This window comes from Bubalus kerabau, chromosome 5 (genome assembly GCF_029407905.1).
Source record: "Bubalus kerabau isolate K-KA32 ecotype Philippines breed swamp buffalo chromosome 5, PCC_UOA_SB_1v2, whole genome shotgun sequence".
Taxonomy (NCBI): Eukaryota; Metazoa; Chordata; class Mammalia; order Artiodactyla; family Bovidae; genus Bubalus; species Bubalus kerabau.
In genome coordinates this window covers 47632109-47776287 of record NC_073628.1, presented here as the reverse complement: position 1 = coordinate 47776287, position 144179 = coordinate 47632109, and the positions used below count along the sequence as shown (strand labels likewise).

Here is a 144179-nt window from a genome sequence, read left to right as displayed (position 1 = left end):
ACAGGGAAGAAAGTATTAGAAAGTCTCTTGACTTAATTTTTTACAAACATATAAGAAAAATGCTACCTTTACAACTATCTGGTGTTCACACTGACATCAGTCCTCTCAAGTGGTTTCCCAGGATGTCACATGTCACCTGCATTAAGCAGGTATCCTGCTGAGAGAATAGGCGTTCAACAACATGGAGAGGTCCCTGGAAATAGTGCCTTCGTTATTACTTCCCTGACATCATGTTGCAACTAACATAGTGTATCTATACTCTCTGCTCAGCCGTGTCCAATTCTTTGTGACCTCATGGACGGTAGCCTGTCAGGCTCCTCTGTCCATGGAATTTTCCAGGCAAGAATACTGGAATAGGTTGCATTTCCTCCTCCAAGGGATCTTCCTGACCCAGGGATCGAACCTGCATCTCTTGCATCTCCTGCACTGGCAGGCGGATTCTTTATTACTGTGCCACTTGGGAAGCCCAACACAGTGTATATGTGTTCCATTAAATGATAACAGGATTTTATTGGCTAACTTTAGGTAAAACTGTCACACAAGGTGGACAGCTTAAGGTGTCTTTCCTCAGAGACTATGTTGCATTAGTGAAGTAACCAGCAAGAGGAAAAAACAGTATGGATAGTTTCCTTACTCTTTGTGAGCTTTCTATAGGCTATACTACAAAATCACATTAAATAATGACTATTAACTATCTATGAAAAATGTGGGTTACAAAAACCAACCTGAAAAATAGTATATTAAATATGAGTTAGTTTCCACGTTCATTAACAAAGGACCTTCCTTAGCACCAAAGTACATAATTTTCCTTGATTTACTGGATACTAATAAGAGGCCAAAAGGATTAGCAAGATACTGAAAATTATTATTTAGCTGAACTTTACTTCATTATTTGTTATTTTTTATAACAAATAATGAAATAAATAAAATGCTAATGTTTTATGATGTATGTATCTGTAGAATGGTATGTGTGTATACAAACACAGAGAGAGATACTGTATTGAGGGGAAGAGTCAAGATAACTTACTATTAGAGGTACATGATCAAAAATATTTAAATACTGCAGTCAAAGCCAGAGTGATGTTTCTAAAACACTGTTATGATTATATCATTCATTTGCATAAAAAGTTCACATGGTATCCAAATTTTTCAGGATGAAATCAAAATTCCTTACCATAGCATTCAAATCACATTTTATGGCATGGTCCTCACTCACTTCTCCACATCTATCTTTCACTTCATACACTAAACACTGCATATTTTCTTATTCCTGAACATCATCTCTCAATGTCAAGCACACACATTTTCTATCCTGTGGAGGTACAAAGTTACTCTAGAAACTTTTTTATTTGACTCCTGTGGAATATGCATTTGTCTATCTAATTCAGTCCGTGGAAGCAAATGGCTTGGTATAGTAAAGAATAGTGTCATTGCTATGAAATTTCAGCATAAACTTCGAAGAATGTTAGCAATAATGCTGGAGAAGGAAATGGCACCCCACTCCAGTGTTCTTGCATGGAATCCCAGGGATGGCAGAGCCTGGTGGGCTGCCATCTATGGGGTCGCACAGAGTTGGACACGACTGAAGCAACTTAGCAGCAGCAGCAGTAGCAGCAATAATGCCAACTGATGGCAGTTAAAGGAGTTTCTACTGAACTTTCAGTTCCCTTCACACTCCATGTTTCTTGATCCAAGGATACTATTGACTCTCAAAAAATGAACTTCTATCTCATTTTTAGATCTCATCTCTCATGTCAGATTTTTTAGAAAAGCTTCCCTGATTTCCCCCAGGCTTTTCCTATGTGTTCCTCTGTTGCCTTCTTACTCCCATCATGACACTTGTCTCCCAATGAAGCCACTAGCCTCAGTCAGTTTGCATGTTTGTTCACATTTGCATCTCTAGAACATAACACAGTGCCTTGAACATAGTAGAGTATTGTTATTAATACTGAACAAATGAATAAATACAAATTTAATTTCAAGATTGAACAGCAGCACTACTCTGGGAGACAGATTGAAAAAAAAAAAAGTTACTGTGATTTATTTCAAAGAATGTCCTGCCTATGTTTTCCTCTAAGAGTTTTATAGCATTCTATCTTACACTTAGGTCTTTAATCCATTTTGAGCTTATTTTTGTGTATAGTGTTAGAATGTTCTCATTTCATTTTTTACAGATAGCTGTCTAGTTTTCCCAGCACCACTTTTCAAGAGACTATCTTTTCTCCATTATATATTCTTGCCTCCTTTGTCACAGATAAGGTGCCCCTAGGTCTGGGCTTTCTACTTGTTCTGTTGGTCTATATTTCTATTTTTGTGCCATTACCATACTGTCTTGATGACTGTAGCTTTGTAGTATAGTCTCAAGTTGGAAGTTTGATTCCTCCAGCTCTATTCTTCTATTTCAAGATCTCTTTGGCTATTTGGGGTTTTTTTGTGCTTCCATATGAATTGTGAAATTTTCTGTTCTAGTTCTATGAAAAATGCCATTAGTAATTTGATAGGGATTGCATTGAATCTGTATATTGCCTTAGGTAACGTGATCATTTTTACAATATTGATTCCTCCAGTCCAACAACATGGTACATCTTTCCATCTTTTTGTCTCATCTTAGATTTCTTTTATCAGTGTCTTATAGTTTTCAGAGTGCTGATAAGACACTGACTTTTTTTTAGCAAACATCTCATCTGATACTAATTACAATTCTTTCAAGTAGGTAGGGAAAATTTTCTCTCCCTTTTTTATCTTCCTGCTCACACACATACACACAACTTAAAGTTGAGAGAAATGAAGTTTAGAATTTAAGCCATTTTATTTTGTCCAACAAAATGGTAAGAGTTAACATCATGGTATTCCTAATTTCTAGTCCAGGGTTCATATCCATTCATCAAGTGAGCAAGTCATTGCCCTTTTTCCTTCTGATTCAAGCAAGTTATGTGGCTAGTACCTCTTTGCATCCTATCCACTACATCAGTTTGAGAAAACTAAGGCCATGCAGAGAATAGCTAGTGAATCAGTATTGTATAATTGCAGAGAAATGTTGTGCTGATTAGTGGGAGGCAGCAGCTGTGTCCACGCTTAGATGTTACACCGCATTGAAACTGAAAGCCTCGGTCTAGAGAATAACTGCCCAGTTCTAATTCGTGGCAGTCCAAACAAGAACAAACTATGTCACGCTCATCCATCAGAAGCCCTTCTTACATCTTAATCAGGCAGGAAACTACACACAAAATGTGAAGAAATTAGTATAGTTAGCCATTTGTAATTTCAGAGAGAAAAAAAACAGAGTGGCAGAACCTACAATTTAAATTCTTCCACGAAGGAAAATATCTGCAGTTCTTTTATATCAACAAATATCAGTTCAAAACTCACCATTATATTAATTATGGTTTTTTTTTTCAATTTTATTTTATTTTTAAACCTGAAACACTGTATTAGTTTTGCAAAACATCAAAACGAATCCGCCACAGGTATACATGTGCTCCCCATCCTGAACCTTCCTCCCTCCTCCCTCCCCACACCATCCCTCTGGGTCGTCCCAGTGCACCAGCCCCAAGCATCCAGTATCGTGCATTGAACCTAGACTGGCAACTCGTTTCATACATGATATTACACATGTTTCAATGCCATTTTCCCAAATCTTCCCACCCTCTCCCTCTCCCACAGAGTCCATAAGACAGTTCTATACATCAGTGTCTCTTTTGCTGTCTCGTACACAGGGTTATTGTAAAATAACATTGTCACATATAAACATACCACCCCAGGCACTGACCTATCATTTTGCTTACATTTGATTATTTCTCTGAATTTATTCACTTCATCTACAGAAAACCGTAGGAGGTGTTTCTTTCCTTAAATGAAGTATTCTAACCTGTGAGTATATACAGCATATGTGTCATGAAGAGTTAAGGTTTTCTTTTAGCCCTGCCAACAGGGTTTCCTCATTGACACTGGTCCCGCTTATTTTCCAGGCTAGTCTTCCTGTCAATTGCTGTCAGATACCCTAAGCTTTTCTCTAGAAAAATTTCTTTCAGGTTTCATCCAACCTTAGATAGGCTACAGTGAATGGAAGAAACACACTTCCAAAGGTCCCACTTCAACGTTCCAGGGCAAGCATATTTTCTTTTCCTAATCCTTTCTTCCTTGACCATTTTTAACACCTTAGCATCTTAGAGTCTCTGGTCCATCCTCCAATGGTGTTTTCTTCACTCTAATTTAGGAGATTTGTGTTCAGATTTCTAACTAGCCCCTGGCCCTTTGAAATGTTATCATTTACCAATACATCTCCCTTGATTTCTAGATCTTCTTTCCCCCTTATCTCTTATGCATTCTTCCTGATGAAACAAAGTCAAGGGAAGATGCAGAGAAAATAGAAAGATATTTTGAGAGTATAATAAAGAAAGTAATGCAGTGAAAGTTGTTCAACATTAGCAAAAGAAAACTCTTGTTTGTTATATTTTCCTGACTTTGTCTGGTAGAAAATTTACCCATTAGCACCATTAGAAAATGGTGCCAATGGAACTAAAATGCCTTCCAAGAAAAATCTGGCTCCGTTTACAGAATAGATATGGGATGAGACACAGAACCATTAAGTCTTGTGTTGCTCCTTCAAGCTAGGGAAATATTCTAGGACAGAATGGAAGTAATGAAAATTAGAAAAGATTATTAAAAATAGGGTAAAAGGAGAAGCAGAAGATAATAGAACTCATGGATCTCCTTCTGAGATGATTAAATTGGGATAGCAAAAAGGTGTTTTGTAACATCTACTGGGGCTTCCCCTGTGGCTCAGTGATAAAGAATCAGCCTACAATGCAGAAGACAGAAGACTCAGGTTCAGTCCCTGAGTTGAGTAGATCCCCTGAAGGATGAAATGGCAGCCCACTCCAGTATTCTTGCCTGGAGAATCCCATGGACAGAGGAGCCTGGCAGGCTGCAGTCCATAAGGTTAGAAAGAGTCAGACATGACTGAAGCGACTGAGCACACCATCTTCTGGACTCTGTGTTTATAATTGCAAAATAATACAGTTTTTTAGGTAGAGATCTAGTCACATGAAATACTCTAGATATATAGACCTAAATCATCAGTAGGAACTAATGCACATTAGGAAGTTGTGAGAGCATTTGAAAATGCTTTCAGTGTTATAATTTTATTTCCTAGTTTCCTGTAGAAAAAGAAAAGCCCAAAGCTGAGGTGCCAATCTCTGTACCAGGCAAGTGATCCATTTATATTGTCTTCAGAACAGGGCAAACTTTGTTGTAAACCTCCCAGAAGAATAAAGCACTAGAAAATGCTCCCCTTACCCTTTGACTTGGCATTTTCCTCCTACTAAAAACTGGAGGGGAGGAGACAGTCTCTCTGTTCAAGCCTGTGTATTATTGCTAATTTTGTTTCTTTTCTTAAACTTCTGTAGTCAATAACTAAACTTAAAGTTGTATTATATTCTATATTTTCTAATTGCCTTAGTTTTCGTATTTTTATGAGACTAAATTTTTTTTTCCTTAACCTCCATCATTTCACTTTAACCTTTTAGGTTAATAATTCAAAAAGGTTTCTGTACTGATTATAGTATTACTAAGTGTGTAATAAGACAGGAAATAACTTAAACATAAAAGCAACTTGGGTCATCCAGTCTATTTCCAGGGATAGAAAGGCATGACGGCCTTACTACTAGGGTTCAGGTTGGAGTTTTACTGACTCCCTGTGGCAATATATTTCATTTTTTCTTAACTAAAATATCTTTCTTAGTATTTAGATTCAGTTTTAAATTTATATGATAAAATATATTTTGCTTCCAGATTTTAAAATGTCTTAGCCCCTCTAATTAATCCAAGCCTGTTTGCTTTGCTACTCTTTTGGAATCTAGACAATTGGTACTGGATACCAAAATAAAAGATCTATTCAGTGTTCAGGAAACTATTTTTTTCAGAAATATACCTCTTTTGGTTAATCAATACATCATTATCTAATAAACTATATATTTTACTTAATTGTTATTCATATTATCTGTCAATAACCTCAATAATGTTAGGGAACTTTTATGAATTATCCAAACTTGTATCCTTAGAACAAAGAATATTACTGTATACATAATAAAGTAGCCATTAAACATTGTTTTAATAGAAGAATTGATAATATTTATTGAGTCCTAACATGTTTTTAATTGATGCAGCTTAAGCATTCTCATTGATCATTTATATTCATGTAGAGAAAGCACATAATAAAGATCACTTAAAATCAATATTTATGGAGCTCCCTGGAATTTACTCGTATTTGATAAACTGAAAATTAATTCTAGATAAAAAAAATAATATTTTCATTTTATAAACTGGTAAATAGTCTTTATAATTGTTTCTGAGTCTCGCCTGTTGTACCATATGGATACACTCATACGCTGAAAAATTGGAAAATGTAATATTTCGTTATTGTCTCTGTTTGTTAAGACAAAACTCATTGCTGCTTTCCACAAAATTCCACAAAAGTAGAATTCTGTAAGTGAGGGAAAAGGGGAGGATGTATACCCATTTGCTCAAGCCCTACCTTCTCTAGAAGGGTTCCTTCATTACTTCAGCCCATAATAACAATTCTGTCCCTTAATTTCAATACTGCCTCTATGTGGATCATACAGATTATTATTTGATTTTACAATCTTATAAGCAGTGTATTTATACTGTTTTTGTCTTTACACATTTTAATGTTTTATGACATTTTATTTCCTGAAATGGACACTATTTGAAGTATTTGCAAAATTAATAATACTTGAGTTCAGCATCAACAACAAAGAAGGATTCTCCTGAAGCAAATACTGAAAAGGTATGACCAACCTGTGTCAGGATTTCTACCAAAAGCTGAGATATACTTGAATCTGTATTCTCACAATGCCACAGAATGGTACATCTCCACGGGACTCAAAGAGATGCACTTGACTACTCCCTTGACCCCCACTTCACCTCATCCTGCTTTTAACAAAGACTGGAAATTTGAGATAGTGAGCTGTTCTCCTGAGAAAAGTGCTTTGGAGGATTTCCTTTCCTCCTTACTAGAAAAGGAAACACAAACTCCTCCAAGAGATCAAGCTGAGGTCTGAAGTACTTGAAAGAAAAAATGTTGGGCAATGCATTCCTTTTCTGAGTGCTTGCTTACTCCCATTTGTATATGCTCCACATTCTGTCACCAGAGCAGAACATCATAATTTCCTAGGTGAGCTTAACCCACATCTGCTGGAGCTTGAGGGGTATATATGAACATAAAAGCTGGTACCTGCTTCTTTCTTGAAAGATTCGGAAGTGAAAATTTGGTCTGACAAAGACAAGAATTTTCACTAAGTGGATACTGTAACAAGTGACTAGGCTTATACCATCTTAATACAACCCTGCACAAATAGTAGCTTATAGTGACACCAGCTATAAAACAGTTTGAGGTGCATCACCAGAGAAAAGGAATAAGTGGAGGTTGTACCTGTACAAAGGTCCATCTAGTCAAAGCTATCGTTTTTCCAGCAGTCATATATGAATGTGAGAGTTGGACCATAAAGAAAACTGAGCACCAAATAATTGATGCTTTTGAACTGTGGTGTTGGAGAAGGCTCTTGAGAATCCCTTGGACTGCAAAGGGATCTGACCAGTCAATTCTAAAGAAAATCAGTCCTGAATATTCATTGGAAGGACTGATGCTGAAGCTGAAGCTGCAACACTTTAGCGAGCTGATGCAAAGAGCTGACACATTGGAAAAGACCCTGATGCTAAGAAAGATTGAAGGCAGGAGGAGAAGGGGATGACAGAGGATGAGATGTTTGGGTGGCATCACTAACTCAATGACCATGTGTTTGTGCAAGCTCTGGGAGTTGGTGATGGACAGGGAAGCCTGACGTGCTGCAGTCCATGTGGTCTCAAAGAGTTGGAAACGACTGAATGACTAAACTGAGTGCTGAAAAACCGATGCTTTCAAACTGTGATGCTGGAGAAGACTCTTGAGAGTCCCTTGGACTGCAAGATGAAAACAGTCAATCCTAAAGGAAATCAGCCTGAATATTAATTAGAAGGAGTGAGGTTGTCGCTAAAGCTCCAGTACTCTGGCTACCTGATGTGAACAGCTGACTCATTGGAAAAAACCCTGATGCTGGAAAATATTGAGGGCAGGAGGAGAAGGGGACAACAGAGGATGAGATGATTGGATGGCATCACCAACTCAATGGACATGAGTTTGAGCAAACTGCAGGAGACAGTGAAAGACAGGGAAACTTGGGAGTGCTGCAGTCCATGGGGTCACAAACAGTTGGACACAATTTAACTACTAAACAATAGCAACATACATTTATATATTACAAATCAGTACTATATGCCAATATATATATGGATTTTTCATATAAGCCCAAGAACTTGCTTTCCTTGCATGCTTCCTTCTCCATTTGGGAGGCTGTCTCCAATTTCATCACCTTAAACAGTACTTCATCCTTAAAGAGTCCTTGATATTTACTTCTCCCTATTTCTAAGCTTTTAATTATGGTATCCATCAATTCCTTGACAAACATTTATCAAGCACTTCTATAATCTCTTTTTCACTTAACACAGAAATTAAAAATGATGTAACCTTTATCATTAAGGAGCTTATAGTATTGCAGAGTGAAAGTGAATTCATACAAAGTAAAGCAATGATCTAAAGGAGCTATTCTTCTCTACCTGGGACTGGAGGAGTATGATCTCATGGGAAGTAGGGAGTTAGCATCAACAAAAGTTTCAGAGATGAAGAAAGAAGAAGTGGGTTCTGATGAATGTCTTAGGCTAAGTATAGTCTCTCTTGCTCTAACTTAGATACTGTCCCCTAAATAAGAAAAAAAAATGTTGCCTCTATCTCAAGATTTTGAAACAGAATATGGAAATAGAATATAGTCATATGGATAGCCCTTAATAGTCCAAAGTCATGTAATGCAAATTTGCAGAAGTGTAAAATCCAAGATGGAAGAAACAGGAGTTAGTTGGTAGCATGACAGAAGTTAATTAGACATGAGAGATGAAAGTTACACTATGTTAATAACAGAACATTGAAGTTAAATTCTAGAAGTAAACTTGTCTAAGAGCCTAGCGTGGTACTGAATGCAGACTCTATCTCTATGCAGCCCAGCGTTTTTCCCTCAACCTCTCTCAGTATACTTGAGGTGAGTCTAAAGTGTTCAGAGTCAGTCCTCTCTTCTTTAGCTATATTACAATCTACTTTTTGGGAATAGAATATTATAACAGAATGTAAACAATGAAAGCAAATAAGTTTCATATGAAATTGATATTAACAGAGATACAAACTATCTGTTAATAGAGGCAGAGAAAGTTACTGTCTTAAGTATCTTTAGGATCAACAGCATCTTTTTCTCCTTTATTTTTGTGCCCTTTATGTGTAGAAAGAGTATCTTACAGATTATAGCTTCTCTATCAATGCTTGCAAGTGTTTAAATAAAATAAATTATTAATGAACACCATTGTGACAAGGTACTGCTGAGGAGGTGAGGACTTAACTAATAAGGTAGAATCATTGTTTTCAAGGAATTTACTATTTTTCAAGACAGAGAAACACCAGATAGATATTTTATGTAGGGCAAGTATGGCGATAGCAGTAAAATCTAAGGAAATTAATTTCCAGGGAAAAGAAATATTTGCAATAGAGAGAAAAATCAATGTAAATAGATAAGCTTTCGTTGCTTATTTGGTGCTTTTTTCTGCTATTTGTGAATCGTTCTCAAGTAGTTCTTCCTTACTTATGCCTTTTAAGGAGAAGTGTTAACTTCCCCAAAGAGTAAGTCATGGAGCCTCAACTAGTGGCTGTATGATTTTATGAACAATATAGTAGGTGAGAGGATTTGAATTGCCTTAGGGAATATGTTTGGAGAAGGCAATGGAACCCCACTCCAGTACTCTTGCCTGGAAAATCCCATGGACAGAGGAGCCTGGTAGGCTGCAGTCCATGGGGTCGCTAAGAGTCGGACACGACTGAGCGACTTCCCTTTCACTTTTCACTTTCACGCATTGGAGAAGGAAATGGCAACCCACTCCAGTGTTCTTGCCTGGAGAATCTCAGGGACGGGGAGCCTGGTGGGCTGCCGTCTATGGGGTCGCACACAGTCGAACACGACCGAAGTGACTTAGCAACAGCAGCAGGGAATATGTTAATAACAATTTGGATAAGTTACTTTTCGCCTGAGATCAATGCAGCCTTATGCATGTGGGGAGAGTTCATCAGACTTCTGGGCTTCCCTTGGACTTACTCCTGACGTCCTATAGTGAGGGAGTCACAACAAACATGTTCATAAATTTCATAATGACCATGGAAACTTCTACAATTTTTTTTATGAATGCTGAATAAACAGAGTAAAATTATCTCAATTGAAATTTTATTATGGAAATATGATAATATTTATATTGCCTCCTGTTTTTCTTTTCAAGAATTCAGAATAAAATAACTACTGTATACGGGCAGGGTTTGAATATCGTGTAACTTGGAGGTTTGGCTAAATAATTTCTAAGTCTCTTTCTAACATTAAGCAAACCTACAAATTTTAGTTACTATTTCCCAAACTAGATTTTTTTGGAATTTCAAGAGGCAACTGGCTATTTTTAAGAAAAATTTCAGCAATGCCCTTTCTTTCCTAAAGGTCTAAAACTAGTTGACAACCTTTTTTTTTTTTTTCCTACTTTTTTAAAAATATTTTTTATTTTTTTACTTTACAATATTGTATTGGTTTTGCCATACATCAACATGCATCTGCCATGGGTGTACACGTGTTCCCCATCCTGAACCTCCCTCCCCATCTCCCTCCCCATACCATCCTTCTGATTTTCTACTTTTTATGATGGTGGATATTTCTGTGTAAATTTATCAATTTAAAGTTTCCAGGTTAACCCAAAGATTTTATTCAAAAGTCAGATCACAAAAAATGATTCAAGGAGAAAATCCTTTTTGAAATTACCTGAAAAAAAAACAATGTAACTTTTTAAAAACACCTTTCAGTTCAGTTCAGTTCAGTCACTCAGTCGTGTCCGACTCTTTGCGACCCCATGAATCGCAGCACGCCAGGCCTCCTTGTCTATCACCAGCTCCCGGAGTTCACCCAGACTCACGTCCATTGAGTCAGTGATGCCATCCAGCCATCTCATCCTCTGTTGCCCTTTAGTGAGGTATAATTGAAACACAAAAAATTTCATGTATTTGATGTCAACAATTTGATTAATTTAGACATATGCAAACTCCCATGATACCATCACCATAATCAAGGTAATAAGACACATATTCAACACCTCCCAGTGTTTTCCCTGTGTCCCCAAAGATACATCAGCTAAGGGAAATAAAAGGGAAATGAGGTATATAGAACATTAATTAATGTTTGGATATCTTGAAGGCTCTTTTTAACTCAATTTTTTTTATTAGGTTTCCACTCCTCCATGCTTGCCTGTATTTTCAGAGGATATGTTATTTTTTATGTACATTGATAAAGCTCAATTTAATGCTCATTATAATCAAAATCATATAATAAAAGATAATTGACGCACTTTCTTTTTTTTTTTTTTTGGCAGAACTAAAATGCTTTATTTCTTTTTTTTTTTTTTTAAATTTTATTTTATTTTTAAACTTTACATAACTGTATTAGATTTGCCAAATATCAAAATGAATCCACCACAGGTATACATGTGTTCCCTATCCTGAACCCTCTTCCCTCCTCCCTCCCCATTCCATCCCTCTGGGTCGTCCCAGTGCACCAGCCCCAAGCATCCACATTACATTAAGCCATTAACCGAAGGTCAATTGTTAGAGTTTTTCTCTAATCTGGCAATATTTTAGAGGTAAAATATTTTACACTGATGCTGAAGATGAAACTCCAATATTTCAGCCACCTGATGCAAAGAACTGACTCATTTGAAAAGACCTTGATGCTGGGAAAGATTGATGGTGGGAGGAGAAGTGGATGACAGAGGATGAGATGGTTGGATGGCAACACCAACTCAATGGATATGAGTTTGGGTAAATTCGGGAGTTGGTGATGGACAGGGAGGCCTGGCGTGCTGCAGTCCATGGGGTCGCAAAAAGTTGACACAACTGAACTGAGCTAAACTTAGACCTAAAATAATTACTTTTCTCGTTTTTTGCCTTCTCTTATCCATGTCTGTATATCTGATTGAAGTAAAGTATTCTAAATCAGAAAAAGGATATAATTGCTTTGATGTGTTCTTTGAATTTTCCACCAAAGTATAAAAGTTAAACTCCTTAAAACCTACTATGTGACCTAGATAAACTAAAACATTTTGGAATTCAGAGAAAACAGATCAATAATTCTTTGAGAAAGAAAATGGTTTTATCTTCTTTGATGAGCCACAGAAACTTTGTTTCCTCATCAGAGAAAAGATGTTCATGTAGCAGATAGAATATATGTATAAGAGCTTCCTTTTCTGAATAGCTTTCATGAAAGATAGTTGATCTTTGCTCCAGGTCAGAAAGCTCAGCTTTTCTAAGTTTCACAATTTAATTATATCTGCTGAATTCAATTGAACTGGAAACATTGGGATTCTTTTCTCTGATCATTATAATGTCACTTTAGGTCTCTTCTGAGTATAACTCCGTATATAACTTCAAAATAGATCTTTGGTAAGATATGACATGTGAAGCTTAAAAAAAGAGTTTCTGGTCAAATAATGTTAAAGGCAAAAGCTATGTTTCACTATTACATACACTGTGATATCATATTTAATATAACTTAAGTACCAGAGTGGGAGTGGGTGGAGAATAATATACTGCTTTACTCTCTTTAACTTCATTATCTTAGAGTAAATATTGACAATAATATTGACATAAATCTAAAAATACTTCTCTTGGGCTTAAGAACTAAAAGCAAACTCTGACAACTATGTATATTTTCATTTTTAATACTCTTGACTACACTGCCACTGAGCCCCCAAGAAAATAATAATTTTTTTAAAGTACACAAATTTTTTAATACCTTTCTGCATTGGCAGAAATGTATGGTATCCGCTGTTGCTGTTGCTGCTAAGTCGCTTCAGTCGTATCCGACTCTGTGTGACCCCATAGACGGCAGCCCACCAGGCTCCCCGTCCCTGGGATTCTCCAGGCAAGAACATTGGAGTGGGTTGCCATGTCCTTCTCCAATGCATGAAAGTGAAAAGTGAAAGTGAAGTCGCTCAGTCGTGTCTGACTCTTAGCGACCCCATGAACTGCATCTTACCAGGCTCCTCCATCCATGGGATTTTCCAGGCAAGAGTACTGGAATGTGGTGCCATTGCCTTCTCCATGGTATCCACAGACATCTTAAATGAAGGGAAAGTGGAATTCTGAAGTGTAAGCCACCACTTAAGGGAGCTTTCCAGATGAAGAACTTGCCAACCATAGGTACTTGGTGTTTCAGCTTTAATGCCAACACAGGATAGGGAAGAGGATAAACCTCAAATGGGGAGTTTAATAGAAGATTTTCAAGTAAAGCTGCTAAAGGGGACAGTAAGACACTAGATTGTATCAACCTTGATCCTATCAAGAGGAAAAATAAGCTCTCATAGAAGATAATATCAAGTTTGTCATTGATGATTAATCAGAAATTTGCAATACTTCTAAAAGTGAAAAAAAATAAAAAAGATAAGTATTATGGTAGACTCCTCATTACTCTGGTAAAAGCAAACAAAATAAACCAATAAATAAATGTCTTCAAAAATGACACATTAATTACATGAAAGTAATATGTGCTGTGCTTATTTGCTCAGTCATGTCTGACTCTTTTGACTCCATGGACTATAGCCCACCAGGCTCTTCTGTCAATGGGGATTCTCCAGTCAAGAATACTGGAGCGGGTAGCCATGCCCTCCTCCAGGGAATCTTCCCAACACAGATCAAACTTAGGTCTCCCACATTGCAGGCAGATTTTTCACTGACTGAGCCAACAGGAAAGCCCATCAAAGTAATATAAGCTCACAATTAAAATCCACTGAAGGAAAAGAAGAAAGTCACCAGAAGTGAAAAGCACCAGAAACAACAAACACAAAATATGAATTGCAAATATTCCATATATTGAAATGATCAGACACAGAACAAAAATCGATATTTTAAATGTGTCTAGACAAATAAAAGGAAATTGAAAATATAAACATGATATATGATACTACTAAAATGAGTGGATTTTAAAATACTTTCCAAAAGGATTTATAGAATTAAAAAATATGTAGAAATTAAAAATTTAAATGAAATAGTTTTAAAATAAATAAATTTCACTAAGGGGTGAAGTATTTATTCAAAATAATAAAGCCTAAAAATTACATGAAATTTATCACAGAAAACTGAAGTATCTTAAAATCTCTGTTTTAATATGAAAGAGTAAGAGCAATGAGTAGAGAGTACAAAATCCCATTATGTATCTAACTGGAGATTCCATAGATAAGACAGAGAAAATTGGTGAGATAATAGTTTAAAGATAAAGGAGGAAACCACTAAGAAAAGTAATAATAATAATAAAATAATAAAGTATAACTAGTGTAAGAGGGAATGAATCATATAAAATGCTCAAAACTACAGGGATTTCCCTGGTGGCCCAGTGGTTGAGAATCTGCCTTGCAATGTTAGGGACCCCGGTCTGACTCCCAGTCCAAGGAAATCCCACATGCTGCTGAGCAACTAAGTCTCTGTGCACAACTCCTGAGCCTGCACACCCTAAAGCCTGTGTCCCACAGGAGAAGCTACAGCAATGAGAAGTCCGCACACCACCACTGCAGAGTAGTCCCACTTGCAGCAACTAGAGAAAGCCTGCACACAACAGCGAAGGCAGTGCAGCCAAAAATAAGACAAACAAATGTTAACAATAGGCAAAAAAAACCACATTAATTATGCAATAATGGGTGTTAACTAGACTGTGGTAGTCACTTTATAATATCAACACATGTCAAATTATGTTGTACAACTGAAACTAATATTATATGCACTATTTTAAACACATAAAAGGTACAGGTCCACTTAATACACATTACAGTACTACATGAACGGTGGTTGGTTGAATCTGCTGATGCAGAACCACAGATTCAGAGAATAGACATCAGGTTATAAGCAGATATTTTATTGTGCCCAAGGTCTGTGACCCTAATCCATGCTTTGTTCAAGGGTGAACTGTAATTAGTGACTTGAGCAAAGTTAAAAGACAAGGTTAATGTACAAAATTTAATCATTTCTAACAATACCAGTAATGAACAAGAGAAATTTGAAATTAAAAAAAAATATATATATAATATACATTTGTATACCAAAAGATTAATTAATTAGATGTAAATCTAACAAAATACCTATAAGATCTACATGAGAAAAATACAAAGTCTCAGATGAAATGAATGAAAAACTAAATAAATGGAGAGATACCTCATTTTCTTGGATAGGAAGACTCAGTTTTGTCAAGATACCAATTCTTCCCAAAGTAATCTATATATTCAGTATAATCCCAATCAATATCCCAGAAAGTTTTTTGTGGTTATTGCCATACTGTCTCTAAAGTTTATATGGAGAGACAAAGGAATGAAAAGTTGCAGGTTATAAAATTAATACACTGAAATCTGTTGCATTTCTATATACTAACAACAAAACATCAGAAAGAGAAATTCAAGAAATAATCCCATTTATCATCACATCAAAAAGAATAAATTACCTAGAAATAAAGCTATTCAAGTATACAAAAGACTTGTACTCCAAAAACTATAAGACACAGATGAAAGAAATTGAAGATAGAAAGTCAGAGTGGCCATCATCAAAAAATCTACCAACAGTAAATGCTGGAAAGGATGTGGAGAGATGGCAATCCTCCTACACTGTTAGTTTGTAAATTGGTACAGCCACTATAGATAACAGTATGGAGGTTCCTTAAGAAACTAAAAATAGAGTTACCATATAAGCTAGCAATACTGCTGCTGATGCTGCTGCTAAGTTGCTTCAGTCGTGTCCGACTCTGCAACCCCATAGACGGCAGCCCACCAGGCTCCCCTGTCCCTGGGATTCCCCAGGCAAGAACACTGGAGTGGGTTGCCATTTCCTTTTCCAATGCATGAAAGTGAAAAGTGAAAGTGAAGTCACTCAGTCATGTCCGACCCTCAGCGACTCCATGGACTGCAGCCTTCCAGGCTCCTCCGTCCATGGGATTTTCCAGGCAAGAATACTGGAGTGGGTTGCCATTGCCTTCTCCGAGCAATCTTACTTCTGGGTAAATAACCAGAGAACAACATGGTTTGGAAGAATCCATGCACCCCAGTGTTCATTGCAGCACTGTTTACAATAGGCAAGACGTGGAAGCAACCTAAATGTCCATGAACAGAGGAATAGATAAAGAAGGTGTGATTCATATATAGAATGGACTATTACTGAGGCATTAAAAATGAAATGCCATTTGCAGCAACATGAATGGACCTAGAGATTGTCATACTGAGTGAAGTAAATCAGAAAAAGAAAGACAAATATATAATATCACTCACTGTGAGAATCTCAAATAAATGATTCAAAATAACTTATTTATGGGATAGAAATAGACTCACAGGCTTTGAGAATGAATTTATTGTTCCTAGGTGGGGGAGTGTTGGGGGAAGGGATAGTTAGGGAGTTTGGAATTGATGTGTACACACTGCTATTTTTAACAGGGAGCTGCTGTTTAACACAGGAAACTTTGCTTAATATTCTGCAACAATCTAATTGGGAAAATAATTTGAAAAAGAATAGATACATGTATATGTATAACTGAATAACTTTGTTGTATGCCTGAAATTAATGCAATATTTTAATCAATATACTCCAATATAAAATTTAAAAATAATAAATACATACATATATCACTCAGAAATGAAAAAAAAAAGTTTCTCTTTCTAGCCTATTCATTCATTTATTTGTTTCATTCATCATTTATACCAGTTTAGACTCATGGATTCTTATTCAACGTTTTATAGTCTTTTACTGTCATTACTTGTTTTGATGTTCAGATTATTGTGGTAACCTCTTCAAGCTGGTTTCTGAATTATTTTGATAAGTCCTTATCATTCTTTGAGGACTTCCTTACTTGCTGGCATAAAAATATGTTCCAGGCTCAACCTGCACTTTTCCTGCTCCAGCCCTGGAATTAGCCATCCTCCAAGGAGGCCTTGTTGTTACTGTTGCTGTTTTAAAGTAAATAATGGTTTTTAGAAACCAAGGTCTGAATATTAAATGTGCTTGTTGCCAAAAAACAAACAAACAAAAGCCCTAAACTAAAAAAACAACTATAGGATACCACTACATACTTATTAGAAAAATCAATATCCAGGACTCTGTAAACAACAAATGCTGACAGAGAAGTTGATCATCAGAAACCCTCGTTTACTGTCAGTGTTAGTGAAAAATGGTTCAGACATTTTGGAAGAGAGCTTGGTGGTTTATTATACAAGAAAATATATTCTTACCATACAATCCAACAATCAACCTCCTTAGTTTTTATCCAAAAGAGTTGAAAATGTGTCTGCATAAAAACCTGAGATATTTCTTCAGCTTTATTAATTACCAAAACTTGGAAGCAAATGAGATGTACTTTGTCTTCAAATGGAAAAAAATAAAACCTGGTACATATCAACAATGCAATAATATTTAACCCTAAAAAGAAATGAGCAATTATTAGTCATGAAAAGCCATGGAAAAACCTCATGTGCATGTTCCTAAGTAAAAGAAGCCAATTTGAAAAGGCTACATACTATTTGATTCCAACCATCTGACATTATAGAAAAGGCAAAATTATGAAGATGATAAAAGTTCATTGGTTGCTAGGGGTAGGCAGGGAGAGGTGGACAGGGAGAGCAGAGAGGATTTTTAGGGCAGTGAAAATACTCTGCATGGTGTCATAATGATACATAAATGTCATTATACATTTGTCTGAATCATCGCATTGATCACATCAAGAGTGAAGAGTAAACCATGAAGCTTGGGTAGTTATGATGTGTCAGAATAGATTTACCAATTTCAACAAATGTTCTGCTCTGGTGCGAGATGTTGGTAATGAGAGAGGCAGTGCACATGTATGTGAGTAGGCATTTGGGAAATCTGTTTTTCCTTCTTAATTTTATGGAAAAATTGCTACCACCCTAAAATAATCAAATTAATTCTGAAAAAGCTATACATTTAAAGGATGATAGTTTTCTAAAATCATAAAACATCAATCATGAAAATAAAGAAGCCCAATGAATCTTAAGCATGTGTTTAAGAAGAAATATATGAATGTGTCTAAATCAAACTGCAAATATCAAAGACAACTTAAAATAACTTAATGTCAATGAGACAAAAAGATAAATTAAACTGACTTTCCAAACATAACAGTATAAGCAAAATGGAGGGAAACACTACCTTCATGGTGCTGAAAGAAAATATTAGGTGTCAACCTAATATTATATACCTAGATTTCAAGAAGGTTGGTGAAGTAAAGACATTTTTAAACCAGTAAAAGCTGAGAACTTATTATCAATCAGGTTTTACTAAAGGAATTTCCAATAGATGTCTTCAGCCAAAGGCATGAGGATTAAAGATGGATATTCTCAGAAGCTAAGGAAACACTCAACAGCAACAACAACAACAAAATCTGGTCAATATGGGTGTAAATGTAAACAAATATTGCCTTATAAAAGCATGCTGCTGCTAAGTCGCTTCAGTCGTGTCCAACTCCGTGCAACCCCATAGACGGCAGCCCACCAGGCTTCCCCGTCCCTGGGATTCTCCAGGCAAGAACACTGGAGTAGGTTGCCATTTCCTTCTCCAGTGCGTGAAAGTGAATAGTGAAAGTGAAGTCGCTCAGTCATGTCCAACTCTTCACGACCGCGTGGACTGTAGCCTACCAGGCTCCTCCATCCATGGAATTTTCCAGGCAAGAGTACTGGAGTGGGGTGCCATTGCCTTATCCATATAAAGCATAGTAATTCTTTTTTCCAAGATTGAAATTGAAGAAATTAAAATAATGAATAATATGTGGTTACATAAAGATCAAAGTAATAGGGCCTTTAATTCCTCATAATACTTTATAGAAGAGAAATGAATTTGAATAATTTTAGAATTTTTAACCCTATAAAATGAAAGAACCAGAATAACTACTAAATGAATAGGTAAATAATGTAAATGGCAGACTGACAAAGGGAAAATAATAGAATAAGACTTCCTATCTCTCAAACAAAAAGAAAAAGAAGAAAACATCATCATCCAAAAAAAGGCAAAATAGGGCAAATTGAAAAAGAAAAAGCAGATTAATTGAAAGCACAAATTAGGATGGCAAAAATAAATAAAAGTATATCAATACCAAAAAGTGAAAATTGGACTAACCACTCTGGTTAAAAGACAACTATTATCAAATTGTTTGACAGGTTGGGTTCACCAAAAAGAGACTTTGACATCGACTTTATCACAAAATACATTTATTACAGAAGTCTTTATGGACAGCTCTAGAAGGTAGAGAAGAAATCTGGATTGGGCATTCCAAAGTTTAAACTTCTATGTAGACCCAATGCCATGCTTGGATTACACCACAGGAAGCACTAAAGTTAAAATGGCCCTTTTGGATTTTCTCCAGTTGAGTTGTGTTGTCCAGTTCTGTGTGATCAATCACTGGATTCAAGCCATCCTAGGAAGGGATGTTATCTTAGGTTCCCCTAAAACTAAAGGCCCTGACAAAATGAGTGCTATCTAATTATTGTTTTTATTGTCTAGTTATGGTTTTTATCAGAACCTAGAGGAAATATGAAAGCAAAACAAAAAAAAAATCCAATAGAGTGAATCATACTAGAGAATCAATGAAATAGCTAGTTCTTTGGAAAGATTGATGAAATTGACAAATTACCAAGACCAACAGAGAAAAGAGAAGAGACACAAACTACTAACATCAGAAATGAAACAGGGTATACAGCAGATTTTGCAGTATACTGTCATCAACTTTAGGAGAAGACAATGGCACCCCACTCCAGTCTCTTGCCTAGAAAATCCCATGGATGGAGGAGCCTGGTAGGCTGCAGTCCATGGGGTTGCGAAGAGTCAGACACAACTAAAGCGACTTAGCAGCAACAGAAGCAGTCATCAACTTTGGGCTTCCTAGGTGTTGCTGGTGGTAAAGAATCAGCCTGCCAATGCAGGAGACATATTAAAACTGAGTTTCATCCGTGGATCTGGAAGATCCCCTGGAGGAGGGCATGGCAACCCACTCCAGTATTCTTGCCTAGAGAATCCCATGGGCAGAGGAGCCTGGCGGGCTATGGTCTATAGGGTCACAAAGAGCCAGACATGACTGAAATAACATGCACGTAGACACATTATCAACTTTACATACCTAAATTTAAGCAATTAAGACTGTGTGTAATTGGCAGAGGGATAGATACTTAAACCGGTGAAACAGAGCAGAGAACCCAGATGGAGAGTCACAACAATGTGCTTAACTGATTTTTAATAAAGGATCTCTGGCCTTTCAACCAATGGTGGTGAAGCACATAGATATCTATGAAGGGTGGAGGTGGGGAACATTAATCTAAATTTCACACTTTATACAAAATTTAAATGAATCACATACTTAAGTGCAAATGGGAAAACTATAAAACTTTTAGGGGAAAAAAAAAAAGCAAACCAGGGGAAAATCTCCAGAATATTCTGCTGCTGCTAAGTCTCTGCAGTCGTGTCCGACTCTGTGCGACCCCATAGACGGTAGCCCACCAGGCTTCCCCGACCCTGGGATTCTACAGGCAAGAACACTGGAGTGGGTTGCCATTTCCTTCTCCAGTATATGAAAGTGAAAAGTGAAAGTGAAGTCACTCAGTCATGTCTGACTCTTAGCGACCCCATGGACTGCAGCCTACCAGGCTCCTCCATCCTTGGAATTTTCCAGGCAAGAGTACTGGAGTGGGGTGCCATCGCCTTCTCCAATACCAGAAAAAAAAAAAACAAATGACAAACTAGGATTAATCAAAATCAAGAAAGAAAAATGTGTTTTCTGCAAAGGGCCCTGTTAAGATGATGGGAAGGCAAAATGCAGATTGGTGAAAAATGTTTGAAAACCACATATCCAACAGAAGACTAATATCCAGAATATATAAAGAACTCCAAATCTCAACAACAAAAATAATAATCCAACAAGACAACTGGCAAAGATATGAACAAACATTTCACCAAAGAAGATATACACATGACAAATGAGCACAAGAAAAACCGTTCAACGTCTTAAGCCATTAGGGGCGTATATATTAAAATCAGAGTGACCTATCATTGTGCACACATCAAAATAGTTAAAATAAAAATAGTGACAACACCAAATGTTAGCAGAGATGCAGAGAAACTGGATCATGCATATGTTGCTTTGGGAATTTTAATTCTGGAAACAGTTTGACAGTTTTTTAAAAAACTAAACATGCATCTGCCATATGATCTGATAATTGCACTCCTTGGCATTTGTCTCAGACAAAATAAAAGTCACACAAATAACCCTCACTGATATTTATAGCAGGTTTATTTGAACTAGCCAAAAATGGGAAATAGCTAGAAGTACTTCAGCAAAATGAACAGGGGAAACAACTGTGGTATATCTTATCATGAAATATAACTTAGCAATAAAAAGGATTGAACTATTAATATAAGAAACAACCTAGAGACAAATATCCAGAGAAATATGCTGAGCGAAAAAGTTCATCCCATAGGTTACCTGACTCCATTTGCATAACATTCCTGAAATGACAACACTCTAGAAATGAAAAAGAGATTAGTGTTTAACAGGGGTTAAGAATGGAGGAAGAGAGGGAATAAGGAGGGAATAAGGTAGTGGGTGTAACTATGAAAGGCAACACTAGTAGGGAAGGCAACATTGATGCCCCTCATCCCCCAAACATATCCAGGTCCTACTCTCTGAAAGCTATGAATATAGTATATGACTGGGTAAGGAACAACCAGTGTTTCAGATAAAATTAAGAAATCCATGGAGTAGGAAATGACAACATACTCCAGTATTCTTGGCTGGGAAATCCCATGGACAGAGGAGCCTGGTGGGCTACTCCAGTTCACTTCAGTTCAGTCCCTCAGTCATGTTTGACTCTATGCGACCACATGGACTGCAGCACGCCAGGTTTCTCTGTCCATCATGTCCATCAGGTCAGTGATGCCATCCAACCGTCTCATCCTCTGTCACCCCCTTCTCCTCCTGCCTTCAATCTTTCCCAGCAGAAGGGGCTTATCCAGTAAGTCAGTTCTTCACATCAGGTGGCCAAAGTATTGGAGTTTCAGCTTCAGCATCAGTCCTTCCAATGAATATTCAGGACTGATTTCCTTCAGGAAGGACTAGTTGGATATCCTTGCAGTCCAAGGGACTCTCAAGAGTCTTTTCCAACACCACAGTTCAAAAGTATCGATTCTTCAGTGCTCAGCTTTCTTTATAGTCCAACTGTCATGTCCATACATGACTACTGGAAAAAACAGCTTTGACTAGACAGATCTTTGCCAGCTAAGTAATGTCCCTGTCTTTTAATATGATGTATAGGTTTATCATAGCTTTTCTTCCAAGGAGCAAGCAGCCTTGGATTTCATGGCTGCAGCCACCATCTGCAGTGATTTTGTAACCCCCCCCAAAATAAAGTATCTCACTGTTTCCATTGTTTATCCATCTATTTGCCAGGGAGTGATGGGATCTTAGTTTATTTGAATGCTGAGTTTTAAGCCTGCTTTTTCACTCTCCTCTTTCACTTTCATCAAGAGGCTCTAGTTCCTCTTAACTTTCTGCCATAAGGGTGGTGTCATCTAAGGTTATTGATATTTCTCCTGGCAATCTTGATTCCAGCTTGTGCTTCATCCAGCCTGTCATTTTCCATGATGTACTCTGCATATAAGTTGAATAAGCAGGGTGATGATATACAGCCATGATGTACTCCTTTCCTGATTTGAAACCAGTCTGTTGTTCAATGTCCAGTTCCAGCTGTTGCTTATTGACCAGCATACAGATTTCCCAAGAGGCAGGTCAGGTGGTCTGATATTCTCATCTCTTTAAGAACTTGCCACAGTTTGTTTTGATTGACACAGTCAAAGGATTTAGCGTAATTGATAAAGCAGAAGTAGATATTTTTCTGGAACTCTCTTGCTTTTTTGATGAACCAACAGATGTTGGCAATTTGATCCTTGGATCCTCTGCCTTTTCTACATCAAGCTTGAACATCTGGAGGTCCACAGTTCACTTACTGTTGAAGCCTGGCTTGAAGAATTTTGAGCATTACTTTGTTGACATGCGAGATGAGAGCAATTGTGCAGTAGTTTGAACATTCTTTGTCATTGCCTTTCTTTGGGATTGGAATGAATACTGACCTTTTCCATTTCTGTGGCCACTTTGGAATTTTCCAAATTTGCTGGCATATTGAGTGCAGCACTTTCACAGCATCATCATTTAGGATTTGAACTAGTTCAACTGGAATTCTATCACATCCACTAGCTTTGTTCGTAGTGATGCTTCCTAAGGCCCACTTGACTTCACATTCCAGGATGTCTGGCTCTAGGTCAGTGATCACACCATCATGATTATCTGGGTCTTGAAGATCTTTTTTGTACAGTTCTTCTGTGTATTCTTGCCACCTCTTCTTAAGATCTGCTTCTTTTAGGTCCATACCATTTCTGTCCTTTATCGAGCCCATCTTAGCATGAAATGTTCCCTTGGTATCTCTAATTTTCTTGAGGAGATCTCTAGTCTTTCCCATTCTATTGTTTTCCTCTATGTCTTTGCACTGATCACTGAGGAAGGCTTTCTTATCTCTCCTTGCTATTCTTTGGAACTCTGAATTCAGATGTTTATATCTTTCCTTTTCTCCTTCGCTTTTTGCTTCTCTTCATTTCATAGCTATTTGTAAGGCCTCCTCAGACAGCCATTTTTCTTTCTTGCATTTCTTTTTCTTGGGGATGGCCTTGATCCCTTTTTCCTGTACAAAGTCATGAACCTCCGTCCATAGTTCATCAGGCATTTTGCCTATCAGATCTAGTCCCTTAAATCTATTGCTCACTTCCACTGTATAATCGTAAGGGATTTGATTTAGGTCATACCTGAATGGTCTAGTGGTTTTCCCTACTTTCTTTTTTTTTTTTTTTACAGAGTGCCCCCCAATTGTTGGGAATCAATAATGGGACTAAAGGGGCTTCCCTGGTGGCTTGGATGAAAAAGAATCTGCCTTCAATGCAGGAGACCCATCTATCTGTCTCTATGAGCTACTTTCTTCAATTTAAGTCTGAATTTGGCAATAAGAAGTTCATGATCTGAGCCACAGTCAGCTCCCAGTCTTATTTTTGCTGACTGTATAGATCATCTCCTTCTCTGGCTGCAAAGAATATAGTCAGTCTGATTTTGGTGTTGACCATCTGGTGATCAATACTATCTGGGCTACTGTCCAATGGATCACAAAGAGTCAGACACAACTGAGCAACTAAGCAGCAGCAGCAGCATCTGGGTCTTTTAAATGTGGAAGAAGAATGCAGAATAGAGTCTGAATGATGTGATAAGAGGAAGATTGCAGAGGACAGTGTTTGCTATGAAGATGTCAGGAGGCTGAGAGCTGAAGAATGCAGACAACATCTCGAAGCTTGAAAAGTCAAAAAAAAAAAAATGCATTTTCCCCTAGATACTCTAGCCTTGATGACTAGGCCCATTTTAGCCCCATTTGTCTCATTTCAAACTTCCAGCCTCCAGAACAGGAAGATAATAAATTTGTGTTGTTTTAAGTCACTAAGTTTTTTTTTTTTTTTCTCCTTTCCTTCTTTCTTTCTAACAGTAGCTACTCTTGTAATAATCTTGATTGTTGTCTGGAAAATTTGGAAGATGTTATTATTGGGGGAAACATGGATGAAGAGTAAACAAAATTTCATATGTGAATCCACAGTTATCTCAAAATAAGGTTTAATTAAAATATGTATAAGTTCTTCTTTCCCTAAAAATTTAGAACACATTTAATCTTAGAATACTACTGATATTTTGTCTTTGTTTTACACCTTACTTTTTCATTTAAAAATAATTTTTAAAGCACATGTCTTTAGAAGCTAAACCACAGAATTAAGATAATGATCATAGTCTTGATACCAAAACATTTTGTCATTAACAGTAACTTCAGCTTCATAATGAGATACTGGATTGCTTTAAGACTATATTCTGTATCAGATTAGATCATTCGCTCAGTCGTGTACGACTCTTTGCAACCCCATGAATCACAGCACGCCAGGCCTCCCTGTCCATCACCAACTCCTGGAGTTCACTCAGACTCAAGTCCATCGAGTCAGTGATGCCATCCAGCCATCTCATCCTCTGTCGTCCCCTTCTCCTCCTGCCCCCAATCCCTCCCAGCATCAGAGTCTTTTCCAATGAGTCAACTCTTCCATGAGGTGGCCAAAGTACTGGAGTTTCAGCTTTAGCATCATTCCTTCCAAAGAAATCCCAGGGCTGATCTCCTTCAGAATGGACTGGTTGGATCTCCTTGCAGTCCAAGGGACTCTCAAGAGTCTTCTCCAACACCACAGTTCAAAAGCATCAATTCTTCGGTGCTCAGCCTTCTTCACAGTCCAACTCTCACATCCATACATGACCACAGGAAAAACCATAGCCTTGACTAGATGGACCTTTAGAGAAGTACTATAATGTAGTGTGTGAACTGAGCTCTGGAATTGGATGTGTTCAAAACCAGTCTCAGCAACTTACTGTATAGTCTGCTGCTGCTGCTAAGTTGCTTCAGTCGTGTCTGACTCTGTGCGACCCATAGACGGCAGCCCACCAGGCTCCCACATCCCTGGGATTCTCCAGGCAAGAACACTGGAGTGGGTTGCCATTTCCTTCTCCAATGCATGAAAGTGAAAAGTGGAAGTGAAGTCTAGCCTTGTGCAAATTACTTAAACTTCACAAAGCTCAATTTTCTTACCTACAAACTGAGGATAATTACAGGATGCCCTGTAGTGTCTGTTCATTGTGAAGTGTCAGTAAAGGACAGGGTGTTTTTTTTTTACTGAAATGCACTGCATTTGTGCTTGTATCAGATGTAATTTAAGGGTATAAAGTATAAAGTGTTCAAAATTTTAAGTATCTGAAAGTGAATGAAAATCTTTATGCACTAAAGCATGCTTACTCAGTAAAAAAATTTCAAATTGTGTGGTCCACATCAAAAAGTGCTTAGTAAGTGTCTCCAGAAGGCCTTTCCCTAATTTATCTTTTCCATAGTAAAAAGGCCAAAATTTTTAGGGCATTTTGAAAGTGACTTTTGACTTAATGACAGGTAAAATGATTGACATAGATCTGTACAAGGGCTCAAAAATAGGATTTTCTGTTTATTTATCAGACATATTCAAATTTTCTAATTTAAGGAGAAGTTTCATTTTTCCAGCTGGGTATGACTTCTTCAGAGATCAAGTAAAACCTATTTCCAACTAAAAAGAAGGCAAATTGCAGGCTATCTCCAGGGAGACAAAAGGCACTTGAAATTCACATACTTGTTTGAATATTAAATATCATTTTAGGAAATAAAAGCTACCTATTTAACCTTAATTCTAACTTATACAGCTATAAATTAGGCTCTAAGTGTTTTCAAAGATACAAGTGCAACTCTTTGAAGGTTCCTCTGAGAAAGAAAAAATACAAGGAGCAGTAATTTGATTTCTAGGCTCTCTTTAAGAATTCATAAGGTAAGTGCTAGTGGATTTACTGGATGATATATAGCTCCATGGGGCATCATTATCACATATTCAAAACAGAGCAATGAGCACCTGCAAACCAGTTCTTGCCTTTTGAGATAAGGGTGCAGAGAGTTCCATGACACAGAATCTAATTTAGATTTAATTATTTCACCCTGTTTTTCACAGAGATTAAGCAAAGGGAAAAACAAAGTTCAGTGAGCTGGAGAAAACCAGGTTAAATGAGAGAGTTGCTCACTCTGTATTGTAGACTTGAGTCTATAACATTGCGGATGTGTCTAATCACAACAGAGTGCACCAGTGGTTTTGGTACTCCTCTCTGGTACTCCTGGAACATAGACATCTCAGTATTTGCAGTGGGCTCCACCTACATCAAAATTAATATTTTACCCAGGTTGGCAATAGGTTGATTGTTATTTAAAACCACTGTTTCCCGTGTCTCCTGCATTGCAGATGAATCTTTAACCACTGAGCCATTGGGGATGGTTTCAAGCCCTTAAAACCCATCAGCAGCTGTAAACAAGAAAATTGGTCAGTGTAACAGGATAAGAAGGTGGAGTATAATTATACATTTTTGAGGCAAAGGGAGAGGTGGCGATTATAGAAGGAAAGTGATTGATCTTTTACATATTAAATTATTCAGAAAACTTATATAACTTAGGAGTCTGCTGATAATGCAGATGAATGAATGAAGATAATCCTCCCACATGGTACTAGTGGTAAAGTGCCTGCCTGCCAATACAAGAGTCGCAAGACATGACTTGCTCCTTGAAAGAAAAGCTATGACAGACTTAGACAGCATAGTAGAAAGCAGAGACATCACTTTGTCAACAAAGGTCCATATAGTCAAAGCTATGGTCTTTCCAGTAGTCATGTATGGATATGAGATTGGACTATAAAGGAAGATGAGCACTGAAGAATTGATGCTTTTGAACTGTGTTGTCGGAGAAGACTCTTGAGAGTCCCTTAGATTGCAAGGAGATCCATCCAGCCAATCCTAAAGGAAATCAGTCCTGATTATTCATTGGAAGGACTGATGTTGTAGCTGAAGCTCCAATACTTTGGCACCTGATGTGAATAAATGCCCTGTAGGGAAAGCCCCTGCTACTGGGAAAGACTGAAGGCAAGAGGAGAAGGAGACAACAGAGGATGAGTTGGCTGGATGGCATCACTGCCTCAATGGGACATGAGTTTGAGTAAACTCTGGGAGTTGGTGATGGACAGGGAGGCCTGGCATGCTGCAGTCAATGGAGTCACAAAGAGTTAGACACTACTGAGTGATTGAACAAAGAGATGGCGGTTCGATCCCTGGGTTGGGAAGATCCCCTGCAGAAGGAAATGGCAGCCACTCCAGTATTCTTGCCTGGAGAATCCCATGGACGGAGGAGCTTGGTGAGCTACACACCATGGGGTTGCAGAGTCAACCACAACTTATTGACTAAAACTTTCACTTTCTTTCTACTTCTGTATTAAGATAAAATATGATTAGATTACTATGGATGGGTATGGGAAATAGTGAATTAAGGGCAACAGTATACGTCCATGAAGGGTAAATTGAACACAAGATGAAAAAAGAGCTACATTATCAATTACTTTTGCTGTATTTTTGGCCTTGCTGGCTTAGACATACCTTTTCCTTCTTCTGTAAAAGATAAAGAAAAGAGCTTGATAAAGTCTCTGAACACTAGTAAGTCTATTTTTTAAATTAATTAATTTGTTTTAATTGGAGGCTAATTACTTAACAATATTGTGTTGGATTTTGTCATACATTGTCATGAATCAGCCATGAGTGTACATGTGCTCCCCATCCTGAGCCTCCCTCTCACCTCCCTCCCCGTCCCATCCCTCTGAGTTGTCCCAGTGCACTAGGTTTGAGGGCCCTGTTTCATGCATCAGACTTGGACTGGTAATCTATTTCACATGTGGTAATATACATGTTTCAGTACTATTTTCTCAAATCATCCTGCCCTTGCCTTCTCCCATAGAGTCCAAAAATCTCTTCTTTATATCTGTGTCTCTTTTGCTGTCTCACGTATAGGGTTGTCATTACCATTTTTCTAACTTCCATATATATGTGTTAGTATGCTGTACTGGTGGTTTTCTTTCTGGCTTACTTCACTCTGTATAATAGGCTCCAGTTTCATCCACCTCATTAGAACTGATTCAAATGTATTCTTTTTAATGGCTGAGTAATACTCCACTGTGTATATGTACCACAGCTTTCTTATCCATTCATCTGCTGATGGACATCTAGGTTGTTTCCATGTCCTGGCTATTATAAACAGTGCTGCAATGAATACTGGGGTACATGTGTCTCTTTCCTTTCTGGTTTCCTCAGTGTGTATGCCCAGTAATGGGATTGCTGGGTGGTATGGCAGTTCTATTTCCAGTTTTTTAAGGAATCTCCACACTGTTCTCCATAGTGGCTGTACCAGTTTACATTCCCACCAACAGTGTAAGAGGGTTCCCTTTTCTCCACACTCTCTCCAGCATTTATTGCTTATAGACTTTTGGATCGCAACCATTCTGACCGGCGTGAGATGGTACCTCATTGTGGCTTAGATTTGCATTTCTCTGATAATGAGTGATGTTGAGCATCTTTTCATGTGTTTGTTAGCAATCTGTATGTCTTCTTTAGAGAAATGTCTGTTTAGTTCTTTGGCCCATTTTTTGATTGGTCATTTATTTTTCTTATATTGAGCTGTATGAGCTGCTTGTATATATTTGAGATTAATTCTTTGTCAGTTGCTTCATTTGCTATTATTTTCTCCCATTCTGAAGGTTGTCTTTTCACCTTGCTTATAGTTTCCTTCAGTGTGCAAAAGCTTTTAGGTTTAATTAGGTCCAATTTGTTTATTTTTGCTTTTATTTCCAATACTCTGTGAGGTGGGTCATAGAGAATCCTACTCTGATTTATGTCAGAGAGTATTTTGCTTATGTTTTCCTCTAGGAATTTTATAGTTTCTGGTCTTACGTTTAGATCTTTAATCCATTCTGAGTTTATTTTTGTATATGGTGTCAGAAAGTGTTTTAGTTTCATTCTTTTACAGGTGGTTAACCAGTTTTCCCAAAACCACTTGTTAAAGAGATTATCTTTTCTCCATTGTATGTTCTTGCTTCCTTTGTCAAAGATAAGGCGTCCATAGGTGTGTGGATTTATCTCTGGGCTTTCTATTTGTTCCATTGATCTATATTTCTGTCTTTGTGCCAGTACCATACTGTCTTGTTGACTGTAGCTTTGTAGTATAGTCTGAAGTCAGACAGGTTGATTTCTCTAGTTCCATTATTATTTCTCAAGATTGCTTTTGCTCTTTGAGGTTTATTATATTTCCATACAAAATGTGGAATTATTTGTTCTGGTTCTCTGAAAAATACCATTGATAGCTTGATAGGGGTTGCATTGAATTTGTTGATTGCTTTGGGTGTATACTCATTTTCATTATATTGATTCTTCCAATCCATGAATATGGTGTATTTCTCTGTCCATTTGTGTCATCTTTGATTTCTTTTGTCAGTGTTTTATAGTTTCCTATATATAGATCTTTTGTCTCTCTAGGTAGATTTATTTCTAAGTATTTTATTCTTTTAGTAAGGCTATTTTTAAGATGGAAGTCTTTCTGCATTCTCAGGCTGGGCTATAATTCAGGGAATCATTATAGGGAAAGCTCAGTTAAAGTTATCATAGTAAACTCACCTCTGGTCTAAAACTTTCAAGGTAACGTTTACCCTTAGAGAATATTATTCACAGTAAAATATGTACAGTAATTTACAATAAAACATACAAAATATTCCACATCATAACCTTCTGTATGGTGACCATAAAAGTCTGAGGGGTTAGAGAGATTTGCTGCACTCATGATTTGTGTGTATTTCCTTCCAGTGCACTTTGAAAGCATTTTCCTGGTGAAGAATAAGAGCCATATAAATACAAAACACTATGTTTCTTGACCCTTGTTATATTTAAGCAGGAAGCTTATTCTTATAAAGGATAATTTTGGAGCTAGCCTACAAATAAAGCTAAAAATTATCCCAATATAATCACCTTCTATAATTTACTCATCCAAATTTTGAATACTAACCATGTGCCAGAAACCATTACAAGGAGACAGATATTAAGTGAGCAGAGCAAAGCAAAGAATTACCATAGACTTACATTTCAATGGGAGGAATACATTAACAAAGAAATATATACCATGTCACTTGATAATAAGTGCCAGGAATAATAATAATGATATTAGTAAGGAAAATAATAGTAGTTATAAACATTCATACAATATTTACTATATGCCAGATGTTGGTAATGTTCTTTAAAAATGTTATTCTTGTTAGTCCATTTGAGAGATACTATTAGTATTCTCACTTTATAGATATAAGAAATACACAGAATTACTTGGCCAAGTTAATAGTTATTAAACGGCAGTGTCCAATCCAAGGAGATTGGCGCCAGATTTTGTGGTAAATAAGAATAAAGCAGAATAAAAGGAATTAAGAGTAGTAGAGCATGTACTATTTTATGTAAGGTGATTTTGGAAGATTTTCCTAAGTGACCAGATATTTGGTCAGATATATGAAAGGAATGGGCATCCCAAATGGTACTTGGGGTAAAGAACCTGCCCACCAATGCAGGAGGTATAAAAGACATGGGTTTGATCCCTGGGTCAGGAAGACCCCCTGGAGGAGGGCATGGCAACCCACTCCAGTATTCTTGCCTGGAGAATCCCATGGACAGAGGAGCCTGGAGACCTATAGTCCATAGTGTCATACAGAGTCAGACCCAACTAAAGCGACTTAGCACACATGCATGCATGCATGAAACAGATATAAGAACAAGCCATGAAGAAGTGGCTGTCATACAGGAAGTAGAGAGAAAAATGTTAGATGCTGAACTCAAAGAGTTAATGGGTAAAAAAAAAAAACAGAGTTAATGGGTGGAGACTATAAGGGCCACATCATGTGGGTCTTAGAAGCCTTAGCAAAGCATCTTGAATGACAAGAGAGTTGTTACAGTTTTTAAGAGAAAGGTAACATTATCCAACTTAATGTTTGAAAAGACCAGCGTGCATGAATATGTAGACAAGAGACAAATATAGAAGTAGTAAGACTGGTAAGAAGGCCATAACAGCAATCCAGGTAGAGAGAATGGCTTGTGTTGGAGTAATAGCAGTGAAGGAGAGAGGGTAAGAAATGGTCAGGTTCTGGATAAATTTTAAAGCCATACTAATAGGATGTATTGAAAGAATGGATTTTTTAAGAGAGAGAGAGTAGTCCAGAAACTCTAAACATTTTGGCTTTAGAAATTGGGGGGAAATGGAGGAGTTTTTTTTTTTTTTAATATCTGGAATAATCCATGAGGAAAGAAGTTCAGATGTCTGTTTTGGAAATATTGATGCTGACAGGATTATTGGATATGTGAGAGGACAAGCTGATTGAGTTTTGTATTTTTATGTCTGGAGGGCAGAAGAGACAATGAGGTTGGGGTTAATAAATTTGAAATCTATCAATATATAAATTCTACTTAAATTCATGGGAGAGGATATCACATAGAAAGTAAATGTAGATAGAGAAAATGTAAAGTTTTGTTACGGTTGATGTTGTGTTTCCATGGAGAGAATTAAACCAGTTCATAATTTAGGGATCAGCTGACTAGCAGATGGTTGTCCATGTCTGAGAATAATGGAGGGAGGGGGGCAAAGCCTTCTTCTTCTTTGAAAATTTCTGAGCTACCATAGCACTTTATAGGAAAGCATAGTTGTTGTAGTACCAACAGAAGAGCACCTTCTGCCCCACCATAAAGACGAGAGCAGTGGTGGTGACCGTCACACAAAAAAACCTTTGCTGGAGAATCAGACCTGAAGGAAAATGCTTTCCAATATATCTCTATGTCAATAGGATAATATAGATTGAGTCAAGGATATAGGCAAGAAAGTCTTTCAGTTCAGTTCAATTCAGTCACTCAGTTGTGTCCAACTCTTTGCGACCCCATGAATCACAGCATGCCAGGCCTCCCTGTCCATCACCAACTCCCGGAGTTCACTCAAACTCATGTCTATCAAGTTGGTGATGCCATCGAGGCATCTCATCCTCTGTTGTCCCCTTCTCCTCCTGCCCCCAATACCTCCCAGCATCAGAGTCTTTTCCAATGAGTCAACTCTTCGTGTGAGGTGGCCAAAGTATTGGAGTTTCAGCTTTAGCATCAGTCCTTCCAATGAATACCCAGGACTGATCTCCTTTAGAGTGGATTGGTTGGATCTCATTGCAGTCCAAAGGACTCTCAAGGGTCTTCTCCAATACCACGGTTAAAAGCATCAATTCTTCGGCGCTCAGCTTTCTTCACAGTCCAACTCTCACATCCATACTTGAACACTGGAAAAACCATAGCCTTGACTAGATGGACCTTTGTTGGCAAAGTAATGTCTCTGCTTTTGAATATGCTATCTAGGTTGGTCATAACTTTCCTTCCAAGGAGTAAGCGTCTTTTAATTTCATGGGTGAAATCACCATCTGCAGTGATTTTGGAGTCCCCCAAAATAAAGTCTGACACTGTTTCCACTGTTTCCCCATCTATTTGCCATGAAGTGATGGGACTAGATGCCATGATCTTAGTTTTCTGAATGTTGAGCTTTAAGCCAACTTTTTCACTCTCCTCTTTCACTTTCATCAAGAGGCTTTTTAGTTCCTCTTCACTTTCTGCCATAAGTGGTGTCATCTGCATATCTGAGGTTATTGATATTTCTCCTGGCAATCTTGATTCCAGCTTGTGCTTCTTCCAGCCCAGCATTTCTCATGATGTACTCTGCATAGAAGTTATATAAGCAAGGTGACAATATACAGCCTTGACATACTCCTGTTCCTATTAGGAACCAGTCTGTTGTTCCATGTCCAGTTCTAACTGTTGCTTCCTGACCTGCATATAGGTTTCTCAAGATTTAGGAAGATTAATTCCAAGAAATGACCCCACTTTCTAAGGAATTGGCAAAGCAGTGGCTAGAGTCACTATAATTTAGAATGTTTATATAAATTCAGTAATAATTGCAAGCCTATAACATTGTTTGCAGTTAACACAAATTTGTTAGTGTTTGGTTTCTACAGTTCAAAATTCTCATTTCTACTGATTTATATTTCTTGCCTAACTTTTTTTGCATAGTTTAGTTCATATAGTTTTTCTAACTCATTGTAGACAATGTAGAAATGTAGGAAGACATTAGCTAATATTTAAGATTTCCTAAATTGGTATGTGCTACACATTGACACTGTTTTCCTCTTTAAATGTTCTCTGTTCATTGGTTCATTTTTCAAATAAAATAGAGACCCAGAGGTAGAACAATTTTTATGTAGTTTCTGGGTTTATTCTCTTTCTGGATAATAGCATACAACAATAGAGCATTTTGTTGCTAACAGTCATTGGGTAAACCCAAGAGGGGAAAGAGGCAATTACAGACCTCTAATTTACCCTGTCTACATTGTTGTAATGCACATTTATAAGGTGCATATTTTTATTTTTAACACTTGCAAAGAAAGTGGAAAAGCTGCAAGCTTCTGGGCATGTAGAGTTAAGTGTGATGGCTCTCTAGTAAATGGTCCATTTACCTATAGCCACCCATGGAAACCCTATTCTACATAAAAATCCCTTCATTCTAACAGAGCTTCAAGTTATTGAATTTCCTTCTGCACTAGTTTCTTTTTTTAGAGTCCAGGCAACATTATCTATGAAGGTATTATCTACTAGTCATAAGCTGGGGTGAAGTGCAAGTCACTCAGGCACATCTGACTCTTTGCAACCCCATGGACTATGCAGTCCATGGAATTCTCCAGGCCAGGATACTGGAGTAGACAGCCATTCCCTTCAAGGGATCTTCCCAACCCAGGACTCGAACCCAGGTCTCCTGCATTGTAGATGGATTCTTTATTAGCCGAGTCACAAAAGAAGCCCAAGAATACTGGATTGGGTAGCCTATCCCTTTTCCAGAGGATCTTCCTGACCCAGGAATCAAACCAGGGGTCTCCTGCATTGTAGGTGGATTCTTTATCAGCTGAGCTACCAGGGAAGCCAGAATTGAGGTAAGAAAAAGAATTCAAAAGAAGGGAAAAGGAAGAAACTAATACAGAGGCTGAGAAATTTGGTTTTGTAGTACCTGTTCTGATGCTAATAGTGTGATCATGAACAGGTCAGCAAACCCCATTAACAAAATAATCTGCTTAATGGGGTGTTAGAGAGAATATATAAAACTTTAAGCATAATTTTAAAATGCTGCATAAGTTTACTTAGGATATAGTGAAGTAAAATACATAAATTATTACCTTAATAATAAAAGCTAATTTTTTAACCAGTATATTATGTATCTCCTTTAAATTTGTTAAGTAGCTTACACATTTAGAAATAACCTTGCTTTGTTAATTAGTTCTTCAACTAATCAATTAGCTAATAAAGTAGTTTGTATTTTAATTTAATGTATGCTAACTTGTTAAATTAAGAACTAAAAATTTGTATGTTTCATTTAGAAAATGCATTAAATGCTATAATTTTATTTCAAATTATATCAAGTTGCCTGTGTTCAGAGTTGGAGAAAGAAATGGCAACCCACTCCAGTGTTCTTGCCTGGAGAATCCCATGGATGGAGAAGCCTGGTAGGCTGCAGTCCATGGGGTCGCACAGAGTCGGACACGACTGAAGCGACTTGGCAGCAGTGTTCAGAGTAAGGAAAATAAGACTGATTATGGCCAAAAAAAGAAATAGATATTTATGCACATTATTAGTAAAAGCAAAAGTGTATAAAAACAACTACATATTTGTTTTTAAATGTTTATAGAAGACAACTGAGGTAATACACATAAACTTTATCTAACACTTCAAGAAATGGGAAGTCTTCTTTTGAAGAACTGCAAAATGAAGCAGAAAGCAGAACACTTTTATAGGATAAAGAATAAAGAACAAAAAAGAGAAAAGTAGAAAATATCTGATTGAGTGGAGCCACACAGTCAATCTTGTTTGGGGTGAGAAAGCCCAGTGTTGACTTGTCAATGGGGATTGGCTGACTGTATATTCTGAGGTTCAGGTCAAATGGGGCATTTTCAGGGACTTGGAAGTTATCTAAGTTTCAGTTTACTGACATGTCACCCCAGGCAGGAGCAGCTCCACCTTGGGCCTAGAAATTTACTTCAACTACTATTTGGCAACTTTTAAAAACTGAGACAACAGGGACTTCTCTGGTGGCTCAGTGGTAAACAATCTGCCTGCCAATGCAGGAGACACAGGTTTGATCCCTGATCTGGGAAAAGCCCACATGACACAGAGTGACTAAGCCCATGCACCAAAACAGTTGAGCCTGGCTTCTAAGGCTTGGAAACTGCAACTACTGAGCCACGTCCACAGCTACTGAAGCCCACTCACCCTAGATCTCAGGCTCTGAAACAGAAGAAACGAGAGCAATAAGAAGTCTGCACTGAAAGAGCAGCCCTCACCCCCACTCCCCCACCCCACCCCCACCCTCGCTGTCTGCAATTAGAGAGAGAAAAGGCCTCTGGCAACAAATACCCAGCACAGACAAAAGTCAGTAAATAAACAAAAGTTTTAAAAAATGGGACATCAGAAAACATTCTAGATGAGAATCAATTTAGAATTCTAACAGTCCCCTAATGGAGAGAAAGAATATGATAAAAAAAATTTTAATCATGATGTACACAGAAATGTCATTTTGTTTTGCTTTTGCTGTTCAGGACTTCCCTGGTGGTAAAGAATCTGCCTACAAAAAAAAAAAAAAAAGAATCTGCCTGCAATGCAGGAAACCTTGGTTCAATCCCTGGTTGGGTAGATCCCCTAGAAAAAGAAATGGCTAACCACTCCACTACTCTTGCCTGGGAAATCCCATGAACAGAGGACCCTGGCAGGCTGCATTCCATGGAGTCTCAAAGAGTCAGACACGAATGAGCGACTAACACTTTTACTTTCAGAAGCGATGCTTCATTGTTCACTCAACTATTTTTGTTGTTGTTGTTGTTCAGTTCAGTTCAGTCGTATCTGACTCTTTGCAACAATATGGACTGCAGCATGCCGGCCTCCCTGTCCATCACCAACTCCCAGAGTTCTCAAACTCATGTCCACTGAGTCAGTGATGGCATCCAAACATCTCATCCTTTGTTGTCCCCTTCTCCTCCCGCCTTCAATCTTGTCCAGCATCAGGGTCTTTTCCAATGAGTAAGCTCTTCACATCAGGTGGCCAAAGTATTGTAGTTTCAGCTTCAGCATCAGTCCTTCCAATGAATATTCAGGACTGATTTCCTTCAGGATGGACTGTTTGGATCTCCTTGCTGGCCAAGGGACTCTCAAGAGTCTTCTCCAACACCACAGTTCAAAAGCATCAATTCTTCGGTGCTCAGCTTTCTTTATAGTCCAACTCTCACATCCATACATGACTACTGGAAAAACCATAGCTTTGGCTAGACAGACATTTGTTGGCAAAGTAATGTCTCTGCTTTTCAATATGCTGTCTAGGCTGGTCATAACTTTCTTCCAAGGAGCAAGCATATTTTAATTTCATGGCTGCAGTCACCATCTGCAGTGATTTTGGAGCCCCAAAAAATAAAGTCTGACACTGTTTTCCACTGTTTCCCCATCTATTTGCCATGAAGTGATGGGACCAGATGCCATGATCTTAGTTTTCTGAATGTTAAGCTTTAAGCTAACGTTTTCATTCTCCTCTTTCACTTTCCTCAAGAGGTTCTTTAGTTCTTCGCTTTCTGCCATAAGGGTGGTGTCATCTGCATATCTGAGGTTATTGATATTTCTTCTGGCAATCTCAGTTCCAGCTTGTACTTCATCCAGGCCAACGTTTCTCATGATGTACTCAGCATATAAGTTAAATAAGCAGGGTGACAATATACAGACTTGTCGTACTCCTTTCCCTATTTGAAACCAGTCTGTTGTTCCTTGTCCAGTTCTAACTGTTGCTTCTTGACCTGCATATAGATTTCTCAAGAGGCAGGTCAGTTGATCTAGTATTTCCATCTGGTATTCCCAATTTTCCAGTGTTTGCTGTGATCCACACAGTCAAAGGCTTTGGATAAAGCAGAGGTAGATGTTTTTTTGGAACTCTCTTGCTTTTTTTATGATCAAACGGATGTTAGCTCAACTATTAATACCATATCTACCTTTTCACCACCTTCTGGTCAAACTCTTTGTATTTCTTTTAGACTCAACATCCCTACTGTGGTTATTAACATTGTATCCATGAAGGTGGATGATTTTGGCTGCAAGTTTTGCTTGGTAAAGGGAGGTTCTCTTCTGGAAACATACTTTGGCCAGGGAGATGGCCTACGTGCTCAGTTCAGTAGTCACACATTCTCATTTGAAATTGAGGAGAGTTCTTAGCAACAACAGAACACAGTGACATGATAGAAAACATATTATGAGTTAATTAGGCTTATAAAGGCCAGCTGGTCACCTAACCAGAATTTATAAAATTGATTTCATGGGTAAAATATGCTAGGATTTAAACCTGCTATTTTTGAATGAATTATCATAATAATGCACATTTTCCTGATGGTGTCTGCTATATTGTCATCACACTGCCACTCCCTTTTATGACAAAGAACATGTTAAATTACAAGTGCTTACCAAGGGTAGAAATATGCAGTGGGAGCTTATTATTTTCATAAGCTATAATTTGCTTGTCAGATTTTCCATTGGTCACCTGATAAGAAGCAAATAGCTAACACAGTGAAGGAAAAGAGAACTGATATTTTAAGAATCAGAAATAAAGGGCTGTAGAAAAGAAAGGAATAAGTTTTGTGTGGGATGAGTTTTAAATGCACAAAGTAAATTTAGCAACTATATGACAGAAGTCATAAGGTCAATGAAGCAGAGAGTAAAGGAGAAGAAATGAATGACGCCTAGTGGAGAATGTTTTTACCTACTTAACAGTCTAGTCTAGGGCTGGTTTTGATAGCTTATGTCTAGTTACGATATTAAGCAAACATTACACCTGACTTTAAAACAGCCAACATATTCTTCCTGAGTCTGTTAAGCCACAGAAATATATTATTGTTGAAGTCTTTTGTTACTTTTCTTGATTTCCACACTTAAATATTTCAAATTAATTCCCATGCTGATGATTTCTGTGTTGACTTTTGGGATTACAAAGAGCGATATGCATTTTAAAGAACAAATTTCAAAACTAAAGGTTCAAAATATGCTTTATTTCTTTGTGAAAGTGTAAGTCACTCTGTCATGTCTGACGCTTTGTGACCCCACGGACTGTAGCTCACCAGGCTCCCCTGTCCATGGAATGCTCCAGGCAAGAATATTGGTGTGCGTAGCCATTCTTCTCTCCAGGAGATCTTCCCGACCGAAGGATTGAACCCAGGTCCCTGGCATTGCAGGCACATTCTTTACTGAGTGAGCCACCAGGAAAGAACTTCATACCAGATGATGAATCTGGTAAAACTAGAGGAGCAATTAAATTCTGTTAGACTGTTTAACAGTGTCTCAGTGAAAGTGCTTCTGGCTTCATCATTTTAGTCATTTTTAACTAGATTGGACAAGTCAGGGAATACACTGTGGAGAGCTGCCTCCTGGCTGTACGCTAAATGGCCAACTACACCATGACTTTTCTCTCTATAATTCTGTTACAAGTGACAGCTGTGTTCCTAGTACAAAAATAAGAACTTAGAGCCACCCACAGAGTTCTCCCCCAAAATAACCCATTTCCAGAAGATTGGAATCTATGCTGAAAGGTTTTTTGGTTTGTTAGTTTTTTTTTTTTGTTTTTTTAATGAACCCTGAGATCAGTGTGCTTTGACATTGCAGTGTTTGGAGATATTATAAAATGCACATTGCTATTCTTTTAGCAGCAGCAGCAGCAGCATAGGCTGTGGAATGGACATAATACGATCTTCGGGATTCCTGATACCGTGATGCACGCTGTTAGCAGGTGTCACCTAAATCCCCTGGATTCTAAATTCAGGTGACCAAGGGAAGGTATTCAATGCTTCAATGCACGCACGTGTGTGTGTGTGTGTGTGTGTGTGTGTGTGTGTGTGTGTGTAGGGTGTAAGTGTGGGGAGGTCTCTCTTCTGCCCTCTCTGCCAACTGCCGCAGCAGTTTAGTGATCACTGCTTCAGATTATATAACTGCCAATCAGGACTCACTCTTGTTACTTCCCCTTAATGCTATTTCTTTCCAATTCTTTTTTCTGAACTTAATAGAATGTACGATGGCTTCTGATAGACACAATTATTGGAAAGAGAAGCAGAATTAATCTACCTGACATTAAATCTTAAAATGCATGATAGTTTTAAAAAGCTAACATATTAGAGCATCTCATTGCAATTTATAAGCGAATAAGTCAATGACAGATCTTCCATTATTTTTCTGATCACATTGAACAGCTGTTATAAGCAGTGAGGCTGCTGTCAGTAGACTTTATATACAGCCTTGGGAAGTCTAATTACCTTCCCCTGAGAAATAGGAAGTTTTGAGCTGTTATAAATCCACAAAGTACCTCCTAGTGGATTGGCTGGTGACAGACAAACTATGTTTTTAATTGGATGTTTTTTAAGGTGGAGTTGTTTGTACACTCTACCAACTACTGCCAGCTCCAATATTGCATTGCTCTATTTCAATATTTTTATAATTCATTGCCCTGTTAATCTGGTTTCAAATTTGTGTCCATCCTTACACACCCATGTTTCCTTACTCCAGCTCCCTTAACCCCACTCCAATCTTTCTAATTTGTTTCTTGACTTTCATGTTATGGAATAAAATACTTAATTGCTATAAAATGGGGATGTTACTAGTACTTGCTCAATTGGGTTTTTGTCAGGTGAAAGATAATGCAGCATTTTTATGTACTGTTAAAATTAAATATAAAAATGGAGACCAAAGTTGAAAATTTTTTAGTAGATGAAACCATTTAAGCCATGTAAGTGAAATTTAATTTAACTTATTCTGCAAAATAAGCAAAACTTAATCTGGACCACTTAGGGCAAATGACTCTGACAATCATAAAAGAAACATAAGTCATCTTCCTAAAATAGTATAAGGTAGTCAATTTTAACGAATCCCCTGGTGTCTGGTAACCCCATTTTAATAACCAATCAGTGTAAAGGTTAAACAGCTTCCTTAGTTTCACTTGATAAGTCATTTTGTAACATCACTTCGCTGAACATCATATCTATCTTTGGATTTGAATAATCCCAGTTTATGAAGTGATTTTTATGTGCACAATAAACTTTTACAAATTACTATGTCGCTAATTCAGTGGTTTTACTTCTGCTAGTTCTGAAATGTCGACAGTACTCAGCACAGGACCCTGCGACTATAATTCCTGCAAGCAAATGTTTGCTGTTATTAATACTATTTTTGTCAGAGAATTTTATTTTCTGTGCATCTCAATCCTGGTTTTTGCAGACTTGAATTTGGCATCATTGCTCCAGTATTCTTGGCTGGAAATTGCCATGGACAGAGCTACACTTCACGGGGTTGCAAAAGAGTCCAACATGTCTGAGCAACTGAGCAAACACACACACACACACACACACACACATCTCCATCTACACTCTTCACCAACAGCTGAGTACAGATCTCACTAAGGCTCCTAGCAAAGCACCCTTGAGTTTCTAAATGTCTGGCTGCCTCCCCCTATCTGATTATGTCTTAGATTTGGTGGGATTCTATGCATTGTTCCACAGTTAAATCTCACTTGTTTCAGAAGAAAATGGTAGTCAATATCTAGATTGTACCTATAGGAAAAGTAACAAAATATATAGATACCAGATATAATTTGATGATTAGTGGTCACCATGAGCTGGAGTACTTCTGTTTTTTATAATATCCTTATCAGGAAAGCATTTATTTAATCAAAAGTATATTTTAAATGTCTTCTTAGGACTTTGAATATTATCAGTATATAATCTTAAGGATCGAGGTTGTTGTTTGACTAACCCTTAAAGAATAATGGTATCTGTCTGCTTTGATTGGTTGTTCTTGACCTACTAGTCGTTAAGTATCATCATTTAAATATCACCCTTTGTCAAGAATCATTTTGTAGAAAAGTGAAAGTGAAAGTCGCTGAGTTGTGTCTGACTCTTTGTGATCCCTTGAATTCTCCAGACCAGAATATTGGAGTGGGTAGCCTTTCCCTTCTCCAGGGGATCTTCCCAAACCAGGGATTGAACCCAGGTCTCCAGCATTGCAGGTGGATTCTTCACCATCTGAGCCACAGGGGAAGCCCCCAAAATATTTATTTATATATTTGACTGTGTCGAGTCTTCACTGCATCATGTGTGATCTTTGATTTTCGTTGCAGAAGGCGGGATCTTTAGCTGTGGCATCCAAACTCTTAGTGGCATCTAGTTCCCTGACCAGGGATAGAACCCAGGCCCTCTGCATAGGGAGTTCAGAGTCTTAGCCACTGGACCACCAGAGGAGTCTCCTCATTTTGTAGAATTCTAAGTTAATTCCTACCTTTACCAGATACCTGCAAATTAGAATGTTGATTGACCTGTTGATTGCCTTCTGTTTTGTCTCAGAGCTCTGGTTTTCAAAATTGATACTTAGAAATAATAAAGACATTCAATAAGGTTTAAATATTTCAAGCTTTTCCAAAAGCAGTTAAGAAAAAAAATCGCTGTTTTAGTAACATGTAGAAAAGTAATGCTATTAAAATTGAATGGAATTGGAAAAAATCATACATGGTTTTAAAACTCTGAAGACCATGTAGTTGATTAGACTTCCCTTTGAAAAAGTCTTTTTTATTGCATCTTTTGTTTAAACACTTCTATTTTTAAAAAAAGGAAGTGTACTCTATAAAAATATATTTCCTAATTAAGAAAATAATGTATGTTGAATGTACAAATTTTGGAAAACACAGAAACATATGTGGCAAAATAACATCTTAAAATCTTAATTTGCATTTTGAGCTTAAAATGTTTTTCCACCCTGTATTCCAAGAGAACAGTTAGAACTCTTTGTTCTTTCTTACTCAGGAAAGATCTCTGTTACAAAGTTGAAAGGAGAAGCTGTTGTTGGCTGAAAATTTCCTTTCCTGGATTTAGTTTTCAGAAAGCCTGAGTTCCTGGGGCAAAAGCTACTCTTAGGAGAAATGAATGCTTTTAGGAAGAAAAAGTGGCTGCAATGGGCCTAAGACAATGAAAGGTGATAAAACACATGCAAGATCTTGGGTTTGAAAGGGACTGGGACACACGACACATTTATGGTACCTGAAGAAAAAGTGACAGGTCTTAGGGGACCGTGCATGTAAATTAAATGCACCCGGTTTTAAAAGTGTTCTGAACCCACAGAGCAAAATAGAGTTCTAAGATTTCAGAAGACCAGGGAGACTTACACAATGGACAGCTTACCAAAATTTGATACTAGAAAGGCTTTTCAACTGTTTTGTGCCCAATCTTTCACCTCCATCTTTATACACCAAACTCCACAGGATATTCATGTGATGTGAGATAGGAGAACGGCAGTTCATAATTGGGAAACAATTTCTCATCAGCCAAGAATGGGGCTTGAAGTTAGATTCCACTGAATTAAAATATATAATATGATAATTCTTAATATTTGCATTTGTGGAATAAAATTCAAATGTTCTGTACATGTACAGAACAAAATCTTAATCTTAAGTTTCGTGTGTCTTGTTCTGTTCTAAGACAAAAAGCATTGTGAAAAGAATTTCAAGTGATAAATTTGTGTTGTAAAGATGAGTATAAACTGGAAAGATTAAGTACAGAGTTCCTTTCATAAAGACCCTTTTCTTGTAGTTGTGTAATGAGGGACATGATATATATGGCAGCACTGACACGTTATTTAACTAAGAATCTCTGTTCTTTTTACACATCTATTATTGGCATTAATACATGAAAGAAGTTTAGATCTCAAAGTGTGCTCTCAAAATGCAGCTTACATGTCCATATTTTTATATGTAGAACAAGGAACTACTTAAATTAACTTTTAATCAGTTAAGTTCATTTTGTGGAATTATTATTACTTGGATAAATCATAATTTGGTTCATCTTAATGTTTTTAGGGGAAAAAAAGACATATAATTCATGCTTTGTTCCTCATCATTTTCTGGAAGAAATAAAAATTCTAAACTGGCCAATTCCCAATGCTTCTAATTGCTGTTCCAATTCTGGCAATATTAAACATTTCATTACTTGGTTCAGACATATCATACTTTTAAAAATCATGAAATAAATGTATATGTTTTGAGGCTGAGGATGGTTCAAACTGAATAGACAAGAGAGGTCTCACAGGCGTCTATCCACATCGGTATTTTAGGACTCAGAGTCTGTATTCTGCCTCATTCCACGCGATGAAAGTGAAACCTCTCCTCATCTCCCAACAGAAAAAATGATATGCATTAGTAACCTGAAGTTAAAAAATTTGTCCCTTTTTAAAGTTGACTTTTTCTCTTTTAATATGTAATTATTTCAAAAATGAAAACAAGACTCTGAGCATAATCAGAACTCCCTCTAGTGTTCAGAGCTGCTTGACTCCTCTATTTAAAAAAAGGAAAGAAACAGCTTAGAAATGTTCCCTTTCTTTCTAACCAGAGACAACTTGCTTAGCTTCCCTATTTGGCTCTATAACACAAGCATGTGGGGAGACCCTGGCAATTACTAACTGATTAGGGGGCTCCCAGGCAGGCTATCCCAAGACCTGGAGCCAAGAACACTAAAATGCCAGTCCTGGCTGCTGGAAACAACCGCTCTGCTCTTTGCGCTTCTTGATGCAAAAGCAAAAGGGCACATTGGTTCCATTCCAGAGAGCAAGCATTAATGCTGTGCAGCTGGCAGGAATCGCCTTCCTTCTTGAGACTCTGAGTTCCCTGGTAGCATATGTTATTCATTTAAACACAGCTGATTTCACATGTTGCAATTATACAATGAATGTATATGCTTATAGGGCTGCCTGGTAACTCCTGAGTTAGAGGACCAAGCCCTTTGTCTCTTTTCTACTGTGTTCTGAACTGATTCTCAAGGTATCGCCACCGTTTTTTTTGTTGTTGCTTTTTTTTTTTAAGGAAACTCTAGATAAGACTTGCATGCTTGCCAAAGCCACAGTGGTGTTGTGACTTGTCAGTGCTTACTATGAGGAAGACAAAGCAGAAAAATTAGTAAAGTCACCCACAGGGAAATCTACGCAGATGTATTCATCTTGAGCCAAATGCTGCTGCTGGGTTCCTGAGGAGTTGAGTGTGAATTGCATGAGGGATGAGCAAAGCGGGAGCTTTTTGAAGGTAAAATGATTATTGATGGACTAGCTTCTCCCACTCCTCAGATTTTTGGCTGTGGTTTTCCTTGGTTCATTATCAGAGGCATCTCTCCTGATTTTTCCCCCCACAGTTGTTCCTTTGTTTCCCTGCAAGAGAGATGTTAATTTTCACGTCTCTATGTTCTTAACATCAGCATGACATATGGTACAAGATATTGACACTTTACTTGGACTTTCTATGATGCTTCCTTTCCTAACCATATGTTTTAAGGTTTTGGATATTTATGTATTGATGAACATGTTGTTATGCCTGATTTTAATCTAAAGTCATTTAAAAAATCTTTAGACGATTCTAAAGTTTCTCCGGTGTATAAGAATACAGATTTGTGTTATTACTTATTCAGCAATAATGCTGTAGCACGCACTCGATAGGATATATGTCAAATAAACACTAGTCAGCTCACTGAAAGAGAGGTTTTTGAAATATCTGTGGCTTGACAAATAATCCTGTTGAATAATTAAGACTGGCAAAAGATTCCATTTCCAGTGAGCATTAATCTTTTCCCAGGAAAGTTAACAGACTGGTAAGTGCGAATTATAGTTCTTGGTGACCATCTAAGTATTTCTAGGATGTCTAAACTTTGCTTTCGGATACCCTGAGTAACCTGCTTTCCTAAACTTTTCCATCCTCGGGAAATAGAATTCAGATTGATGTGATAAGTTTCTCCAAACAAAGTAAGGTCATACTAATTAATATTCTTGATAGAGAAAGGAACTAAAGAAATAAAAAATGAAGGCTGAAGGGGAATTATTTCAAAAAGAAGAAATTCTTTCCTTTGCCTCTAGTATGTAAGCATAAGGTTGTTGAGAGGATTAATGAGATAAAGAGCTTAATACAATGACTTACACATGACAAATGCACCATAAATGTTATCTGGAATATTAGAATGTCAATGCATATCTCTATTCCCTTTTGTATCTTCTTAATTTGGAACCAGTTACAAAAAATAAGTTGGGGGTAGGTGGGAAGTGTCAGCTTTATTTCTAGTAAGCTAAAACGTGATGTAGCTTTGATCTAAAGGCAAAAGGGCTTGCTAGCATGCTCCCTGGAGAAGGCAATGGCACCCCACTCTGGTACTCCTACCTGGAAAATCCCATGGATGGAGGAGCCTGGAAGGCTGCAGTCCATCAGGTCACTGAGGGTCGGACACGACTGAGCAACTTCCCTTTCACTTTTCACTTTCATGCACAGGAGAAGGAAATGGCAACCCACTCCAGTGTTCTTGCCTGGAGAATTCCAGGGATGGAGGAACCTGGTGGGCTGCCTCTATGAGGTCACACAGAGTCGGACAAGACTGAAGTGACTTAGCAGCAGCAGCAGCAGCATTCTCCCAGGGTCTTTTATAAGAGTATACAGTGGAAGTACCTTCAAGGAATGTTTGAGTGTAGAGAGCAGATCTTACCCTCAAATCCTGTCTTATACTGGTCTGGGGCAGGTAGGAAAGGAATAAAGAGAATGAGTCCCCAGTGACCGCCACAGTTTAATCAGATAACTCAGGAACATGGACCAGTGAATTTCACTCAGCAATTTGCTGGAGTGTAATTCTAGTCCAAATTCCTCCATATAGAAATACCAGACTGAGGGGAAATAACATTAATTATTTTTATTTATCATTATTACTACTACTACAAATGTACAGTGGCCTTTATTTTCTTATTCAGCTAAAAATTTAGAAGTAAAGAAAGTAAAATTTATTGACTCAAGCAGTGGAGTAGAAGCCATCCTAGGAAGCAAGGAGGTTTTTAACACTCCTATTGCATATGTTATTTCATTAAAGTTATTTTTCACACCACTTGGAAACAAACTCTTTTGCTGGTTGCCTTCCTAATGCACTCCCCAGCTGCATGCTGCCAAAATTCATGGTCCAGCAGGGATTGGTCCCCACCAGTGTGAGTTCCCGGAGCAAAATAACATGAACTATGCTTAACACTGGGGAGACCTTAAAGCTGATGTGTAGAGAAATAATTCTGTACATTTATATCAGGGAAAGGAAATTCTTACCTTTGACCATTTTTTATGTGTGGATATTAAATTCTACCACAGCAGGAGAAGGATAGAGGAGAATTCCTGATAGGAATAGGAAAAATCACACTGTTCTTTTCAGTCATTAGCACACAAAGAGAGTTAGTTTCTAACAAAACTTGAGAATAGAAATTTAAATAAAGTATTTAGAGTAATTTGGTTTAAATGAGGAAAAGAAATGTACAGAGTGCAAGGCACTTCAGTAAAGTAAGAGAACTACAGTAAAGAGACAATAAGCTGACCCTAGGGTTTGTGGTACGTAGGCAATAGGGCAGGAAATGGCAAAATAGAGCAAAAAAAAAAATGGTGGGCAAATATGTGTAAAGTGTGATCCAAAGAAACTAGAATAAATTGACCTAGCATTTATTCATTCACTCATTATTGACGCTTTGTGCACAGCATACAATTTACCATTTTTCCATCTTATAGTATACTGCTCAATGGCATTTAGCACACCCACAATGGTGTGAACTATTGAAACTATAGCTCCAACACAGTTACACTGTTATATGGAGAAGAGAACTCCTTATCTACTAAACCTTCACGTCCATTCCCTCCTCCCTGAAGCAACTGGCAACCACTAATCTGTTTTTAGCCTCTATGAATTTGCTTTTCTGTATAATTCATATAAATGGGTGCTATGCGTTGAATTATTTTTCCCTAAAATATATGTTGAGGTCCTAACCCCTAGTATCTCAAAATATTCTTTGAAAATAAGTTTGTTGCTAATAGTAATATTATTAGGATGAGGTCATACTGTAGTAGACCAATGCTTCCCAGGTGGCGCTAGTGGTAAAGAGTCTGCCTGCCAAAGCAAGAAATGCAAGAGACATGGGCTTGATCCCTTGGTTGAGACAGGAAGATACCCTGGTATAGGAAATGGCAACCCACTCCAGTACTCTTGCCTGGAAAATTCCATGGACAGAGGGGCCTGGCAGGTGACAGTCTATAGGGCCGCAAAGAGTCAGACACAACTGAGCACAACAGCAATAGTAGACTGAACTCTTACCCCAATATGACTGCTATCCTTATAAAAAAGAGACATACACAGGAGAGGAGGCCATGTAATATCACAGAGGCCCAGACTGAAGGGCTGCAGCTCTGAGTCAGGGATTGCCAAGAATTACCAAAAAATCAACAGAAGTTGCAAGATGTACAGGAATCACCCTTACTGATTTCAGATAGAACATCATGGTCCTCTCAACACTTTGATCTCATACTTTTAGATTCCAAAACTGTGAAACAAAACATTTTGTTTTAAGTCACCCAGTTTGTGGTACTTTGTTATACTAGTCCTAGGAAACTCATACAACATATCTTAAAATATGTGGTCTTTTGTGTCTGGCTCCTTTTAGTTAGAGTACTGCTTTCAAGCTTCATCCATGATATTGTATGCATTTGTATTTCATCATTTTATATGACTTATTAGTATTCCATCATGTGGATATACCAAAACTTGTTCATCCATTTGCTAGTTGATGAACTGATCTGAAATTTTAAAAGTACTGTTTACTAATGCATATATATGGAATTTAGAAAGATGGTAACGACAACCCTGTATGCGAGACAGCAAAAGAGACACAGATGTATAGAACAGTCTTTTGGACTCTGTGGGAGAGGGAGGGGGGATGATTTGGGAGAATGGCATTAAAACATGTATAATATCATATAAGAAATGAATCACCAGTCAAGGTTCAATCACAGGATACAGGAAGCTTGGGGCTGGTGCACTGGGATGACCCAGAGGGATGGTATGGGGAGTGAGGTGGGAGGGGAGTTCAGGATGTACACCCGTGGTGGATGAATGTTGATGTATGCAAAACCAATACAATATTGTAAAGTAAAAAAAAAAATAATCATTAAAAAATTTTAAAAAAAAGAAAGAAAAAGCCAAATAAATAAATAAATAAAAGTACTGTTTAAATTGCAAACATGTAATAACTAATTAATATAAAAGACACATAAGGTATAAAAAAATCTTAGATTTAAAAATCACTGCACACAAACCTAAATCCTAGCTTAACTAGAATTGTTTTGAAGTAATTTCATCATTTTAATTTTAATACTCTGTATATTCTTATCACAATGGAAAAAATACTTGCTATGCTTCCAGAATTGTTTGTCAATAAATCATCTACACACTTGTCCTTAAGTCTAATGCTTCTTAAACATAAACGAATCCTAAATATCTGAGTTAGAAGCCACTCCTGGTTGTTCAATCTATATGGAACTATATCCTGTCACACACAGTAGATTATAATTACTTGTTTATTCCTGTCTCTTCCCTTTAGATTTTGAGAATAAGTGCTATGTTTCATTCATTTTTTTATCCCTTTGTATACTTGGCACTTAGTGAAAAAATAAATTTTCTTGACTGAGTGAAAAGATAAATGAATTAGCCCACTCTGTTCTCCCCCATTGGGAAAAATATCATTCTACCATTTTGCTGAACATGGCATCGCTTGACAGCAGTACCAAATATTAGACTCATGCAAGCCTAGAAAGGATTAATGGTCAACATCAGTATTTTAAGAGCCAAGCCAGGCTCACTCATTTGTATTTATGACTACAGGAGAAAATGCTTAATTAGCTTCAATTCTGAGTTTTCCCTTTGTACACTCATACCTCTGCTTCAGTTTGTTTATTTTTATGTTAAGGTCAAATATGTTTATCTTCAAATACACACTTGTTTTCAGAAATTCTTACTTTCCCCCTAAATCATCACATTTTAAATAAATAGTAAATCAATCATCAACAGAACACATAGCTTCCTTGTGTGTGCTAAGTCACTTCAGTAGTGTCTGACTCTTTGCAACACATGGACTGTAGCCCACCAGAATCATCTATCCATGGAATTCTCCAGGCAAGAATATGGAGTGGATTGCTATGCCTTCCTCTAGGAGATCTTCCTGACCATGAGATTAAACCCACATTTCCTGCAGCTCCTGCATTGCAGGCAGATTCTTTACCACTGAGCCATGGGGGAAGCCCTTAGGAAAGACGTTGATTGTATAGAAATTCTATATCAAATTTGAAAAATAAACCAAATAATAAAGGCTGTTAAATCCATCAGGTTATGATGAGTTCAATGCCATACATTCAACATTCATCGAAAACCTAAATCTGTATAAGGCACAGGATAGACCCAGTGTGAGATAAAAAGACAGATATGACATGACATTAAGGCCCTGAATTCTAGACAAAATGGACATCTACAGAATCAATCATAAGCTAAGACAGAATAGACAAAATACAAACTATGATTAGCTAGCACAGTGGCATAAACAATGTATCCTAAAGTTGCCAGAGGAAAAAAGTTTTAATCATGAGTAAAGAAAAATAAGAAAGCAAAGCTTCACAGAGTAACTGTTATTTGAGCCAAACTGCTTTGAAAAATAACTGACAAAAGTAAGTTTTATTAAATGTTCCCATGTTCCTGATTCTCAGCTTAGAATCTTACATACTTTCAGTTCAATTCAGTTGCTCAATCGTGTCCAACTTTTTGCAATACCATGGACAGCAGCATGCCAGGCCTCCCTGTCCATCACCAACTCCCAGAGTTTACTCAGACTCAAGTCCATTGAGTCGGTGATGCCATCCAACAATCTCATTCTAGTTGTCCCCTTCTCCTACCACCTTCAATCTTGTCCAGCATCAGGGTCTTTTCAAATGAGTCAGTTCTTTGCATCAGGTGGCCAAAGTATTGGAGTTTCAGCTTCAACATCAGTCCTTCCAGTGAATATTCAAGACTGATTTCCTTGCAGTCCAAGGGACTCTCAAGAGTCTTCTCCAACATCACAGTTCAGAAGCAACAATTCATTGGTGTTCAGCTTCCCTGGTGGCTCAGATGGTAAAGCATCTGTCTACAATGCAGGAGACCTGGGTTCGATCCCTGGGTCAGGAAGTTCCCTGGAGAAGGAAAAGGCAACCCACTCCAGTACTCTTGCCTAGAAAATCCCATGGACGGAGGAGCCTGGTGTCCATGGGGTCGCAAAGAGTTGGACACGACTGAGCGACTTCACTTTTCTTTCAGCTTTCTTTATAGTCCAACTCTCACATTCATACTGACTACTGGAAAAACCATAGCCTTGACTAGATGGACCTTTGTTGGCAAAGTAATGTCTCTGTTTTTTCATATGCTGTCTAGGTTGGTCATAACTTTTCTTCCAAGGAGCAAGCGTTTTTTAATTTCATGGCTACAATCACCATCTGCAGTGATTTTGGAGTCCAGAAAAATAAAGGCTGCCACTGTTTATACTATTTCCCCATTTATTTGCCATGAAATGATGGAACCAAATCCCATGATCTTAGTTTTCTGAATATTGAGCTTTAAGCCAACTTTTTCACTCTCCTCTTTCATTTTCATCAAGAGGTTCTTTAGTTCTTCTTAACTTCCTGCCATAAGGGTGGTGTCATCTGCATATCTGAGGTTATTGATATTTCTCCTGGCAATCTCAATTCCAGCTTGTGCTTCTTCCAGCCAAGCGTTTCTCATGATGTACTCTGCATAGAAGTTAAATAAGCAGGGTGGCAATATATAGCCTTGATATACTCCTTTTCCTATTTGGAACCAGTCAGACAGTTGTTCCATGTCCAGTTCTAACTGTTGTTTCCTGACCTGCATACAGGTTTCTAAAGAGGCAGGTCAGGTGGTCTGGTATGCCCATGTCTTTCAGAATTTTCCAGTTTGTGGTGATCCACACAGTCAAAGACTTTTTATGGTCACTAAAGCAGAAATAGATGTTTTTCTGGAACTCTTTTGCTTTTTCCATGATCCAGCGGATTTTGGCAATTTGATCTCTGGTTCCTCTGTCTTTTCTAAAACCAGCTTGAACGTTCATGGTTAACATACGGTTAAACCCTAGCTGGGATAATTTTGCACATTACTTTATTAGCATGTGAGATGAGTGCAATTTTGTGGTAGTTTGAGCACTCTTTGGCATTGCCTTTCTTTGGGATTGAAATGAAAACTGACCTTTTCCAGTCCTGTGGCCACTGCTGAGTTTTCCAAATTTGTTGGCATATTGAGTGCAGCACTTTCACAGCATCATCTTTCAGGATTTGAAATAAATCAACTGGAATTCCATCACCTCCACTAGCCTTGTTCATAGTGATGCTTCCTAAGGCCCACTTGACTTCACATTCGAGGATGTCTGGCTCTAGGTGAGTGATCACACCATCGTGATGATCTGGGTCGTGAAGTTTTTGTGTAGTTCTTCTGTGTATTGCTGCCACCTCTTCTTAATGTCTTCTGCTTCTGTTAGGTCCGTAGCATATCTGCCCTTTATTGAGCCCATCTTTGTATGAAATATTCCCTTGGTATCTCTGATTTTCTTAAAGAGATCTCTAGTCTTTCCTATTTTATTGTTCTTCTCTATTTTTTTCCACTTATCACTGAGGAAGGCTTTCTTATCTCTTGCTATTCTTTGAAACTGTGCATTCAAATGGGTATATATTTCCTTTTCTCCTTTGCTTTTTCCTTCTCTTCTTTTCATAGCTATTTGTAAGGCCTCCTCAGACAACCATTTTCCCTTTTGCATTTCTTTTTCTTGGGGATGGTCTTGATCACTGCCTCCTGGCTAATGTCATGAACCTCTGTCCATTGTTCTTCAGGCACTCTATCAGATCTAATCCCTTGAATCTATTTCTCCCTTCCACTGTATAATTGTAAGGGATTTTATTTAGGTCATACCTGAATGGTCTAGTGGTTTTCCCTGCTTTCTTCAATTTATGTATGAATTTGACAATAAGGAGTTCATGATCTGAGCCACAATCAGCTCCCAGTCTTGTTTTTGCTGACTGTATAGAGCTTCTCCATTTTTGGCTTCAAAGAATATAATCAATCTTATTTTGGTATTGACCATCAGGTAATGTCCATGTGCAGAGTCGTCTCTTGTGTTGTAAGAAGAAGGTGTTTGCTATGACCAGTGTGTTCTCTTGGCTAAGCTCTATTAGCCTCTGCCCTGTTTCATTCTGTACTCCAAGGCCAAATTTGCCTGTTAGTCCAGCATGGCGCTGGAGTGGCTGTGAGGAGATACCCCACATCCAAGGTCAGAGAAACCCCAACAAGATGGTAGGAGGGGCTAATTCACATTTAGAATCAAACCCGATTCCCCCCAGAGACACTCAGAGGGCTCAAACAAACCTTGTGCACACCAGGACCCAGAGGCCCCACAGAGACTGAGACAGAACTGTATTTGAGAACCTTCTGTGGAGGTACATGTCAGCAGTGGACTGCTGCAGAGACAGGGGCTCTAGGTGCAGTAGACCCAGCATAAGCCCTCAGGAGGAGGTCGCCATTAACCCCATAATAGAACTGTCAGAACTTACACTGGACTGGGGAAACAGACTCTTAGAGGGCACAAATAGAACCTTGTGCACCAGGACCCAGGAGAAAGGAGGAGTGACCCCAAAAGAGACTGACCCAGACTTGCCCAGGAATGTCCAGGAATCTCCAGTGGAGGCAACAGTCGGTGGTGGCATGCTGCAGGGTTGGGGGCAGTGAGTGTAGCAGTACATGTATGGGATCTTTTGAGGGAGGTCACCATTATCTTCATTACCTCCACCATAGTTTGAAAGTGAAAGTGAAGTCGCTCAGTCGTGCTGGACTCTTTGAGACCTTGTAGACTGTACCTACTAAGTTCTTCCATCCATGGGATTTTCCAGGCAAGAGTACTGGAGTGGGATGCCATTTCCTTCTCCAGGGCATCTTCCCAACCCGGGTATTGAACCCAGGTCTCCTCCATTGCAGACAGATGCTTTACTGTCTGAGCCACCAGGAAAACCTAGTTTGACCCCAGGTAAATAATAACAGGGAAGGAACACATCTCCACCCATCAACAGAAAATTGGATTGAAGATTTACTGAGCATGGCCCAAGCAACATCCACTGGATTATCAAAAAAGCAAGAGAGTTCCAGAAAAACATCTATTTTTGCTTTATTGACTATGCCAAAGCCTTTGACTGTGTGGATCACAATAAACTGTGGAAAATTCTGAAAGAGATGGGAATACCACACCACCTGACTTGCCTCTTGAGAAACCTGTATGCAGGTCAGGAAGCAGCAGTTAGATATGGACATGGAACAACAGACTGGTTCCAAATAGAAAAAGGAGTACTTCAAGGCTGTATATTGTCACCCTTCTTATTTAACTTATATGCAGAGTACATCATGAGAAACTCTGGGCTGGATGAAGCACAGGCTGGAATCAAGATTGCCAGGAAAAATATCAATAACCTCAGATATGCCGATGACACCACCCTTATGGCAGAAAGTGAAGAAGTTCTAAAGAACCTCTTGATAAAAGTGAAAGAGGAGAGCGAAAAAGTTGGCTTAAAGCTCAATATTCAGAAAACAAAGATCATGGCAGATGGTCCCATCACTTCATCACAAATAGATGGAGAAACAGTGACAAACTTTATTTTTTTGTGCTCCAAAATCACTGCAGATGGTGACTGCAGCCATGAAATAAAAAGACTCTTACTCCTTGGAAGGAAAGTTTTCACCAATCTAGACAGCATATTAAAAAGCAGAGACATTACTTTGCCAACAAAGGTCTGTCTACTCAAGGCTATGGTTTTTCCAGTAGTCATGTATGGATGTAAGAGTTGGACTATAAAGAAAGATGAGCACCAAAGAATTGATGCTTTTGAACTGTGGTGATTTGAGAAGACTCTTGAGAGTCCCTTGGAGAGCAAGGATATCCAACCAGTCCATTCTAAAGGAAATCAGTCCTGAATGTTCACTGGAAGGACTGATGCTGAAGCTGAAATTCCCATACATTGGTCACCTGATGCGAAGAGCTGACTCATTTGAAAAGACCCTGATGCTGGGAAAGATTGAGGGCAGGAGGAGAAGGGGACAACAGAGGCTGAGATGGTTGGATGGCATCACCGACTCAATGGACATGAGTTTGAGTAAACTGTGGAAGTTGGTGATGGATAGAGAGGCCCGGCATGCTGCAGTTCATGAGGTCGCAAAAAGTCAGACACAACTGAGCAACTGAACTGAAATAAACTGAACTGAGCGTGGCCCTGCCAGAACCCAGTTTCCCCCTCAGTCCTTCTCTCCCATCAGGAAGTTTCCATAAGCCTTTTATGCTTCTCCATCGAAGAGCAGACAGACGGAAAACCACATTCACACAGAACTACCCAATCTGATCACATGGACCACAGCCTTGTCTAACTCAATGAAACTACGTACTTTAACTCATTTATTTAATTCCTGTAGTCAAGCTTGGAGAAAAGACTATCATCATCATTTTATAAATTAAAAAAAAAACAGAGGTTCAAGTAAACTATTTGTCTAAAATCACAGTTTTATCAGGAAGAACCAGAATTTAGATCTGAGTAAAATTTATAATAAATTTCAAATTTGAGCCTTATTTCTATGTTAGCCCATAGTGCTTTAGATTGCCCCAATAATGGAGTTGCCCCAACTCCCATTTCTCTAGAACACTTAACAACTGTCTCATTGAGAGATAAAAGTACATGATCTCCATGTGCTAAATAAGCACCAGTGAATGAGAACAAAGCATCCTCTGAAATCACCCAAACATGCTGGCTGCCCGTTGTCATATGCCAAGTGGTTTATTGGTTTAAGCATGGTTTAATCATATTGTTTAAGCACAGTATATTTTAAATTTCTTTCACCCCTTATTGCCAACTTGAGAATATATTTTGGCAAAAATCAAATAAATAACCTATATATGTATGTGTATATTCTTTTATTTGAGTAAATATGCAATAATTTAATATGGACTCTTCATTTTGAGCAATGGCTATAATCTTAACTGAGGCTCTAGGACCAATATTGTATTCAGAGCTTAACCCTATGTCAGAAGATGAAAATGTAGGCTTCCATTTCTGTTTTGCTCCAGCCAAAAGTCTGTGGGATATATCTATCTTGGGAAAGGAAAAAATAACTCAAAATGAGTTTTATAAATCCTGACTTTCAAACTGAAAGTGTTTTGCCATTTATTTCTAGATCTTTTGAAGGGAATGATGGAATAGAATCCTTTTTCAGTTAATAAGTATTCTAAAATGCTAAAAATATATATTAAGTCTAGAAGAAAATTGGAAGTTATAACTATTTCTGTTGGTGGGAATGCAAACTAGTACAGCCACTATGGAGATTCCTTAAAAATCTGGAAATAGAACTGCCTTATGACCCAGCAATCCCACTACTGGACATACACACCAAGGAAACCAGAATTGAAAGAGACATGTGTACCCCAATCTTCATTACAGAACTGTTTATAATAGCCAGGACATGGAAGCAACCTAGATGTCCATCAGCAGATGAATGGATAAGAAAGCTGTGGTATAATATACACAATGGAATATTACTCAGCCATTAAAAAGAATACACTTGAATCAGTTCTAATGAGGTGGATGAAACTGGAACCTATTATACAGAGTGAAGCAAGCCAGAAAGTAAAACACCAATACAGTATACTAATGCATGTATATGGAATTTAGGAAGATGGTAATGATAACCCTGTATGCAAGACAGCAAAAGAGACACAGATGTATACAACCGTCTTTTGGACTCTGTGGGAGAGGGAGGGGGGATGATTTGGGAGAATGGCATTGAAACATGTATAATATCATATATGAAACATATCGCCCATCCACGTTTGATGCATGATACAGGATGCTTGGGGCTGGTGCACTGGAATGACTCAGAGGGATGGTATGGGGAGGAAGGTGGGAGGGGGGTTCAGGATGGGGAACACGTGTACATCCATGGCGGATTCATGTTGATGTATGGCAAAACCAATACAATATTTTAAAGTAAAAAATAAAACAAAAATGGAAAAAATAATAATAAAAATAAAATTTATGAAACCCAAAAAGAAAAAAAAAAGAATGACAGCAACTTTTAATACAACATATAGTAGTAGTTCAACATTCTGAATTATTGAAGCCTCTTTCCTGGGGAAATAAAGACAAATATCTATTTCCTTCACAAAAGTCTTTTATCAGTCTCCAATAATTACAGTATAATTTCTCCCCAACTGGTGTAGTCTGTAGAAATATTGCTAAAATCTCTCTTCTGTGACCAAGATAGACATCACTAATCTACCTTGGCACATTTCCTGGGGAAGCACACCACTAAGAATCATCTTCATTAAACTAACAGGGAGTGTGTGTGTGTGAGTGTAATACTAAAGCACTTTATCATGACTTCCTTATGCATATCCTCTCCTTTAAAGGTCAGGCAGATTGAACTTTAGTATTTGTAACATAGGCTTTCATTTATGGATTCTGTAGTTTCCAAAGTGATTTACTAAGCACCTTTACAGTATGGATTGTACTGCATTTAATATATATTCTGCTCATACCTAATATTTAAGAACATTATGATACACAAAAAGAAGGTTATATATGCATGTCTGAGCAAATCTGACTGACTAAAAGTATTTCAGAAAACTAGTACTGGTAAAAAATAAAAAATCAATAATAATACAGCAAATATTCAATGGGACAAGATCTGTCAATTATAAATTCAGAATGCAAACTTTGTCTAAAGTACACATTTAATATTCTTGAGGACACTTTAAAAATATTTTTAAACATTTATTTATTTGGCTGTGTTGAGTCTTGGAGCATGCAGGATCTTTGTAGTATCATGTGGAATCTTTCTTCGTGGCACATGGATGCTCTGGTGTGGTGCCTGGGCTCAGGAGTCACAGTGTGTGGGCTTAGTTTCTCTGTGACACGTTGGATCTTAGTTCCCTGACCAGAGATCAAATCCACACCCCCTGCATGCAAGGCTGACTCTTAATAACTGGACCACCAGGGAAGTCCCACTTGTAAAATTTTAAGAGAATACTCACTAGTCAACCATGCTTTCAAAGTTTTCCAAAAACATAGCATACAGCATACAAGAGAGTGATATTCAGCTTTACACGGCAAGTCTCTCCCACTGATAGAATTAACTTCAGTAAAATATTTTTAGAACAGAACTTTTATACTATAATGCAGTTTTATTGTTAATGGTGATCACTGTGCATTATAGCAGTGGAGGAAAATAAAGAAGACTTAATTAACAGACCAAACAAATGTAGATGAAGAAACCCTAACATGTGTTAGTGTTCCTTCAAATTGGTACGCTAATTATCAAGTTCGCAGTGTTTAATATATTCCAGTCTCTTCAAAAAACTATATCTCCTTTATAGTGGCTTTGGAATCAGAGGCTTATGTAATCTTTGCATATTTTAAGATTTTGTAGGGATGATCATTTTTTAAATGTGTGCCAGCAGTGAAAACTTCAGCTAAATATGGAATCTATCATATTCTAGTGTTTAAATAAATTATCCAAACTTCTTCCCTAACACTGGGAAATGTTAGAAAAGAACATTTGTTTGCAAAATAAATCAATTGCTATAAAATATTGAGTATGAAATGAAAATGTATAATTGAGCTAATCGCCATATAGAAACTAAGACAAAGAAATAGTCCAATAGTGTTTTAATATGAATAACATTAGTAATATTTTAGAATAGATTTGTATAAGAAATCCCCAAAAGAGGGTAAGGATTCCTCTATCTGTAGTCCCAAATTATCTTGTATTTATTTTTGTCATAGCAATATTGTATCTTATTGACAGGCCATTCTTGAAACCAGGCACTGAATTATTCATTTATTGAAGCTTTATTAATATATACTTTGTATTCATCAAAGTGCTCATATACAAAGAGTACACTTTGATGAGCATTCACAGATGAAACAAACACCACAATCAAGATAATGAATACATCCATCACACTGAAAACTTCCTTACGCCTGTTTTTACTTCTTCCATTACTTCCCTTCCCTTGCCCATCCAGAAGCAACTATTGATCTGATTTTTGTCATTAATTTGTAAGTTCTAGAATCGTATATGAAAGAGATCATATAACATACAGTCTTCTGTCTGACTTATTTTATTCAGGATGCTTGTTTTGAGATTCAAAGATGTGGTTGCATGTATCAATATCCCAGTTCTTTTATGACTGATAATATTTCTTTTAATGGTTATGTTACAATTTGAATATGTTTTTCTCTGTCTGTGGATATTTGTGCTGCTCCAGAGAAAGTTTCCATGGATATTTATGAACAAGAATGATATGCATATAGTTTTACATTTCTCTTTCTCATTCCTATATATGGAATAACCAGGTCATATGGTGGACATATATTTAAATTTTTAAGAATTTCAAGCTTTTTTCCAAAATGATTTTACCATTTTACATTGCTACCAACAATCTATGAAAGTTCTAGTTCTTCCACATATACTACATAACATTTGGTGTAGTCAGATTTTATGGTTTCTTTTGTCATTTTATCAGGGATATGGTAATATTTCCTTGTGGTTTCAGTTTTTGTTTCTCTAATGACTACTATGGTTGAGTAAATTTCCATATATTTATTTTTCTTCTTATACATTATTAGTGGAGAATATATATATATATATATATTTTTTTTTTAATTAGCCTCTTTGTCTTCTTATTTTTGAGTTATAAGAATTCTTCATATATCCCAGACATAAGTCCTTGGGCAGTATGTTTTGCAAATCATATAAAAATAAAAGTACAGGAAAGTAAATACCTTTTTTCATAGTGATACAGAAATAAAAAGTTCCACTATAAATTCAGCTCTGGGTGCCAAATACCTAAGGTATTTTTAAAAGTGTTAAGTATCTAAGGTTATGAATAGATCTGATAATAAAGAGAATTACTCTAACTTATGTTTTATTATATCCAACAACCTCCCAGTCTTTACCTCAATGAGCATAAGTAATTATGTCATTGAAGAACCTCATAATAAAGGAAAATACTTCCCACAGTACCAAGGGCATTTAATATTTTTCTGGTGGTTGGTAGAACATACTCTGATATTATGAATGTGAAAAGTATGCCTAATTTTAATTGTGTTATTTTGAAAACTTTAGTCAACATATACATTTCTTGTTTTTGACTATAACTTGTAAAGAGCTTTGACGTCCTCACTCCCATTCTTACAGGAAAAGACATGACAAACTGCAAGTCACTGACTTCTTGGGACTCTCAGAAAACTGAGTTTACAAGGTGGACCACCACCCCAAAATCTGAAGAAATGAGCACATCCAGAAAGCATATTTGAGATCTGTTTCACTGAAGGAGAAGACACTAGACTCATAAACCAGTAAGTACATTTAATGGTGATTTTGATAAACTGGTGGAGGTTGAGTGTGGACTAATGTAAGAGTAAAAAACTCCCCAGGGTGACAATCTTAGGTGTCTCCTACAAGTTCTGGGATTTTACTTCCATAAACTCTACCAGCTGATCATGGTTAAGATTCTAAAAGCTTTCATGACTGTGGCAAAGAGAGGGCAAGATAGAAAAATGGAAATCACTCAGTTGGAATAGCAAAAAGAAAAAGATTAGAACAATTTAAGGGACCCCAAACAACCTCAAATGTATCACTATTGGCATTATAGGGGTTCCAGAAGGAGAAGACAGAGAAAAAGGTGTTGAAAATCTATTTGATAAAATTATGACTAAAAAGTTTCCAAACCTGAAAAAGAAAGCAAATATCCCAAAACAGGAAGACAGAGGATCCCAAGCAAAATGAATCCAAACAGACTCAAAGCAAGAAATATCATAATTAGAATAGCAACAATTAAAAGAGAGAACTCTAAAGACTGTAAGAGAAAAACAGTCATGTACAAGGAACCCCCATGAAGCCATCAACTGAGTTTGTTCTGAGAAGCATAAACTCAAAATGGATTAGAGACCTAAATGTAAGACTGGAAACCATAAAACTCCCAGAAGAAAAGGTAGGCAGAGCACTCCTTGACATAGGATATAACTTTCAGGCAAAAGCAATGACAACAATAAAAATAAAAAATGGGACCTGATTAAGAGCTTTTGCACAGCAAAAGAAACTACTAAGAAAATGAAAAGATACATACAAAATGGGAGAAAATATTTGCAAATGATGTGACCCATGTGAGATTAATGTCTAAAGTATATAAACAGTTCATATAACTCAATATCAAAACTACAATAATCTGTTTTTAAAAAGAGCAGAAGGCCCGAATAGGCATTTTTCTCCAAAAGACATATAGATAACCAATAGGAACATGAAAAGGTGCACAAAATCACTAATCATCAGGGAAATGCAAGTCAAAACCCAATGAGATATTGACTCACACCTGTCAGAATGGCTATAGTGAAAAAGACCACAAATAACAAACATTGGTGATGATGTGGAGGAAGGAGAACCATGGTACACTGTTGGTGGGAATGTAGATTAGTTGCAGCCATTATGGGAAATCATATGGGAGCTTCCTCCGAAACTAAAACTGAAACCTACATATGATACAACTGTTCCATTCCTGAGTATACATCTGAATAAAACAGTAACACTAATTCAAAAAGACATATGTACCTCAATGTGCATACCATCGTTATTTAAAAAAGCAAAGATACAGAAGCAACCTAAGTGTCCATCAACAGATGAATAGATAAAGAAGATGTATATACATATATGCAATGGAAATTACACAGCTATAAATATGAATGAAATTTTGTCATTTGCAAAAAGCATGGAGTTTCACAGTGGGCATTATACTTAGTGAAATAAATCAGACGGAGAAATATATTTACTGTATGTTATCACTAATATATGGAATCTAAGATAGGAAACAAAAGAATGAATATAAGAAAACAGAAACAAACTTACAGGTATAGAAAGCAAACTAGTGATTATCCCACCAAAACAGAAGCATAGACTTTCTTCTGAAACTCACATGAAACATTCACCAAGATAGAACACATTCTGTACCATGAAACACACCTTGACAAATTAAAAAATCAAAATTATACAAAGTATGTTCTCATAGAATTACACTGGAAACCATTAATAGAAAAATATAAGAAAAAGTATCCAAATATTTAAAGACCAAACAATACACTTTCAAGTAACATTTGATCAAAGAAGGCTCAAAGAAATTTTAAAATATTTTAACCAAGTTAAAATGAAATTAGATCTTTTTAAAATATATGGAGTGTGGCAAAAGCAGTAATTAGAGGAAAATATGCAATATTAAATGTATACATTACAGAGAAGATAAATTTAAAACCAACAACTTCCATCTAAGAACTCTTGAACTCTAGGAGAAAGAGAACATTTAAACTAAAGCATGAAGGAATAAAAATAATTAAAATTAAAGTACAAATCAAAGAAATTGAAAATAGGAAAATAATTTTTAAATTATTAAAGCAATAAAACTAAACACTGATTCTTTTAGAGGATATATGAAATTGCTAAATGAATTTTAAACAATAATTAAAAAAAGAAAAACAAATGCCAACTAAAAAAATTATATGATAAATTTCTAGCTTGGCTAACCAAGACAAAAAAAGCAAAAAACACAAATTATCAACATCAGAAATGAGAGAATGTCATCAGTTCCCATGGACATTAAAGTGATAATAAGCCATTATTCTGAACAAGTCTACACCCACAAATTTGAAAAGTTAGATGCAATGGACCAGTTTCTTAAAAGAATGAAACTACCAGCTACGCAACTCCAGATTCCAGTCTGTGTCTTCTCTACTCGGCAAGGTTACGTGCTGTGTTTGGATACAAGTTCCCTGTGCCAATGGCAAGAAACTGCCTCCAGGCAGAGAACCAGGTTGATGGTAGGGCACTTATCATTTATTTGTCTTCCTTCAGGAATTAAATTTATGCCCTATTGTCCAATTTAGAAAACAATTTGGTTTCCATTTTATGTCTATTTCTATAGTTATTTATGGGAGGAAGCTATTCCTATCCCAGTTACTATCATGGTTAACTTTGATAGAATTTTTATTTTATCTCTAACACAATCTTGAATTTACCTTACCCTTTTACCACACTTGTGACTTTTGTTGTTGTTGTTCAGCTACATACAAGTCATTCTCCTAATGAAAGTCAAAACATTATAGATTTCCTTTTCTGTTTGTTTTTATTTACATCATACTCTCAGGGCTATATGATACTTTATTAGCCACAGTTCAAATCCTTGTCTCTCTTTATGGGAAAATATATTCAGGGAAGTAAACTGAGTTTTCCACATTCATGTAAAGAGAGCTGGAATGTAAACCAAAGTCTCTCATTTCTTTCTCTTCTCCCTTCGTGGTCCACTAAAAAGAAAGAAATAAGTAAGATAGGTTAGAAGTAGAATTGAGCAAAGAGAAATAGCATTCTTCTGAAAAGGGACACAAACATACTTGAAAATCAGCGTCAGTAGAGAACTTTAGTTAAAAAGCAATTCTGTGATGGTCTATTCCTCTAGTGTCGTCTGGATTATTTTATCTCAGAATGACAACCATTCATGAGACATCTCAAATGTCTCCCTTAGCTAAGCTAGCCTTGCCCAGGTGGGGTAGCACTGAAGGCCAAAGGACGGCCTACACCAAGCAAGGTCACGTCTGCCCGTGGCGTGTTCAGGCTCCCGCCCTTGGTGAGGTTGATGGGTAGAGCTCTGGCTGTGGACTGCGGACTGAGGTAGCCAGCTGGCGTAGGCTGGGCCCAGGGTGGGTACTGTGCCTTCTTGGGTTCTGCCAAGGCCAGAACACAACCCCTGAGATTATGACACTACTTTAATTGAATTTCCCATGTTCCTTTTTACCTCCAATTTGGGTCTTTTTGCTTTTGAAAAACATTGAGAAATTCAGTTAAATGCTTTTGGAATTAAAAAAAAAAAAAAAAAAGCTTGACAAGTTTATATGCCACAGAGAAAAGGGGAGGAGATGAGGCGCATGGGAAGGCTAAGAGACACATTTAGTAAGCACCAACACCCAACTGTACAGTATGCAGCAGCTAAAATAGAATCCTCTCTTCTTCAGTGTTTTTCTTTAATCAGCATCTGAGAAGCGTAAATTACAAAAGCCAGTGTCTGCATCTTCCTAAGGGCCTCCGTTTGATACGTCTGCCAGCTTTCTGACTCACCAACATTCCATCCTGTCTTTCTTAGAACAAACACTTAATGTTGTTCCCAAGATGTTTACAATTTAGTCAGTGAAGCTACCATATACTTGAGCAAGTAGAAAATGTCTATTTATTTGCCCCAATTATAGAATATTTCTCTAGCCGATAGTCTTTTCTTTCCAAAAGCATCCCCAGGCTTTGGAGAATTTCCGAGCCTAGCTCAGTCTCACCTTCAATAACAGCTTGCGTCTGAGTTTGCATGTCCTCGAGGAATAGGAAGCTTTGGCAGCTGTCTAAGGCCTCTGTGATCATGAGGAACTGCGTCACACTGCAAGCAGCTGTCTGAAGTGCTCTTCCTTAATTATGAGTATTGATTGTACTCACTGAGCTCCATCAAGAATTCCATTTCCATATATAGTACTAACTGCCTCTCTTTCTTTGCTGATTTAAAGAACAGACAGATGTCTGCTCTTGGGCTTGATACAACTGCCCAGTAAATATTTCCCAAGGCTTTCCTTTGCATGCCACAAATATCTATAGCATTTGACAGGGATTGCATACACAGTGTTACAAGAAGCACCACATTCACACATTTCTCACCATTTTTTATCTCCATTCACATGGTTAAGAATAAATCAGAGATTGATTCAAGAGTTGTTTTTATGCCTACCTTCTTTCATTCCACTATATCACAAGACCTAGCAATAAAAATTAATAATGCTTTCAGAATGTTTTCCTCAATAATTATATTTTTATGCAGATAATATTTAATAGTTTGTGAGATTCGCTATTCATTTTTTCTTGAATGATTATTTCCATCAATAAATGTTTACAGCATATTGTGTATGTGCCAGAAGTATTAGACACTGAATATCCAAAGTATAAAAGGTACTCTAAGGCCCAGGCAGGACAACCTTGAAGGTAGACACTATTCCTTTTCCAAGCATAGTTTAAGCAATTGAGAAGTGTGATTCTTCAAGTAATCTAATATTGCAATGTTACACTCAACCGTGTCTGATTCTTTGCAACCCCATGGACTGTATAGCCCGACAGGCTTCTCTGCCCATGGGATTCTTTAGGCAAGGATACAGGAGTGGGATGCCATTCCCTTTTCCAGGGGATATTCCCAAGCCAGAGATCAAACCCAGGTCTCCTGCATTGCAGACAGATTCTTTACTATCTGAGTCACCAAATAGAAATAATCTTTATTAAATTCTATAAAAAGGATCCTTATCTGGTTTTGCCCACTCTGGACAACAGAATCTTAGAATATTAGCTATTATTGTTAGGTAGTATCTGCCAAGGACATAAATATAGTGAAAAAAATCCCTTGAAGGATTTTTTTTAATGTCAAAGAAAATAAAAGTATTAGTCAAGACTGATGAAAGCTTCAAAAAATGAAGATCATGGCATCCATCCCATCACTTCAAGGCAAATAGATGGGAAAACAATGGAAACACTAACAGGTGGGTTCTTTACCATCAAATCACCAGGGAAGCCCAGTGCTTGGATAGTGCCTGGCATAATGGGCACTCAATAATTATTTGTTAGATAAATGAAGGAAGGGAAATGACTGATAAGAGATATCCCACAATTACTCTAAAAATTCTTTGATAAACTACTTCAGATTAATTTTATTTAATTTGCATGCCAGAGCTTTAACATATATATATATATATATATATATATATATCAATTCAGTTCAGTTCAGTTACTCATTCATGTCCGACTCGTTGTGATCCCATGGATCGCAGCACAGCAGGCCTCCCTGTCCATTACTAACTCCTAGAGTTCACTCAAACTCATGTCCATTGAGTCGGTGATAACATCCAGCCATCTCATCCTCTATTGTCCCCTTCACCTCCTGCCCCCAATCCCTCCCAGCATCAGAGTCTTTTCCAATGAGTCAACTCTTCACATGAGGTGGCCAAAGTACTGGAGTTTCAGCTTTAGCATCAGTCCTTCCAATGAACACCCCAGGACTGATCTCCTTTAGGATGGACTGGTTGGATCTCCTTGCAATCCAAGGGACTCTCAAGAGTCTTCTCCAACACCACAGTTCAAAAGCATCAATTCTTCAGTGCTCAGCTTTCTTCACAGTCCAACTCTCACATCCATACATGACCACTGGAAAAACCATAGCGTTGACTAGATGGACCTTTGTCGGCAAAGTAATGTCTCTGCTTTTTAATATGCTATCTAGTTTGGTCATAACTTTCCTTCCAAGGAGTAAGCATCTTAATATATAAAAATTTGAGTTATTTCTTTCTCTCTGAAAAATGACTTAAAAAGTCCAAAAAGAAAGCAAATCAATAATGCTAGCAGTTTAGGAAAACAAAATTATATTTTTCATCCATGTGCCCAAAGCAGGGCATCAGGAAAACTGCTCCTCATAACACTTAAACAGAGAATCTCAATACATGCTTCTAAAGCCTCTGGGACAGTAGAATAGGGTGCAAATCATACACTGGCTTCTAACGTTTCTACCCAGAAGGGACACATGACATGCTTACATTGCTCTAGAAGAAACTGAATAATTTGTGAAAAGTAAAGTACCATACTGAGATTTTCTTATAGAAGTATTTCCAGCAGTTTTGAACTCTGTATGTACATAAAGCACCATTGTCTGTAGGAGGGTCAGCACACTTTAGTCCCTGGGCTAAGTGTAGCCTACTGCCTGAATTTCTAAAGATTTACTGGGACATAACCGTACTCATTCACTTATGTATTGTCTAGCCCAGCTTTCAAACTACATTGCCAGCTGAATAGCTTAAAAAGAGACTATGTGGTCTGTAAACTTAAGATATTTACCCTTTAAGTAAACTGCCTCAAATTGTATATTCTCTACTATTTAAAAGCATACTTGACAAGTTACAAATAGATTTACTAAATTCCTAGTAATCTTGTCATTGTATTTCCAATAAATCAATGATATTTTTATTATAAAAGAGTGCTTCATTCCATAAAAAGGAGGAGAATTCATTAATCACTGGATATTGTAGAATGTCAGTTCTATACAAATGTGGATTCTGCTTCTTCTAGAGTCCTATGATTATCTCTAAGTGATCCCAAAGTGATAGAAAGTGCTAAAAAGGGTCTCATATTGCATTAATTGCCTCTCCTAATAACAGTAGTTCTGCATAGACTCTCATCCAAAACATAACTATTAATTCTGAGAATTAAAATTTCCTGAACACATCAAAGTGACACAGTGCTCCGAGCATGCTATTTTTTTATATTTCTTTTAATCCTCTAGAGCAGCAGTCCCCAATCTTTTTTGGCACTAGGGACCAGTTTTGTGGAAGACAATTTTTCCAGGGACCAGGGGAGAGGGTGGGGATGGTTTGGAGATGTTTCAAGTGCATTATGTTTATTGTGTTCTTTATTTCCATCATTATTACATCAGCTCCACCTCATAGACCATCAGGTGTTAGATCCCAGAGGGCCTCTGCCTCTGCACCACAGAGGTGGACAGGTACATGACACAAGGAAGGCCAATGAGAGGCCCTCTGCAGCGATTAACATGAGCTCTGGGACAGGGTCTCTAGGTCTGATACAGTAAAATTTAGGGATCAGATAACACTGGGCCTGTGGTCGGGGATTGTCTTAGTTTAAGCTGCTCTGACAGTACCATAGGCTGGATGGCTTAAACAATAAATGTTTATTTGGCCTAGTTCTGGAGGGTGAGAAGACCAAGGTCAAAGTGTCAGCCAATTTGTTTCCTGGTGAACGCTCTTACAGATGACTGCTTTCGTCCTGGATTCTACCAAAGAGAGAGTGTAAGCTCTCTGGTCTCTTCATATTAGAACACAAATCCAATAATGAGAATTCCACCTTCATGACCTCATCTAAACATAATTACCTCCCAAAGACCCCACCTCCTAATAGCACCTTAGATTTAAGAATATGGTTTTAATATATGAATTTGAGTGGGGAGGAGCACAAATATTCAGTCCATAGCAGGGATCATCCCTATCAGACCCTGAGAGAGGAAAAACACAACACAAAGGAAACAGAAACTATAGACAAAAAGAGACAGAGATGGTTCCAAATATCTTGTTTTGTTTGGTTTGTTCCAGCACATTTGAATTATCTTGTCTTGTACTGTACAGTGAGAAACTGATTTCTTTAGCTTCAGGGTGTTTTTTTTTTTCTTTCATGTCTTTGAAAATAAGATATTTCAGGGAGAAGTAAAACATTAAAGATTAAAATTGAAGGAGACACATTTCTATTGTTCATTGCAGCACTGTTTACAATAGCTAGAACATGGAAGCAACCTAGATGCCCATCGAGGTACATATACACAGTGGAATATTACTCAGCCATAAAAAGGAACACATTTGAGTCAGTTCTAATGAGGTGGATGAACTTAGAACCTATTATACAGAGTGAAGTGAATCAGAAAGAGAAAGATATATATATCGTATCCTAACACATACATACAGAATCTAGAAAAATGGTACTGAAGAATATATTTACAGGGCAACAGTGGAGAAACAAACATAAACAATAGACTTATGGACATGGGGAGAGGGGAGAAGAGGTTGAGATGTATGAAGAGTAACATGAAAACACCCTACCATATGTAAAATAGATAGCCAATGGGAATTTGCTGTATGGCTCAGGAAATTCAAACAGGGGCTCTGTGTCAACCTAGAGGGGTGGGTTGGGGATGGAGATGGGAGGGAGATTCAAAAGGGAGGGGACATATGTAAACCTATGGCTGGTTCATGCTGAGGTTTGACAGAAAAGAGTAAAATTCTGTAAAGCAATTATCCTGCAATAAAAAATAAATTAATTAAAACAGTGTTGAGGATTGAGGAAAAAGGAATTTTTTGCAACTTTTTTTCTGATTGAAGATTTGATCATTGAGTAGGAAAAGGGTATTAAAAGGCACCAAGCAAGAATAATGTATAGAAAAAGGTGTAAGTTGGAAGATTAATTTCAAAAATTTTCCTCAGTCCTAGTGAGAGGGTAACAGGCAGGAAGGCCAGGAGTCTCCAAATGGAAGAAATAGGCTGCAAGTGTCAGACATTTTTTATCGCTCTCTTAAGCATCAGGAGGAAGTGAACTAGTGTTACATTTTTTTCCCTTCTCTAATCAAATTTAAAAAGAGGTTTCTCTTAAAATTCTGTGCTGTCATAATGACACCTGGTCCCACCTGAACTTAACTTTTCTCAAGCCTTGAGCTAACCAGTGCATTTTTCTAATGGAAATGTCTATCTTAAGCTATGTTAATATGCTGTGTATTTACCCCAGACTCTGTCTTAAGGTCGGTTCCCCCTAAAGGCTCAGAACCAACTTGCAAACCCGTATGTTATACTCATGCATTGTTCTCTTACTCTATGTTAATGAAACTATATATTTGTATGGAAATCTGTATTTTTTCAAGATTCCTGTCAATCCTTTCATGGCCCTGGATGACTCACCTGGTGCCAATGTCATCTCGAAATGCATCTTGTGGGTGAGGGGCCTGGTGCCATTCTCTGAGTTTTGAGACATTTCCTTTCTTTAATTAGCAAACTGCTAGTAGCTATATAACATTCAGCTGAAGACTAGCAGGGGGGGCACTCTTTCTGCCCCCTTCTGATATCTCTGTCAGAAGCTTTCTCTATCTCTTTTATACTTTAATAAAACTTTATTGCACAAAAGCTCTGAGCGATCAAGCCTCGTCTCTGGCCCCGGATTGAATTCTTCTCCTCTGGAGGCCAAGAATCCCAGCGTCTTTCATGGTTTAGCAACAACCTTTCACTAGGAACTAAACATTGAACTAGCAACTAAAAATTGAACCAACAACTCTTATAAATAGGATCAATTGTATACATAGGGCATAGATGCTTATCTATGTGGTGAATGTAAAAAGTGATAGAAAGGAATCTTACCTCAGATACTTATTAACAGCAGCTCAGCATTATACTGATCTGAAGCCAAACCATTGGTTTTTCACCCACACTTTAATATGGGCCCAAATTCCACTGGATCTTTTCATCTCCTGATACATCTTTCCTTAGAGTAAATTCCTAGATGCTGAATTCTTTGTTTTGTATTTTATGTTCACCACATTGCTCATAATAACCCACCTATGTTTTACTTAAAGATTTTTTGGTTTTTGCTTTTTTTTAATTAAGATTACATTTTGAAAGAAAAATTTAACTGCTTAATCTGAAAAATAATTATTTACAATCATTCAAACTGGATGTGATGCTGACAGAAGAGATGTTTGGAGATACGAGACCAGTCTTACAAGGTTTACTGAGAAGAGTATAGAGTACAGAATCAGACAGATTTACATACACTACCTGGGCAAACTGGGTTGTGTTTAATTTCTCTAGACCTCGATTTCTTATGTAACCCATAGGAATACCATACGTAGATGTGGTATCAAAATACTAGGCCGCAGTTTTTTATCTGTTTAGAATAAGTGATATAATGTAAATACCAGGTTATTTTGAAGTGTAAATGAAATCTTATGTGAGGCATCAATACATCTTGCACGTGGTAATTATTCAATGAATTTTTATCTTATCTCCTTTCCTCTGAAAGGGCATCACAAAATATTGAGTTTTTGCATATTCCATTCAAATGGTCCTAAATTTGAAATATAACTAAGCTTAGTCATAGTATTCAGTGGTCCAAAAACTTCTCTCAGATATTCATCATGCTAACTCATCTTTCTTAGGGTTTCAGATCAGATCAGATCAGATCAGTCGCTCAGTCATGTCCGACTCTGTGACCCCATGAATCACAGCACGCCAGGCCTCCCTGTCCATCACCAACTCCCAGAGTTCACCCAGACCCACGTCCATCGAGTCAGTGATGCCATCCAGCCATCTCATCCTCTGTCATCCCCTTCTCCTCTTGTCCCCAATCCCTCCCAGCATCAGAGTCCTTTCCAATGAGTCAACCCTTAGCATGAGGTGGCCAAAGTACTGGAGTTTCAGCTTTAGCATCATTCCTTCCAAAGATATCCCAGGGCTGATCTCCTTCAGAATGGACTGGTTGGATCTCCTTGCAGTCCAAGGGACTCTCAAGAGTCTTCTCTAACACCACAGTTCAAAAGCATCAATTCTTTGGTGCTCAGCCTTCTTCACAGTCCAGCTCTCACATCCATACATGACCACTGGAAAAAATATAGCCTTGACTAGACGAACCTTTGATGGCAAAGTAAAGTCTCTGCTTTTGAATATGCTATCTAGGTTGGTCATTACTTTCCTTCCAAGGAGTAAGCGTCTTTTAATTTCATGGCTGCAGTCACCATCTGCAGTGATTTTGGAGCCCAGAAAAATAAAGTCTGACACTGTTTCCCCATCTATTTCCCATGAAGTGGTGGGACCAGATGCCATGATCTTTGTCTTCTGAATGTTGAGCTTTAAGCCAACCCTTTCACTCTCCACTTTCACTTTCATCAAGAGGCTTTTAAGTTCCTCTTCACTTTCTGCCATAAGGGTGGTGTCATCTGCATATCTGAGTTTATTGATATTTCTCCTGGCAGTCTTGATTCTAGCTTGTGTTTTTTCCAGTCCAGCGTTTCTCTGCATATAAGTTAAATAAACAGGGTGACAATATACAGCCTTGACGAACTCCTTTTCCTACTTGGAACCAGTCTGTTGTTCCATGTCCAGTTCTAACTGTTGCTTCCTGACCTGCATACAAATTTCTCAAGAGGCAGATCAGGTGGTCTGGTATTCCCATCTCTTGAAGAATTTTCCACAGTTTATTGTGATCCACACAAAGGCTTTGGCATAGTCAATAAAGCAGAAATAGATGTTTTTCTGGAACTCTCTTGCTTTTTCGATGATCCCGCAGATGTTGGCAATTTGATCTCTGGTTCCTCTACCTTTTCTAAAACCAGCTTGAACATCTGGAAGTTCACAGTTCATGTATTGCTGAAGCCTGGCTTGGAGAATTTTGAGCATTACTTTACTAGTGTGTGAGATGAGTGCAATTGTGCGGTAGTTTGAGCATTCTTTGGCATTGCCTTTCTTTGGGATTGGAATGAAAACTGACCTTTTCCAGTCCTGTGGCCACTGCTGAGTTTTCCAAATTTGCTGGCATATTGAGTGCAGCACTTTCACAGCATCATCTTTCAGGATTTGGAATAGCTCAACTGGAATTCTATCATCTCCACTAGCTTTGTTCGCAGTATGCAAAGTGGGCCTTACCATCTGAGCCCCCAGGAAAGCCCAAAGTGAAAGTAGTTGCTCACTCGTGTCTGACTCTTTGCAACCCCATCGACTGTAGTCCACCAGCCTCCTCTATCCTTGGAATTTTTCAGGCAAGACTACTGGAGTGGGTATCCATTCCCTTCTCCAGGGGATCTTCCTTACCCAGGGATTGAATCTGGATCTCCTGCAGTGCAGGAAGACTCATTACCACCTGAGCCAGCAGGGAAGCTCCAATATGTTGGCCACCTAATGCAAAGAGCCGACTCATTGGAAAAGACCCCAATGATGGGAAAAATAGAAGGCAGGAGGAGAAGGGTACAGCAGAGGATGAGATGGTTGGTTGGCATCACTGACTTAATGGACATGAGTTTGAGTAAGCTCCAGGAGATGATGTAGAACAGGGAAGCCTGGCATGCTGCAAACCATGGGGTTGCAGAGTCAGACACGACTGAGTGACTGAACAAAAACAACAAAGTGGGATTGCTTATATCATCTTAGGGAGTAGATTGTGCCATTGTCCACATTTTACAGTTAAAAAAAGTTCAGAGAACTGTTCTTTAATGTGAAAATGTGTGGAGATTCCTTAAAAAACTGGAAATAGAACTGCCTTATGATCCAGCAATCCCATGCTGGGCATACACACTGAGGAAACCAGAAGGGATAGAGACACGTGTGCCCCAATGTTCATCGCAGCACTGTTTATAATAGCCAGGACATGGAAGCAACCTAGATGTCCATCAGCAGATGAATGGATAAGAAAGCTGTGGTACATATACACAATGGAGTATTACTCAGCCATTAAAAAGAATACACTTGAATCAGTTCTAATGAGGTGGATGAAACTGGAGCCTATTATACAGAGTGAAGTAAGCCAGAAAGAGAAACACCAATACAGTATACTAACGCATATATATGGAATTTAGAAAGATGGTAACAATAACCCTGTGTACGAGACAGCAAAAGAGACACTCATGTATAGAACAGTCTTATGGACTCTCTGGGAGAGGGAGAGGGAGGGAAGATTTGGGAGAATGGCATTGAAACATGTAAAATATCATGTATGAAATGAGTTGCTGGTCCAGGTTCGATGCACGATGCTGGATGCTTGGGGCTGGTGCACTGGGACAACCCAGAGGGATGGTATGGGGAGGGAGGAGGGAGGAGGGTTCAGGATGGGGGACACATGTATACCTGTGGTGGATTCATTTTGATATTTGGCAAAACTAATACAATTATGTAAAGTTTAAAAATAAAATAAAACTAAAAAAAAGAAAATGATCTGTTGCTTAAATTGATCTTGAAGTTGTAGCAATTTCTTCCTTGTCAGTTGAATAACTTTTAATTTTCTTGGCAAATAAATACTTTTTTTTCAAGTCTGATACTACTGATACTTTTTAAGATTGAGAACTTTACTAACTGATTTGTAAATTAATATTTCCCCTCTTTAAAAAAATTTTTCACATTTAGCAATGTTCCTAGCATAATTTCTCTCCTCCAGGAACTGGAACATTCTTGTGCTTTTACTTGGTTTGCATTTTTTAAAACAATGCATGCTTTTGCAGTACACTGAGACCTCTGACAGATAACATGAGTTTTTCTTTATGCATATGGAAGCAATCAAATTCGTCAAAAAAATTTACTGTATGTGAGAAACTTGAGATTAACACATTTTTCATAAATTCTAAACCATGCTTTGGTCATTCATTTTTTACCATTTCTCTATAAACCTTTTCATCCAATCCATTAATCATGATTTTTAAAAGTCTTCTCCAAATTTCCAATAGGTCTGACTTTATCTTTAGATAATGAGCTGTCCAGAACTCAGTTTATGTTTCAGGAAGTTTTAATTGCCAATAAAAATGAAATACCTATAACTTAACCTGTTGTTTTAATCCATGCTATGACAGTTTTAATTACACCCTTTAAAAGAGTTAAGTGTCTTCCTATTTCATTTCTGGATAGAAATGAATCATAGAGATTAGCAGTAAGGTCTATGATAGAGATTTTGAGAACTCCTTATATTCTAAAACAAAACTTGAAAAATACTTGGATTTACCTTATAGTCGTGACCCCCAACATTCCTTATGAGTTTCCTTTTGCATTAACATATCCCAAATTTGTTCTCAGTCAACACTTTATCTCCAAAATACCTGAGGTTTCTTCTGTTTTTTGATCCATTCATCTTCTTCAAAGCCCCAAGAGACCCAAAGCCTTCCCAGATCATCTTCAGCTTCTAAGGACTCGGCCCTTCATTTTTCACCCCTACTTCTTTTCTCAATGTTCTCATTCATGTACCTTCAGAGTCTTCTTTTCTCCTTCTACTGTAACATCTTGTTTTGTTTTGTTTGTTTAAATAATGATATTTACTGATAGTTTGTATGGGTATGTGCTCAGTCACTTCAGTCATGTATGATTCTGTGCAACCCTTTGGACAGTAGCCCGCCAGGCTCCTCTGTCCATGGGATTCTTGAGGCAAAAATACTTGAGTGGGTTGCCATGTCCTCCTTCAGGGGATCTTCCCCACCCAGGGATTGAACCCAGATCTCTGGCATTGCAGGCACATTCTTTACCAACTGAGCCACCAAGGATGGAACCTGAATCTCTTAGATCATTTACCTTGACAAGTGGGTTCTTTACCACTAGAACCACCAAGAAAGCTTGCTGAAAGTTTAATCTGTGCCAAAGTTTGTGTTTAGTTCTTTGTTTGCGTTACTTTTTTAGCTTAAAAATAATCTTATGAGGTGGATTGTATTATTCTCTCCTTACAAGTTGAAGAAACTGAAACTTCCCAAAGATTGGGTTGTAAGTTAGGCTCCAGTCAGAAAAAGCACACCAATTGTTTTTTTTTTTTTTTTTTTTTAATTTTATTTTTAAACTTTACATAACTGTATTAGTTTTGCCAAATATCAAAATGAATCCGCCACAGGTATACATGTGTTCACCAATTGTTTTTAAAGAGATAATTCAATATAAGAAATTGTTACCTAGGTATAAAAAATTATTATATAGGTAACTGAGCATTAAAATGGAGAAGGCAATGGCCACCCACTCCAGTACTCTTGCCTGGAGAATCCCAGGGATGGGGGAGCCTGGTGGGCTGCCATCTATGGGGTCGCACAGAGTCGGATATGACTGAGCAGCTTAGTAGCAGCAGCAGAGTATTAAAAAGGAACACTGAGGTGGCAGGGAAGGAGCACCAGCAGGAAGAGGAGCTAAAAATCATTTTTCTGTAAGTGACCAGGCGCTGGTGTCTGAGCATGGATGAAGATCTGGAGAAGGTGCTGGCACCCAAGCCTCTAGGGAGTGCTTTCAGCCAGCTTGTGCTGATCTCTGAAGGCTGAAAAAACTCTGGTCCATATTCACCTGCTTCTAAACAAACTGGTGCTGCCACAGCAAAGAAGCAGCTTTGTTGGTGAGGCTGATAAAAACAGGAAATCCAACCACAACTAAATAGGAAGAAAACTGGGTGAAGAATATCCCTGACCTTTCTTCCAGCTGGTTGGTTTGTTCTCCAATCAGCATCACGTTGGTAGAGCCTTTTAGGAAGTCAGGTGACAGAGGTATGGTTTGCAGAATCCCAGTCTCAGCATCACAGAGTACAGAACAATGACTTTTAAGATGAGAAGCAATAGCTTAATAATTGGTGTGCTCCACCTGCATATAGGCTTCCCTGGTGGCTCAGTCATTAAAGAATCTGCCTGCAATACAGGAAACCTGGGTTCAGTCCCTGGGTCAGGAAGACCCCCTGGAATGGCTACCACCTCCAGCATTCTGGCCTGGAGAATTCCATCAACAGAGGAGCCTGGCAAGCTACAGTCCATGGGGGTTGCAAAGCTGGACACAACTGAGCAACTAACCCTAACTCAACCTTTTCAGAAACTAAAACACCCTTCAACCTACATTATTTTTTAAATTTTATATTGGAGTAACCCCACTCTAGTACTCTTGCCTGGAAAATCCCATGGACGGAGGAGCCTGGTAGGCTGCAATCCATGGGGTCGCTAAGAGTCGGATACGACTGAGCGACTTCACTTTCACTTTTCACTTTCATGCATTGGAGAAGGAAATGGCAACCCGCTCCAGTGTTCTTCCCTGGAGAATCCCAGGGACGGGGGAGCCTGGTGGGCTGCCATCTATGGGGTCACACAGAGTCAGACATGACTGAAGTGACTTAGCAGCAGCAGCAGCATAGTTGATTAACAGTGTTGTGTTAGTTTCAGTTGTACAGCAAAGTGATTCAGTTATACTTGTATCTTTTCTTTTTCAAATTATTTTCTTTTGTAGGTTATTGAAGAACACAGAGCAGAACTCCCTGCAACTATAAACCATTAGTTCATTCACTAAGTCTGGGAGTCTGTTTCGATTTTGTAAATAAGTTCATTCATATCACTTTTAAAAAGACTGTGCATATTTAAATTTCAAGAAAAAACAGTAGCAACTTTAGATTCCAAGCAACATGATGCAACAATTTTTTGGTTCACAACTTCTTTTCAAAGTGCAAGCGGTCATTATATTCATCTCTGGAAAACAGTCATACACTTTTACCTTAGGGCTCTGTTACTTTACTTGCAATTCAACCATCACCCATTGTTACATTTCTTAAGCTGTGAAATTAGTGTTTTGGTGAGATATAATTTTATAAAGAATATCCTGACAGTGAATATTACATTGTAGAAATCCATGGATACAGAACTGGCAGAACCTTCATGGGCAAGACCATCTTTAGATTGTACGTCCACTCCAGTGAGGACATCAGAAAACAAGTGCCATACCTCCCTCCCAGTCTTTGTGATTAACCACTAAAACAACACTCCCCACTCATCTGCTTTTCTCTCTCCTGTCAACAACCAAATTCAAGGGTTTGATGCTCATAACCAACCCCAGAGTTACAATCCCTCCCAGCCCCACTACATAGTAAGAGTTAGTATCAATTTTTAAATTACTTTGATTTCATTGTATTTCCAATTGTAATAATGAAAATATTTTATCTTCATAATAATAAAAATATATAAATTATACTTTTAAAATATTGTAAGTTAATGCAATCAGCCCTCATATTATATATCACATAAAATGACTATCATCCCCAGGGAAGCCATCTTTTGGTTATATATTGAATGATAAAGAGCCCAAAAGTATAAAAATATATTAAAGTATCAAATTTATTATTTTACATTGTGTGATCATCAATTGAAAAGCAAATATTTTACCATCTATTGTATGCCTGTCATGGAGTTAGTGTGTAGGATTCAAAGATATCTTTGCTTTCTGGGGGCTTGGTCTATGGCAGAAGGCAGGCAAACTGACTAAAATGTTCAGTTCAGTTCAGTTCAGTCACTCAGTTGTGTCTGACTCTTTGCAATCCCATGCTGCAGTACATCAGGCCTCCCTGTCCATCACCAACCACCGGAGTTTACCCAAACTCATGTCCATCAAGTCAGTGATGCCATCCAACCATCTCATCTTCTGTTGTCCCCTTCTCCTCCTGCCCTCATTCTTTCCCAGCATCATGGTCTTTTCTAATGAGTCAGCTCTTTGCATCAGGTGGCCAAAGTATTGGAGTTTCAGCTTCAACATCAGTCCTTCCAATGAACACCCAGGATTGATTTCCTTTAGGATGGACTGGTTGGATCTCCTCGAGACTCCTTGAGATCTCCAAGGGACTCTCAAGACTCTTCTCCAACACCATAGTTCAAAAACATCAATTCTTCAGCACCCAGCTTTCTTTATAGTCCAGCTCTCACATCCATACATGACCACTGGAAAAACCATAGCCTTGACTAGATGGACTTTTGTTGGCAAAGTAATGCCTCTGCTTTTTAATATGCTGTCTAGGTTGGTCATAACTTTCCTTCCAAGGAGTAAGCGTCTTTTAATTTCGTGGCTGCAGTCACGACTAAAGTATTATGAGTTCATTATTACAAGTACACTATGAGCATTCTTGCGTGTGTGCATGCTCCATCATGGCTGACTCTTTGCAACCTTGTGGACTGTAGCCTACCAGCCTCTTTTGCCCATGGGATTCTCCGGGCAAGAATACTGGAGTGGGTTGCCATGCACTCCTCCAGGGGATCTTCCCAACCCATGGTTGAACTTGCATCTCCTGTGGGTCCTGCATTGCAAGAGTATTCTCTACCACTGAGTGTTTTTAGAGAAATGTTAATAAAGAGATGTGTAAGGGGAATGCAGATCCTGAGCTTGAATCTCATATGGATGTATAATAAGTTTCTGAATGTTTATTACTAGACAAAACAAATTGAACAGTGTTTGAAAAGTCAATAAAACATTATTCAATGCACTTACTGAAAATTCATTCTTACCTCTCTCACATAACATTTTTCTTGCCTTCTTATGCCATCAAGCAACCACCAAACCAGGCTCTATCATAATATTTCATCTAGGATATATTCTGTGAAAGTGAAAGTGCCAGTCACTCAGTCATGTCCAACTCTTTGCGACCCCATGGACTGTAACCTACCAGGCTCCTCTTTCCATGAAATTCTATAGACAAGAATACTGTAGTGGATAGTCATTCCCTTCTCCAACGGATCTTCCCAACCCAAGGATTGAACCCAGGTCTCCTGAACTGAAGGCAGATTCTTCACCATCTGAGCCACCACGGAAGCCCAGGATAAATCCTAGTGAATCTCTATTTTGAGTCTAAGACTGTGTTGTTGATGGTGAAGAACACATGAATATAAAAGAAAACAGTTACATTCTCAAAATTTCCATCTGAGGGTAAAAGAAAAGTATATCTGCTTGGCGGGAAAAGAAAAAGGAAAGAGAAAAAAACTAAAGAATCTAAGCTAAGGTAGAATTATGCAGAAAAACTGTAGTTTGGCCACAATATTACAAAGTTTTATTTAATTCCTCCTTGAGCTTAAATTCATGTTTTCATCTCCCTATGAAAATACAGTAATCTTAACTTTTGATGTTCATTTTGTGTACTAAATGGAAAATATCCACATAATGTTAGTATTCAAAAACAATTTGGTGGTACTTCCAATTGCTAGGTATTTTATCATATTTAAAGCCTTATAGAGATCTTATTTCACTAAGACCTTTTAAAAATCATTTAATGATTTACTACTTAATATCCTTTTTATGCTGGTCTTTATAGTATCCTAAGGTTTTGATACAAATCCCTTAATATTTAAAATGCTGTTGTTGTTTAGTCTGTAAGTTGTCTTATCTCTTGCAACCCCTTGGCCTGTAGCCCACCAGGCTCCTCTTCCCTGGGATTTCCCAGGCCAGAGGACTGGAGTGGGTGTCCATTTCCTTCTCCAGAGGATCTTCCCAACCCAGGTATGGAACCAGAAACCTCCTATACTGGCATGTAAATTCCCCACTGCTTAGCTACCAGGGAAACCCTCTAAAATGCTGTTAACTGGCTTAGAAAAAATTAATAGTGCTTAACAGAGGATGAGATGATTAGATGGCATCACCAACTCAATGGACTTGAGTTTGGGTAAACTCTGGGAGTTGATGATGGACAGGGAGGCCTGGTGTGCTGCAGTTCATGGGGTTGCAAAGAGTCAGACACGACTGAACAACTGAACTGAACTGAACTGATCAGTGATATATTACATTTTTAAAGTATTTGCGCCTTGAGGTTTCCCTTATTGGGATTTAAATGCTTAAGTAAGTAGTTAAATGTATTCTGTATGTTTCATTCTCATCAGTCTTCTCTTCATTCTTTTGAAGAGATACTAAATATATCATTTAAACACCATGTATTCCCCAAAACAATGATGGAAAGCCAATATTTAATCTATGATGTACTAGTATACAGGTTTTGGCAGGGTTGTTAATTTATATAACCCTCAGTTTCTTCATCCATAAAATGGTAAGAGTAATGGATTTTTTTTTAATTTTAAACTTTTTATTTTGTTGTACAGCCAGTTGATGCATAGTCAATTAACAATGTTGTGATAGTTTCAAGTGAACAGCTAAGGGACTTAGCCACACATATACATGTATCCATTCCCCCCTCAAGCCTTCCTCCCATCCAGCCTGCCACATAACATCGAGCAGAGTCCCACACATGCTTGAGCATGTCCCAGTAGGTCTTTGTTGGTTATCCATTTTAAATACAGCAGTGCGTACACAGATATTTTGTAAGTTACTGTATTATATGGGTAATACACACAACATGTTTTGCACCCTGAATGGAAAATAGTAATAGCCACCCAATACATGTCAGTTTCTTAATTTATTATGATGATTATTTTTGGTCGATTTCACTATTAAAATTAGAGTAAAACAAGTCATGCCATGCTCAAATACCTGGGGTTTAGAATAAAGCAGAAAGAAGAAATGATTTATAAAGTATAGTAATAAAGAAGTAGCATGAGCATGGAATTACACATCACACTGCTTTTGTTTCTGCTGGATAAGTAACAATCATGTGCCCTCTGCTAGGTTAGAATTACTGCCAACTAAATTATAGTTGGCAGAGAGCTGCAGCTGCATTTATTCATATCAGAGGGAAGATGCCAAGTATCCATGAAATAGACCTACAGAGAACAACCCAAAGACTTTTCTTTCTACTTTCTTTAAATCTCTTTCTTCCCTACCTTCCACCTCTTTTAACTTGGTAATGTTCCTTTATTTGATACATAAACCTGTATACATATATAAACACATATATTTAGTATTTGTTTTTTTTTTAATTTTTTTAAATTTTATTTTATTTTTAAATTTTACATAATTGTATTAGTTTTGCCAAATATCAAAATGATATTGATATTAATCTTTCAACTTAAAGTTTTCTTACTTTAGAAATTGGTACCACTATGAGTAGAGAAAAGTATTCCTTTTAATACATTGAAATAGAGTAGTAGTTGGTTAATACAGAAGACTCCGCTGAGTAATTTTAACTCTTAAGTCACTACCACAAGCATTTATATTATAAATCTACTTTAAGGGAGATGCCAACGACAGGACTAGGAAAATGCACATTGCGTTATCGTATACAAAATGTTCATTTTTTTAAGAGATGTTATGTGTGCGCTAAGTTGCTTCAGTCATATCCAGCTCTTTGCAACCCTATGGACTGTGCTCTGCCAGGCTCCTCTGTCCATAAGAGTCTTCAGGCAAGAATACTGGGGTGGGTTGCTATGCTCTCCTCCAGGGGATCGTCCGAACCTAAAAACTGAACCTGCATCTCTTATGTCTCCTGCGGTATGAGTAGAAGACTACTCTTAGCACCACCTGGGATGCCCAAAGAATCTTTAAGGATTTTTAATTGTAAGAAAGCTTTTTTTCTTAAACATGTCTCCTAAAAGGGCAGCTTGCATAATGCTGGGCACACAAAACAGCCTCAATAAAAACGTGTTAATTAGTTGACTTCACTGATTTCTAAGTAGACAATTTCTTTCATTTGTCTATGAAATTTATTCCAAATAAATGTTTAATCTTTTATAAATCTTGGACTCATCAGTGTAAGAAAAAGATTTATTACTTAATAAAAGCATGACAGAATATCTAAATACTCAAAATCAGGTGAATAAATGCTTCAACCACATATAATTTCAATTTGCTTCAACCATAACACGTGTAAACCTATTTATATTTGTATCTATATGATCTTCCTTCTTTTCATGGATAAAAGTTTATGCTCCTTTCCCAGGTCAGTCATTCATAGTCCATGGAGTTCTCCAGGCTAGAACACTGGAGTGGGTAGCCTTTCCCTTCTCCAGGGGATCTTCCCAACCCAGGGATCAAACCCAGGTCTCCTGCATTGCAGGCAGATTCTTTACCAGCTGAGCCACAAGGGAAGCCCTTCTAAGTCATTGGTTGACATGAAAAGAGCAGCAGAAAATCTGAGTTTTACCTCATGGCTCACGTACCCCACTGAGGTCCCACAAGGGAACACTTGCTTTCTTATTTCAGCTCTCGCACTGTAAACAAATACCCTTTCTTCAGTTTACTTAGTGCCACGTTTTCTGCTTTTTGTGTCTTGTGTTAGTGACTTCACTGTTTAAAGTGGCTGAAGTCTAGCATGCAGTGCTGTCCAGTTTTCCTAAATGCAAGAAGGCCGTGATATATCTTATGAAAATAATAGATAAACTTCATTCAGGAATGAGTTATAATGGTGCTGACTATAAATTCAATATTAATGAACCAACAGTATATGTTACTTAAGATGTCTTTAAACAGAAACATGCTTACTACAAGGTTATGTATTGATTAGCTGATGAAAATGTGACCAGAGGCTCACAGGAACCTAACCAGTATTTCTTTTAAGATAAATGGTTCAGTATTCAGCATTTCTGGATATTTTATCAAATAAGACTACTGAGAAGAATAAGAACCTTAGCAGTATTATAAAAATTAAGTAAACTTTTAAAAAGCAATAAGTAAAAATCAAAAGCTGGAATCAAGATTGCCAGGAGAAATATCAATAACTTCAGATATGCAGATGACACCACCCTTATAGCAGAAAGTGAAGAAAAACTAAAGAGCCTCTTGATGAAAGTGAAAGAGGAGAGTGAAAAAGTTGGCTTAAAGCTCAACATTCAGAAAACTAAGATCATGGCATTCAGTCCCACCACTTCATGGCACATAGATGGGGAAACAGTGGAAACAGTGGCTGACTTTATTTTGGGGGGCTCCAAAATCACTGCAGATGGTGATTGCAGCTATGAAATTAAAAGACGATTACTCCTTGGAAGGAAAGTTATGACCAACCTAGATAGCATATTAAAAAGCAGAGACATTACTTTGCCAGCAAAGGCCTGTCTAGTCAAGGCTATACTTTTTCCAGTAGTCATGTATGGATGTGAGAGTTGGACTGTGAAGAAAGCTGAGCACTGAAGAATTGATGCTTTTGAACTGTGGTGTTGGAGAAGACTCTTGAGAGTCCCTTGGACTGCAAGGAGATCCAACCAGTCCATCCTAAAGGAGATCAGTCCTGGGGTGTTTATTGGAAGGACTGATGCTAAAGCTGAAACTCCAATACTTTGGCCACCTGATGAGAAGAACTGACTCATCTGAAAAGACCCTGATGCTGGGAAAGACTGAAGGCAGGTGGAGAAGGGGATGACAGAGGATGAAATGGTTGGATGGCATCACCAACTCAATGGACATGAGTTTGGGTAAACTCCGGGGGTTGGTGATGGACAGGGAGGCCTGGTGTGCTGCAGTCCATGGGGTCGCAAAGAGTGAGACATGACTGAGCGACTGAACTAAACTGAACTAAAAACCTCAAAAAAGAAGTTAGACAAATTAACCCAATTTTGTTCATAACTACACACAGAGAAGTATTCCACATAACTTTTAAATTAAATTATTTGACAGTATATTCCTTAAAGACACTGGGAAATGCAAAAATATCCTAAACTACTTTTGCTAATTGTATCTTTTAGGATAGTATTTGTACTTTCACTCTAAGCCTACTATGTATGTGCACAAATGTGCATGCACACACACTTATGCAGTGGGAAATATCAAATAATTATGTTGATATCATTAAAAGTCAATTTTGTAGAGTGCTTTTGTTGTTTGTTTAGTCTCTAAGTCATGTCTGATTCTGAGAGTGTGGTTTAAAAGAGATAAAGTAAAAAATCAATAGCTTTAAGTGAAACCTCTGTAGTCTGAACTTTGAAATAAAAATATCAGTAGGACTTCTGTTACATTTTTAACTTTTAAAGATTTATATTTTTTTTATTTCATTCACTGAAAAATCTAAAAATGATGAAAAACCCAATAGGAGTAACATGTCCTGATTCTAGATTGTGCTCTTTGAATATTATTTCCAATTGAAAGGAATGAAAATTCAATGGAGAAATTTCTAATTCCAGATCTCCAGTAGGAATTATACCTGATAAGCTTGGATTTGTTTTATCATGCTGGAAAAATTTAGAAGTTATGCAAGTTTTGTGTTAAAATGTTTTTATATCCCTAAACTCATAATGATTCAAACAAACAAACATATAAATCTTATTGATCACCTTCAGAGGATACTTCAGTTCAGTTCAGTTGCTCAGTTGTGACCCATGAATGGGAGCATGCCAGGCCTCCCTGTCCATCATCAACTCCCAGAGTTCACTCAGACTCAAGTCCATCGAGTCAGTGATACCATCCAGCCATCTCATCTTCTGTTGTCCCCTTCTCCTCCTGCCCCCAATCCCTCCCAGCATCAGAGTCTTTTCCAATGAGTCAGCTCTTCGCATGAGATGGCCAAAGTACTGGAGTTTCAGCTTTAGCATCATTCCTTCCAAAGATATCCCAGGGCTGATCTCCTTCAGAATGGACTGGTTGGATCTCCTTGCAGTCCAAGGGACTCTCAAGAGTCTTCTCCAACACCACAGTTCAAAAGCATCAGTTCTTCAGCACTCAGCTTTCTTCACAGTCCAACTCTCACATCTATACATGACCACAGGAAAAACCATAGCCTTGACTAGACAGACCTCTGTTGGCAAAGTAATGTCTCTGCTTTTGAATATGCTATCTAGTTTGGTCATAACTTTCCTTCCAAGGAGTAAGCACCTTTTAATTTCATGGCTGCAGTCACCATCTGCAGTGATTTTGGAGCCCCAGAAAATAAAGTCTGACACTGTTTCCACTGTTTCCCCATCTATTTCCCATGAAGTGATGGGGCCGGATGCCATGATCTTCGTTTTCTGAATGTTGAGCTTTAAGCCAACTTTTTCACTCTCCTCTTTCACATTCATCAAGAGGCTTTTTAGTTCCTCTTCACTTTCTGCCATAAGGGTGGTGTCATCTGCATATCTGAGGTTATTGATATTTCTCCCGGAAATCTTGATTCCAGCTTGTGCTTCTTCCAGCCCAGCATTTCTCATGATGTACTCTGCATAGAAGTTATATAAGCAGGGTGACAATATACAGCCTTGATGAACTCCTTTTCCTATTTGGAACCAGTGTGTTGTTCCATGTCCAGTTCTAACTGTTGCTTCCTGACCTGCATACAAATTTCTCAAGAGGCAGGTCAGGTGGTCTGATATTCCCATCTCTTTCAGAATTTTCCACAATTTATTGTGATCCACACAATACTTAGAGGATACTTAGGAATCAATAAAAAGAAAGATTTAAACTTTTTTCTGTACCTTTATATAATCAAAAGTTGCAGAGAGCAAAGATCTTTTCCTAAAAGTATTCTAGCCAAAAATGAAGAATAAATCTGAATTGTCAGATTAATGTATCTGGTAGATACAATTAATGACTAATAATATTACAAAAAGACGAACACTGGTTATCACCTGATGATTATAAGTCACCATAGCTATGAAACAGCCTAACCAAAAAGAAAGCAAAAACTCAGTCTGTATCTGTCAATTTACAGGATATGTAAAAAATGAACTTCAGTCAGAAAAATAAAAGGAATAGAAAGATTGAAAGAGAGAGACAAAAAGTAGAATATTGCAAGGTTAGCTCAAAAGAGACTTAACAGGAATATCAATAAGTACCAATGTATATATTTTCTTGGATACTTATTGAAATAAATACACTATTAAACAAATTATAATTTGAGACAAATGTAAACACCATATTTGATGATTTTATTTTTAATTTACTGGTATTATGTAAGTTTAGTGGCAGTAATAATTGTATGATCTTGTGATTAAAGATTTAAGGAGTCCTTATATTTTAGAAATACATATAAAAGTAAATATTTACATATGGATGATGAGATATCTGGAGTTTGCTTCAAAGCAATTCATGGAAAGTGTGTGTTGAACAAGGTAACATAACTTGGCTGCGTGCTCAAGTTGTAGGTGTTACTGCTAAGTCGCTTCAGTCGTGTCCAACTCTGTGTGACCCCATAGACGGTAGCCCACCAGGCTCTGCCGTCCCTGGGATTCTCCAGGCAAGAACACTGGAGTGGGTTGCCATTTCCTTCTCCAATGCGTGAAAGTGAAAAGTGAAAGGTGTTGAATGATGAGTAAATCTGCTTCACTGTTGTGTTTTTTAACATTTGCATAATGCCTTTAGAAGTTCAAAGAATAGATATAAAATATGAGTTTTATTTTGATATCTTTTTTTTCCCAAACACTCATAAAACCTATCAGTTAATCCTTGTTCACTTTGCTATCAAATTGTCCCCAAATCTCTCCATTTCTACCAAACTTTATCAGTGGTACCAGACCAAGCTTCCATCATCGCTTGCCTGGGATTCTTCCATGGCCTTCCTAGCTTCCCCGCTTTATCTCTTGTCCCCTAGCAGCCTGTTCTCATTCCAGGAATCTAAAAATGTAAGGCTGATCAGGCAGCCTGCTGCTCAGAACTCCCTAAGGAAATGTTGTAACAGTTGGAATAAACTTTTCAATATAACCCTCAATGATCCTGCCCTGGACTATCTCTTCCACCTTCTTATCATTCTTTTCACACCTTTCACTTCAACCAGGTTCTATTTCTCAAACATCTGCAGCATGCTACAGTCTCTAGGCTTTGCCTTTCTTCTCTTCCCCTCTCTGGAACACTATTCATCTCTTGTTTGTATGATTTGCCTGCTTGTGTCATTCAGTTCTCAGTTAAAATGTCACATTCTCAAAGATGTCTTCCTGACTACCTGATCTAAAACAATAGATTTATATTACAAACTCTAACTACATAATATACTTCTTTTTTGTATCACATATTGTTGTAATATGTTTATTTGTGAGCAAGGTCTTTGTTTTGTTTAGCACTGCCTCCTGACATCTAGATTGTCATCTCCTCAACAAACACTTGTGAATAAGTGAAAGAATGGATGATTTTCAATTGATTAAAAGCCCATTGCTTAAGTCTGTATTGTATAGCTAGCAGAACATTTGATATTTAAAAAAATTATCCCATTTAATCTAAATATAAACTCTTGTAGATTTACTCTATAATTATCACCTTTTATAAGTAAAAATACTGAAGACCATGGAGTTTAAAGACACTTACATTCACATAGTTTTAAAAAATAGTACAGCATACATTCAAACCTATGTCTGTGTAATTCTAAAGCATTTGCTCTTTTTTCTATATCATTCTACCGCATAAAAAGCACATCAGCTAGGTGCAGGCCTTCCGAAATAAATAAATCAACTCTTTGTTATTATAAATACTAACACCAAGTTTTCTGATCAAAAGGAACAAGTAAGCCTGGCTTTACCCCATTAGATATTTGTCTGTTTATTCACCACCATTGAAGTATTCTTTTAAAGCTGGTCTCTTTGGGGGCTGTAAATCTCTGTTTGATATGTTTTCTGTGTAAGCCCACAAAAGAAACCAGCATTTACCTGATCTGAAATAATGAAAGTGCAGAAAAATCAATAATGGGAAAGAATAGTTGCCCTCAGATTATGTTTTCCAGAAATAACAGCAATGAAAAGGAAAAAGACATGGCCCACTAAGATGCCACTATTTTATATCAACCTGGTATTACTTGAATTTGCTGTCTATGTAAAATTGGCCTATTTCAGCATTAACTTGCTGTAAAATGTACCCAAGTTTCACATATGCCTGTCTTTGATGTTACAAGATCTATGGGAGCAAGGCATAGAAATTTGGAGTCCTGGGTTCCAGTCCTAGATAGATCTTCTTGAACTTTCTGAGGAATGATGTTAAGTCTATTTACTTATAAATTAAATAAAGGACCAAGGTAAAGTTCAAAGAACTTGAAAGGCCTGAGAATGAAGCGGAATATAGAGTTGGAAAAAGGAAGAAAGCCTAATAAGTAATTCAGAATTTTATGCTTTGACACGTTTCATATAATTTCATCTTCACAATAACCATTTCAAATAGTCATACTTAGCCCCACACTGTATGCAAGAAATAGTAAAAAGTGGATAATTTCATCCTACAACTGGGATTTTTATTGTCCATCATTTATTCATTTCAGATAGTCTGTGTATGATTGTGGATGAAACTTTATACTGCACAATTGTAAGGATTAAAGAACAACACTATTGCTTTTGTTTTCATTCTAAAGATTGTTTTGATATGGTTTGAGTCCTCTATATGCAGATGCTAAGATAGAATGAGTTGCACCCACACATGATTGATGGGAGGACATGTCTGTGAAAGATAAATGGCAGATGGAGCAGATTTAGGCATGGCAAATCTCCCTAGAGCAAACCAGACCTGACGCTTGTGAAAGCAGAAAGGAAGGAGGACTGATTGGGTCAGAAGAGTCCCAACTGCAGTGCAGCTCTGGGAAAGTCCCAGCCCCATGGGAAGTCCCAGAGCAGAGAGTACAGGTCAGAGGAGCCCTGCTTCAAGCAGAAAGGGACTTGTTCTATCACCCCCACTGTGTTGTTTGTCAGAAGGAGTGAAGAGCTTGAGGGAGCAGGAAGCATCAGTGTGAATACTGATGCAGGTCCAAAGGTACAATGATTGGGGGTTGCCAGTTAACTACATTCCTTATAGCAAGTCCTCTTTAAGGGACTCTGATGGGTGTACCTCCAGAGCCACTAGAGGTCTCAATAAGCATATTAATATCCAAGTTCTAAAAGTAACTATGACACTAACATAGAGTTTGGTTTTCAACTCATTGTTCTCCACACTCTACATTATTTTGTTCATAGTCATGACTTTAAACATTAAATACAATGATGAGTTAATCCAGACCACAGAATCAGCTCTTGGTTACAAATTTGGCAAGAATGAACAATCACACTAGGTTTAAAAATTGCTTTCACTTCTGTTTTATTATTTAATCATAAAAGAGTAAAAATAATATATACAAGACAAAGGAATCCAAAATATGGACAGATTTGTCATTTTCACTATTCCCTAGATCCAGAGTATTGAGGAAGCTCAATTATTTTAGCCGCTAACATAGAGGAGACCAAAACTGAGCTTGCTGCCATTGGGTCATTAGGCTAGGATAAAGGTCTTGTTAACACATATACAAAGAAACTTTTAGTCTTCTATATTCATATACTTCTGCCCCCTATTATATACTGCTTCATTAGGCTTACAGTATGGCTAACCCCGGCCTATCAAAGATTATACCACCTACATTTGTTTTTCTAGGTCTCTCTTGTAAGAATAGACTTCTAAACTATCTATCTACAGGATAAATTCCCATATCCAGGCTTTTCATATAAAACTGAACTCATCACCTTTCCCTGTGATTTTTTCTTCCTGTATTATCAGTCTCAGTGGCACTATTATCCATGCAGTCTGATAAGATGTATATATTAATTTTACGTTTTTCTAAAATGGAAGAACTCTAACAGCAAATTAGAAAATGCTTAAAGTATCACGAATCAAGGCATATGATTCTTTTCTCTTTATATTCTTGTGGTTTATATGGATAACTGCATGTTTCATAATAATAGTTATATGGTAAATATCCAGTGTTTTTGAAAATGTTTACAAATGTTGGACCTCAAATTAACTAACACTGTCTGACATATTAGGGCTTACCTGATAGCTCAGTTGGTAAAGAATCTGCCTGCAATGCAGGAGACCGAGATCTGGGTCAAGACCTGGTTCCTGGGTCAAGAAGATGAGCTGGAGAAGGGATAGGCTACCCACTGCAGTATTTTGGGGCTTCCCTTGTGGCTCAGTTGGTAAAGAATCCACCTGCAAGGCAGGAGACCTGGGTTCAATCCCTGGGTTGGGAAGATCCCCTTGAGAAGGGAAAGGCTTCTCACTCAAGTCTTACACAGTTTTACTACTTTGCCACTTTTATTTGCAGCTCAGACTTGCCTTGATTCATGCTATTATCTTTAAAGTGTTAGTCACTCAGTACAGTCATGTCCAACTCTTTGTGACTCCATGAAATATAGCCCACCAGGCCCCTGTGTCCATGAAATTCTCCAGCAAGAATACTGGAGTTGGTAGCCATTTCCTTCTCCAGGAGATCTTCCCAACCAAGGTGTCAAACCCAGGTCTTCTCCGTTGCAGGCAGATTCTCTACCATCTGAGCTACCAGGGAAGCCCTTTATCTTTAAGGGAGGCAGTATTTAACACATACGAAGGTGATGACAGAAAAAAGACACACAAGTTTCTCAATAAGATTGAATAGTAAACTGAAAAACGAGATGGCATTTATGGGATGAATATAACATTGTTCTCCTTGGTACGAAAGCACCGTCTTAACATGGGGAGGGAAACTGGCATTCTTGCAGTATGATACCAATGTTATCATTATCACCTTCTATATCATCATACCTCTTATATGTCTTCTCTGTGCCTGGTACTGTGTTATGTTATATATACATATATATTATTTTAAGTACTCTCCCAAAACCCTATGTGGTAGTTTCAGCATCATGTCTGTCTTACAGATTAAGAAATGGAGGCAAAGAGATGAACAGTAACTTGCAAAGTTTACACTCAGAAAGAGTTGGAGCTAGGATTAAATGTATGTCGTTTGACTCGGAGCCTGAAATCTTGTGGACTCCGACAGATAATTGAGTTTCAGTTATGTTACAGCTGCCCCCAAGACAAATGAGACGATAGGCTACATTACAGGAGTAAATGAAGTGATGAGGACACAACTTCTGAGCGGTTAGGTGACTTGTCCATATGGTGACTCAGTGACACGTGGCTCAGGCAGGGTTGATGCTAGGGTGCGGCACAGCTCCAATCACTGTAAATGCGCTGCCTTCAGTACGATGCCACATCCAGCGTAACTGGCATCTATTCGCGGTCTTTTCCTTATTATAAGGTTCTCAAATGAATCAGAGACTCCAGGGGAATAGTTTACAGGATTCATGAAGAATTAATATCCCAGCACAAGTAAATTTAGTCTATCTACCTGGAGTATATGTTTTATAAAGTGTGCTTCAGGCTGATTGGAAATCTCGTCTGCAGAGTTGGATAGAAAGTTTGAATAATATCCTGTCAGAGGCCCTGCACATGTGACGAGCCATAGGAAACGGTTCATTATCAGAGGACTTACTCTCATTAGAGAAGGTTTGTATAGTTATATTAAAAATGCATAATTCATTTAACCTATGGTAAAAATCAGTCCTATATAAATACAGGGAAATCCCATGGACAGAGGAGCCTGGCAAAGCTAGTCTCACAAGAGAGTTGGACAGGACTTAGCGGTTAAACAACAGATGACTAATTATATTGAATATCTTTTCATGTGATTATTTTAAAACCAGGTATTCTTTTTAATGAATTGCCTATATAATATTTTTGCCATTTTTATTGTTTTTTTAATATTAATTTTTGTGAGTTTTAAAATATATTCTGGGTAAAAGTCCTTTCTCAAATTTGTAATTTGTAAATATTTTCTACTAAGTTGTTTTCTTTGTCATTTTCTATATGCTGTACTTTAGAGAGAAGATTTTTTAAATTCTATAGAGTTTATCTTTTTTATTTGTTTATTTTTATGGATCATGCTTTTAATTTTGTATTTAAACTCTGTTTGCTAGACTGAGTATCATTAAGATTACTTCCTATATTTTTCTCAGTGTTTTACAATTTACATTTATGTCTATGGACTCTTTTGCATTAATTTTTGTTTATGATATGAGATATTAATATAGGTTCATTTTTATATAAATGTCCAATTGTCCAATCATCATTTGTTGATAATACTGCCCATTCTACCTTGAATTTCTTTGCCTGTTTGTCAAAAATAAATTGATTGTTTTTGAAGTTCTATTTCAGAATTCTGTATTTGGACTGATTGGTATGTGTGTCCATCTATTGACCAATGTCACACTGTCTAGACATTGCTACAGTTTATAATGTGTTAATGTCAGGTGGTATGAGTTCTCCAACTTGATTTTGATTAATTTTTTATGAATATTCAAGTTTCTAGAGCTTCTCACATAAATTGTGGAATCAGCTTCTCTGTACAAGGAATCCTGCTAGCATTTTGATTGGAATTGAATTAAATCTACAGATCATTTGGAGAGAATTGATATCACATCTTTCTCTCAACAGTATCACTCCTCTCCATTTATTTAGATTTTCTTTTATTTCTGTCATGAATATTTTGTGTTTTCAACATACAAATCTTGCACATTTTTGTTAAATTAATACCTAAATATTTCACTTGGATGGGGAGGATTTTGTAATAGAAAATTTTTTTCTAATTTTTGGTTTCTAATATTTCAACCCCAGTGTACAGTTTTTTTTTTTTGTTTTTTTTTTTTGAGGTATAGCTGATTAAATTAAAAAATGGTTTCTCCTTGGAATAAAAGTTATGACCAACCTAGACACTTTATTAAAAAGAAGAAACATTACTTTCCCAACAAAGGTCCATCTAGTCAAAGCTATGGCTTTTCTAGTAGTCATGTATGGATGTGAGAGTTGGACTATAAAAAAAGCTGAGTGCCAAAGAATTGATGCTTTTGAGCTATGGTGTTGGAGAAGACTCTTGAGCGTCCCTTGGACTGCAAGGAGATCCAACCAATCCATCCTAAAGGAAATCAGTCCTGAATATTCATTGAGAGGACTCATGCTGAAGCTGAAATTCCAATAGTTTGGCCACCTGATGCAAAGAACTGACTGATTTTAAAAGACCCTAATGCTGGGAAAGATTAAAGGCAGGAGGAGAAGGGGATGACAGAGGATGAGATGGTTGGATGGCATCAATGACTCAATAGACATTAGTTTGAGTAAACTCTGGGAGTTGGTGATGAACAAGGAAGCCTGGCATGCTGCAGTCCATGGGGTTACAAAGAGTCTGACATAACTGAGCGACTGAACTGATAGCTGAACTGATTTACCATTTTATATGTTTTGGGTACATAGCATAGTGATTCACAATTTGTTGTTCATTTTTGTTATATTTACTAGTTTTATATTTTAGTTCCACATGTCAGTGATAACATACAGTATTTGTTTTTCTTTGTCTGATTTACTTAACTAAGCTTAATACCCTCCAATCCCATGTTGTTGCAAATAACATTTCATTCTTTTTTATGGATGACTAGTATTCCACTATGTATATGTATGTGTGTGTGTGTATGTATATACATATACATATATATATATGCATATATATGAAGAATTGATGCTTTTGAACTGTGGTGTTGGACAAGACTCTTGAGAGTCCCTTGGACTGCAAGGAGATCCAACCAGTCCATTCTGAAGATCAGCCCTGGGATTTCCTTGGAAGAAATGATGCTAAAGCTCAAACTCTAGTACTTTGGCCACCTCATGCGAAGAGTTGACTCATTGGAAAAGACTCTGATGCTGGGAGGGATTGGGGGCAGGAGGAGAAGGGGATGACAGAGGATGAGATGGCTGGATGGCATCACTGACTCAATGGACGTGAGTCTGAGTGAACTTCAGGAGTTGGTGATGGACAGGGAGGCCTGGTGTGCTGCGATTCATGGGGTCACAAAGAGTCGGACATGACTCAGCGACTGAACTGATATATATGCATATATATATATATATATTTATCATTTTCTGATGTACTTTTTCACTCTTGATAATTTTCTTTATTCCAAAGTTTGCTTTTTTTTATGTTAATAAAGACCTGAGCATTTTTTAAAATTGCTGTTGGCATAGTATTTTCTTTAGCATCCTTTTATTTATATCATTATAATTCCAGTTTATTTCTGATAGCACATAGAAGGATATTTTTAAAAATCAAAAGAATTCTTAGATTTTATTTGGTGTGTTTAGATCATTTACCTATAATGTTATTATTTATAGGTTGAATTTAGGTCTACAATTTCATTAGTTTTTTTTTTTTTTTTTGGTCTATTTTGTTTTTGGTCGTGTGACTTCTCTTCCCCACATTTTAAAAGTTGAGTTCTTTTTTAGAATTTTATTTTAATCTTCCTATTGTCTTCAAGAAAAAAAATGTTGGGGCTTCCCTGGAGGTCCATTGGTTAAGATTCTATGCTTCCACTGCAAGGAGCACAAGTTTGACCCCTGGTCAGTAACGAAGATCCTGTATGCCACTCAACATGGCCAAAAAAAGAAAAGAAAAGTTGCTGATCTAGTGATTACAGCATATATACAAATCTTTACCCAAACTACTTAGAATTATTGTGTTTAGCACTTCAGGTAAAATAAATAAACCCTATGACTAAAGGTGGCACTAGTTGTAAAGAGCCTGCCTGTCAATGCAGGAGATGTAAGAGATGTGGGTTCAATTCCTGGGTGGGGAAGATTCCCTGGAGGAGGGCATGGCAACCCACTCCAGTATTCTTGCCTGGAGCATCCCATGGACAGAGGAGCCTGGCGGGCTACAGTTCATAGTGTCACAAAGAGTTGGACATGACTGAGCGACTAACACTTCTTTTTCATGACTAAATATAAGGCTTTACCCTCTTGCTTTTTTGATGTAACTTTCATGCATATCTGCTTACATTGAAACTCACCTCAGAAAGTGTTATTATACATTTAGCTTTCAATAACCATACATAATTTAATAAAATTAGCAGGCAAAACTAGTCTCTTATTTAACTAGATGTTTACATTTTCTTTTGTTCTTCCTTCATTTATGAGAGATCAGGTTTCCTTATGTTAAAATCTCATATGACGATATATATTTTTTTACTTAATTCCTAAAAGACAATTTTGCTAGAAATAGGATTTAAATGACATTTATCTTCTATTAGTGTTAACAGTATTTTAAATAATGTTGTTCAAATGTCTTCTGGCGTCCATGATTTCTGTAGGAAAACCTTTGTTTATTTATATGACATGTGATGATAATTTCTGGGGAAAAAAAATTTTATCTTTGATTTCCAACAGTCTGATTTTGACATCTCTGGGTATGGCTTTCTTTGAAATTATCCTGTTGAGCTCAGTGAGCTTGTTGGGTTATTAAATTTATGTTTTTTACCAAATTTAGGGATTTTTTTGTCATTACTTCTTCAAATATTTTTGTGCACCAATCTTTTTTTTTCTCTTTTTGGAACTCCAATGAGGCTAAGGTTGGATGTTTTGATATTATCTAATAGGTTCCTGAAACTATATTAATTTTTTTCAGTTTTTTATTCTCTCCATTATTCAGGTTGATAATTTCTGTCAATCTACTTCAAGTTCACTGTTCTTTTCTTTGTCATCTCAACTCTGCTATTGAATCTCCTCAGTGAATTTTTATCACTATTACTGTATTTTCAGTTATAGGTTTTTTTTCACTTGTTTCATTTTATAGCTTTTATTACTTTTCAGAAAAATTCTCTCTTTTCATTTATTTCAAGAATATTTTCTCTCACTTCTCAGAGTATTGTTACTACAGCTGTTTTAAAATATTTGTCCAAAAAGTCTAACATTTCAGTCTGTCATTATTGGCACAATATGTGCAGGTTTCTTTTCTTTGTTTGCTTGCTTGCTTTCCCCTCTTGAAAGTTGTTTTGTTTTTCCTGTCTCTTTGCACATATAGTCATTTTGCATTCCATCCTGTTCATTTTATTTCATTTTTATATATATTTTTAACTGGAGGAAAAGTGCTTTACAATACTGTGATGGTTATGCTGTACAACAAAGCAAATCAGTCACAATTATATATATTGATATAGCAATATATATATAACTGATATATATATATATAATTGATTGATATATATACTGATATATCAGTCATATATCAGTCACCTCCCTCTAATTCTATGTTTCTCAAAACATGTTTCTTTGTATATGAAAAAGAGTGTTTGGATTTGATGGACTATGTTAATCTTTTTTTTTTTTTAAGAGATTAGTCAATCTTGTTAGATTCAGATAACAGTTCCTGACCTGCCCTCTGTGGGCAAGCAATCCCATACTATTTTAGTCTATAGAGACTTTTCAGTGCTATCATGATTTTTACTTCTTATGCACCTCCTAAATGTTGTTCTGAAATATGGGCATGGCTTTCACTGTAATTCAAATCTCAAAGTCTTTTCTGGCCTCCTTCTAATTTGTATGAAGCATGTGCAGCTTTGTGGGGATTCCAGGACATCTTACAGTGATTTAAAGCACTCCTTCTCATGATGTATCTTCTCCATGGCCCACTCTTGACTTTCCCTTTTCCTGGTTCCTCTTTCTTAGTGTTGCCTCTAGAAAGCCATTGATTTATCCTCCCCATCTTGCCTTATACTAACCATAACTCTTTCCATTTTGTAGCAAAGCACCAAGGAGAAAGAGACTGGAGGATCATTTCTGATGCCCCACAACTGCCACACCTCTGGCTAGTATAGGATAAGGAGGGTCAAAAAGACTTTGCCCTTTGTGCCAGTGAGGAAGGAATCAAAAAAAAAAAAAAGTGCTGCTTTCACAAAATAGGTTTAAAGGAGGCATATAATTCCTAGGCACATAACAATAGTGCAATTGGGAGCTAAGCCACAGATATGTGGTTTTTAAGTCCTAAAGGAAAACTTCTACATAGAAGTGCTAAAGTAGGGACTTCTTACTTGGGAAAACAGTTTCCTTCCTGGAATGAGAGAATGAGCCAGGAAGAAGAAGCTCAGATGAACAACAATTTTTCAAAGAACATTTAGTGTAGAATTTATCATTATAATGTGGAAAATATTGAATGAAGTGAAAGCTGCTTTCAAATTGTAAAAGTGATAAATGCACTATTTGTAGATTCAGTGAAATATATTGAAGCCTTTATTTCTTAGCAAAATGAGACTAACGCTTGTGAGACACAGTGAAGGACTTCCATTGACCTTTGAAATTATTTTATAAAAACTTGAAATTTTGTGGGAAATTAAGCTGCATTGTACGGTGTTAATTTCCCTATCTTCTTCCTTTTATTTGGCCATGCCATATGGCATGTGGGATCTTAGTTCACTAACCAGGGATCTAACCCAGGCCCCCTGCAGTGGAAGCATGAAGTCCTAACCACTGGACCACCAGGCAAAGGCAATTGATAATTTCCCCATCTTCAGTGTTTCAAGAAGATAGCCCAGCCAAGACTGGACAATCACCCAATAGGAATTATGTGAAGGAGACTTCCACTCTGAGCATAATGTATCAGCAGATAGTAAAACTCCTTTTTAACTCTGAGAGGCTAGAATGATTTAAACTATCAGAACTAAACCATTTGGAAAAAGTTGAATAAGGAAATCTTCAATGCTATTTCTTGATTTTCAAACTTCAAATTTATATTATCAACTGAAAAATTTTCCCAACAAATCCCTTAAATCAAATACATTTAGTATCATCCCTTACAAGCCAATGGAGTTCCATTTGATTCATGAATAATAAATAGTACAGCACCTAGCAGGCTAAATTTATTTTGAGAAAAATAGCTTCCATAATATACAGATAAATGTATTGATGATTAATTAGCTTAAAACTTCTTTAATGTTGCTGATTAAGTAATAGGTAAGTTAACAGAAAAATCTGCCACTATTTTTAATATATAGCTAATATTTTAAAAAGCATATTCATTAACCACTTCTTTTTACTTGAATTGCAAATAAATAATAATGAGTAATTTGATTTCATTATGTATGCAAGCTGTCCTAATTTCTTAAAATTCAAGACTCTTCAATAAATGCCAGTGCATCTATTTAGTATTCCCATGTTATTAATCTCCACGATATCCCCACAGAATGCACTTATTTTCCTCATGCAGTCTTCCTTTCACTGGCCATCTAATATTTATTGACCATCTAATATTTGCCAGATACTCCAATGCTGCTGCTGCTGCTAAGTCGTTTCAGTCATGTCCGACTCTGTGCAACCCCATAGATGGCAGCTCACCAGGCTCCCCTGTCCCTGGGATTCTCCAGGCAAGAACACTGGAGTGGGTTGCCATTTCCTTCTCCAAGATACTCCAATAGGCATTGGAATATAAAATTAAGTATCCTTAATGGTCAGTATCCTCAAGGAATCTATAGTCTAGAACAGGTAGATATACAAGTAAGAATACAATGGTCATGATGATAGGTTTTTGGCATTTCTACCATGTGAATTATGCTGTGCTGAAATATTTGCATGTACTTATTTTATTTGAGGTCTTACTTTATTTTACTACTATGAGATAGAACTTGCATATCTAAAGTGATTAAAAATTGTAGGCTCCACACAGTAATATTCCCTGATAACTCAGTTAATAAAGAATCTCCCTGCAATGCATGAGACCCAGGTTCGATTCCTGGATCGAGAAGATCCCCTAGAGAAGGAAATGGCAACTCACTCCAGTATTCTTGCCTGGAGAATCCCACGGGCAGAGGAGCCTGGCGGGGTACAGTCCATGGGGCCGCAAGTGTCAGACACAACTTACCGACTAAACCACCAGTTAGGCAGTGACTTAACACCCATGCACATTTGCACAGAGATGGCTTGTACTAGAGTCGATGGCCACAGGGTCAGTTTCTTGGATCTGCAACCATGGTAAAGGCAGTAGCTTCCTTGACTTTGACTTTGTTCTGTGCCGTGGTTTTGAAAGTTTTTCTAAAGGCTTAGCTGAGAGTCCTTTCTTCATCCTTCCTGAAAATACTGTGATTGCTTCCTAACAGCACTGTGAAAAGTTGATCACACTTCATAAATTCATTTATGCTGAAACTATCTAGACTGATTTTAGTGTCTGTATCCAAAGATTTTGGTTAATATGAGCACTCAGTCCAGCCTGAGGGCAAAGAAATGATATTAAGAAGGGACCCTAGTAAAGATGACTTCTGTAGTGATCCTTGGAGTGAAAAGTCCAAGAAAAGAAGTCATCTGTGCAGTGCATGTATGCTCAGTTGCTAAGTCATGTCTGATTCTTTGTGACCCCATGGACTGTAGCTCCTCTGTCCATGGGATTTCCCAGGCAAGAATACTGGAGTGGCTTGCCATTTCCTTCTCCAGGGGATCTTCCTGACCCAGGGATCAAACCCATGTCTCCTGCATTGTCAGGTGAATTCTTTGCCACAAAGCCACCTGGGAAATGTATCATCTGTGCAATACTAGTGTGTAAAAAGTTCACATGCATCAGAAGTCACATCCACGGTAATCCAAGTAATGGAATATTCACTATTGACAGAGTGTTACCTTGAAGTTTTATTTTTGACACAAAATTGTTTCTTAAAAGATATGAAAAATATCTTCTCATTTAATTAAAGCTTTCTTGGTTGTAATGACATCAAAAGACTCAACAATAGAATCTGATCAATGTAATTATAGTCTGTCCCCTGTATGATTAAAGGCATGTCCGTTTGACAAAAGCATCTATAAATTCATGCAGCTCCAGGTCAAAATGTTTTTTTGTTGTTGTTTTTGTTATTTCTGGCATGAATTCCCATTATATACTATGTAGATTACCAATAAAATCAATGACTTGCCCAAACAAATGGCACATGTTCATCTGCCTTTAGACACATATTCAAGTTTATTCAATTTTGTTCTCTCTCTCAACCATAATTCCCTGCCACATTTTGCCGTCAGCATTCGACAGCTTACTTCTGTACCCAGTTGCCTTCCACTTCTGTGTATAGCCATCTAATAAAATTCTCTAATTAATAAAAATCTCAACTAATAAAAGTTTTGCTCTTTTCCACATTATAGAACAGGTAGTTCAAAAGGGTAAGTAATTTGCCCAACTGATACAGTATCAAAACCAGAGTGGTCTGCCATACTCCATACTCCACTTAACTACTCAGTGACATCATCACATTGACACCCAGGGGAAAATAATATGAAGATAATTGTAGGCCCCACAAAGAAGAAGCATTTCCATTGTATGTATTAGTAGCTAATCTTAATCAATCTAGTTCTTCCTTTATAAAAATATTTTCAACCAAAGATATATTATTTCTAAAACAAAATGTGTCTGACCATTAGACCTAGCAATATGAACAATAGGAACATGAATCTCAACATGAATTTTCCTATTAAAAATAATTTTATGATTTAAATGTGAAACAGAATGGGAGGAAGTGCCAAGGGAAAGAAAAGCAATTGTTAGGGAGAGGAAAACTAGTTAAGAGAAACAGAATTTTATGTCTGAAAATATTGCTTAAAAATGTTTGAATATATGAAACGATTGCTTCCTTATTCATCAATTTTATTTTTCAATTCCAGAAGCATCTTTTGGTTTTAAGTAACTTTTTATCATCTTAAATTCAATGAGCATTGATTCATTTTATGATAGCTTAAAAATTGGAGTAATAATGCATTTTAGTGCAACTTCTGGAATAGTTTTTCAATATCTACTTTTTTATTCTTTTTGCACTGAATGCAACCAAGGAAAACTCTTCTGTTTTCATGAGAAAATAATATGTATTTATCATAAGTCTTTGTTAGGGTATTGTTGAGAAAAAATCACCTGTTCTTCCATAAAATATCATTGGGAATCAACATTAAAGTAGAAGTTATGAACACACTAGACTAACAATCTGATTCTAATTGTCATATCTCATGAACGTATGATTTTTGTTTAATTTACTTATTTTTAATTGGAAGTTAATTGCTTTACAGTGTTCTGTTGGTTTCTGCCATACATCACCATGAATCAGCCATTGGTATGCATATGCCCACTGCCTCTCGAAACTCCCTCCTACCTTCCACTTCATCCCAGCCCTCTAGGTTGTCAGAGAGCACCAGGACTGAGCTCCTGGCATCATACAACACATTCCCACTAGCTATCTATGTAACATATGGTAATGTATAGGTTTCAGTGCTACTGTCTAAATTCCTTCCACCCTCTGCGTCCTCCACTGTGTCCACAAATCTATGCTCTATGTCTGCCTCTCTATTGCTGCCCTATAAATAGGTTCACCAGTACCATTTTTCCAGATTCCATATATATGCATTAATATATTTGTTTTTCTCTTTCTGACTTAATTCACTCATATAACAGGCTCCAGGTTCATCCATCTCAATAGAACTGACTTGAATCCTTCCCTTTTTATGATGAGTAATATTCTATTGTGTATATGTTCTACAACTTCTTTATCTATTCATTTGTTGATGGACATCTAGGTTGCTTCCATGTCCCGGCTATTGTAAATAGTGCTGCAATGAAAATTAGGGTAGATGTGTCTTTTAGAATTGTGGTTTTCTCAGGGAATATGCCCAGTAGTGGAATTGCTGGGTCATATGGTACTTTTACACATAATTTTTTAAAGAAATCTCCACACTATTCAGAACAGTGGCTGTATCAATTTACATTTCCATCAACAGTGCAAAAGGGTTGCTTTTTCTCCACTATCTCTCTAGCATTTATTGTTTGTATATTTTTTGATGATGGGTCCATATAGTCAAAGCTATGGTTTTTCCAGCAGTCATGTACGGATGTGAGAGTTGGACCATAAAGAAGGCTGAGCACGAAAAAACTGATGCTTTCTTTGAAACACGTATAATATCATATGTGAAATGAATTGCCAGTCCAGGTTCGATGCATGATACTGGATGCTTGGGGCTGGTGCACTGAGATGACCCAGAGGGATGGTACGGGGAGGGAAGAGGGAGGGGGGTTCAGGATGGGGAACACGTGTATACCCGTGGCGGATTCATGTTGATGTATGGCAAAACCAATACAATATTGTAAAGTAATTAACCTCCAATTAAAATAAATAAAGTTATTAAAAAAAAAAAGAATTGATGCTTTCAAATTGTGATACTGAAGAAGACTCTTGAGAGGTCCTTGGATTGCAAAGAGATCAAACCAGTCTACCCTAAAGGAAATCAACCCTGAATATTCATTGGAAGGACTGTTGCTGAAGCTGATGCTCTAATACTTTGGCCACCTGATGTGAAGATGTCACTCACTGGAAAAGACCCTGATTCTGGGAAAGATTGAAGACAAAATGAAAGGAGGGCAGCAGAGGGTGAGATGGTTCAATAGCATCATCAACTCAGTGGACATGAATTTGAGCAAATTCTGGGAGATAGTGAAAGACAGGGAAGCCTGGCATGCTGCAGTCTGTGGGGTTGCAAAGAGTCAGACATGACTCAGTTACTGAACAAGAATAACAACAAAACAACATTTTGACTGGTGTGAGGTGATACCTCATTGTAGTTTTGATTTGTATTATGGGCTTCCCTGATAGCTCAGTTGGTAAAGAATTCGCCTGCAATGCGGGAGACCCGGCTTCTGTTCCTGGGTCAGAAAGATCCCCTGGAGAAGGGAAAGGCTACCCACTCCAGCTGGTAAAGAATCCACCTGCAATGCGGGAAACATGGATTCGATGCCTAGGTTGGGAAGATCCCCTGGAGAAGGGAAAGTCTAACCACACCAGTATTCTGCCCTGGAAAATTCCATGGACAGTCCATGGGGTAGCAAAGAGTCAGACATGACTGAGCAACTTTCACTTTCACTTTTCTATAATCACGAGGTTGAGCGTTTTTTTAGGCGCTTTTTAGTCATCTGTATGTCTTCTTTGGAGAAACGTCTGTTTAGGTCTTCTGCCCATATTTTGACTGGGTTGTTTGTTTTTCTGAAATTGGCCTGCCTGAGCTACTTGTATATTTTGGAGATTAATCCTTTGGCAGTTACTTCATTTGCAATTATTTTCTCCCATTCTGAGAATTGTCTTTTCATCTTGTTTATGGTTTCCTTTGCTGTGCAAAAGCTTTTAAGTTTAATTAGATCCCATTCATTTATTTTTGGTTTTGATTTCCATTGCTGTAGAAGGTGGGTCATAGAGGATCATAGTGATTAATGTCAAAGAGCATTCTGCCTATATTTTCCCCTAAGAGTTTCATAGGTTTTTATTTTACATTTAGGTCTGTACCCTACTTTGAGTTTATCTTTGTGTATGGAGTTAGGAAGTGCTCTAATTTCATTCTTTTACACTTAGCTGTCCAGTTTTCCCAGCACCACTTATTGAAGAGACTGTCTTTTCTCCATTGTATTTTCATACCTCCTTTGTCTAAGATAGAAGGCGATGGCACCCCACTCCAGTACTCTTGCCTGGAAAATCCCATGGATGGAGGAGCCTGGTAGGCTGCGGTCCATGGGGTTGCTGAGTCAGACACAACTGAGCAACTTCACTTTCACTTTTCACTTTCATGCATTGGAGAAGGAAATAGCAACCCACTCCAGTGTTCTTGCCTGGAGAATCCCAGGGATGGGGGAGCCTGGTGGGCTGCCATCTATGGGGTCGCACAGAGTTCGACATGACTGAAGCGACTTAGCAGCAGAAGTTGTCTAAGATAAGGTGCCCATAGGTACGTGAATTTGTCTCAGGGCTTTCCAACTTGTTTCATTGGTCTGTTTCTGTTTTTGTACAAGTAATATACTGTCTTGATGACTCTAGTTTCGTAATATAGTCTGAAGTCAAGAAGTTGGTTCCTTCAACTATGTTAACATACATGCAAGGCTTTGCTACCTTTTCTTTAGAACAAAAAGATGGAAATATTTTTGTGTCAGATTTCAGGTTATCATTTGGTTGGACTGCTTATTATTGGAGTCCATGAGGACCTGGTTTGCACAACCTGTGGTTTTGCTTTTCTGCCTCTCTGTAGCAAACAAACATATCTAAAAATTTAGCCTCTTTGGCCAGCTCCTTTACTCCACAGAGCAGCATCAAAGCAAAGACAGTTACTAATTTCTGCCAATTCAGTTCAGTTCAGTCACTAAGTAGTGTCTGACTCTTTGTGACCCCATGAATTGCAGCACGCCAGGCCTCCCTGTCCATCACCAATTCCCAGAGTTCACTCAGACTCACGTCCATTGAGTCAGTGATGCCATCCAGCCATCTCATCCTCTGTCGTCCCTGTCTCCTCCTGCCCCCAATCCCTCCCAGCATCAGAGTCTTTTCCAATGAGTCAACTCTTTGCATGAGGTGGCCAAAGTACTGGAGTTTCAGCTTCAGCATCATTCCTTCCAAAGATATCCCAGGGCTGATCTCCTTCAGAATGGACTGGTTGGATCTCCTTGCAGTCCAAGGGACTCTCAAGAGTCTTCACCAACACCACAGTTCAAAAGCATCAATTCTTTGGTGCTCAGCTTTCTTCACAGTCCAACTCTCACATCTACACATGACCACTGGAAAAACCGTAGCCTTGACTATACGGACCTTGTTGGCAAAGTAATGTCTCTGCTTTTGAATATGCTATCTAGGTTGGTCATAACTTTCCTTCCAAGGAGTAAGCGTCTTTTAATTTCATGGCTGCAGTCACCATCTGCAGTGATTTTGGAGGCCCCCAAAATAAAGTCTGACACTGTTTCCACTGTTTCCCCATCTATTTCCCATGAAGTGATGAGACCAGATGTCATGACCCTCGTTTTCTGAATGTTGAGCTTTAAGCCAACGTTTTCGCTCTCCTCTTTCACTTTCATCAAGAGGCTTTTTAGTTCCTCTTCACTTTCTACCCTAAGGGTGGTGTCATCTGTATATCTGATGTAATTGATATTTCTCCCAGAAATCTTGATTCCAGCTTGTGCTTCTTCCAGCCCAGCGTTTCTCATGATGTACTCCGCATATAAGTTAAATAAGCAGGGTGACAATATACAGCCTTGACAGACTCCTTTTCCTATTTGGAACCAGTCTGTTTTTCCATGTCCACTTATAACTGTTGCTTCCTGACCTGCATACAGATTTCTCAAGAGGCAGATCAGGTGGTCTGGTATTCCCATCTCTTTCAGAATTTTCCAGAGTTTATTGTGATCCACACAGTCAATGGCTTTGACATAGTCAATAAAGCAGAATTAGATGTTTTTCTGGAACTCTCTTGCTTTTTTAATGATCCAACAGATGTTGGCAGTTTGATCTCTGGTTCCTCTGCCTTTTCTAAAACCAGCTTGAACATCTGGAAGTTCACAGTTCACGTATTGCTGAAGCCTGGCTTGGATAAATTTGAGCATTACTTTACTAGTGTGTGAGATGAGTGCAATTGTGCGGTAGTTTGAGCATTATTTGGCATTGCCTTTCTTTGCGATTGGAATGAAAACTGACCTTTTCCAGTCCTGTGGCCACTGCTGAGTTTTCCAAATTTGCTGGCATATTGAGTGCAGCACTTTCACATCATCTTTCAGGATTTGAAATAGCTCAACTGGAATTCCATCACCTCCACTAGCTTTGTTCGTAGTGATGCTTTCTAAGGCCGACTTGACTTCACATTCCAGGATGTCTGGCTCTAGGTCAGTGATCACACCATCATGATTATCTTGGTTGTGAAAATCTTTTTTGTCCAGTTATTTTGTGTATTCTTGCCACCTCTTCTTAAAATCTTCTGCTTCTGTTAGGTCCATAACCCTTTCTGTCCTTTATCGAGCCCATCTTTGCATGAAATGTTGCCTTGGTATCTCTAATTTTCTTGAAGAGATCGCTAGTCTTTCCCATTCTGTTGTTTTCCTCTATTTCTTTGCATTGATCGCTGAGGAAGGCTTTCTTATCTCTTCTTGATATTCTTTGGAACTCTGCATTCAGATGTTTATATCTTTCCTTTTCTCCTTTGCTTTTCACTTCTCTTCTTTTCACAGCTATTTGTAAGGCCTCCTCAGACAGCCATTTTGCTTTTTTGCTTTTTTTTTCCCCATGGGGATGGTCTTGATTCCTGTCTCCTGTACAGTGTCATGAACCTTCATCCATAGTTCATCAGGCACTCTGTCTATTAGATCTAGTCCCTTAAATCTATCTCACTTCCACTGTATAATCATAAGGGATTTGATTTAAGTCATACCTGAATGGTCTAGTGGTTTTCCCTACTTTCTTCAATTTAAGTCTGAATTTGGCAATAAGGAGTTCATGATCTGAGCCACAGTCAGCTCCTGGTCTTGTTTTTGTTGACTGTATAGAGCTTCTCCATCTTTGGCTGCAAAGAATATAATCAATCTGATTTCGGTGTTGACCATCTGGTGATGTCCATGTGTAGAGTCTACTCTTGTGTTGTTGGAAGAGGGTGTTTGTTATGACCAGTGCATTTTCTTGGCAAACTCTATCAGTCTTTGCCCTGCTTCATTCCATATTCCAAGGCCAAATTTGCCTGTTACTCCACGTGTTTCTTGACTTCCTACTTTTGCATTCCAGTCCCCTGTAATGAAAAGGACATCTTTTTTGGGTGTTAGTTCTAAAAGGTCTTGTAGGTCTTCATAGAACTGTTCAACTTCAGCTTCTTCAGTGTTGCTGCTTGGGGCATAGACTTGGATTACTGTGATTTGAATGGTTTGCCTTGGAAATGAACAGAGATCATTCTGTCATTTTTGAGATTGCATCCAAGTACTGCATTTTGGACTCTTTTGTTGACCATGATGGCTACTCCATTTCTTCTAAAGGATTCCTACCCGCAGTAGTAGATACAATGGTCATCTGAATTAAATTCACCCATTCCAGTCCATTTTAGTTCGCTGATTCCTAGAATGTCAATGTTCACTCTTGCCATCTCTTGTTTGACCACTTCTAATTTGCCTTGATTCATGGACCTGACATTCCAGGTTCCTATGCAATATTGCTCTTTACAGCATCAGACCTTGCTTCTATCACCAGTCACATCCACAACTGGGTATTGTTTTTGCTTTGGCTTCATCCCTTCATTCTTTCTGGAGTTATTTCTCCACTGACCTCCAGTAGCATATTGGGCACCTACTGACCTGGGGAGTTTCTCTTTCAGTATCCTATCATTTTGCCTTTTCATACTGTTCATGGGGTTCTCAGGACAAAAATACTGAAGTGGTTTGCCATTCCCTTTTCCAGTGAACCACATCTGTCAGCCCTCTCCCCCATGACCCACCCATCTTGGGTGGCCCCATGGGCATGGCTTAGTTTCATTAAGCTGTGGTCCTAGTGTGAATAGATTGACTAGTTTTCTGTGATTATGATTTCAGTGTGTCTGCCCTCTGATGCCCTCTTGCAACACCTACCATCTTACTTGGGTTTCTCTTACCTTGGATGTGGGGTATCTCTTCATGGCTGCTCCAGCAAAGTGCAGCCGCTGCTCCTTACCTTGGACGAGGGGTATCTCCTCACCTCTGCCTCTCCTGACCTTGAATGTGGAATAGCTCCTCTAGGCCCTCCTGTGCCCGTGCAGCCACCACTCCTTGGACGTGGGGTAGCTCCTCCCTGCCGCTGCCCCTGGCCTCGGGCGTGGGGTAGCTCCTCTCGGCTGCTCCTGCACTGTCGTAGCCTGGCATTCTCGGCCGCCACCCCTGACCTCGGATGCTGGGCAGCTCCTCTCGGCTGCCGCCCCTGGCCTCGGACGTGGGGTAGCTCCTCTCTGCTTTTCCTGCACCGTCACAGCCTGGCACTCTCGGCCGCTGCCCCTGACCTCGGACATAGCACGGGCGGCTGCGACGGCGCACACAGCATGGCCGAGAGGAGCTACCCTACGTCCGAGGTCAGGGGCAGAAGCCGGGAATACCCCATGCCTGAGGGGCAGCGGCCAAGAGGAGTTATCCCACTTATTTCTGTATCCTTTAGGCAATTGCTGTGAACTCATCATAGTATATCTTAGCACAGAAGCAAATTCTTCTTTGTATAATATTTATAATGTATTATAATAGATATAAATTTGCTTGATTTTGATCTGCATATTTGTGTTGTTAAAAACAAAAATAGCTCATATATGTTTGAATATTTACATCTTGAAATAAGAATTAAAATGCAAGAGTATTTCTACTTGTATCGTTAAATTACTCTGAACAAAAAAATTCATGAAAAATAAAATCACACCTGGAAGTTCATGATTGCTTAATTTAGAAAAAAGTTAACCATCCCTACTCATGAGTTGTTTCCTGTGAAGCCACTCACATTCTGAAACTCTAGCCAGACATCAAATCACATTATGTTGAACTGCCATTTAGATTATTCCTGTACCAAATTACCTCACCTAATTATGAACATGCCATTTCTGTATTATTTTACATAAATGATACTTAATGTGCTTTGTGTGGTGGGTCAAAGAAAATCCTGACAGGTTCCACTCTATAGATTAACAGATTTGAAAGCCCTTGATCTCATAGAGAAAATTATGAGTTATCATTCTCATTTTGTTTTAAATTACAATATTTTTTGAACTATATATACAGTGCTACCTTTTGTTCACATAGGGAGCCTTCCATGGAAGTTCATAATTATCTTTCTAAGAAAAATAAATAACTCTATTTGGGTTTAATGATGTGCTGCATTGTTTATAAGACAATTTATGAACTCAAAAGGACTCGTCTCATCACCCTATAGGTAAGTAGTAAGCTGTTTAACAAGACAAATTAATCAAATGATTTTAGGTTAAAGTCATGGGCAGTGTCCAAACATGTGCAGCCTCTATTGTGCAGGACCACTTTCTTCTCCTAAATGTTAGAAATTGTGCTTTAATAAAGGTTTGTTTTTAATCCCCTAAGGTGCTAATCGTATTAGATGCTGTTGAGGAATAAAGTATTAAAAGTGGTTTCCAACTGGAGGGAGCTTGAGGAGCCTTTAGTAACTTATGTCAGAACAATAGATTTAATAACCTATGAAAGCCTGCAGGGAATAGTATAGTGGGGGAGAAAAATATATTCTGTTACATATACATGAAAGTAAATCAAATATATAAAAAAAAAACATAAACATATTAGGGTATTTTTAAAACCAAAAAAAAAAAAAAAAAACCACATAGGTTTAGAGGTAAAAAACAACATTTGTTCTTAATATTTTCAAGAGACTTTTAACAGTAAATTTTGAATACAGTCAAAGCTTAGATTTCCCACCAGTTACCACCCCTACTATCTTCTGTCATGATCATAGTCAACACCGTGAAAGGTGTCATTAAGAAATCTCCAGTGAAATTAAATCTCTAATGGGTGCTCTAAGTATTAAAAGAATTTTTACTTGACAAAGATGGTACTTCAAGTTTTTCCTTTGGTGAGTCATCTGCTGACCATCGAGTGAGACCAGACAAATGCCTCTCACCACAGTGCAAGAAAGCATCCCGGAGTGGACAACACTGAAGCAAGAGTGACACCTAGCAGCAAACCTGTCAGTATGATGCATCTCACAAAAGACTCTTCCAAATGCATACAGGTATAGTTAATTCAAAACTTCCAGCCTTTATTCAAAAGGTGACAAGTACAAAAAATATTTATCAAATTCCCCCTTAAATAAATGTCATTTATAAAGTAACCAAAAGCAAATCATTTTTTTTTACTTTTGCCTCCCAAACTACACCTCATTTTAAGCATTCAAATGAGAGTGTCACAAATGACTTTGATTTTAAGATGCATTTTTACAACAGCTGCTGCTGTATTATTGAATCTATAAGCATTGCAGATTAGCTTTCACATGATGGGTCTTAAAAAATAAAAGCTGCCTCTCTACTAGCATAGTTGACTAGCTGCTTCTAAAATGGTATTTATTTCACTCACATGGCTTTGGAAATGTTTGATACATAGTTCAGAGAAATAAGATGAAATAGGAAGCATCAACTTAAATTTAAGATAATTTTAACTGGAAAAAATCATTTCCTGACTACTAATTGACAGATATTTAAAGCTAACCTAAGAATTTTATTCTATAGCATTAATGTAGCAAGACTTTACTTTTCTTTTCTTTTTTTAAATGAAAGTAGAGTTTGAACCATATGAATAGCCCATGGACTGGACAGTTTACTTGGCTTTGATTTTGCTTACCTACAGACATTCCTTCTGATTAGTGCTAGAATCTAATTCCAAGTTGCTTTGGTGAAGAAAAAGAAGTTTGGAGAGGATCCCTAAACTTGTGCCATTGTCCACTGATATTATCTCAATGTCGACAATTTGTGTTGTAGAAAAATCAGACCTTGACACTGAAGTTTATGCATTATATTAAGATATTTCTACTTATTCCTATTATTCCTAAACACTGAGAAAAAAAGAAAAAAGAAAACAGCTTTTCTTGTGTGGAAGTGAACATTAAACTTTCTGTCTGTCAACATTCCATAGAGATAGTAAAATAAATTTTATTCTGCAAAAATTGACTAAGTATGATACAAGGGAAAGAAAAAAAGGAAGGCATAAGCAAGCCAAACAATAAAACTATGGCTTGCTCTTTTTAAAATATCACTTGAGAAGTCTGAAGTAAATTAAAAGAAATTAAATTAAATTAAAAGAAAGTCTCTCCCTTGCGGATGGCATAATACTACACATAGGAACTCTAAAAATTCCACACACACACACAGAAACTATTAGAATAAATGAATTCAGCAAAGTTGCAGAATACAAGATTAATATATAGAAATCTGCTGCATTTTATGAACCAATTATGAACCATAGAAAAATAAATTAAGAAAGCAATCCCATTTATAATTGCATCAAACAATAAAGTAAAATATGTAGGAATATTAACCAAGGAGATGAAAGACCTGATCTGAAACTGTAAGACATTGATGAAAGAATGACACAATAAATGGAAGCACATAGAATGCTCATGGATTGAGAGAATTAATATTGCTAAAATGTCCAAACTAATCAGAGCAATATGCAAACTTAATGAAATCCCTATCAAAATACCCATGGCACTTTTTATCTAACTAGAATATGTAATTCTAAAATGTGTATGGAAATGCAAAAGACTCTGAATAGACATAGTCTTGAGAAAGAAGAACCGAACTTGAGATAACACACTCTCTAAATTCAGACTAAAATATGAAGTTGCAGTCGTCAAAATGATTTGGCACTGGCACAAAAAAAAGACTTATAGATCAATGAAACAGAATATAGAGCCCAGAAATAAATCTGTACACATATAGTCAATCTACAACAAAAGGGGCAGGACTGAAAAAAAAAAAAAAAAGGGGGCAGGACTATATGATGTGTGTGTGTTTAGGGGGAGATGAAGACAGCCTCTTCAATAAATGATGCTGAGAAAACTGAATAGCTTCCTGTGAAAGAATGAAATTGGACCACTATCTTACATCATACAAAAACCCTCAAAATTAAGACTTGAACATAACCATAAAACTCCTAGAGGAAAAGACAGGCAGAACATTCTTTGACATCCATCTTAGCAATATTCTTCTGGATTTGTTTCCTCAGGCAAGGGCAATTAAAACAAAAATAAGCAAATGGAACTATATCAAACTAAAAAGCTTTTGCATAGTGAAGGAAACTATTAACAAAACAAAAAGCCACCCTACTGAATGGGAGAAGATATTTGCAAATGATATGGTCAATAAGGGGTTAATATCCAAGCTATAAAAAAAATGCCTATAACTCAATATATAAAAAAAAATCTGATTAAAATACAGCAGAGGACTTGAATAGACATTTTTCAGAAAAAGACATATAGATGGCCAACAGGTACAGGAAAAGGAGCTCAGCATCACTAATCATCAGAAGAAACGCAAATCAAAACCACAATGAGATATCACCTCATCCCTGTTAGAATGGCTAAGACAAAAAATAAATGTTGGCAAGCATTTGGAGACTAGGAAACTCTCGTGTACTGTCGGTAGGAATTTAAATTACTGCAGCCACTATGGAAAACAGTGTGGAGGTTCCTTAAAAAGTGAAAATACAACTGTCATATGATCCTGCAATTCTGGGTATTTATCTGAAGAAAACAAAAACACTAACTCAAAAATATATCTGTAAACCCATACTCATTATTGCAATATTATTCAAAATAGCTAAAGCATGGAAACAGCCTAAGTGTCCACTGATGAATGAATGAATAAAGAACATGTGATATACAGTGGAATATTATTCCAGCTTATGAAGAATGAAATTGTCATTTGTGACAACATGGACAGACATAGGGCATATTATGCTAAGTGAAACAAGTCGTACAAAGAAAGACAAATATTATATAATTTCACTTACACATGGAATCTGAAAACAGTAGCCACCAATCCAGGTATGGAGAAGAAACTAGTGGCTGCCAGAGAGGAGGAGTATGAGAAGGTGGGCAAAATTAGGGAAGGGGGTTAAGTAAAAACCTCCACTTATAAATATCACAGGGATGTAATGTATGACATAATCAATAATATTGTATTGACTTTATATGGTCACAGATGGCAATTAGAAATATCATGGTGAACATTTTGTAATGTATGACAATATTGAATGACTATACCTGAAACTAATGTAATATAATGTAAGTCAATTATACTTTAATTTTAAAATATATATATATTATATTAAAAAACAAGTCTATTCCTGTCTCCATTTTTTTTATGGAAATGTAACAAATCCAAATGAAAGTTTACACGGGGTGGGGTGGGGGGCAGTTTTCTTTTTTTTACGAATTTGCCAAATGCTAAGAATTTCTTTGGAGAGGAAAAAGCTTATCTCAAGTTATCTTAGGAAAAAAGTAGGCAATGAGACCAGACAGTGATTCCAGACTCCAAAAGTGGCTCTTGAAGACGTGTGCTGTCTGAAGAACAAGACGGTATGTCTTTCCAGTGAGGCCAGTTCTTTACCTTGACCTGTTAGTGAAGAATTTCAAAGCCAATCTGCACAGATGAGAAATAGAATACCCTGGGAATAAACAAATAAACTAGCATTTGAAAGGAAATGGAGGGGGCCAAAGACAAGGGAAAGAAAACAAACCACCAAATACATCATATATAAACCCTATGCCAAAAATAAAAAGCAGAGGAGGGGCTTCTTTGGTGGCTCCACGGCAAAGAATTTACCTGCCAATGTAGGAGATACATGTTAGACCCCTAATCTGGAAAGATCCCACAAGCTGCGAGCAACTAAGCCTGTGCATGGGCCACAGCTAGTGAACCTGCGCTCTGGAGCCTGGGATCCGCGCTGCTGAAGCCTGCTTTCCCTACAGCCTGTGCTCCAGGGCAGAAGCCCACACACTGCAACTGGAGGGCAGCCCCTACGTGCCACAACTAGAGAAAAGCCTGTGTAGCAACGAAGATCCAGCACCACCAAAACTAATAAATAAACAAAGATTATTTTTTTAGAAAAGCATCAGTTCAGTTCATTGTCTGACTCTGCGACCCCCATGGACCTCTGCACACCAGGCCTCCCTGTCCATCAGCAACTCCTGGAGTTTACTCAAACTCATGTCTATCGAGTCAGTGATGCCATCCAACCATCTCATCCTCTGTCGTTCCCTTCTCCTCCCGCCTTCAATCTTTCCCAACATCAGGGTCTTTTCCAGTGAGCCAGTTCTTCATATCAGGTGGCCAAAGTATTGGAGCTTCAGCTGCTGCCTCAGTCCTTCCAATGAACACCCAGGACTGATTTCCTTCAGGATGGACTGGTTGGATCTCCTTGCAGTCCAAGGGACTCTCAAGAGTCTTCACCACCACAGTTCAAAACCAGGTGCTTAACATTGAAAAGGGGCAGAAATAAAATCTAGACTTAATGACAGTGATTATTTATTAACAACTGACCTCTTTAACCCTTCCTTAATATGGGCTTGGATGGAGAAGGCAATGGCACCCCACTCCAGTACTCTTACCTGGGAAATCCCATGGACGGAAGAGCCTGGCGGGCTGCTGTCTATGGGGTCACACAGAATCAGACACAACTGATGTGACTTAGCAGTAGCAGCAGCAGCAATGTGGACTTGGAACTCTTCCGAGAAATATACATTTACAAATTCATTTTCTTCTCATCACCAAACCCCAGTCACTGCTATTGAATCTATTTTACAAATAAGAAAGCTGAGATACAGAAAAGTCAAACAAGTTGCATACGTACATTCAGCCAATAGCTTGTGAATAGTCATCCCAAGAAGTACTATACTGTTAACCACTAGACTAGAGCACATCTCAAATACAGGAGTTAATTTTTGTGTGCCAGGCACTGATCTAAGCAAGTACAACTGTCCACCTTGTAACATCCCTGTGAATGAGGCATTTATCTCTATCTTACTGATGAGAAACTTAGAAAAGAAAGGCTTAGAAAAGAAAGCCCCAAACTCTGGTGGTTTAATACAGTTTTAGTGGCTTATTCTGTTCATACTGCATTCTTAAAGAAAAAGAATGCCTTTTCACGATTCTTTGTTTCTGATAACTGATTAACTATAATTAAATAATTGATTGCCCTCTATGTGTTTCCTGCTGCCACCAAGTAGCAATTTATCATTAAAAAGAGATCTTGTGACTAATGGAAAGACTGCAGATTTTAGAGTCTGATCTCAGCTCACTCATGCCCTGACTGTGTACTCCTGGATGCGTTTGCTAACCTTGTCAAAAATCAGTTTCCTTAAGAAAATTGAAAGGATTGATATTTTTCTCCTATTATTGCAGTAAACAATTCAAGGTCAATTATAAAATATTCTTATCCTATAGAAAGTGCTTGGCCAATGGAAGCTAGTTTGAATTTTTAATCATTTTATTTATCTGTGCTTTTGTTCTAAGGTTGGCCATAATTTATGGGAAAGCCTCAAAGAAATTATAAAAGCTTCCAGGAAGAGTGTGAAAACCCAAGACAGACTGGCTGGCTTGTTTCATAAACAGATGTTCATCCAGTAGAAATGTTACCAATTAATAGCTATTTTAAAAGGCGAGGACTACACATAGATGTAAATTCAGAGAATGGCAGTAAGCAGCATTGCATAAATAACAATAGAAATGGAACTATTGTTACAGCAGAAGAAAAGGTTTTAAGTATTTCCATGGTTTCAAAACACCACTCAGGGTATCAGGGTCTCACTGCCATTGAAGTGTCCGGTGACTGGAATTGCCTCCTCTAAAAATTTCATGAGAACTGCTATTGAATATGCTATTTGGCAATTTTTCTTTTTCCCTCTAACCATACCTAAATCATCTCTTCTAAAAAATCACATCTCTCACTATTTAGGTAGCAGTGACTAAGATAGGATTAGAATACAGTGGGAATCCACTTGATAGGAGGAATCGCATTACAGAAAACCTTCTAATGGCAAGAGTCTATTTAAGCTGTTTCTCCCAAGGGAAGGGATGCAAGGCCCATTGCCTAACAAAATTAAACTGAAATTGAGCAAAGGGCTGTAAGTTATTCTTCAGGGGATCATTTAATAAAAGCAATGGTAACCATAAGTATTGGCTTCTACAGGACAGTCTTTCCTGCCATTTTATTATTTTCAATTAAACCATTCTCTTAAAGCATAACAAGGTGAATTCATTTCTACAAATTTTAAGACTTTAAAAAAACAAATTAGTTTATAATTTTTTAATTATCTGATCATATACTCTGATTTTAGGATTATAATATTGTCAATACATATGGAAAACTAGCACCATGGTAGTGTAATGGGGAAGTACAAATCTGACTCTAATATTGGGTCTGTTTCTTTTGCTGTAGCCTTTGTACTCTATTGATTTTGCTGTAAGTTAATCACTAAAAGAATGTTGCCTATAGTTTGAAATACACAGGATAGCCCATTCCCAAAGATCTGATGATCAAAGGCATAAAACTTATCCATACAATAGAAATAAAAAGTTGCAGAACAGAGGAAAACATTTGTCTTGTTGGAAGTTTATAGAAATACTCTGACCAGACCTATGTAGATAGTTTTAAGAATAAAGGATTCTGGTACCAAGAAGTTTGCAACCAACAACTGCACCCTTATCCCTTTTTGCATAAAAAGAGCTTGAATTCTGACTTAGGTAAGATGATTCTTTGAGGCACTGGTCTACCACCTTCTCAGTCTGCTGACTTTCTGAATAAAATATCTATTGCCCCAACAACTTGTCTCAAGAATTACTGGCCTGTCATGCAGCCAGCAGTATAAGTTTGGATAGTAACAATTAGGCATTTTCAGAAGAAGGCAATGGCACCCCACTCCAGTACTTTTGCCTGGAAAATCCCATGGACAGAGGAGCCTGGTAGGCTGCAGTCCATGGGGTCGCTAGAGTCGTACACGACTGAGCAACTTCACTTTTCACTTTCATGCATTGGAGAAGGAAATGGCAACCCAATCCAGTGTTCTTGCCTGGAGAATCCCAGGGACGGGGGAGCCTGGTGGACTGCTGTCTATGGGGTCGCACAGAGTCGGAAACGACTGAAGCGACTTAACAGCAACAGGCATTTTCATATACAGTTATTTGATTCTCTCCTGATCAGAAAACAGAAAAAAAATTGTTTATAATCTGTCCCTTCAGAGGAGTCCAGTGGGAGAGAGTTTAAAATATTTTTTGTTTCTGCTACGTGGAAACTGACATTCTTTATTTTTTTTGAATTGTATGTTTTTGAGAAAGTTACTTATAATTACTAGTAAACTGATTCAGAGAATGAACTTCGCGTCTTAAATGTACAAACTTAAATTAAGCTATTATACAGAGAAGTTTTTCTATTTCTATTCAGTATAGAAATTTTATTTAAAGTATTAAATTAAAAGACTTGAATGCTATGTAATGACAGAACTAGCCTGAACCCAGAACTTTCTTTACATGTACAGGTTGAGGAAACTTTTTTAAAAATTAATTAATTTATTTTAATTGGAGGCTAATTACTTTACAACATCATAGTGGGTTTTGCCATGCACTGATATGAATCAGCCATAGGTGTACATGTGTCCCCATCCTGAACCCCCTGCCCACCTGCTTCCCCATCCTTCAGGGTCATCCCAGTGCATTGGCCCTGAGCACCCTGTCCAGGTTGAGGAAACTTTTAATAAGAACTCATCTCCATTCTTTCTCCTTAGTTTCAAAGTGCAACATAATTTGACTTTTTTGCAGTCTTGATTAAAGAAAATTCAATAACAGATTGAATATATAAGATATTTTATTGCAGTAATCATGCTTAACATGAGATCTACCTTTATAACAAAATTTTAGCTGTATAATACAGTACTGCTAACTGTAGGCATTCTGTTTTAGAAATTATTCATCTTACATTACTGAAACATTATATTCACAGAACAACATCCCATTTCTCCTTTCTCCAGCCCTTGGCAAGCGCCGTTCTACATTTTGACTTTGACTACTTCAGATATCTCGTGTAAATGGAACCATGCAGTATTTGTTCTTCTGTGACCCGCTTATTTTACTTAGTAAAATATTCTCAAAGTTCATTCATGTTGTCGCAGATGGTAGAGCTTGCTTATTTATGAAGCCTAATATAAAATATTAAAAAAATCCCTATATTCCACAAGCAATGGGTAACCTCAAATGGAATAAATATAAATGCTCTAAATATTAATAATTAGGATTCTTAATTATATGCTGGTCATTTTGAAGACGTGCCCCAAAACAGAAAAACAATGGTGACATGAGACCCACATCCTGCCCTCAGTAAGTTTATGACCCCTAGTACATGTTCTCTTCATACGTAAAAAGCAATAACTTACAGAAAGGTGACAACTGGGGTCCAGCCCTGGTTGGATCCAGGAATTCCCTCAGAAGGACTGCATTGGCGATTAGAATAGAGAGATTTATTAGAGGCTCATTATAACTGGTATACACGAGAAATCAATAAAGCCCCAGCACGGGACTTGCACTGACCACATAGGCCACAGGCGCTCTCTCAAATCGCAGAAGGTGCCCCACCTTAGGCACCTTCTCGAGTGGGTCTTAGAAGCCCAGGCAAGTAAGTGGTCCCAGAGGCCCCCACGCTCCAATTATTTTGGCTCAAAGGAAGAGTAGAGACAAAAGGAGAGAAAGGAAAGCAAGAAAGAACAACACGTGGAGACCGAACTTTGGTGAGCAAGGCCCGCACTTTATTTTCCAAAGTAGTTTTTATACATTAAGTTGTGCATAGAGATAATGGGGGAAGGGGTAGTCATGCAAGGTCAGCAGTCCTTGATCCTTATCGAAGCCAGGCTTTCTTCCTGCAAACTTATCATATGCAAAAGTTTTAGGTGATTTACATCATCTTCTGGCCAGGAAACCTGTTAACATTTTATGACCCTTTTCCTCAGAATACTTATTTTTCTCTAAAGGTGATTATTCTAAACTCAGGCGTCAACCTCCAAAAGCATTAGATAAAGTTGCATACCTATAGGGCAAAAAGTGGTGGGCTATAACAAGAAAAGAATTAACTCAAGGGTCTAAGGTTACAAACATTAAAGCTACTACTTACATTTCTATACATCAACTATATTAATCAATACACTCGCAGGGACACAGTTGGTAAGGGATATGGAAACTTGGCAGCAAGCATTAGCTCAACAAAGAAATCCTTTACTAGTTCTATTTTAACAATTTTAACTCTCTGAGAAGCTCTGCATTGTTAGAATATCTTAAGCTTCCTGTGCCTCTCGTAGTTGGGAGGCTGTGAATCTGAACAAATCTGTCAGGCAAGCTAGAAAGTCATCAGAGGGGTTTGAATTGAAACACCCCTATTATGCCCAGGAGAATTATTAATAGAGTTTTAAGCTGATTTTCTTACAGAGAAAGGTGGTCGGGGATAGCCCCCCAGTTAATGTCAGATGAGTTGGTGAAAGTCGTGAAATAGTAAAACAGACAGATTTTGGTTTGGGGGTAGATGCTCAGGTAGGCCCTGAGGGGCACCCCTCGAGTTCTGGCTCGCCTTGCCCACCAGAACTCTCCCACATGGCCTTGTCATGGGTGGGGACTCCCATGCTGGCTCCCGGCAGGTGACATTTCAGAGAGAAAAACCTTAGGCTTCCCTGGTGGCTCCAATGGTAAAAAATCCGCCTACAATGCAGGAGACCCGGGTTCAGTCCCTGGGTCAGGAAGATCCCCTAGAGAAGGGGATGGCAACTTGCTTCAGCATTTTTGCCTAGAAAATTCCATGGACAGAGAAGCCTGGCTGGCTGCAGCCCATGGGGTCACAAAAAGTCAAACACAACTGAGCAATTAAAACTTCATTTCATCCTGGAGTCTATAGAATATCCATCACTTCTAAATTATACAGTGAAGAATGTGAGATGATTTTCTTTACATTTTTTCCCACAGAAAAGTATAATTATCTAGTCATTCTTAGTGGATCTCATTTTGATTACAAGTGGAATACTTAATGGGCAGACAGCATTTACATCAATAACATTATGTTTTGGTTGTTGTTCAGTCACTCAGTCATGTCTAACTCTTTGCAACCCCATGGACTGAAGCATGCCAGACTTTCCTGTCCATCACTATCTCCCAGACTTTGCTCAAACTCATGTCCGTTGAGTCAGTGATGCCATCCAACCATCTCATCCTCTGTCATCCCCTTCTCCTTCTGCCTTCACTCTTTCCCAGCATCAGGGTCTTTTCAACTGAGTTGGCTTTTTGCATCAGGTGGCAAAAGAATTGGAGCTTCAGGTTCAGCATCAGTCCTTCCAATGAATATTCAGGGTTGATTTCCTTTAGAGTTGACTGGTTTGATCTCCTTGCTGTCCAAGGGACTCACAAAAGTCTTCTCTTGCACCACAATTCAAAAGCATCAGTTCTTTGGCACTCAGTCTTCTTTATGGTCCAACTATCACAATTTGTACATGACTACTGGAAAAACCATAGCTTTGACTATACGGACTTTTATCAGCAAAGTGCTGTCTCTGCCTTTTAGTATGCTGTCTAGGTTTTGGTAGACAAGTCTTACTGAGATAAAGGAGATTCCACTCTTTCACAACCAAAGAACATATCCTCCAGCACTCTGGTAAGCTAAAATCATACATAAGCAATTGAAAATTGCTTGATCTGTGATATTTATTTATGCAATTTTTCTCCTAAAAGAATTAAAGTGACTATGGGACAAATCAAAAGACTGAGATAAATCCTTGATCCTTAAGATCATCTAATATGAAGCTATCCCTTTGGGTTGTAACAAATCAAATAACCTCAGACAGGGGCTCTGGAAATGTCCTCTGCCTTCACTTACAAAACTATTTTAATGCTTGTTCTGCTGTTCCTTAATCTATGGCATGAACCGTTTGTAAAGCATTTCAGTTAAAAGCAAGCAGCCAGGAGACTTCTCATACCATCCTTTCTTTGTTTTGAGGGAAAGGTGAGTTGAAAGCTGGAAGGAAGGAGATATTGACTCAGCAATCTAGAGAGTCAGGAATATTGACTTCCTGAGACAAAAAGCAGAAAATAGCTATATTGAATTAAAGACTAAAGGTGGGAGGTGTCAGGAGAAGAGCGAGAGAGTGGGAAGAATATAAATAGTAGAATCAGAGAGATCTGGGTATGTATGCCCAGCCTGCCATCTGAGTGATCCTGGAAAGGAATTTTTTTTGTCTCCAATTTCTCCACTTAATAATGTATCTAATGACTTATTAAGGTCTTTGAAGACTAAAACTATTACCACATCACACATTACAGAGCACAGACTACATAGTTGGGGAAACAGTAAAAAATGTTATCTTTTCTTTGTTCAGTCCTCTACTGTTGTAGAGATTGCCAAGATTTTAGGTAACAACTTTTAGGACAATTCCTCTGAGTTAATATTCTTAATTTCCAAATAGCCACTTTTGTTTTGAACAGTATGTGTATCTTCTTGCTTCAGAGAACTATGTCTTCTGCCTGACTCTCAACTGCCACCATATTCCACTCATTGTCTCTCCTGGCTAATTATTTTTATTGTTACTTTCTCAGTGTAATGTTACTTCCTCAAGGATCATTTCCCTATTGACACACCTCAGTATCTAAATAAACTTAACCCCTCTGTCACAGGCCTCACAGCAAACTGTGTTTTATCCTATTTACACTTTCTTCATCCGCCCATATGTGCTGGACATTTATTATAATCGCAATTAACGTATGCTTGTAATTTCTTGCTTAGTGTCACCTCCCAATCATTGGATATTCCTACAGACACTGTTTTAGAATACTCCATGTTACTCCCCCACATCTAGAGTAGTGCTTACTGTATAAGGTCAGTAAATATCTGTTGAGTGTTTATGGATGTTGAATTTTTTACATATAGAAAAGATAATTCTAGGATCATCAATGTTATTTTAATTTAACATCAGTGTACTATCCAGTGTTTGATAATTAAAGGATCTATGATAAATAATCAAGGCCACAATTAGAATCATAATTTATTTCAAGTGAAGTACTCAGAGATTAGACATACATTTTCAGGACATTTATAACCAGGAGAAGTGGCTCTCTCTCTCTTTCTCTGTCCTATACACATTACACATAGATGTACAGAAAAGTATTACATATGTATTTGGGGGTAGATAATTATTGCAGCCTTTAGTAATGTGCAAATGTGTAATTACAGACAGGAAAGCATCATCTATAAGGTGACTAATAATTGATGAGCAATATATTGTAATTTTGAGGAGTTACTTATTAGAAACCCATTTAAAAAACCCATTAAATGGGTAAACCCGTTTAGTGAACATCCCCATTTTGTTTCACTGTGGTTCACATTTTATATTCATGATTTATACCACATTTTGTTCCCCTATTCTACTATTTTCATTTTATCCTTAAAAAAAAAAAAGGAAAAAAGAAACTACAGGATTTAATGTAGTGTAAGAAAGAAATAAGCATCTTTAAATCTATTTAGCGTCTTTAAATTCTGCTTTATCTATTTCAGCATTTTTCTCACTCTTAATTAGGGATGATTATAAAACATCCTGACCTTAGGCAAAGAGGCTAAATCTGATATTGTTAAATGGCTTTTTCTTCTACTCTAAAGATAACTCCTAAACCCAAAATTGCTAAACCTAGGGAGAAAATTGGCAGACCAACTCAATAAGCACGTGCTTTGTGGACAATCCGCAGAAGGACTTCGCAAGGTTAAACCGCCTTTATAAAGAACTTGGCGTTCTAATCCTGAAACTCGTAAGATTCTTTGACACCAGTGCTACCAGTGTAAAAATCACTATAATAAATTCCTAGACAATGGACATTCTGGGATGCACTTCAGTCCACTCAGAAATTGATCTGCTTTAATTTTGTGGGCTTCTATCTTTTGGATTTGAGCTCGGGCTTTAAATACTCGTCCATTTCTAACAAACTTTGCTGTTTCCCTTTCATTGCTAGCTGGTATTTTGTCCCTGACTCCTATTGACAATTCTAATAATGTATAAATTTTCTGCCTGTTTTCAGAGTGAGATGGCATAGGAAAAAAATTAGAAAGGTTTCAAAAATAAACTGATTGTTATTGGTAACTCAAGAAATGTGACGGAGCAGTTTTGGTAATATGAAGTATCCTAAAGTTGACTCATTAACAATAACAGTGGCTAATATGCTTTAAAGCTCAACATTCAGGATGCTGTTTTAAATATTTAGAGGTAAGAATTGGAAACATGTGAACAGTGGGCCAGAGCCATACATTGCTAAAAGCAATGCTAATTATTAAACATTCCCTAGGGTAGCAATTATTATCAGAAGATCAATTTTACTTTTAAATACAGAAAAACTCTTAGCAATATAGAATTGCTAAGAGAAAATACAGAAAACAGAAAAACTCTACTATATAAGCAAAGCCACTATTAAAGTCCTCAGTTTGAATGATGGGGACTAGATCATAGGATATAGTCTAGAGCACATTTTCACAGAATATGAGAATGCTTCTGTCACACTACAAAGAAAGGCTCCTCTCCTTGGAAAATCCCACCCTTGGAATGCAAGGATTTTAAAAGGATTTTTTGAAGCCATGATGGATTTAAGTTAATGAATCTTTTAATACCTATGTCAGGCTCAATCTCTTTCACGTACAATTGGGTTTATAAAAGAAGCACTAGTCACCACAGACCTTCATCTGTATTCACCAGAAACCCTACATAAATATTAACTGGCTAAGACAGGAACATACAGCATGGAAGGAGAGGAAAAAAAGGAACTCTACAGAGGAGAAACCCAACAAACACTGCCTCAGACAGGAGATGAAGGTCAACATTAACAGTGCTGAGAAAGGCTAAGTCAGCTCAAGATTTCTTAATGCCAACAGAAAATAGTTATTTGACAATGTTCTGGTCCACATTATAGAATAAACAAGATCAGTTCTATTGGAAATGTAAGTTGAGTAGGACAGGGAGGCCTGGCGTGCTGCGATTTATGGGGTCGCAAAGAGTCGACACGACTGAGCGACTGATCTGATCTGATCTGATATATATATACATATACATGCATATATATATTGTTGTTTTTGCTTAATTGCTAAGTCTTGTCCGACTCTTTTGTAACCAAATGGACTGCAGCCCACCAGGCTTCTCTGTTCATGGGATTTTCCAGGATAGAATACTGAAAATGGGTTGCCGTTTCCTTCTGCAGGGGATTTTCCCAACTCAGGGATCGAACTCACGTCTCCTGCATTGACAGGTGGACTCTTTACTACTGAGCCACCATGGAAGCATATATATATAGCATTATACAATAGTAATGCTTGAGATTTCACACCAAAATCAGCTTTATTTTTATCTATTACTCTTATTTAAATTTATTAATTTAGGATAACTATTTCTTTCATTGATTCCAGATAAATATTTTGGCAGTCCCATGACTTGTCTGGTTCATCTTATAGAATAAAACACACTATCATCACTTCAAGTTTACAGTTTAAATTTATTACTTGTATTATGCACATAATAAGCCAACTACACTTGGGCATACCCCAGATTTCTACCCCATTACACCCTTGAATCCTTTATCTTAAAAGTCTTCTTATCATACCTTTAGATTGGAGATATAATGCTTTATCTTTCCCTCTTAGTTGGATTCATAAAAAGCTGTTGCCAAAGAAAACTTTTTTAAAAATTGTCACCAGATTTTCAATACTGTCTTTTTTTACAGTCCATGTGATTATTCAGTTCAGTTCAGTTCAGTCACTCAGTCATATCTATATCTGACTCTTTGCGACCCCATGGACTGCAGCACGCCAGGCCTCCCTGTCCATCACCAACTCCCAGAGTTTACTCAAACTCATGTCCATTTAGTCAGTGATACCATCCAATCATCTCATCCTCCATCGTCCCCTTCTCCTGCCTTCAATCTTTTCCAGCATCAGGGTCTTTTCAAATGAGTCAGTTCTTCACATCAGGTGGCCAAAATATTTGAGTTTCAGCTTCAGCATCAGTTCTTTCAATGAATATTCAGGACTGATTTCCTTTAGGATGGACTGATTGGGTCTCCTTGCAATCCAAGGGACTCTCAAGAGTCTTCTCCAACACCATAATTCAAAAGCATCAATTCTTCAGTGCTCAGCTTTCTTTATATGTGATTATTACAGAGCAGTAAATAATAAAGAACTATGCTTCAAGAATTTCTTTGTAATTACATCATATGTTCCAGTGCTCTTTTGAAATGTAATACTTACTGTCCACTGATACCTCAACAAAAACTTACCCACTAATATCTTGTTATATATATATGTGTGTGTGTGTGTGTGTTATTCTAAAATATCTTACAAGAATAAATCTGTGGTGGGTTCTAGAATCTACAAGCGCCGATTCACTACAATAGTGGTTCTCAAACTGTAATCCCAAGAGCAGGGGCAACAATATGGTATGGGAATAGGATTGCAGATAAAATGCACAATAAGTAATTAAAATTGTACTCAGATAGATAGCAATATTTTAGTACAAATGAGTCCTAAATATTGCATGAAACATAAAAATTTTAATTTTAACTGTGTTTTTAGTTGCTGAATCTATTAGCACTATTTGAGAATTTGTGAAACATGCAGTGGATTCTCAGGTCATTCCCCAAAACCACTGAATGAGGTGTTCTAGGGCTGGAGTGCAGAAGTTTCTGTTTTTAAGAATTCTGTTGCTTGGATGTGCACTGAAGTTTGAGTGCACGTGACGAGTGCACTGCTCCAGGGTGTTATGAATCTCTTAGCCAGCAATCTTGATGCTGCTCCCAATCCGGTCCTTCTTTCACGAGCTACCAGTAGACTCATTCTTGCCAAGTCACTGAATTAATAAGTCTCAACCTGGTGGTGCAATTAGTGTAATTTTTGTAGCATCAATAGTAAAATGAGTCTAAAGTGAAAGAGAGTCTGAAATGACTGGTGTGCCAAATATGACCACCACCACCCCTCCTCCATCACTGAGATTTAGGTTCCTTAGCTGTGAGGAACAATTCTCCCTTAATAAGGTTTTACCTATGCCCCTGATTTCTGGTTTCCAAACTAGTTTCCAGTTGAAACAAGACTGGTTCAATGCCATATCCCCCCCTCACCCTACTAAATCATCTCACACTTAGAATCTCTGGTATTCACTGGGATTTATCTTCTATCTATACTTAAAATACCCATTTTTGAGAAACACTGCCCCCCACGCCTAGAAATCCTGCAATTGTAAACCTTTGTCCTTAATTTGGTTCCCTTGAATATTGTGTTTCATTTTAGATTGATAGTATGGTTCCCTGGCTGATGACAGGGAGGCTCCTCTGTTTTGCTCAGTCTTCTTTCTTCTCTGGCTTCCTTTGTCCAGAAACTCATCTTGCCCTCATCTCTTACATGGCAATATCTGAGTTTCACTCTCTTCAATTACATAAAGTTCAGCACCACATGTTGTGACTTAACCACAGCAGCTCATCAACCATATTTCTATTGCCTGACCTATTTCTAAGGCTAATTGCTATTGAACAAATTCTTACTAATGCAGGAAATTGAGGAGATATGAATACATGAATACAAATGCATTCCACTGTCACTTTCCAAAATGTTTTCTTTAAAGGTAAGGAAAGGAAGGAAACTCACATTATTGGATGCTGACTGTGTGTCGAGAGCAATACTAGATGCCCTACATAGTGATTTCAATATAGGATTTTTTTAATCCTGTTCTTACCACTCTCTTCCAGTGCTTGAAATCTCTTAATTTACAGAATAGTATTTTTAGGCCTGAAGTGATTAAAAAGGACAGAGAAAATCAACCACATGGATCTCAGTGAAATGAAGTAAAATTAGGAATGCATTCCTAGGAAAGGAAAAAGTAATAGATAATTTTTATTTAGGCTTCATAGCCTCCAGTATAAGAAACATACAAATAAGAGAACTCCTGTAATATCTTCTTGTCTTGGTTGGGGAGAGAGATAAAGAAAGAGAAAGGCAGGATCAAGAAGGAGAGAGTGTAAAATATATAAACAAAAGTGATTGTGTGGAGAATTTCAAGCAAAATCTATTTTGATCTCAAGATAAACCAGCAGGTGGGCCCTGTCACAACTTGAATGTTTAATGCCCTATATTATTAATAAAGTTTTCAAATCAAAGGAATTCTACTACCAATTCAAACTGAGATGCAAGTATGATCATATTATGATTATGTAAAGAAGCAATATAAACTTGGAAAACTGTGTGTTTTCACCCTTTAAGAAAAGAATAGAAGATTAATTAAGCCATGTGTGTGTGTGTTCAGTTGCACAGGACTCTTTGCAACCCCATGGATTATAGCTCACTAGCCTCCTCTATCCATGGAATTTTCCTGGCAAGAATACTGAAGCAGGTTGCCACTCCTTTCTCCAGGGGATCTTTCTGATCTAGGGATTGAACCTAAATCCCCTGCATTGCAGGTGGATTCTTTACCGCCTAAGCCCTTGTACTATATTATCTGGGAAGAAACCATTATACCATATTGTCTGGGTCCAAATTAAAACTTAGATTTTTACTAAAAAAAAAAAAAAAAACTGATTCTGAGCTTATCTTTGCAGCATCAAAAATCTATTAAAGGGAACAAATATCTAAACCTCAATATTGGAGTTAATATTATAAATCATTACAATATTGAATGTACAACTGAATATCCATTAAAATATGCAATGTATTGGATTCCTTACTTCTAGCAGCCTAAATTGCCATGGGAAAAATATAGTTATCATGAGGATAAGTCTGCTTGCTCTAAGAATACAAATATTGGCATTGCTGTATTTTTTTTTTTTTTTTTTAACTAAATCTGGGATGATTTATTTTTTTTTTTTTTTAATTTTATTTTATTTTTAAACTTTACATAACTGTATTAGATTTGGCATTGCTGTATTAATGGCCTCTAAAGTTTGTCTGAAGATCCAGACTGGATTCAACTGTATCTCCAATGAAATATATATTTAAAAACATATACTATCCATTTTAATTACATTTTATCTTTTATCCAATCTTGTTTCAGATATTTCATTTCCTTTATATTTTTGTCATATTTCTTATTATTTCATTATTTTTGAAAAGACTCTGATGCTGGGAGGGATTGGGGGCAGGAGGAGAAGGGGACAACAGAGGATGAGATGGCTGGATGGCATCACTGACTCGATGGACCTGAGTCTGAGTGAACTCCGGGAGTTGGTGATGGACCGGAAGGACTGGTGTGCTGCGATTCATGGGGTCGCAAAAAGTCAGACACAACTAAGCGACTGATCTGATCTGATCTGATCTGATTACTAATATTATACAATGATTTTCTATTGAAGGATTTTTTTGAGCTTGAACAATCTCATTCATTGTAAAAGTAAAGGTTCCTCTTGGTACATCATTCTCTTTGGGTGTCAATTGGAAATTACCAATATTATAAGTAATATGTTTTGATCGTTTTTTTAATATGGTTACTATTTCATTTAACCTTTTTAGATGAGATCTCTATTACATCCATTGTAAATTAAGATCGTTGCTATTGACTTAATTGTTCCTTAAAGTAATTTAAAATTTCTAATTATTTTCTCATTCATGGCATAAAAGCTCAATGGTTAACAAATTAAAAAAGGCAATCTGTAAACTTTAAATCACTATTCAAATGTTATGTGCCATTTTTAAATGTGTGTTTTCTAAATTCTATACTTGGAAACTAGGAATGACTGCAAAGGAGACCTGGCAAACTTTGCTTCATTTTAAAGATATTTTGCAAAAAGTACATTCCATTTGTGTTTCTGCTAGTATTTCTCTTGGAGAAAATGTACACAGCTTATGAATTTTTAGAGAGTTAGAGGATTTTAATACGTTTGAAATAAATGTCTTTCAATAAGGATCAAAGTAGTTCATAGTATCTGAGAACCAGACTATCAAGTAGAAAAGTTAACATGCCCCTCTATGAAAGTTAGCAAATGATATTATATGTATAAGCCCATCTCACAGACATAGTTTTCTAAGCCATCAAAATGTTTATACATTTTCAATTACCCTCATAAAGTTACATTTTGTTATTGTGTTTTGTTTTGCTTATTTTTTTTAACTCAAAGGAAACCCTTTCCACAAATACATAATAGTTGAAAAAACTAAGAGAAATATCTTGTCTTCTGCCTAGCGACTCACTTTTAAATGTTCTTTCTGAATCATTAAAAAATAAATAAATAAATTTCTCCAATTTGGAAGTCTCAGGCATCTCGCAAGGCATGTTGAATCCAAAAACTTGCAGTTACGGTTCCAAGGCAAGATTTTGTTCATGAGGCACCGCGTCAAAATTAGTATTCATTTTGAAAGAATTACTACTCAGAATAAAACAGTATAATGACAATCAAAGGAGTAGGGCAGAAATAGATTTCCTGGAACATAAGAATGTAGTTGAGAGTTGATCATGCAAATCGAGAAGATTTATAATAAGTAAAACTGGGGTAAAAGATTAGACTAAAATTAGTTGGTAAACGTTTTCCACTTGTAGATAGGATTAGTATCTCTACAGTTGGGAAACAAGAAAAATTGGTTGATGATAAATTGCTTCCACCAAGAACTACATTTAATTAGGAACTCATATAGTAAGTTAACATAGGGTTTGATGGCCATACTGAACAGCCATCAATATATGCACCCCTCAGGAAAAGTTCATTCAAAATGGATCAGTGTTTCAAAATCTCATAATGATACTTTTTTAAAGTAATACCTAAAAAAACTTGAGCTATTAAGAAATCTTTTGCCTGATAATCCAATATTAGCATAAAGTAGTTAATTATTTCTCTCATACACAGGCAAATTATTGAATGTCAGTATTTTCCAAATTCAATCAAAGTACCACAGTTTTCTAGGACACTGGCAGTGATGCTGCTATTTTCTCAATACCAATTTGGCCAAGAAAAATTTTAAAATTTTATAGATGCTCCATACACTGTGTTAGACATTTTGATATTTGGCAAAACTAATACAATTATGTAAAGTTTAAAAAATAAAATTAAATTAAAAAAAAAAAAAAACAATAAAAACAAAACAACCTGAATGAGCATAACAGTTAAGTGAAGGAGACAAACATGTGACTAAATCATTAAATCACATTTCCAAATGTTACCATAGAGATAGAGTAAGGAGCAATTGACTATATCTGAAAGACAGATAGCTTCTTAGAAATTATAAATTGAAATGAAATTGTAAATGATATTCAAGTAGAGAACTTTCACTTACGAATAAAATCTAGAAACTTTGAATAGAATATCTCTCCATCACTAATCAAGAGAACAAGTGGAATGAGAAATGAAATTGTAGAACACTGAGGCAATCAATCCTGAATATTAATTGGAAGGACTGATGCTGAAGCTGAAACTCCAATACTTTGGCCACCTAATGCGAAGAACTGACTCCTTGGAAAAGACCTGATGCAGAGAAAGATTGAAGGCGGAAAGAGGATGCGATGGCTTGATGATATCACCAACTCAATGGGCATGAGTTTGAGTAAACTCCTAGAGTAGGTGATGGACAGGGAGGCCTGGCGAGCTGCAGTTCACGGGGTCGCAAAGAGTCGGACACAACTGAGCAACTGAACTGAACTGCTGTTACTGCTGCTGCTAAGTTGCTTCAGTCGTGTCTGACTCTGTGCAACCCCATAGATGGCAGCCCACTAGGCTCCTCTGTCCCTGGGATTCTCCAGGCAAGAATACTGGAGTGGGTTGCCATTTCCTTCTCCAATGCATGAAAGTGAAAAGGGTAAGTGAAGTTGCTCAGTAGTGCCTGACTCTTAGCGACCCCATGGACTGCAGCCTACCAGGTTCCTCTGTCCATGGGATTTTCCAGGCAAGAGTACTGGAGTGGGGTGTCATTGCCTTCTCCAATGCATGAAAGTGAAAAGGGTAAGTGAAGTTGCTCAGTAGTGCCTGACTCTTAGCGACCCCATGGACTGCAGCCTACCAGGTTCCTCTGTCCATGGGATTTTCCAGGCAAGAGTGCTGGAGTGGGGTGTCATTGCCTTCTCCGCTGAACTGAACTGAATGAGCTCAAACCACAAAATAAATCCATACTCACCTACTAATTCTTTTACACAGAAAAACTTTTTTTTTTTCTTTACAGGTGCTTTACTGAGTGCATGGAAGAAGCACACTGAAGACTGAGACCAAAGCAAGAACTGAAAGAGCTTCCCTCTGAGACAAGTTTCAGGCGGAAACCAGTTGAAGACTAGGGGCAAGAAAGGGGATCTCAAAGAATGCTCCTGCAATATTTCAGACCTCAAACAATATAAAGCAATGATACTAGAGTCCTGTAATTCAGAGAAATTAGGTGATACACATTCTTTTCCATTATACTTTAGAACATTCACAAGTAGACCATGTACTAGGTAATAAAATACCTCAAAAATGTTGAAAGGATAAAGATAACATGGAGTATGTTTTCTGACCACAGTGGTGTTAGATCAATAGTTAGAAACTCTTAGGATATTTAGAAAATCCCAAGCATGTGGAAATTAAACCCTATAAAATATACAGATCAAAGAAGAAATCACAGAGTAAATAAGAACTATTTTTAATTATGAATTCAAGGAAACAGAACCTATTAAACTTTAGAGTTGGCAGCTACGACAGTGTTTGAGAGATATTTGTAGTTCCAAATGCCTATATTAGTAAAGAAGAAAAGTATAAAACCAGTGGCCTAAACTTCTAAGAAGGTATGAAAGAATTACAAGTTAAACCTATGACACCATACATTTTTCAAGTGCTGTTAATCCAAATTTATCTCCAGAAAAAGAAATTCTTCTGTAGAAATCAAGACATTTACAGATGAAAAGAAATAATAAGAGATTATGTTACAACATATCTACCATCAGAATAACTAAAGGAAGTTTTCTAAACAGAAAGAATATAGCAAAAGAAGGAAACTTGGAACATTAGAAATAACAATGAAAATAGTGAAATAAATAATAAATAGGGTATCGGCATTAGATTTTCCTTCTCTCAGATTTTGTAAGTTATATTTTATGATCATGTATGTAACATTTTTCTCTGGCTGCTTTTAAGATTTTTTTTCTTTGTTTTTTTGAACATTCTGATTACAATATGCCTGAATGACACTTTGGCATATTTCTTTTGATGAGATTTTACTGAGTTCCTTAGATCTGTTGGCTTATAGTTTTCATTGAATTTCGAAAAAATATCTATTATTTTAAAAATAGCTTATTGGCCCCCATCTCATCTCTAGCCTTCCCTTATGGGACTCCAACTTCACATATATTAGGCCACTGAAGTGCACATGTCTTCCCTCTCACTGATGCGCCTTTCTTTAATTCTGTTTTCTAATTCCTGTTTTTTTTTTTTTTTTGGTATTTCATTTTGGGTTATTTCTATTGTTATGTCTTTTAACTTCCTAATAGTTCATTTCTATGATGTTAATTCTTACCATTATTTCTATTAGTATATTTTTCAGTTCACAATTTTGGTCTGTATCCCTCAAATGTGTTTTCATATCTATGTCTTTGGTTAACTTTCTCACAGTACTTAATACAATTATAACTTTTAATATCCTGATCTTCTAATTCTAACATCTAAGTTACTTCTGGAGTGGTGTTGACTGATCGATTGCTCTCATTGTGGGTTCTGTTTTCTTTTTTGTTTGTTTCCTTACTGAGTACGGTTTTAATGAAAAAATGGTGCTTTATTTTGTAATACTGTACAGAATTATTGGAATCTACTTTGAACAATGTAAAAAGTTATTTCATCCATCACCTACAAAATGATACTCATTGATGAGCATATTAAAAAAAAAGCACAAAAAAGCTATGAGACAAGAATTGCCCCATCTCTGATGGTCTGGTCACCTATGAATCCTGGTGAATGATTCTGTTGTAGTTTGTGGTGGGTTTTAATTTTATTGTAGATTCCAAATCAGAAAGTTTCTAGAGCACTTTATTATTTTGGGGTATTTCTGGATCAGGGATTGAACCCATGCCTTCTGCATCGGGGAAGCCACTGAGCTACTGGGGAAGCCCAAGAGCACTTTAATGTGAAGCCATGTCTTCATATATTATCAAATGAGTCTAAGCCCCAGAAGGAATCTTAGAGATGATAGCATTGTCTCTCGTATGTACTTAAAAGGAAACTGAGGCTTGTTTTGATGAAGTGACTTATCACAAGTTCCAGTGCTCTGTATTAGGATCAAAATTAAGAACTTTATAGTCTTTACAATTAGTAAAAGTAATCGGAAAGAATGAATAAATTCTTTTAAAAATGAGTATGATGCTTAGTATTATGAATTTCTTATAAAAATTAATAAAATGTAAACGAGTTTATACAAATATAAGAATGCATTCCATGTGTGTTTTAATTACTCTAAATATCAATTTTTTTCTTTCTTTTTTTTTAAATATCAATTTTTAATTAGGGTGAAATGACATACTTACAATATGTCATTTATTCCAAATTAAATATTGCATCATAAAATAATGCATGAGAAATTGGCATCCCTTAGTTGCACTGAATATCTTTAAAGACAGATTTACCTCTTGAAAATCACACTCAAAGAATCCCATTTGAGAAGATCCTTATTAAAATATTATTTTTTATCACATTCATTTTCCTCCAATTTTCATGTGTATATGTTTCTCTATTTCTCCAGATACCAAAGTCAGATAAGACACCACAAAGAAAACTACAGGCCAATATCCCTAATGACTACTGGTGCAAAAATCCTCAGTGAAATACTAGCAATCTGAATCCAACAGAACATGAAAAAGATCATATCAAGGTCACACCCATGACCAAGTGGGATTTACCCTGGGCTGCAAGGATAGTTAACATATGAAAATCAATTAATATAACATACCACATTAATAATACAAAGCAAAAAATTAGCATAAAGCATTAAAATGGCATGACCGTCTCAACAGATTTACAAAAAGAATTTGACAAAAAACACTCAATGGTAAAAACTCTCAACAAGCTAGGAATAAAAGGAAAGCACTTTATCTGTGAAAAGCTCATAGACAACACCATATGCAGTGGTGAAAACCTAAATGCTTTTCTTCTAAGATCAAGAACAGGGCAAAAATGATCACTTCACCACTTCTATTCAACATAGTACTAGAAATCCTGGTCAGAGCAATATAGCAAGAAAAAATAATAAAGACATTTAAATGAAGGCTAAAAAAGTAAAATTGTTCCTATTCACTGATGACATGATCACATATGTAGAAAATCCTAAAGATTCAGGGGAAAAAAAATTTAGAACTAGTACATTAATTCAGTAAACCTTGCTGAGCAATTTTTGATCAGGCACCAGACTTTAAGAAATTTGTCTTTTGGGGAGAGAGATATTTTGAATTCTTATAAATATTCAAGCTATTTTGAGAGGACTCACTTAAGTCACTGGGGAAGGGGTTTGATCCTCATAGGTATTGTTTTTAATCTTCCTGTGGCAGTAGTAATGCAACATTTAGCCTAGGTTTATATCCTCATTCTGAGGCAAGAACTGTGTTTTCTATTCAATGCTCCATGAATCATGACATTTTTCAGTCTGTTGGAAACAGGCCTGTTCACAGATCTGTTTAAGGACTAGACACTGCTCCCTCTAATAACAGAGTCTGATGTGGGTCCTTCTCAGGCCTCGTGTGTTTCCTCACATGCATAATGTCACTCAGCTGAATACTTGAGAACCCTCTGCAGATTTCCAGAGTCCTTTGTGCAGCTGTCTTCTTCTTCCTGATAGTCTGGCCATCTTTATCTTTCTGGACTCTTGGCTCTACCCACTTGACTCAAAGCGTTAATAAGTACCACCTGGATGCTTATTCTCTGTGTCTTTACCTGAAAACTCATGACATTAAGCTGGAGAAACTGCAGAACTCATTTGTTTCTTATCTTTAAGGAATTACTTTTCTTTTTTGCTACCTACCCAATGTCTTGCAAACAATTTAATTTTTGATTGTTTCAACTGATTGCATTGATCTGTCTCCTATTCTTCCAATGTGGCCAGAGGTAGAAATCCCAGTGCATTTTTTAAATGAATTTTAAAAATCTGGAATAATTGCAGTGAAGTCTGAAGGAAACTCAGAATAGCTTTAGAATAATAGATTGTAACATTTTTGTTACAATAGCTAAATATTGAGCATCCAGGCTGTTATGTACTGCATCAAGTCTTTTCTTGTGGAGTGATTTTCTGAAGCAACAACTTTGAAGCAATTGTGACTTCTCCAGGTTTGGAGTGAGAGCAAACCAGGGGGAGAGAGAGACAGAGAGAGAGAGAGAAAATAGTATCAGGAGTAACTGAAAGCCTGTGGGTGGGTTGTAAACCAGGAAACCATGACATATGGAAAGATAGCACAAAAGAGGGACTACAGTGAGGCACTATCCAATATGGTAGACCCAGCCAGGCAATGGCTAGTTATCAGCCTGATAATAGCTAATTAAAACTGGTATATATTTTACACTTACAATAGCTAATAAATAGTATATATTTTACACTTACAACATGCTTATTTTACTTGTCACAAAAGAATGTGCCACAAGTATAAAACACATTACCAGGTTTTGAAGGCTTTAATGAAAAAATTTGATAATAATTCATATTAACCACATATTGAAATTATATTTGGGGTGTATTTGAGCTAAATACAATCATTATTGGAGTTAATTTTATCACCTGTTTTTCACTTATATAGTGTGGCTACTAGAAAATACAAAAATGCATGTGTGGCTTTCATTTGTGGTTCACATTATATTTTGAATTGGATAGCATTTTTAATACACTTAGTCCAGAGACTAGTGTGAACTATAGACTCTTTCTCAGTGAAACTGTATAACTGCTCCCACAAACAAAAGGATGAATACAGTCTAAGTTTCTCTCTATTATTTTGGAAACCATCTCTGGGCCCAGTGAAAAATCTCTATCAGGAAATGTTAACTATCTTAACGCCAGTCATGTCATTTGGGAGCATGGAGAAGTGAGTACTTCTGCCCTGGGATTTCACTGGGCTTCTGGGCCAAGATAAAAAGTGGGAACAAAGTAGTAAACAAATTAAGAATTCAGAATTCTGACATCTCCCACGGTAATCTTTTCTTCTCTTCGTCACCAACTATTTTTTCTACCCAGTATCTGTATCCATCTAACTTAAGTGAAGCTCCTGGGAGTAAATACTTTTTTGTCTTCTTCATTATTTAAAGTTGTGTGCAGTATTACTCAGCCATAAAAAGAATGATTTTTTTTTCCATTTGAGACAATATGTATGAACCTATAAGGTATAATGCTTAATAAAATGTCAGACAAAGAAAGACAAATACTGTATGTTTTCATTTATAGTTGGAATCTAAACATTAAAGCAGATAAATAAATATAACAAAAATATACTCACAGACCAAAAAAACAAACTAGTGGTTAACTAAGAGGACAGGTCTAGGGGGAGGAGCAAAATATTAATAAATGAAGGGATAAAGGTAAAAAATAAATAAGTTACATGGGCATATTTTTCAGCCCAGGGAATATAGTCCATATTTTATAATAACTTCATATGGAGCATAATCTATAAAAATAGCAAATTACTATGTTGCACACCTGAAACTAATACAATATTGTAAATCAACTATACTCCAATTTATAAAAAAGTTTGCATGTGTGATTTTTTTTTTTAAGAAAAATAATGTAGACCTAACAACAGATGTGAACAATTTTGTATACCCCACTTGAAACTTCGAGATCCATGGTCCTAGAATCTGGGGATTTTATTTCATAGCCATAAAGTAACAACTATAAAATATGAATTATTAAAGCATGAGCAGACCCCAGAGAAACTTGATTGATAATGGCAGAAAAATGAAATTATTGACAGTGAATAAGCTGACGATTATTTGATCATGATTAGATGCAACACCTCCCATATCACCATGTAACCTCTAAATAAGGAGTCATTCCATAATGAACTGGAAATCAAGCTGAGACCTAGCCTTGTGAAGGGATTTTCTGCATGAAGAACATACTCTTTGAACATCATCTTGTTAAACTTAAATCTGAGAAGTCTCAGATGGTTTGAATAGCCATCATGTCCTAGAATGAAGACTTGCAGAATTTTTCTTTTTTTGCTTTGATATTCATACATTTTTAACATAGATACACGATTGTCGGCAAAGTACAATTACTAAAATTATTAAAGCAATTGTATACTGTTTTCTTTACTGAAACTCCCCCATTGTCTGTAAAATTTGTAGTCCGCCATCCTATTTTCAAACTTCTAATTCTATTCAAAAGGCAACACCTCCCACAGGCAGCAGTCTTGCCTCCCTTCTCACCTGTGCCCCTCACAGGTGAGCTTCCTGCCAGCGCCCAGGGAGATCTTTGCCACAAAAGCCCTCATCCCCACGCAAATGCATCTGCAGCTGTACTCAGCCTTGTCCTGATATTTTCATACTGTGGCATTTTAAGCACCACGAGAGATACAAAGGGAAGTAGAAGAAATGCTCTTGTTTTCTCAATGTTTTCATTTTCCTTGAGGAAAAAGCACATAATTTGGCTGAAATATAGCAGTAAAATATATGAGTAAGTGAGACACTTAAGGAACACACACACACACACACACACAATAGCTTTGAAGAAAATGCTAAATATTAAAAATATTACAAAAACTTGGAAGAAAATAATGTGATAATTACCCACCAAAAAGTCTGAATTCGAAAGATTTACAGCCATCAGACACTAAATTGAACAGGCTAAGCAGGGAAAACTGCAAAGTCAGTTCACTCAGTGTTTTCAATTCTTTTTCATGATATGGCACACACATAATATTTATAAACTCACTAGGGCAAACTGAGAAACAATTAATGGGTCAGAAGTAACCAGTCAAGGGATCTAATTATTCCAGGCCCTGCCTGGGTACCTTCCTGAGGGTGTCCATCTTAGCACACTTAAAGCTGTGTTTGTGCGCTCAGTCACTTCAGTTGTGTCCAATTCTTTGAGACCCTAAGGACTGTATCCTGCTAAGCTCCTTTGTCCATGGGGTTCTCCAGGCAGGAATAATGGAGTAGATAACCATACGCTCCCCAAGGGGATCTTCCCAACCCAGGGATTGAACCCATGCCTCCCACACTGCAGGCAGATTCTTTAACCCACTCTTCCACCTGGGAAGCCCAAAGCTATATTTAAATGGCATGTGTCTGTTGGAAATTTTCAATTTATAAAACAATACCTTTATGGGGCACTCCTTCCAAAGAGATAAGTTTTTTGTTGTTTCATTTTGTGTTTTTACTGTGAGATTACATCATCTGACCTAAAGGCAGCAATCTAGAGGCACATTCACAACTATGAATTGATTTAGCATGAGAACTCTGACAAAAAGAAGTATCTTAAACTGCACTCTTTCTGGCTGACTAAATTACAACCATTCTATAGGGCCTGATGTAAGTAAGACTTTCAAAAAATACAAAAATACAAAAAAAGATTTTTTTTTTAATGGAAAGTCTTTAAGAATACAGCAATAAGATTTACAAGGGAACAGAAAACATGGGTAAGAAGACGACAAAGGGAGAAAGAGAGAAAGAAATATCAAAAGCTGAATAAGAAAAACACATGAATAGAAAAAAATCAGAAAAGGACATGTTAAGTTAGGGATGTAATGCATTTTCCTGAGAAGGAAATGATCTCTCTTCCTTCTAAGGCACCAGTTAGTAAAAGTCTCTGCTCTGAGTCACAGAACTGCCCACAGACCACAAAAAGAATCCTGACCCCTGAAAGGCCATGCTGTTTCCATGCAGGCTGAGGGCCCATTTTCAGAGAATTAAGTCTTCTTCCTTGTCTTCCGACTATGTACCAAACATAGTTTATTCCTGCTCCTTGCCACCTGGAAAACATACATACAACTACCCCTAAAGCCAGTTCAGTACAAACGCTCATTTCTGCACAGCCTCTCTCAGATGCCAATGTGACCACAGGAATGTTGCGAAGCTCCTCAGCTCCACTGAAAGACTACTTTCTCATGAATCACCCTGTGAAATTGATAATACTCCTTGGAACACCACTTTGTAAATGCTAGTAGGTAAGTGTAAAGCAGTTTATCAGTTTCTTATTCTATAAGGAAGGATTTCATTTCTTCCTCTTCTTCATACATACCTTACTTTAGAAATCTTCTCAAGGTTTTTATACATATCATCTAATATTTTTGTGCCATCAAACACATATCCCAAGCCCAGAAAAGTCCATTTATGAATACTTCATGCATTTCCCAAAATCCCATTATGGTCAGTTGCAAAAAGGGCCATACATTCATCCCATCCATTTATGCATGTCCCCTACACACTATGAGTTTGAAGTAATGTCTATCAAGTAGTTAAAACTATTTCTGAACACTTTAATACAGAAAAAGTTGTGAGTAACTGTGTGTCTGCTCAGCCATGTCCAAATCTTTCTGACTATTCAGACTGTAGCCCATCAGCCTCCTCTGCCCAAGAAGTTTTCCAGGCAAGAATATTGGAGTGGGTTTCTGTCATTTTTACTCCAGGGATCTTCCCAACTCAGGGATTGAACCTACATCTCTTGTGTCTCCTGGATTTGCAGGTGGATTCTTTACCACTGCATCACCTGGGAAGCCCACAGAACAGGATAAATGGGGGCAAATATTTATAACTCTGTGCCTTACTTCAGTAAATGGTCATTAGTAAACAGGCTGTGAGGGAAGGTTTGAAATGTTCTTGTACATTGGGGCTTACTCTCTCTTACAAGTCTTTGGAGCCCTCACATTGGTGGGTGGAAAAAAATAGATATGTCTACTAGAGGATAAGACTGCACAACCCCACAGAGTAGAGACTAGCTTACCCAGCTGAAGTCTGTCCATGGTCAACCATTCTGTCCACTACTGAACCCTTTGCACAAGATTATTATTATCCATGTGGCCCTACTGAATCAGACCAGAAAATCACCCAGTCAACCCAGCGAACTATGAGAAGTAATAGAGATGTGTTGTTTTAAACAAGGGGTTCGGAAACTTTTTCTGTAAAGAGTATAGGAATTTTTTTTTAATTTTGTAAATCATTTTCTCCCTTTCTCAATTATTCAGCTCTAAAGTTATAGCAAGAGAACAGTCATAGACAACAGACAATTGAATGAATACAGCTGTGTATCAATTAAACTTCACTTAGACTTAATTTATAGCTCCAGTAAAAGTTCATCACATTAGTTTTTTGACCCCTGTTTTAAACCAGTAAGATTTAAGGTGGTTTGTTACATAGCAAAGCTAAAAGAGACAATTATTTTATTGCAGTTTCTTTTCTCACCTTCCCAACATAGTTAACTACTCCAACTTGGCCTTTAGAATTCAGTAGAAGCACCATTTCAGAAAGTCTTAATGCATTGGTTTTGGAATCAGACTGATCCAAATTTGAGTCTTAATTCTACCACATACTATATACATGTTTGAGATTTGGGAAAGTTATCCTGTCTTGAGCTTTACTTTATTCCATCTACAAAACAGGCCTGTGTGTGCTCAGTTGCTCAGTTGTGTCTGACTCTTTGTGACCCCATGGACTGTAGCCCTCCAGACTCCTTTGTACAGGAGATTTTCCAGGCAAGAATACTAGAGTAGGTTGCCATGTCCTCCTCCAGGGGATCTTCTTGACCCAGGGATCAAGCTCATATCTCTTGGGTCTCCTGCATTGAGAGATGGATTCTTTACCACCAGCACCAGCTGGGAAGCCCTAAAAAGTGAAAGTTGCTCAGTCATGTCCAACTCTTTGTGACCCCTTGGACTACACAGTCCATGGAATTCTCCTGGCCAGAATACTGGAGTTGGTAGCCATTCCCTCCTCCAGAGGATATTTGAACCCAGGTCCCTACATTGTGGGCAGATTCTTTACCAGCTGAGCCACCAGGGAAGCCCAAGAACACTGGAATGGGTAGCCTATCCCTTCTCCAGTAGATCTTCCTGACCCAGAGATGGAACTGGGGTCTCCTGCATTGCAGGTAGATTTTTTTTTTACCAGCTTTGCTACCAGGGAATTCCCAAAACAGGCCTGGCATAAAGTAAATATTTAATATTTAGGTAATGAGATGTTATCTTATAGTTAAATATTGTGTGATTATATCCTTGTTATCTTAACTCCCAGTTTAGAATAGATGCTCTGCACTAACATGATATCTTGTTCATACTCCTATAACACCATTTACTATACTGTGTATTAATGTTTTAGTTTTTCTTGTCATTATTTGGCACAAAGGAATTACTTCATCATTAAGCAGAATGCTTCTTTCCTCCTCTGAGGATTCCTTCAAAGAAGACACTCAGTTGTTGCCTCACTCCTGGCCATTCGATACCACATTACTGGACTCAGGATACTGAGCCCAGTTCCCACCTTGTTCCTCCTGGAAAGGTAAATGCGCTCTCAGAGAACACATCCTCTTCTGCTGCTCCAGGGAAGAGTATGTTTACAGTCCAGTTCTGATCTCCTTGATCAGGTTAGCACACATGCCTGGTTCTAGGTTCGGTGCTAGGCATTAGGAGGACCCATTTTGCCTTCACATTTAAGCTATATTATCCAACCTCGGTCTATCATAAAATAAAGGTTTAATTTTAATGTTCATTTTCTTGCTTTTGTGTCATATTTTTCAATTGATTCATAGCTCATTATGAGAAGAAAGACACTTTTTGTTGAGTATTTTTGAGATCCCAACATACATGCAATACACTCAGAACTATTACTAGAAAATAGTGAGCAAATTACTGTAGGGGGAAAAGGAGTAATCGTCTTTCCTAATCCTATCTAAGTAGAGAAGCTTCCAGAAATTAGATCATAACTATTGAAAATTACAGAGAGAAAATGGACATTTCAATTTCTAGGGGCTACGTACTGAACTGCAGAAATTTGTATGACACGTCTAGGCACCTAAACTGACTGAGCATGAATGTGTTTTTGGAAGAATCTGACTTGTGTCCCTAAGAACTTTTGATTGCAAGAGACTTCATTAGCAGTAGCTGGATAACCACATGTCTGTGGTGGTTTTCCTGTAGGCTATGTGGGACTGAACAGGGCTTGAAGCTGTCCCCAAAGTTCTGGTTGCTACTCATGGGCTTCTCAACAAAAAGACGCCATAGGGCACTGCTTGGCAGAAAGGAATTAACAAGGAGCATGAAGGTGGCATTAGTGGTAAGGAATCTGCCTGCCAATGCAGGGGACTTAGGAGATGCAGGTTCGATCCCTGGGTCAGGAAGGTCCCCTGAAGGAGAGAGCATGGCAACCAACTCCAGCATTCTTGCCTGGAGAATTCCACAGACAGAGGGGCCTGATGGGCTACAGTCCACAGAGTCACACAGAGTCGGACACGAAATGACAGCATGCATGCACACACATAAGCATTAACAAGGAACAACTGGAGAGTTTTTCCCAAAACCTGTGAAGAAACAAAGCCAAGAGCTATTCCTTACAGGAAGAGTTCTGAAAACATCACCATGGATCTAACTTGAAGTCTGCAGTGACAGACGTTTGCCTGCCAAAAGCAGCAGCAGCTGAGGGGGCTGGCCTTCCTTTCCTCCCCCTCACAACCCCATGCAACACTAGAGACCAAAAGGGAGGCCTAAGAGGAAGTAGAACGTGGACAATAAAAGAACAAGTCCAGACACCCTCCTCCCCTCTAGACCAAGAATTAGCTGGAGAGAAGGAAAAATCAAGTTTAAAATATTTGTTTAAATTGTGGTAGACACTACAACATGTGATGGAGGTATGTTCTCACAACTGAAAGACTGTGCTGTGCTTAGTCGCTCAGTCGTGTCTGTCTTTTTGTGACCCGATGGACTGTAGCCCACCAGGCTCTTCTGTTCATGGGATTCTCCAGGCAAGAATACTGGAGTGGGTTGCCATGACCTCCTCTAGGGGATCGTCCCAACCCAGGGATCAAACCCAGGTCTCCTGCATTGCAGGCAATTCTTTACCATCTGAGCCACCCGGAAGCCCAAAGACAGTGGACTGAAAAAGGAAATAGGCTGCTTTCTGATTTTACTCTGTTGTGCACACGCCATCCAATAATCGATGTATATGTGTATGTTGTTGTTGTTTAGCAGCTAAGTTGTGACTGACTCTTTTGCAACCCCATGGACTGCAGCGTGTCAGGCTCCTCTGTCCATGGGATTTTCCAGGCAAGAATACTGGAGTGGGTTGCCATTTCCTCCTGACCCAGGGATCAAACCCGTGTCTCCTGCGTCTCCTGCATTAGCAGATGAATTCCTTACTACTGAGCCACCTGGGATGCCCCATATATGTGCATACAACCATTAATTATTGCATTTTCTCTTTAGGTTGGTAACATTACAGCCAGACAATAAACACAAGTTTTTTACTGGCAGAAAGATATTAGAGCTGATTATGACTAGTCAGTAAAATGAGACTGTTCAGTCTTATGTAAATCATAAAAAATAATCTTTAACCACTTCTCTGCAAACACCAAGATTATCTGATCTTGCTACAAAACTAGAGCTAAGTCAGCATGCCAGCCATGAATTCAGTGGTGTTTATACGTTTCAGAAAATATACAAAGAAACTATGGCCTCAAAATATAGATAAGAGAATAAGAGCACCAAAACTTCTTTCAGTCTATATAAACAATAGTTAAAACCTTTTTTTCAGCACCCTACATTCTTTAAAAAATATGATAAGGATTCTCTACTTAAATAGCTATTTCTAATCTATACATTTATTCTTAAAATATTTTGCAACCAATATTTTTTCTTTATTTGTGTACAGTTCATATAATATTGCCAGGTTAAATTCTTGATCACAACATTTATCATTGAATTCCCATTTAATACAAAGCCACATGACTGCTGAAAAGGTCTACAATAATTTAAGTGTCCCTAAGCACACCATTTCTCTGACTACATGCATTTTTTATACCCTCTCTTATTGTAATGCTTATGATCAATAAAGATGCTTGCTCAGAAGTAGAATAAATTTGTGAACTATTAATATTTCATGCCCTGAAACTTAAATCATTGTCCACTCTTACTTAAATAAAATTATTTTTTATTCTTAGTGGTGGCTTATGGAAACAAAGTCATTCCTGTTCATAGCAGTTTTAGAAAAATTACCTTTCTAACATATTTATGGATAAAACTTAGTTCTGTCTTAATTATTGCTGCTGAAAGGTCATTTGGAGGAAATCTATGTAAGATTTAAATATGTTTCAAGGGATTTTGTATCTGAATTCCCATTAACAAAAGTGCAACGGGTATGGTTTCTTTAGGGGATTCCCAGGTGGCTCAGTGGTAAAGAATCTGCCTGCCAGTGCAGGAGACTCAAGATACTTGGGTTCATTTCCTGGTCAAGAAGTTTCCCTGGAAGAGGAAATGGCAACCCACTCTATATTCTTGCTGGGAAAATTACATGGACAGAGGAGTCTGGGAGTCTACAGTCCATGAGTCCAAAAATCGCCACGATTGAGCAATTGAGCATGCACGTGGCTAATTTAACTTAATAATGATAGTAATAACTTGGTAAGAGGATATATATATATATATATATATATATATATATATATATATAATCAGTGGATGGGAATACCAGAAAATTAGGCTCAGAAGTTGCTAAAAATGAAACACCTAAAATATGACTGGCCCATAATATTTGACAGACAAATTAATGAATAACTGATTCAATAAAGTTAAATTTTACCAGTCAGATACACTTGTGGCAGTGTTTGATTTGTAATGGAAGCAAAATTAGCTAGAATATATTTCATTATCTGTAAATACAAGTGGAGAAGTCAAAAGGCAGCTGATCGCTTAGAAGACTTGAGATCAGAGGAGAATCCATGCTGGAAATGCACATTTGAGAGTTTTCATGAATACAGGGTTTTTAAAGCCATGGGACTGGGGAAAATCACTAAGTAGGTTAAAATAAGAGGTAGTGAAACAGGCCTAGAGCACAACAATTTTGAAAGAGGACCTGCCAAGGAGACAAAGAAAAAAAGAAAGGCCAATGGGATGCTGATACACCAGGGATGTATGAGGCTCTAAAAGTCAAATGTATTCATTTCCTGAGGCTTCCCTATTAAAGTATCAGAAACCAGTTGACTTAAGACAACAAAAGATGACTCTCTCACAGTTCTGAAGATCAGAAGCATGAAATCAAGTATTGGCAGGGCCATGCCTGCTCTGGAGGCTCTGGGGAGAATCCTAGCATGTTTATTTCATCCTCTGGTGGTTGCCAGCAATCCCTGGCTTCCTAGCCTTGCATTACTCCAACTTCTGCCTTCTGTCTACATTTTAACATGGCCATCTTCTCTGTGTGTCTCTGTATCTGTTTCCTCTTGCACTAATTCCATCCACCAAGATCCAGTTTCCAAACAAGGTCATACCCTTGAGGTTGAAGATGGACATGAACGTTTTGAGGACACCAAGTAAAAATAAGGACACCTTATTGCAAAATTCAGGCTTAAATTGAAGGAAGTAGGGAAAACCACTAGACCATTCAGGTATGATCTACATCAAATCCCTACAATTATACAATAGAAGTGACAAATAGATTCAAGGGATTAGATCTGATAGACAGAG

The 144179-nt window shown here is 37.5% G+C and overlaps 1 long non-coding RNA gene across 1 annotated transcript; it reads left to right on the top strand.

Annotated features, from left to right (window-relative positions):
• The first annotated feature begins 44609 nt into the window (after nt 1-44609).
• On the top strand, nt 44610-131954 carry LOC129653853 (uncharacterized). Its single transcript, XR_008715240.1, has 3 exons — nt 44610-44919; nt 59987-60147; nt 129749-131954. It is a non-coding gene; the product is annotated as an uncharacterized LOC129653853 (long non-coding RNA).
• Nucleotides 131955-144179: the final 12225 nt, after the last annotated feature.